At 46.9% G+C, this 109171-nt stretch overlaps 2 protein-coding genes and 1 long non-coding RNA gene across 8 annotated transcripts; 2 read left to right on the plus strand and 1 right to left on the minus strand.

The window, feature by feature from the left end:
* Positions 1–15134: 15134 nt before the first annotated feature.
* S100b (S100 protein, beta polypeptide, neural) lies at positions 15135–22618 on the plus strand. The gene is made up of 3 exons (NM_009115.3): positions 15135–15257; positions 18326–18471; positions 21227–22618. Exons 2-3 carry the CDS (start codon positions 18334–18336, stop codon positions 21365–21367), a joined length of 279 nt encoding a protein of 92 aa, NP_033141.1. The 5' UTR covers positions 15135–15257; positions 18326–18333; the 3' UTR covers positions 21368–22618.
* A 1714-nt stretch (positions 22619–24332) lies between these two features.
* Dip2a (disco interacting protein 2 homolog A) lies at positions 24333–106659 on the minus strand. Of its 6 annotated transcripts, XM_006513939.4 has the most exons (39): positions 106406–106659; positions 89001–89072; positions 82789–82905; positions 80766–80885; positions 79166–79393; positions 74475–74603; positions 68372–68491; positions 66315–66512; positions 63503–63594; positions 61202–61312; positions 59969–60092; positions 59552–59661; positions 59054–59156; positions 57652–57716; positions 57366–57459; positions 55793–55912; positions 53611–53725; positions 52307–52446; positions 48612–48748; positions 47661–47741; positions 46825–46952; positions 43812–43926; positions 41975–42176; positions 41156–41265; positions 41005–41085; positions 39787–39910; positions 37883–38004; positions 37628–37739; positions 36288–36397; positions 35448–35578; positions 34334–34502; positions 33832–34002; positions 32675–32704; positions 31695–31756; positions 31403–31460; positions 29791–29865; positions 27616–27790; positions 26797–26920; positions 24333–26172 (listed from the first exon to the last, which is right to left on the minus strand). In XM_006513939.4, exons 1-39 carry the CDS (start codon positions 106494–106496, stop codon positions 25920–25922), a joined length of 4719 nt encoding a protein of 1572 aa, XP_006514002.1. In that variant the 5' UTR covers positions 106497–106659; the 3' UTR covers positions 24333–25919. The 6 variants fall into 6 exon arrangements, 5 of the variants coding, with proteins under 5 accessions (XP_006514002.1, XP_006514003.1, NP_001074888.2 ...); XM_006513940.4 differs by lacking the exon at positions 82789–82905 and having other exon boundaries at positions 106406–106656; NM_001081419.2 differs by lacking the exon at positions 32675–32704 and having other exon boundaries at positions 24348–26172; positions 106406–106590.
* On the plus strand, positions 106594–108556 carry Gm40699. Its single transcript, XR_871838.2, has 2 exons — positions 106594–106873; positions 108067–108556. It is a non-coding gene; the product is annotated as a predicted gene, 40699 (long non-coding RNA).
* The last annotated feature ends 615 nt before the right edge of the window (positions 108557–109171 follow it).

Genomic DNA, 109171 nt, shown 5'->3' on the forward strand with positions numbered 1-109171 from the left:
ATTAAAATTCTTTGTTTTCTATAATTAAACCATCATGCTTCGGTTCGTGCAGTAGAAACACCACAGCTCATAACATAATCAATCATTCCAAACCTGCTGTGAGGCATCTCAGGGCTTGCAAGGCTTGTGCAAACCACACCTGTTGTGCCTTCAGTCCATCGGTTCAGTGGAGTCGCACAATGAACTGCAGCCAAGGGATGGGTCTGTCTGTGTGAGGACCTGGTCCTTTTTTTAAATCTGCCCAGTTTTCCATTTCCACCAGATGAAGAGGGCTGAAGCTCTGAGCCAGGATGCCACAGGTTGAAAAGAGTTTCCCACAATCTTCCAAGGCAGAAAAAACTGTCCTCAGAGCCCCCAGTGTGGCAGGCCTGAGACCTATTCTTGAAAGCCTGCTGGTGCCACGAAGCTCAGGCTCCAGGCACTAGGATCCACCCTTGCTAACCTAACATAGGAAAGGGTACCTGTGGTGGCTGAATAAAGAATGTGGCTTTGTAAGGGCTGGAGGTGGCTTAGCAGTTAAGAGCAGTTACTGTTTTTGTAGAAGACCCAAGTTTGGTTCCCAGCACCTATGTTAGGTTGCTCACAAACCACCTGTAACTTCCAGCTCCAGGGGACTCACTGCACTTGGGAGGCCGAGGCAGACGGATCTCAGAGTTCAAGACCAGCTTGGTCTACAGGTTGAGTTCCAGGATAGCCAGAGAAACCCTGTCTCAAATAACCAGAAAAAGAAAATTCTTTTTGTAAAAAGTGGAGTGTGATGCCTGCAGATTTGTCTCAGTGGCTAAGAGCATTTGGGCGCTTACAGTGGACTGGAATTGAATTCCCAACATCTAGATTAGGCAGCTCACAAGCACCTGTAATTCCAGTTCCAGGGGCTCTGATGCCCTCATCTGGCCTCCATGGGCACTGGAATGCATGCAGTATGCGTACAGCTGAGCAGGCACACCCAGGAGTTATTTTTAAAGTGGATTCCAATGCCGCTACCTTCCTTTTAATCCCTGCTTGGCTTGACAAGCTGTCTGTCAAAGAAGACACTGTAACCAAACGTGTAACCATATGCAATAAAGATAGACATCTTGGTTAGTGCAAAGCTTCAGAGCACAACCAAGAGTAATCAAAGGTATATTAGCTGCAGCAACTAAGAGGAGCACTGGAGTTATTCCCAAGGCAAGGACCACCCACCCACCCACGCCTGTCACACACCCCTCTCCTTACTCCCTCCCCTGAGAAACTGTAGGAATTTTACTCAAGGAGCCTGCAAACTTGATATACAGAAGTTCAGAGACAGAGCACATTTCTGAGAGTGCACAGTTTAAAGTCACAGTACTAGGAAAGACAGTGGTCAAGTTTCTGGGCATAATTAGCCTGAGATCATGGCCCATCTATGTATTCTAAGGTTAAGGTGGTGAGCAAGGGGTCAGGTGTGTGGCACATGCCTTTAATTCCAGCAGTCAGGAGGTAGAGGCAGACAGATCTCTGTGAGTTTAAGGCCAGCCTGGTCTACACAGAGAAAACATGTCTTGAAAAACAAGCAAACCCCTTACTCTTGCTTCTCACTTCTCTCTTGCCCCCTTGGGCTCTTCCCATACCCCTTCCCTTCCCCCTCTCTCCATGTGGTCGTGGCTGGCCTCTATTTCTCTCTCTCTCTCTCTCTCTCTCTCTCTCTCTCTCTCTCTCTCTCTCTCTCTCTTTCTCTCTCTCTCTGCCTTTCTCTGCCTCTACATTCTCCTTACTCCCCTCCCCATGCCCTGAATAAATTCTATTCTATACCAGAAAAAAAATAAAAAATAAAAGCAAACAAATGAAACAAGATGGACAAGCAGGAACACTTCTGAGAAGGTTTGGTTTTTCCACAGAGTTTACCATGAAAGGACCCCATGAGTGTGTGTTTATATAAGTGTTAGCCACTAAAGGTGCCTTCCTTGCATGGCTGCTCACTAAATTCAGCATGGTTCCTGGGGCTTCGTTACAAGAACTCAGAAAACTTGTACCTGGCCTTCCTTAGATGGCCCTCATCCTCTGAGACAGCTCTGGGTAAAAAAAACCCAGCATGCTGAGACCACATTCCAGCCTTCCAACTGTGTATTCTTCAGACCAACTCAAGTCCCAGGTCAGTAGTACCAGTGACCTCAGTTGACACTGTGTGGAAGAGTAAGCCAGCCCAAATCCGAACTCCCTGAATTCATGAGATTTAATACAATGTAGTAGGGTTTTTCCCCCCCACTCATCCACACATTTTGGGAAAGCTTGCAGCAATAGCAACTGTTAGTAACAATGTATCTTTCCTACTGGACCCTGTAAGCCACTGGTGGCAAAGGTCTTTAATCATCTCTGACAGCTACAAGGAGAACTACATTTAACTTACTAAGTGGAAGACTTATGATTGATTACTTTTTGCGCCCCCCCACCCCCCACCCACGCAAAAGCTCAGCGATCTAGACTACCATGGAGGTCGTCCTACTGAGTTGTCGAAAAGCTCTTAGGAAAAGTGAGGCTTGAGGATTCAAAGACAGCTCCTCTGTACTAAGCAATAGTGGTGCATTCGGCTCATGGTTCTGGAGGTGGGAAAGGCCAAGAACGGACAATAGGCAGCAGACTTCCTGCTGTATCACAGCCGCGGGGGAGAAAGCTAGAGAACGCTGAATTCACTTTCATAACAAACATACTCTGGGAACACAAACACATCAGCAATACAGGCTCCAGTCCTTCCTTTCAGGGAAAAGAACTGTCAAGGAGAGCCACCCTTCCAGGCCCACCCTCGTACACATCTTCTCTCTTTTGGCCATTCTCTTTCTTACAGGACTTGCTTTAAGTAGAGAAAGAGGTTAAGGGCTGGGGACATAGTTTGGTTGGTAGAGTGTTTAGTGTTTGCCTAGCACTCATGAAGCTCTGGTTTGATTCCCCAGCAACTGCATAAAACAGGTGAAGCAGCATATGCCTTCATCCTGGTCCTCAGAGGAGATGGGCTGGACGGTGGTGGCACAAATAATCCCAGCCCTTGGGAGACAGAGGCAGGTAGATCTCTGTGTTCTAGGCAAACCTGGTCTACAGAGTGAGTTCCAGGACAGTCAGGCCTATGCAGAGAAAACATGTCTCAAATAAATAAATAAATAAATAAATAAATAAATAAATAAATAAATTAATTGAAAAATAAATAAATAATTAAAAAAAAAAAAGCCAGGTGTGATGGCACATGGTTTTAACACCAGCACTCAGAAGGAAGAGGCAGGAAGAAGATCTCTGGGTTTGAAGCTAGCCTAGTCTGCTTAGTGAGTTCCAGGATAGCCAGGGCTATGTAAGGAAATCCAGGCTTACAAACAAACAAACAAACAAGCTAGGCAGTGATGGTGTTTGCCTTTAATCCTAGCACTCAGGAGGCAGAAGCAGGTGGATCACGATGAGTTTGAGGCCAGCCTGGTCTACATAGCTAGTTCCAGGACAGCCAGGGCTACACAAACAAACCCTGTCTTGGGCTGGAGAGATGGCTCAGCAGTTAAGTGCACTGACTGCTCTTCCAGAAGTCCTGAGTTCAAATCCCAGCAACCACATGGTGGCTCACGACCATCGGGAATGAGATCTGATGCCCTCTTCTGAGGTGTCTGAAGACAGCTACAGTGTACTCACATATAATAAAGAAATCTTTAAAAAACAAAAACAGGGGGGAGGGTATAGGGGACTTTTGGGATAGCATTGGCAATGTAAATGAAGAAAATACCTAATTAAAAAAAAACAAAAACAACAACAACAACACCAACAACAAAAACAAAACAAAAAGAAACCCGCAGTTTTTATATGTGCTACTGGAGACTGGATCTAGGGCCACACATATGCTGGATCCCGTCAAGATTTTGTGTTAACTTGACACAAGCAAGAGTCATCTTGGAAGATGACCATCAATTGATAAAACACTTACCATCCTAAGTCTGTGGGCAATTCTTGATTATGGATTGTTTGGGGAGGGTCCAGATCCCCGTGGGTGGTAGTGCTACGCCTGGGCAGACGGTTCTGAGGTCTATAGGATTGTATGAATCAGAAGATCAGGGAGTTTGCTGTGAAACTCTGTCTCTCCTGATGTCAGAAGCTACACCCAGAAAGTCTCACCAACATGGATGCCCAAACATGAACTGAAGAAGGAGGACATGGATGGACATGCCGGAGTGGATGGGGGCAAGCCCAGGAAACCAGTCATATACAAAGAACAATAGACAGCTGAAGAAAGCTGGGAATGGGAGAAGTGGGCTATCTCAGGGAAGAGCACACTAACTGGTTGTCTAGTGTCCCGTGATCATCCCTGAGAACATACAAGTAACACTCTAGGGACTAAGTTATATTTAGAATATATCTTTATCTATATACATATGCATGCAATAACAATTATTGTAACAAGAGGCCATGTACTTAAAGGAGAGTTGGGAAGGGCATATGGGAGGATTTGGAAGGAGGAAAGGGGACGAGAACTGTAATTATATTGTAATCTCAAAAATAAAAACAAAAAGGGGGAAATGGGTTAAAGAATTCTATACCGAGAAATGATCTGTAGTGTTTGATTGATTAGCTGGAGCTAAAGAATCAGCTAGGATTATTAACAAGAGACCAGAACCACTCCAGCGAAGCCTTGGCTTTATGGGGACAAAAACTGATGCTGGTTAGCTGGGGTGAGAAGTTAGCAGTGATTAAGAGAACAGCATCATTAAAGTGAAATCTGAGGGTATTTCCTTAGGGTCAGCACACAGAAGCTGTGGTCCAGAGTGGGTAGTGCTACATCCTATGCTGTGGCTGAACTTGGTATTGTGTAAGACTCACTCAGGCGGTGCTGGTGAAGGCATGAAGGGATCACGGAAAGCGTGGCACTGTGTGGTGGGCCTTGAGGTCCTGAAGAGAAACCAGGAGAGGCCAATGGTAAAGGTGAACCTCAACAGCCATGGACCTCAGCATATTGGAGATAGCAGTACGATGGGATGACTTCCATGGACAGTGGCAGCCGTAGAGTGGAACTAGCCTGAGCCTTTGAGGTATGTGAGCTGTGGAGGGAGGACAGGGTTGAGGAAGCAGAGCTGCCCCAGGCCCTTTGGAGCACAGAGGATATGAATGGCTCCCAAACACCAAGCACAGAGCTTTTTATACTGTAGGACTGTAGGACTCTGATTTTGCTTTGGCCTAATTGTGACTGTGCCCTTGTCTTAGTTAGGGCTTTACTGCTGTGAGCAGACACCATGACCAAAGCAACTCTTATAAGGACAACATTTAGTTGGGGCTGGCTTACAGGTTCAGAGGTTCAGTTCATTATCATGGCGGGAGCATGGCAGTGTCCAGGCAGGCATGGTGCAGGAGATACTGAGAGTTCTACATCTTCATCTGAAGGCTGCTAGCATAAGACTGGCTTCCAGACAGCTAGGATGAGGGTCTTGAAGCCCACACCCACAGTGACACATCTACTCCAACAAGGCCATACCTACTCCAACAGAGCCACACCTACTTCAACAGGGCCACACCTTCTAATAGTGCCACTCCCTGGGCCGAGCATATACAAACTATAACAGCCCTGGTTCTTCTTCTTGAAGAAAGCCTTCAATGTATCCTTTATTTTACAGGGGCCCACAGTTGAGAGACCTTAGACTTTTAAAAAGACTTTCAAAATGACACTTTTTAAAACTTGGATTTTTTTTTACATGCATTGGTGGTTTTACTCGTATGTATGTCTGTGTGAGGGTGTTGGTTGCATCCCTTGGTACTGGAGTTGCAGACAGATGTGAACTGCCATGTGGGTGCTGGGAATTGAACTGAGGTCCTGTGAGATAGCAGCCAGTGCTCTTAACCTCTGAGCCAACTCTCCAGCCCTCGACACTTGGACTTCTTAAAGTGTTGAAAATGTAAGACTATGGGACTTTTAAAGTTGTTTATGTTTTATATTGTGATGTTAATATGATACTATGGAGAGAGACAAAACAGGAAGGGATATGGATTGATAGTAATGTGTTGGTATACGAGACTAACAAGAGGTCAGTCATCCTGGTTAGATTTTTGTGTCAACACAACACAAAACGGTGTCATCCTCCATTGAGAAAGGTGCCTTCATCCATTAGCTTGATTGTCAGTAAGTCAGTAGTTTTAAAAAATGTATCATTTTATGCATGTACATGTTTTACTTCCATATATGTATATGCATACATGCGCACATATATGTGTATATATGCACATATATATGCACATATATGATATGCATACACACACACACACATACATGTGTGTCTGTGCTTGAGAGCACATGAGCATCACAAATGAATGCAATGCCTTCCAGAACAGGCTGTCATATCCTAGCTACCATGTGGGCACTGGATATCAAACCGGGATGCTCCAGAATAGCAGCCAATACTCTTAACCACCCTGGGCATTTTATTAATGATTGATGTAGAAAGATCCACTTCACTGTGGACAGTGCTACCTCTGGGAAGGTGGTCAATGGGTGGGCACTTCTAAACCTCCCTGTGGACAGTACACACTTCCCTCCAGTATTCCTAACTTGACACCTTCTAAATCTATACTTTATCTTTGTTGCCCTGTTACCTTCTGGGCAAGCCCCCCACAGAGTTCTTAAATCTGATCCCTCTGCCTGGAGTCCATTCTTTTCCCCCCACACTCCCCACACCACGCCCCCTTTGTCTCCTTGCCCAGTCATTGGCTGTACGGCAGTTCTTTATTACCAATAGAAGCTAGCTGTGGGCAGGGACCCTCAGGTCTGGAAGGGCCTTTGGGAGCTAAATTAAGACAAAGCATTAGAACCAATTCCCAACACTGGGTTGTATAAGAACGCAGGCTGAGCAAGCCACGAGGAACAAGCCAGTAAAAAGGCTTCCTCCATGGCTTCTGCTCCAGTTCCTGTCTCCAGGCTCTTGCCTCGAGTCCCTGCCCTCAGGAATGAACTGTTTCCTGGAAGCTCCTGAAATCAACCCTTTCCTTCTCAAGTTGCTTCTGGTCATGTTTATCACAGGAATAGAAATCTAGTAGGACAAGCTTTTACTTACAGCTTGGCCTTCTTTTTATTGCAGTTGTGTGTTCATGTGTGTGCACATGAATGTAGGGGTCAGTGGAAAAACTCAGGTGGACTCACCTCTTTCTTTTTCCTTTGAGACATTGTTTCCCATTGGCCAGGAACTTGCTAAGTAGGCTAGGCTCTCCAACGCCTTCTCTAGTTTATTTTGAAACAGGTTCTTTTTTATTTGACCAGACTGGCCTTGATTTCATGATCCTCATGCCTCGGATTCCTGGGATCTGAGTAGTTGGGATTTCAAGTCAGTGGGTGCCTAAAGACCCAGCATAAAAATCCTTTCTGTTCCCATACAGATGGGACATTTTCCTGGGTTGCAGTGTGCAGAGGTGGCATTGCACCACAGTTGGAACAGGGACTCTAAAGGAAGTTCCAAGCTCAAACCTTAGCTTGGACACTTACCAGTGATGCAATGGAGTGATCTTCCTTTGAACCTCAGGTTTCTGCCTGACAAGATGCCTTTTCCCTTGACAGGCCAAACCTATGACCTTCTTCCCCTGGCCAGGAAATGTCATGAATGCTTTGATGGACTGCACCATGAGTGCTTTGCTGCACTCTGGATGCTCCTCTCTTAACAAACGGTGCAAAGCTCCCATGAGCAGCTTCGAGCCCAGGGGATATGCCTATCAGTCACCATCTTTGTGGCTAGGACCTAGGGCTCTGCATTCCTGATCAGCTCTGCTGCCCTGATTGCTGAGCACATGGAGTTCCCTGCCTGGAGTGGCCATGTGGCCATCACACTAGGCGCAGAACACTGGAGCCAGAGGTGGGGGGTGTCATCGTTACTCATGTTGCAAAGTCAGCCTTGAACCTGACTTCCCTACTGGATTCAGTGGCCTGTCTTGTATCCCTACTGTACTGTCTAATGGCAACACACACACACACACACACACACACACACACACACACACACACTACCACCACCATCACCACCTATGGCCCGGCACACAGACTGAAAGTGAAGCTATTGAAGTGAGGGCTAAGCAAACATGTGACCTTTGTTATGAAGGCAGCAGGTGGCTTCTCTCTGGGAGAGTCAGCAGGCACTGGTGACTCTGATCCTTGGAGGATCCGAGTTTGTTTTAAAAGCTCCAATTACATAAAACCTGTCTTTGTCTGCCTCTGTGTGCCATGGCTCATCTGGAGGAAGCCCCCACACAGTCAGGAAACAGAAGGCAATGCTGTTCCAATGGGGAATGATGCCATCCAGGGCCATGCGGGTACCACCCATGAGCTGAATTTAGAAACGTGCAAAAAATCCTACTCAAGAAATCTTGAAGAATGCTTCAATAGGTAAAGATTATATTAGTTAAATAAGTGTCATAAAAATATTACATAAATACAATCAAAATACATTATGTGCATGTACAAAAATGTCACAATGAAATCCATTGTATGTAATTTGTATATGCTAATATACATTCTGAAAATTACATAAAATACATTCAGAAACACAATAATAACTAGTTTAAAATTCTGTGCCTGTTAACATGTCACAAAAATATACCAACGTACTTAAAGTTATTCCTTTAAATTTTATTTACCTTGTTTTTTAGAGACAGTGTCTCACTAAGAAGCTCTGGCTGACCTAGAACTCACTCTGTAGGCTAGGCTAGACCAGGCTGGCTCTGAACTCACAGAGATCCACCTGCCTCTGCCTCCTGCATGCTGGGATTAAAAACATACACCACCACACCCAGCTGGCTACTTTAAATTTTAATCCCAAAGTCATTTTGATTACATTCTCATTTTTCACTCATATTAACACTCGTTTGCACTGTTAGATTCTAGTAATTCTTTATTTAAATCTCTAAAGAAGGCCAACTTCTTCCCAGTTCCTGCCATTTTTTTTTTTTTTGAGCTATATCAAAATCAAACTGTGGAAGTCTCAGTTTCCATCGACCTAGCAATCAATTGTTCACTTGGAAGGATGCAGCTGACCGCTGCGTGAGGTTCTGGAACCAGAGCATCCTACCAAAAGCGGACAAAGCCACAATACTGTGTGACTGTGTGAGGGATAATGTTTCCCATTCCGTTAAAAGAAAAACAAACAAACCAGATAGTTGAGCCTGAAGGTTTTTTCAACCTTAAGTTTGCCATGATTGGACAGCATCTCCCAGAATTTTTTGTTTGTTTTAAGCTTTAAGAGTATAATTCAAACAGAAGCAGAGGAGTTCCACTAAGGCACAGTGCAGCTTGCCTTTCGATGGCTTCCACAGTATTGGCTCCAATATTTCTCTCACACTTTGAGAAATTTTATGAGTACCAAGAACACGAAGTGCAGCAACGGCTCACAAGGCAGCTTCGTGTGGCATGGCTGTGCCTCATGCACCCACCCACCTCCCCGTCTTCAAAACTTAGACGGTTCAGACACAAAGACAAAAACAATAGTCCTGTTGTTCTTGCTCCGGGCCCTTTTGTTGCCCTGGCTCTGTGGGTTCAGATAGAAGAAACCGCAGGACCCTGCTTTCTGCTCCAAGCCGCAGGCTGTGCCTTTGTTCTTCTGGAAGGGTTTACTGACTTCCGAATGAAAACAAATGTTTTAGTGGAATGTGGTGTGGAGCAAAAAGAATAAACGGTGATACATGTTTACATGTGAGAATACTCACATTCTATAACAATTTGCCAAAGTGTGTGGGGTGTATTCTTGGACTCACAACACTCGAATTGGGCCAGTGACTCCGGGTGTGTCTGGCTCAGGAGGACGCTACTGTTATTTGTCGACTCTTTGCTTTCCCTGACTGAGGTGTCTGGATGGTCCCCGAGGTTCCGGGTTAATGACCATCAAGTGAGCGCACCAGGCACTTCATGCTGCATGTACGTCTGTGCCACTACATTGCACACGTGTAAATCCGTTTACTACTCAAGCAAACCCAAGTGGTAGCATGAGAAATCCGAGTCCAGCTCTGAGATGCTGTGGCTTGCCAGGCTGGGCAGTGGCTTCGTGCTGGTCCCGCTGGGTAGAAAGGCAGTTGGCTCTTGTGCTGACGCTGCTGGCTCTGCACACAGGAGGTTTTGTCTTGTCCCCCACTTCCTTTAGAACACAGATCCCCATTCTCTTCACCATGATCATCAGGCACTGTAACCAGCCTCATGAGCAGCTTGGTGGCGGGGCCTTTGTACGAGAAAACAATACTGTCTTTCCCTCCTGAGAATAGCAAGTCAGGGTAACCTCTTCTCCCAACTGAGCAGATCCAGGGGCTGACTGTGTAGGGATGGGGCAGAAGGGAGGGTTGCTCTAAGACACCAGAAACAATGGTGGCAAAGGTGGCCGAGGCTCTGGATATCCAAGGGAGGTTGCCTGCTGACCCAAGTCAACCACCTGGGTGGAAAATGCTGGCAAAGTCTCTTTTCCAACATGTCAGACCTGGACTCTGTAGTCTGGGTGTCTGAAAGCCAACTTCCCCAATTCCCTGGGTCAGTATGGCCTCACTACCCAATCAGAGGTCTTATGGGTTCCTTTGGCATCCAGACATGCTGCAAAACAAAGTGGGCTTTGAACCTTCCTCATCATCTCCCAAACATCCCCCAGTACCACAGACTGAGCTGTGGGTTGGTTCTCATCAGTCCATGAGCGCATGCCACGGGACAACTCTGCTACGAGACAGCAATGCTCCATGGCCACTTTCTGCCCAATGCTTGCCGGTCACTTCCTGCTTGTCATTTCTCTACTTCTTGGCAAACACCCATGGTGAGTTTGGTTAGATCTCTAGCTTCTGGTTAGTACTTGGGCTCTTTGGCAATTTATGTGACTGAAAAATAACATTTCCTTTACAAATGGGCTCTTTGGATTTGCAATGTTTTCTTAGACGTGTTTGGGGAATTTTATATATTATATATTCAAATAGCAACTTCACTGGTGGCTTCATGCCTGCCACATAAGACCTCAGAGTCATCCCTCAATCCACACAAATGAGAAGTAGAGCAATCAGAAACCACAGCTCCTCCAGACCCACCAAAGGCATGAGGCTCAGGCAGAACAGGCATTGCAGAAAATGGCGACTTGGTGGTTAGGGGTTAGGGGGCTGGGACAAGGAGGCATGAACCACCACTGATGGCCTCCCTCCTGGAAGCTTGCTGTGGAGAAGCCTGTGAGACAAAGGCTCAAGGGGACAGTGGTAAGAACACAGAGCCCAGAGACATAGGCGAGCATGCTTGTCTGTTAGCGTTGGGGCTAGGGTCTAACCAGGCCACGGCCTCTTCCCGTCTGTGAATCCCTAGGCCTCTAACAGACTCCCCAGGTCTCCAGATTCCAGGAGTTGAGCAGGTGCCAGCCATAATTCTCATTTCCAAGGACATGGACAGAACACCAGACTTGAAGACATCAGAAGAGCTACCAGTGGCAGCATATTCATATATATAATAACCGTGCCTCTCCTCCCTACCTTGTCAGAGCTATGCATTTCCTTCTGTAGAATTCAGGACACACACACTGGTCTCCATCCCCTGTGTGTGTATGTGTGGGGGTCTCTCTACAGGAGTGCACTATGGTCTATCCAGCACCTATATGAGATGAAGCCTTCCTTCCTCTGAAACCTATAAGGAACCCCCATCACTGTGCCATATTGGCCCTGCTATGCTGTGTCCCTCTTTGGTGTTATTAACTATTCTAATAGATCTCTTGTATGTAGCATTAATAACTAATCTCTTGCCTATAGCATTAATAAGTATGCTGATAAATATCTAACTCAGAAGGAGAATCTACCTCAGTGCCACTGGTACCCCAATCGTAAGCTCTCTCAGTGTCTTCTGATTTACATGTGCGGCAATTTGCCAGGTACTCTTGTTTTCCTTGATAACCTTGGCTGAGGCAAACACAGGTTCTTCTATTTCAGCCTTAATAACTAATATTAACTGTCCGATCACATATTCCATATAATGCCATAAATATATATTCATATACACACATTTATATAGATATGATTATATCATATACACATACATTTATATAGGTATGATTGTATTATATACCATACACTATCTACCATCCCTTGGAACTAGAGTTACAGCTGATTGTGAGCCACTCAATGTAGGTGCTGGGAACTGAAATGAGGTCCTCTATAAGCATTACAAATGTTTATTCACTGAGCTATCTTTCCAACACACACACACACCTGATACAGAATGGTTACAAAGAGTTAAAGATGTTTCAAAGAGGCCTAAGTTGCTAAAAAGCTAAAGCTAGGAAATGGAAACAAATGAAGTCTCTAAGGGGTAAAATAAAAACCCGCTGGAGATCGGTGAGCAAGCACAGCTACTGCTATTGTGCAGCCCTGAGTCCCGCTGCAGAGGCAAAGGAGCAGGGCCAGGGCCAGACAAAGCAACAGACAGATGGATAGCAGGTCTAGGGGGTGGACAGAAAAGCGGACAAAGAACAATTTGAGTAGGTCATGCCAAAAGCAGGCGCTAGAGAGGCTGAAGGCTAAGATAACCGGAAGCCACCTGGGATGTCAATAGCCCATACTCTAAAGTGTAATGTTTTTGTTTTTTGTTTTGTAGGTAAGACCCGAGCTCTTGTATAGTTTTTGAAAGTCTTTGGTATATGTGTGTGTGTGTGGGGGGGGGTGTTGTGGTATGTGTGTGTTTGTGTGGTGTGTGTGTGGTGTATGTTTGTGTGTTTCTGTGGTGTGTGTGTGTGTTTGTGGTGTGTGAGTGTGTATGCAAGAACACAAGTATACTGCCTATGGAGCTGAATCCCCTGAAACAATAGTTATAATTGATTGTGAGCCACCCAATGTGGTTCTGGGATCTGAAATCAGGCTCTCTATAAACACTGTGACTTTTATTCTTTGAGTTATATCTTTCCAACACATTTGTGGATTTTTGTTTTGTTTTGTTTTGGTTTTGGTTTTTTTAAAGCCCAGTTTGTTATCTGTTTTCTATTCTCAACGACTTTAGTATTTGGATATACTTTCATTCTAGGTGATTGAGACTATAAAGTTATCCAAAAACTAACTTTAAAAAAAAATGTTAAGGGTGGCTTGGCTGTGGCAGTGCAGTGCACCTTTAATCCCAGCGCTTGGGAAGCAGAGGTGGGTGTATCTCTGTGAGTTCCAGATGAACCTGGTCTACAAAGCGAGTTCCTGGACTGCCAAGGCCACACAGAAAAACCCTGTCTCAAAACACCTAAATAAATATAAACAATAAGTAAAGAAAGAAAAAATAATAAAATGTTAAGGCCAGTTCCAGGGCGATCGATACAATCTGTAACTTACTTTCACTCTGTCTGCTGTCCACATTCTCTGTACTGGTATTTTCTGCCAGGGACCCTTAGGATCTCTACTTTCCTCCCAGTGGCAGCCATGTTGGTGTCCCTGCCTCATTTCTGTCTAGGAGCCTCAGAGGATCTCGGCTACTCTCACTGGGCTGTAGGGACTGCTTTTATGTCTCCTACTTCAGGTCTCCAGCTGCCAGACCTCGGCGGCCCATCTTGCTCTCTAACTGTCACTTCATTTTCCTGAGTGTGTCTTCTTTCCAGGATGTAGAATTCTTTGTCTATTCCACAGGAACCAGAGACTCCTCACCCAAGACTCCTGTACCATTTGCAGGGGCTTGTCTGGGATTTGATGATCAACACACACACAGACACACACACACAGGGGTTTGAAGATCTCTCCTTAAAGTCAGTGTAACTGACTGAAAAATGGCCAGAGAGGGGTTAGAGATGCCTTGATCATCCAGTACCCTGAGCAACCTCACAAAGTGAGGGAACCTTCCCAGTCATGATTATCATGGTCTCCCTGAGTCTCCCTTTTATTGTCTACTGGGGACTAAGAAGAGTAGGGGACCTAATCTTTGTGAACCAGTGGCTTTGATCTCATGTAGATAAATGGTGAGTTGCCCCCTGTAATAGGGAGGAACCAGAGTAGGAGTTTATACCTCTGCCCCAAAGCTAAGAGACACTGCCCCCTTTCCTCAAGGTGGAGAAGCTTTACTGGAGCCCTAACATGTCTAGTCAACCCCTTGGTCTCTGTGATATTTGGGTGTCTTTTGTCATGTAGCTCTTCCCACAGACACTTGGAACACGAGGGGCAAAGGGAAGTGTGACTAAGCTATCCTCTCTTGCTTGGTCAGCTTGGGCCATTGCTTCTGTGTGATTATTCAAAAGGACTGCTCACTTCTGATTTCTTTTTTTTATTTTTATTTTTAAAAAGATATTATGTATACAGTGTTCTGCTTGCATGTACACCTCTACACTAGAAGGGGGCACCAGACCTCATTATAGATGATTGTGAGCCACCATGTGGTTGCTGGGAATTGAACTCAGGACCTCTGGAAAAGCAGCCAATGCTCTTAACCTCTGAGCCATCTCTCCAGCTCAACTGCTCATTTCTGGGCAAGAGCGCACAATTGATGCCATTTGAAGCTCAGGTGTAGTGCTGCTGAAGATAGGCAGTTAGGAACAGACTGCTTTCTGGGGTCATTTTGTGCCTTGACAAGAGGTGCAACATTTCTTCCCTATGCAAAAAGAGCACAGCACAGGACAGGCATTTCTGGCTCAGACAACTCATAACCTTTGACCAGGGTAGGGAGAGAGAGCCCCAAGACAAGAGCTGGCAGGTCTTTCCCTAGGTGCAACAAGTACTAAGTATGTAACTAACTTACTGCATGCTGGTCCCTGAGAATACTGGGCTCAAAGAGGAGTCTGGGGGTAACCACTACCCAGCATCACCAGCCCCAGCATGGCATACCTGCAGGAGGGGACCAGGAAGCTGGCAGACAAGCAAGATGTTCAAGAGGCCTCCTTAGAAGCCAGTCAGGGCCACACAGTCTCCAGCACTCAGCATGAGAAGTTTCCAGTTCTTGGCTGCAGATTTGCTGTTTAAATCAATTCACCCACGTTGTCTCTCTCCTCTTCCCAACCCCAGCCTTGCCTTTGGAACTGGGCCAATGTTCATGTAATACATTTAAAAGGTGCAGAGAAGCTGACTCTACACTTCCTACCCAACAGACCCGTATTCTTTCTAGATCAAGTCCAGTTGTGGCTGCCCAGTGGATCCCCAGGGTACCACTCAATGGGGCCCTGTATGCAGGCCTGGGTGTCTAACTCCTCCCTATCCTTGGCCCCCATTGGCAGCCTCAGCCTGCAGTGGACTGCGCCAAGCCCACACCCAGTTCTCTCTGCAGGAAGAATAAGAAGCTGTTCTGTCTACACTCCTGTTACTCGGACACTGAAGCCAGAGAGGACTCCAGCAGCAAAGGTGACCAGGAGGTGAGAAAGCCACTGACAGGACCCAAGAGAAAACCTGCTTTTTTCTTTCCTCGGAGGGTGAGGGGTGACAGGGATAGAATGGGAACTGAGCTTTAAGAATTTTTTTTTTTAAGAGACCTTTGGGGACATTTGGTGGCATTTCAGAGCTGCTGATTAGGCTGCCTTTACTGTTTCCTTGTGACTGCGGCTGACACTGACTATGCAGTGTCTGTGTTACAGCGGGGGGATTGTCTTTGGTTTTGTTTTCATTAAACCAGGGAAACCTTAGGCCATAGTTAGAACTTCAGAATGACTGCCGATGTTTTTGGAGATGGCGCACAGTGCGTCTTCTCTGAGTCCTAAGGGAAGGATTTCCTTTCCTGGAATAGGGTTACCCCAAATCTCCAACCGCAGCTCCCCTTTCTTCATGGCAACTTTTCCCGGGGTCCCTGGAGCACCCCTGTGAGCTTTTCCAGTTTTCCTATTCGAAACGCCAAGAGCTACATCTCCAGACACTGCTCAAAAAAGAAAAATCCAAAGCAGTTGAAACTTTTCAAATCATTATGAATTGGGACAGAGAGATGAAGGTTTGGGGGTGGCTCCTGACTTTCCTGTCATCCCTCCTGGGGAAGGGTGGTCTCTGTGGGGACCCCTCACCTTACAGGCAGTGCCATCCCAAGAAGCTCCAGCCCTGTGTTTCTTTATAAAGACTCATCCGTTTGTCTTAGAAGGCAGACAACAAACCAATGCTTCCTTAGTTGAAAGAATAGGGAGATTTTTGAATTTTTAATATAGTCATGAAAAAATAAATTTTTATTTATTTATTTATTTTTTGCCTATGGGATATGGTGTTTCACCATTTACTTTTAAGTCTTAGTCCTTATCCACAAAAAGATCATTTAGCTCTCCCTCCCCCAGCCGTTAGGACTTTGAGCAGTATCAGTATGACACAGAATCTCTGAAGACTTTTTTTTTAAATCAATAACTGTGCTGGGTATGAGCCAACCCTTGGGAGAGTAGAGACAAGGAGATCATTATTTAGAAGAGAATCTGGGGACAGTGAGACCCCCATCTCAATCTAAAAAGGAAAAAGGGCAGATAATTCTGTGCCTGTCCTTCCCTCCCCTCTCCTCCCTCCCCTCCCCATGGGACTAAACATATTTTCTTTCATAAAAAAAAAAGACAAACAAAAACAGTAACCGGGGCTGTTGAGATGGTTCAGTCCAGCATCCACATGGAATTACTGACTGTAATTCCAGTTCCCAGTGATCTAACACCTTCTTCTGGCCTCTGCGGGCACCAGGCATGCACGCTACAGAGACATACCTGTAGGCAAAACACCCAGACACATAGGATTTTCTTTTAGCTAAAAGACCAACAGTAACTAAAAACTCAAGTTAAGAGACTAAGAGAGAATGTTACATTTTGTCTATCTGGGTTGTTCTTCTTATATGAGGTACTTCAGGTGTCTTTGGAAAACATGAACAAACCAAAGAACCAGAGAGCCAATACAGGGCGAAAACCTTCGTTTCTTTTGGGAGATCCTTAATAAAAATGTAAAAAGCTACGAAAGTTGTATTCTAAAATGTAACATGTTCAACATGGAAATGACTTTTGAACCTTTGTTTAATTATGACAGTGCAGGTTCTGGTTTAAGGATCAGAACTCGAGGCTAGGAGCTGCCAAATGTCTCTGCCTAAGAGGCTGGTTTCTAAAATGATCCCAGAGCCACCCTTAATGGCTTAATGTTAATGAAGTTCCTCAGATAATCGAGCGGCCCTCCCTGAATCCCCGGGCTGTGGCTGTGGCATCAGGTGCCCACTGCAAAGGCTGTTTGCTTCTCTCAGGCATGCATGCCTGTTCACAAAGAAGCTGCTGTACTCTGAGGCCAGGCCAATGAAGCAAGCACAGAACTCAGGGCTGGGCCTCCGTCGCCCTGTCAGGATGCCAGGAGAACCATATGACCTTGGAGTACGTGTTTCTGCAAGGTCACTTCACTGGTAGTTTTCAAAAACTTGGTACAGGAATTTTACAGTCTTTATTTTTTATATATATATTTTTGGTTTGTCCCCCATCCCCCCCCAAAAAAACCTCACTCATATTTTATTTATACATCTTAAACTAATATATTAATTCAAATGAAAATAAGCTCTTTGTTAGGGTTTTTATTACTAAGATGAACACCATAACCAAAAAGCAAGTTGGGGAGGAAGGGCCATTCAGCTTTGGCGTCCACATCACAGATCATCATCATAGGGATTCAGGACAGGAACTCAAGCAGGGCAGGATCCCGAGGGCAGGAGCTGGTGATGCAGAGGCCATGGAGGGATGCTGCTTACTGGCTTGCTCAGCCTGCTTTCTTATAGAACCCAGGACCACCAGCCCAGGGATGGCACCACCCACAATGGGCTCAGCCCTCCCTCATCGATCACTACTGAAGAAAATGCTCTATAGCTGGATCTTATGAGGGCGTTTTTCTTAATTGAGGTTCCTGTCTCTGAGAAAGGGCTTTAGCTTGTGCCAAGCTGATATAAAACTAGCCAGAACATTCTTAATCTTGTTCCTCAGAATCTTTTGGAAGTACCTGCATTTTTCCTCCTAACCCCTGATATTATTGCTGTATGAGGAAGCTGTTACTGCATTTTAAAAATGGTTCACTGATAGTGATGTGTGTGTGTGTGTGTGTGCGTGTGTACAGGTAGATATTTACTTGTTACTAGTCATCTTAGTGTCTTTCTTAAATCCATCAGCTGATGGTATATCCTGGAGACCTCTGGGATTGGGAATAGCCACCAGGAAGACCCGGAGTCATTCCCTAATGCTTTGCATTAGCATCTTTGCTAGTTTCTCATTGGCCAAACCCAACCAGAAACCAATGGTCTTGGAAACTTCGCTCTGTAGCCTATGGGGACATAGAAGGGACAGGGTGGGCCTGGGCAAAAGAGGATGAACCCTGGTCAGCGTGGATCCCAGGATGCCTCTCCCTGGTAGGCCTCTCTACCCCTCATCTGAGCTGAGGCCTGAGAACAACGTATTAAGCTCTCCAAAGAACAGGGTAGAAAACATGAAAACGTATCCTTCCTCTGCAGCTCCCGGGATGTCCGAGCTGGAGAAGGCCATGGTTGCCCTCATTGATGTCTTCCACCAGTACTCCGGGCGAGAGGGTGACAAGCACAAGCTGAAGAAGTCAGAACTGAAGGAGCTTATCAACAACGAGCTCTCTCACTTCCTGGAGGTAAGAGACCATCTCTGAGCTGCACTAGAAATGGTCCTTATGTCTGCTCCTGTCTCTGTATCCAGACCCTGGGTTGCTTCTGGATATTAGTTTGAATGGCTAAGCCCTTGGAGTATGAGCTCAGAGGGGCTGTTTCTATCCCTTGAATCTAAGGATCCATGGGTGAGGGCAGCAGAAGAGAATTGTAAGCCACTCACAAGTGACACTTAGGATACGTCAGCACGCATCTGTAGTCCTTGTACTTCAAAGGTGGAAGCAGGAAGCCAGCCTGGGCCATCTCTTAAAACAGAACAAGGCCGGTGAGAACGCTTAGCAGGCAAACGCACCTGCCACCAAGCCTGATGAGCTGAGTTTGACTGCTGGGATCTACACGGCAAGACCAATTCCATGTGTGTACCATGGTGTGAGAGTACGTAGGCATGTACACTCACACACACACAGACACACACACAGACACTTTTTTTTCAAAGCATGAGAAGTTTCGGGGAGGGGAAGAAATCTTTTCGCTTTGTCTAGCTGTCTGGTACTTCCTACAAAGAAATATCAGAGATTAAATAAACATTTAATGATCACTCAATAATTCAATATTTGAGATACAGGGACTCACAAAGCACCCAACCTAGCATGCCCACGAGTGAATACTTGCCCGAGGGGAGGAAGGGCTCCCGAGAGCATATGACATCAGGGCCTAAATTTAGTTTGGAGTCCACTTAGGGAGTTGCAGAAGAGTTCCTGGCAAGCTGCTCGTCTTTGGGCAGTTAATATTCTGGTAGTGAAAACACTCACTTCCTTACCCACTGTCTCCTCTGCCCTTGAATCAGTTTATTAGCGTTTCTACTGCCTACAAACCAAGTGCTCCCGTGGAGGTGAACTGTGATCCAACTGCCACCCAGTGCTCCCTTGGTCCCCTAAACCAAGGCTCACAGCACGCCTTGAACGATATGGGAACGCTGGTGGCATACAATGAATGTGTCCTGTCACAGAGAGCGCCCTTGGGTCACAGAAGTAGCCAACCACACAGACAGAGGAAAACCAGTCAGCGTTGGGTCAAGTGCCAAGCCTGGGTGTGGCACAGCCATGTCACATGGTAACAGGAAACCACTCTCCAAGTTAACTGGGCATGTTGATACTGACTGACTGGATGTCTGGCTGAGGTTGTCCTTTCTCCCATGCAGGCAAATTAATTGATGTGTAGGAAGGCAGCGGGCTTGTGGGCTTCTGGAGAAAATTTCCAGTGGGACTTGGGGATTAACTCCTCAGGCACTCAGATACCGGGCGACAGGAACTCTGTATGCAGGGGCAGTTGTCGTCCCATGCCCTCTGCCTTTTGACTTAACAGAAGAGTCGGAATCTCATCTTCCAAGAGGACTATACAGGGGTGAGGTGGGCGTGTCAGGCTCTTCACATTTAGTGAAATCCCAGTTGATAACAGTTTAAGATATTTGCTACACCTATGATTTTATAACAGGAAAAAATTAGCCAGTAACGGCACATCTATAAATGATAACTCATGTACGATATCAAAGTACCGTGCATGTTTGCTGGCCTGGTTCAACAAGAGCACTGGAGAACAATCAACTTGAAGGAGGGAAGGCTTATTGACTTATTTGGTTGGTTTTTGTTTTCTAATACAGGGTTTCTCTGCATAGCCCTGGCTGTCCTAGAACTCACTCTGTAGAGCAGGCTGGCCTCGAAGTCAGAGATCCACCTGCCTCTGCCTCCTGAGTGCTGGGATTAGAGGTGTGCGCCACCACGGCCTGGCTCCTAATTTCGGTGCACAGGTGTCAGGATCCACTGTTTGGGGGGCCTTTGAGGCAGACCACCCCAATGAGGACAAAGAAACAAAGGAAGGGGCGTGGCTCAGTGATGCAGCTTCCTCCCACTTTGCCTGCCTCCGAAGGTTCTATCATCTCCCTGTGATACCACAGATTAGCACCAAGTCTCCTACACATCAGCCTCTGGAGGCCATGTAGGTTCGAAATCAAAGCACCTATGTTGCAACTGGGAGAACTACACTGCTCCCACCTATCATTTGGGAGATGTTTAAAAGCCCCAGTGAGACCCTGGGAATCACCATCTTTTACACGGGAATCTTTGAAGCAGTTGGCTTGCCCACAGTGCTCTCCTGTCAGGGAGGTGGGGGGAGGTGTTGACTGAAACAGTCTGTACTGAAAACCTAAGCTCAGAGCCTGTACTCTTCCCACGGGTGTCTTGGGGCCCACAACTGCTGGGGCATCCGTTAGGAGCTGGACCGTTCACATGCTTTGTGCATCAGTTAGTAGGAGCAGTCCTACCATTCACCTGGCTCTGACATCAGAACTGTCAGGGAAAAAGCCAACGGCACCTAGGAAGTTACTCATGAAGAAAAAGAATAAACAGCGGCTCTGACACACCACCCCCAAGTGTCATTTTAGTGAATGCTAGGATCCACGAGACTCCCAAACACAGACGCTCAGGAGCGGGAGTTCATTTCTCTCACGTCACTGGCCCAGGCTGTCTGTTACTTCTTCATCTTTCCCCTGTTCTGAAGTAATCCAGGTCGCACCAGACCTAAGGAAAGAGGAGAACAGACTGCTTGCTCCCCACGTCCCTGTGGCTGACTGTCCCTGTGCACAGAAGGCTGTCAGGATGTCTCATTTCCTGTATTGGGACTGCTTCTGACGCAAATCGATCGGCCTGGTACTTTTAATAGCACTCTGACGGCTCCGTCTTATATCTAGAAAGATCACCCCCGCTCTCTCTTTTTCTCTCTTAGGAAATCAAGGAGCAGGAAGTGGTGGACAAAGTGATGGAGACGCTGGACGAAGATGGGGATGGGGAGTGTGACTTCCAGGAGTTCATGGCCTTCGTCGCCATGGTGACCACGGCCTGCCATGAGTTCTTTGAACATGAGTGAGACCAAAAAAAAAAAAAAAAAAAAAAAAAGTAGCTGAGCTGTTTCTGCAACAGACATGAGGGTCACAAGAGGAGGCACAGCAAAGGCTCATGGGCTCGAAGGAGCTGAGCTCTCTAGACACACATAACTAATTAGGAAGCTTGGTTTGCTTTGGGGATGAAACCCCAACCCCCTTCCCAGGGGCTGCTTTAAGTTAGCACATCATGATTTCTGCTAGGCTAGGCATTCCCGTGAGCTGACTGGTCCCAGGAACTGTTGGTAAGGGTCACTTAGGGGATGAGATCAACGCTCTGTTGATAAAACACGTGTTGCTGACCACCATGCCCCTGTAGAAGAGTCACCTGTAAGAATCAAGGCAGACTACCAACAGTACTTCCGTCAGTCAGCTTTCTTAGATGTATGCTTCCCATACATCTACAGACCCACAGCTGGATCTGCTGCCACCCGAAGAGGTTGCTCATCCTTACACCTGCTTGCCATCTGCCTGAGCAAATGATGCTCCAGAAAGTAGACAGACTGATCGCCTACACCCTTCCCCAGCTCAGAGGAGCACAGCCACACTTAAGTCTCTTCTTCCACAGTGTGCAGTGATTCGTTACTAAGTAAATATTTAATGCCAACAGTTCTAACTGGGGAAACAATTAGATCTCACAAACTAAGTATGAACATTCTAACTCAGGACCGAGAATCAAAATTCTGCTCGGCAGACTTCTCCTTTCAGGATGATCGCTTTGTTCCTGGAGGACAGAGGAGGGGAATGGCCAGAGTCTTTTTCTAGTTAGTTGTATCTTCCTTGCTCCCTCTGCTGTCCATAATGTGAGTGGCTGCGGAAGTTGAGATTCACAGGACGAGCTGATGGGGAATTAAGGGTCTCTGAGGTGTGTCCTTTAGCTGCTGGGAGCCATGTCTGACCTGCTGGTGCCTAGGGCCTGCTTAGCCCTTGGTGAGGCTGAGAGTCGAGGACTGTGGGAAGCTGGACTTGAGGCTTTCTAACTTGCATATTCAAATAGCGACGTTTTAAATAATCCAAGTTACATTTAAATAAAAACTGCATTGCAAATATTAAAAAGCCATTCTAGGAGAATTCTAAATTACCCTTACCCATCTCTATTTTGTTTTGTTTTGTTTTGTTTTCAGAGAAGAGACTTAGAAGTTCATTAAGTCAACTGAACAATGCCTTCGCATAAAATAAAAGCATTGTGAAAATTCTCCATCACCACTGAAGAAGAAATAAATATAAAGTACTTGTGAGACAGGAACAAGGACTAAAAGTCCCTAAAGAAAGACTGCCCAGACCTCAGCCCACCCTCAGGCAGAGCCCAAGGGTAGGTGAGAGAGACAGCTAGAACTGCCGGAGGCTCTACGATGTTCAAAGGCTGCACAGAACCAGACAACCCCTGACTAGAGAGTAGGATGTGACTCTTGCTGGCCATTTTCTGGCCTGGCTGGGTCACATGTTAGCTTCCTTGCTACTGTGACAGAATTCCTGACTTAACTGAAGAGGAATAAATATTTGCTTAGCTCATGCTTTCGGAGCTAAGCTCACTAAAGGGCAGGACCTAGAGCCCTGCCCATTTCCAGCAAATACAGTATCACTGACAGGTGGGTGGTTCGTCATAGAGGGAAGAGCACGGGGGAGGAGCTCACACTGCATCAGATAGGAAGTAGACTGGACAGGACAGAAGACTGGTACACCTTCCAAGGCATGCCCCAGCCACCTACTCCTTCTAGTTAGCCCTCCTGGAGGCCAAGGGGCATACCACACAAAGCTGTGGAAAATACTGAGTTTTTACAGGAGAGCACTGAGGACCAGGAGTAGTATACTGGGCTGGAGGCACATAGTAGGTACTTTGGGATACCTGAGCTAACAAGACAGAAGGGGGGGGGGCTATCCACAGGGGATCCTGATGTCCTTTTGTCCCCAGCCTCATGCCACAGTTTGACACACAGTCAGGCCATCTGCCTTTCCAAGCCTCCTGAAGCTCTGTAGGAAGGCAGATGTGGTGACTGACAGGAGGTTGCTGCCCATGAGCCTGGAGTTCTACCTGAATTTCAGGCCAACGAAAGTTCTCATGCTACACATCACCCACCCACCAGTGATACTGTATTTGCTGGGCGTGGGCAGGGCTCTAGGTTCTGCCCTCCGGTGAGCAGTGCTTCATGTCCCAGAGGCTCCTGAGCCAACCCTGCTGAGAAGCTGCACTCTCAGCCTGGCCCTCTCTGTGGAGAAGCTCAGAGGTGGCCAGGCCTCTGCAGGAGTCCTGAAATCTGCTCCAGGAGCAGCTCAGGGAGGAAGTGCTAGCCTTTCACCACAGGTGTCCAAGAGGAGAACAAGAGAGGAGAGTTGAGCCCCTTGCCCAGCCTGGTGACCCTGTTAGAGGGGTAGTAACCAGTGCTGCTGGTGGCTGGGGCTGGGGCTGTGACCTCTCCCCTGTGGCCCTTCTGTGGGGTAATGGCTATCCAGGCACCACGGCCATCACAAACTCTGACCTACCCATGCTACAGGCAGAGCTGAGGCTAGGCAGACATGCCACTGTGGAAATCAAAGTAGGTACCAGGGAGGTGACTCACCGCAGGGAGGCGGTGCTGGCCCAGCAGCCCAGGAAGGGCTGCATGCAGCCCTGCACAACTTACAATGTCATCATTAAGACATGTAAAGAATGTATGTAACGGATGCAAACATTTGTGTAATTTATTAAGTACAAAAGCAGATTATAAAAGAAGTATATGGTCCTAATTTTGTTTTAAAAAATTTTAAAGGCTAAAAATTCCTGAGTTCTTAGCAACCCTAAGACTGCTATTACTTGTAAGTCGGACTGTAGGAGATTTTAAGTTTCCTTTCCAACACATAAGTGTGTCATCTAGATTTCATACGATAAGCATAATTGTGTTTATACTTCTGAAAGAAATAATGCGTAATAAAATACATCCTGTTTTGGGAAACTTTTAAAAACCCTTTCACACATTTCAAAATGCAGAATTACAAAGTCAATAGCTTTTATTAACATGATATAAAAAAATTAGTGTGATATACAGAATTCCCAGAGAGTAACCTTAAAACATTTTAATATGATTCTTAAAATCTTAACTTACCAGATACGTTCTTACTGCCACTGAGTTTTCAGTACAAAAGTTTACAGGTGCTGTCTGATATAAAATGACAACGTTGAGACAGTGGGTAGGTAGTTCGGGTCCCTTCACAGCCATCTACCTCGAACCCTACCAGTCTGCCACTAGACTCTGAGGCCAATAAGTTACATGGAGTCTGTACATAGTTATAACAGGATTATTACAATTCCAGTATGTTTTAACATACTACCCCACAGTTTGATACCAGGAGCAACAGGGCTCTGCCACGTCCTGTTTCCTGACGTGAGACATGAGAGTAGAACCAGTCAGCTGAACTCGCTGAAGCACGTGTCCAGGCTAACTCTAGAAAAAAAATCTAGCTGTCTCTGTGAAGTAGATATGATTCATAAATGTCTCCATCCTTCCAAGTCCCTAAACCCCGCCAACTTGATAACATTAATCTTTGATTAGTTATATAAAAATAATCTTAGATTCATGCTTGACTTCAAACTCTTATAAGTATCTAAAAGATTTTACATTCTCTTTTCTGACGTAAGTACAATATTAGATCACTCGGATTTCAAGTTTGGATAAAATGAACTAAAAATGGTTTGGCCAAGTTTTATAGGCACATAACTCAAATGCAAAGCCAAGAGGCTGCAGCTATGTCCACCCTAGACAGACAAACTCCCATGGCGGCTCAGCTGTGTAAGAGGCCTGGCTAGCACAATGAGAAGACTGTAGGCTGCCACTCATGTGTCCAGATCTGCTCATAAAAATAACTCAGTGTGCTTCGTGAGAGGATGAATACTGTGATCTCATGAGAACTTGCAGTTTAACGTCACTATGTTACAGGCTACAAAAGTGATTTTAAATCAAATGCTGGTTTATCTTTCTGAAACAGGATCTAACTAAACAGTCCAAAATGGCACTTGCTGAGCATTAGTGACGACACACACAGACGAGCAGGCACACCTGCTTCAGTAATCACACTGGACAAAGGAGGCTGTGCGGCTGCATGGAGCCTGGGCTGTGGGCATGGAGAATGGGGCGGCTCTTTCCATCCGCCTTCCTGGGCAGGCTTGGCTCAAAAGTTCTCTCCAGCATAGACCTTACATATATGCTTGTTATTACAAGTGGGAATAAATAATCAGGAAATTATATATATTTAGAAATCAGGAATAATTTCTTTTAGCCTAAAAAAAGTGCAAGTTTGCAGTATAGCGGAGAACAGCCACAGTGTAACACCAGGCCTCCCCTCCCCTCCCCTTCCCTTCCCTTCCCGCCTCTTCCCCTTGTGTTTTGGTAGGTACACTTGGCAGATCCAAAACACTGCTTTAGCCGGTTCGGAGGATGTTCTAACATGACATTCAGGACACTGCTGAGAGGAGCTGTGAGACCCCTCCCCCCAGGGCGGGAACCCTGCAGCTAGCTTTGCCCCACACCTCTGCTGGTTCCTACAGCCAGCTCTGTCCAGCTGGGCTCACATATTGTAGGCCACGTAGATGGGGTCCAGCTGGTCAGCCAGGAAGCCATCTCGCAGGTGCATGCGTTGCTTCTCGCCCCGAGAGTTGATGGGGATCACTCCGGGATCCACGATGACCACCACGCCCACCACAAGGTAGTGCTCCTCCAGCACGACGTTGGTCACCAGGGCCACCAGGTCCAGGGCGTCCTGCTCCAGCCCATCCAGCTCCACCACCACCACCAGCAGGTTGGTCCAGGTGAACACGGCACTGGAGGGGAACACACAGTCATGGAGACCGGCGGGCAGCGCGTGGGGCGAGCGAGCAGATGCTTGACAAACATCCCAGAGGCAGCAAAGGCACCTGCTTATGCTATTAGCACAGTGCTGCTACTTAGCACCATAACTTCAAAGCCCAGCTAACTCTATCTTATAGGGATATCTGCTATAACGTTCTTGATAAGAACAATAAGCACTTCTGTTAAAAGCTGTGCTTGTCCCAGGGCAAGCTCCTGACAGAGTGAAGAGATCTCGGCTCGCCATGGTTTAAATGAGAAAACCACAACATTTACACTAGAAATGCTCCAGGATGGGAACAGTGTCAGTCTCCTGTTTTACCTGGAGGCTGGAGACGACTGTGTGATTTAAACCTGACCGGAAAAAGAAAAAGATGGAGAGGCACTCTCTGGTACTGTTTGTAGAGAAATGTATTGTAGAATAGGTAGCTTGGGTCCTAAGTTCTGGGAGTGAGACAGGGCAATCCAGCTCACCGGGGGCTGTAACTGTGTGGTCCTGTGCTCATGCTAGAACAGTGCCGGGTGCTGCCCTGTGTGCAGTGCTCAAGCCCAGGGCGGGGCTCACGGACAGCACAGGAGAGCCCTCCCTCGGCTCTTACCACTCTGCAATGCTCCTGTGTGCACGGATCACGGAGGTTTCTATGTCGATGGGGTGATACCGCATGCCTCTCAGTTCTAGCGTTTCATCCAGAGACCCAACGACATACAGTGCATCATGGCGCTCTGTGAACATGGGTATGTACATGCTCAGGAAGTGAGTCACACAGTGAGTCTGCCAGCCCTTTGTGTATGAGCGCCACAGTTGTCCTTTGCCACAGGGAGACTGAGTGGGCTGGTGGAGATGCCAAAAACTCAGTCTTACCTCTGCATTGGTCAACAACCTCAGTGGTTACAGCAGGATATGCTAATATGTTTTCAAATTATTTTCAGCTACAGAACGTTGCAGTGACCGTAGGCTACAAAAGTTCTGACTTGAGCTGTTAGGCCTGGAGGGCCAGCCTTTTGGGAAATGATCACAGTTTGGCTTCACTGGGGTAGAAAGGGTACCACACATGATTTTAGAACCATGCAGAGCACACCATGCTGATTAAAAAAAAATGCAGTTCCTCAGACGGCTACATCACTTGGGAGGAGCCTCACAGCTCATGACCAATAGCCGCCATCCCTCTCAGCATCTCCTCACAGAGGTCAAGAGTGGACCGTGAGGGCAGCACCAGGAGGAGGGACAGTACCACCCAGAGAAGTGTTACTGGAGCCTGCTCTTCACCCCACATTGAGCAACACAAGTCACCGCCGGTGGGGGACAATATGAGGTTACTGAGGGCTCCCCAAGCCTAGGGGCAAGGCCCACAGGCTACAGCAACCAAGCCCCCAGCCCCTGCAGTGCTGAGGCTAGCCCTTCAACGAGGGGTTCTTACCTCCACTGGCATCTGTCAGCTCTGTCCTGCGAAGGAAGCCAAGGTAGCCAGTCCTTGCCCAAATGGTCTGGGTGTCTCCAAAGCTCAGCCGGGCACTGAAGTGGTCAGCATGAAGTGTTTCCTCCCCATAGACTGTGTAGTACCCAGTGGCATTGTGGGGACTGCTCACCCAGATCTAGGGGGCAGGGGTAGTCAAGAGGACAAGCAGACTACTGAGTGCTGATTCTGACCTTCATAGTCTTTGGCCCAAGATGACCTCAAGATTACACCCAAAGGGTGGCATTTCCAGGATCTTATTTTCTGAACTAAATACAACTACACAGAGAGTAAACACAACCATGACTAATTACTATTATTCTTTCATTTTCTTCTTCCTTCTTCTCCCTTCTTCCTTCTTCCTCCTCCTTTTAAACAAGGTCTTGCTATATAGCTCAGGTGGCATCCAGTTTATAATCCTCAACCTCATATACATGTATATGTATATGCATGGTTATGTATATGCATACACACACACATATATATCTATATACCTATATATATGGGTGTATATCACCATGCCTAGCATAATCTCTTCTAAAACAAATTGTTCCTTTTTTTCCAGGAATTACCGGTATCTGTATGGTTCTGTCTGTCTGGATATGCTTCCACTTCCACATATCAAGTGACAGTGAGAGAAAACAGGGAAGTCTGGTGTTCGTAACAGAGTCAGGTTAAAGTACACTCTGTGTAGAGAACACGTAAGTGCTCTCTCACTCCAGCCTAAACAGTGTAAACAACACACTGGTGCCCACGACGCCCCTGCGTACCTGTGCCCATGTGCATTCCTGCAGGATGCTCATATGACTTGATATGCATCCATGGATAGACCAAAGACGACAGGTGTGTGCCCCTAGACCTCAACAGTGTCAGGGGGCCCACCCAGAACCCACTGAGCTGCCCACACCAACAATGTCACACAGCAACTTCCAAAAGAGAAGCAGAGAGGGGCAGCTACGATGAAGAGCAGTCTCCTATTCAGCTCAGACCTCCCAAGTCCTGTTGGTACTTCCCCTGCGGCTCCTCGCCCTTCCCTGCTTAGTGCCTGTGAATAAGAGGCCTTACCTGCCCATTATCCATGTGAGGAGCCCTGTCTTCCCACTGTACACAAATGAGGGACCCTCTCCCCCTGGCCCCCACAACTTGCTCACTACTGTGAATGAAGGGCCTTACCTGCCTCGCCTGTTCCTGAGGGTCCAACCTGCCCACACCCCATGGTGAAGTACCCCACCTATCCAGCGCCCATGAATGACAGACCTACTTTCCCACTGTCTGTGAGAGGCTCCACCTACCCACTCTTTGTGGGTGAGGGACAGTGCCTGTTCACTGCCCATGAGTGAGTGGTACATCTACCTGTTACCTGGAAGTGAGAGGCTCTCCACCCGCCCCCCACTGCAGCTACCCATGAGTAAGGTATCCTGATCACCCAATGCCTATGACAGGCCTTGGGTACCACAACTGACTCATATATAGCTGAGTTTTGGGGACACCAAGGATCCTGAACCTGAAACAAAGTCCTGTGTAGTCTTGAACCTGGGGCCAGTGTTTGATTGCCATTGGGTCTGTGACCTTGGCTCTGATGTCAAGTCAATTTTTAAGGAGTGTCTGACCAGTTCTGTCCAAAGCAGGAGTGGCTGATGGGTCCATGTAACTCCCCTGGCAAACCAATGCCCTCAGAACTTTGTTGGAGGGTGACCCAGGGAGAGGCCTCTTTCCCCACATACTCTTTCCCCCCCTACTTCCTAGCAGGGCCAGAGAGTTCAGGAGAGGTAGGGAGAGATCACTTATCAGATTCTTAAAATGTGGAAGTGGGAAAGCACTAAGAACACTTGCTGTTCTTCCAGAGGACCTGAGTCTGGCTCCCAGCACTTCCTCAGGTGGCTCACAATCACCTGTAGCTCCAGCTCTGGGAAAGACCCCAGCCTCTAGCATCCACAGACCCCTGCACTTGTGTGCTCACAGAACAAACTCATACAGACTGTAAAGAATAATAGAAATAAATTTTTAAAAAGACATATGAAGTCCCAAAAGGCTTAGAACTCCTGAATTCTAAGGGGATTCTGAAAGGAGGAGCGGGAAGCCAGGGTCCAGAAGGCCCTTGTTCTTCTGGGTCAAGCCCCAGCCTCAGGCAGCACTCACCTCACCCAGGTGTGAGTCTCCGAGGGGCCCTTTGGTCTCAGTGTGAGCAATGATGACCTTCACTCCCGGGAGGATCTGGAAGGGGGAAAGCTGCTCAGGCCCTGGTGACCTGGTGGTGCTGGCTAGACCCACGTCTCACACACTCGTCCCTATCTGCCACTGCGGAGCTGACTACAGATCAGGGGTTTAGACGCTGTTCTAATTTTTATCTGAATTTTAAAAGAAGGGACACTATCAGAAATATGTTGTGAAACTGAACAAAAACAGTCCAATTCCTGAAAGCAGGCACTGTATTCTTTACTGGGCGAGCATCTGGGATCCTCCACCATTCCTACAGGGGTTTCTCCCTGCGGAACACAATCCTTCCCAGGTTGTTCTCACCAGCAGCTACCAGCGAAAAGTCCTGCCCCTGTGAGCTCGCTCTTCTGCACTAACTCAGGCAGCAGAGCCGCCATGTGCCCTGCTCAGCTTACCACATTCAGTCTAGGGGCCCTCTCTGGGCTTGGGTCAGATCACCCTGCTTCTCAAGTGTGGCCACACGCTCTGTGCCCCAGTGTCCCCATGAATAACACAGAAGATGATAACGTGGACCTCAGAAAATGGAGAAGGAGCTGCAGGAACACATGAAATAATAACGGGTGCCAGGTATCTCCTAGCTCTACCCTGCCGAGCTGCTCTGCTCCTGGCACACAGATGGAGCCTCTACTCTCTCCCTCCGTGGTCCACCTAAATAAACCCTGAGAGCAAAGGACTCAGAACACAATTCCATCCGGCCTACGTTACTCCTGCAAAGCAGTGTGTAAAAATAACCATGGTGCAGCCATATAAGGACAAGGCAGGTACAGGTATAAACGGGACTCCTAAAGGATGGAAAACATGTCAAATGGCTATCTCTGATTACCTCCTTGTCTCCTAAAAAGCTAAGGCCTGGGCAGTAGCCAGTGAGGTCTGCAGTGGCCAAACTCCAGTTCTTGCCTCTGGGGCTAAAGCGCACAGCCCTGGGAGCCTCTGATAATCCTGGATGTAGCGAGGCTGCCATGAAGTTAGGCTCACAGCACATGCCCACTCCACTGTATGCCTCGCCCCGCCCACTCATCCTTCTCTGACCGCTCCTTGCTTCCAAGGATGCTGGTCTCCCAGGCTTTGCTCTGTGACAGTGGCTCACATTTCTATTTGGCATTCTTGGGCAAATTTAGCCCCTCACAACTGTCTGGAGGTTTCTGGGACCTTACTAGGTAGGCCAAGGCTTACTTTGATGGCAAATGTCTGGGTGTGCCCTGGTGGGGCCTGTTCTCTACTATCACCCTGGATTAGAGAACACCTTCTTCTCATCTTCAGTCTGGGATCAGAGCTGCCCTTTGTGACTGCAAGTGTGAGGGCCGTTGATTCATCCATAGCCTACCCACCCCACCCCTTGGCAGTGTCTGTAAAGAGGCAGTCTCTTCTCGCTTCTATATTTGGGTTCTACAGCTCCGGGCTCTATGCTCTGAGTATTCAAAGACCTAATCTCACAACTCTAGGCTTCAGTGGCCCAGCCCAGTCCCCACATATTCACTAGGAGTGTGCACCCCAGCACTGTCCACACCACAGGTTATAGCAGTCCAACTTCTACCTTTCCAGACTCCATCAATGGTAGACTATGCGGAGAACCCCGTTCCACCAGACGAACTCTAAAAAATGGACAAAGAGAAAAGTTCAGAATAAAATTTACTCCGTAGTAATTTCTAAAGAGGCAAACCACACGTGTTCAAGTGAGCCCACAATGTCATTTCCTGGGTCTAAGTGCCCCTGCCCTGGCTAGCACCATTACCACACAGGATGCTGGAGATACAGTTTAGGCAAACCCAGCTTGTAGCCCTTAGTCAGAGGATGGGAGAACCATGCAGACAGGGCGGGAACAGTACCTGTCATGGCGCAGTGCCCGCATGTCCACGTAGACGGTCGTGGGGTCTGGGCCTGTTGTGCCCTGGAGGGAAAACAATAGAGGACCTTCTTTCAGAATTCTCATGCTCTGCTCAGTTTCACAAGCGTGGCTGTGTGGCAGCTGCTCCCAGGCCATCTGTGACACCCAGAAAAGGAGCTGTGTGTCTTGCATTCAGTCTGCACAAGGGCTCATGGTCCCCACCCTAGGCAGAGTTGATGCTGTCCATCCAAACATCTACTTGGCCAGATGATCCTGAGCAAAACTATCAGTGAATGAAACATCAATCCTAGAATTTTTATGTCAGCTCTGTAAGTTTCTGTGCCTGCTGGCCTCTGCTGCCCTGACACAACAGTGCTGACTGGGACACTTCCACCCAGCGTCAAGCCAGGGCCTGGCATCTCACTAAGTCCACTGAGGACTGAGCCCTACAGACACTCAGCTGAGCCAGACAACTCGAGCGTCACCCTGTGTGGGCAGCATGTACTAGTGTGTCACTCAGCAGAGTTTATTATGATTACACATGTTTAGCTGTGTTTGCGTGCACACCCACATGCCTAGAGCTCTTTTCCTCTGCTATGTGGGTCCCAGTGAGTGGCATCGGGTCAGGCTCAACAGCAATCTCCTTCACCTGCGAACCATCTCACTGGCCTGGTATTGCTGTTTTATTGACAAGGGACATCAAACTTAATGGATACCCTGATCAACAGCATTCTCTGAAGATTCTAGACAGTATAACCTCTCTCCAACCTCTGAAAAACTTTACATTTGGTTACAAAGGAGCTTTTGTAAAGTCAAATAATTCTCATTGTGAATAAACTAAGACAGCAAGAGAAACATGTATTCTGGAATCCACCAGAAGAGCACATGGACTCATAGAAGCAGGGGTCGGGGTGGGGTGCTGGAACGGGGAGGACAGACATGGAGACACTAGCAAGGTTGAGGGCTAGGGAAAGGTCCTACCTGCTCAGCTAGTTTTCCCAGCCTGTTGGGCTGACAGAGGCCAGGGCGGCCAGCAGAGGGAGACAGGGAGGAAATAGCACAGGAAACAAACAGAAGGCCACAGGCCACATGAGAAACACGCGAGAGAAGAAGGCATCACTGTATCTTAAAGAGCAAACACAGACCTGTCATTACAGTCGTTAGAGTTCTGCCGTTGCACACGGCACTCACATCCTGACACAAGGTGATGCCCTTCCATGTATGGAGGTGGGACATTTTCAGAGTTAGAATCAGGTCTCTCTTAACTCAGTCACCAACTTGGCCTATCAGGCACAGTGGGAACATCAACCTAGTATAGTACCCTCTAATCTCTCCTGGCTACTCAGTCATCGGAGACTTAAAACAGTACAGAGCCTTTTTGAGGCTAAGGGGACACAGGATGACTGACACCTTTGAGACAGGTATAGATTCTGGATCCAAGACCTGTCCTGCACATGAAGCCACCAAGAAGACAGGGTACATGCCAAGCACTGCTCTGGGATCCCAGAAAGGGCACTTTGTGCTGTTTTCGGCATTTGCTATGTCAGCTATCTGATCAACATTTAAGCTATGCTGAGAAAGAAGCGAAGTAGAGACTACTATAAAAACCAGAAAACAAGGACAACTACTAAAAGAGCCTGTGATGCTCACATCAGTTCTAAAATATTTGTATCCCATACAAATTATCTTCCTGATTAGGGAACTTGCTATGTAAACACGGCTGGGCTCAGACAGAGATCCACCTGCCTTTGCCTCCTGAGTGCTAGGTTTAAAGGTGTGAGCCACCACCCACAGATTACTATCGATTTCTTTAAAAAGCACGTTCAATCTTGCTTTTAAAAGTTAGCTGCCTATGACGGTTAACTTAGAGATGCTCATAGGTACAATAGCCACTGCTCAAAACCAAACTTCCTTCCTATCTAAATATTCTGTTCATCAGAACGAACAGAACATCTTTCTAAACAAAGCCCTCGTAGTCATCAAGGCTGAATGGCTATGTGGGAAGGTAACACCCACAGCTCCAAGGTGGAGCAAGAGGTAGAGCTACCTAGTGGCTAACTGGTGAGTGACTCCTACCAGTCTACAAAGGCGTTACTCTCTGGTATAGGTGCAGGTGACCTTGGGTACAGCCAACTTACCTGGAGGCAGATAGCTACATTGACCCTGCACCCAAAGGTGGTGCTCACAGCACGAGCAGGGAGGCCCAGGTCTTTGAACAGCTTGGAGAATGACTGTGTTAACGAGATCCGGGGCCGCTCCTCAGCCACTACCATGCATGTGCGCACACACGACAGGTTCACCCCCTTCATCTGCAGAAGAGCAAGAAGTTGTTCCACAGCACACACATCTGGGGCCCTCAGCGCTGACTGTCTAAGGGAAGGGCATCTGTGGGATGCCCATGAGGTCTAGCTGTAGATCTGAGTACATGAAGGCAGGTTTGAACACAAACTGCTTCCTCCAGTTCTGCAATCATCTGGGGAATCCTAAACACAGAAGCACTGCTGAATAAGTGCCCTTACATTTATGGCCACCCCTGCCCTGCCCCCTTAGATACCCTCCTTTCTGATTAGGGTCCAGCGCTTGACAGAGACGCATAGGCTTGGAAGAACCCGCGGCTGTACAGGCTCGCTTTGCACTTACCCTAAGGGCGCCTGTCTGAGCACCCAGGCCCTTGGTGCACATTTCCATCACTGAGTAGGAACAGAAGGTAACTCGGGCCTTGTACTGGCTGACGGCAGACAGCCAGAGGGACACGTTGCTCTCCAGCTCCAGTGGGGGAACGAGCACTGACTGGTGCCCAGAGTAGACGCTGTGGGGAGAGAGGCGATTGGAAAGGGGCACGGGCACAAGCTGCACACACCGGCTCCTTCCTGACACAGACTGTTTCTCTGGCCAAAACAGGCACCGGGGTGTTCAGAGGGCCACTGGGAGTTAGCAGAAAGACACTGTGGGCGGGGTGCCGGCCTCCACCCACACCTTCAGGAGCATCCTTGGGGACTATGTATGGAAGAGGTCTCTTAATTACAGAGGAAGCATCTTAGCATTAGAAAGAACCACAAGGTTCTTCCCAACCACTAATAACGGATAGTGTTTGTATTTATTGGAAAATATTTTTCTTTTCCTTTTTATTATTATGTGCACATGTGCACATGCATGTGCAGTGTGTGTGTGTGTGTGTGTGTGTGTGTGCATGTGGCAGTCAGGAGACAACTTCATAGAGTCCTTTTATTTTCATGTGGATTCCATAGCAAAGTAGATGTCTTTACCTTGTTGCGTCCCCTTCTCTCTCCCTTCCCCTCCCTCCCTCCCTCCCTTCCCATCCTCCCCTCCCTCCCTCTTATCCTTTCTTTCTCTCTCCCTCTCTTTCTCTCTCCCTCTCTCTCTCTCTTACTTTCTTTCTTTCTTTCTCTTTCTGTCTCTCTCTCTCTCTCTCTCTCTCTCTCTCTCTCTCTCTCTCTCTTTCTTTCTTAACAAGGTTTCATCTCAGTACATAGGCCTGGCTGGCCTCAAACTCAGAGGTCCTCTGAATCTCAAGTGCTGTGATTAAAGGCATGTCTTACCATGCCTGGCAATTTTTATTCTTTTATTAAATTAAAACCCAGATTCTAACCACCTAATCCCCAAACAGACCCCCCCCCCCCGCCCATACTTCTAGTCCTCCTTGCTACTCAGAAAGCCATAGAAGAGTCTTAAATTCTGAGGAACCACACAAGCCACCCAGGCCCCAGGTACCCTAACCCTAACCCTAACTCACCTGCACAGACACCACAGTGCAAACCCGAGGCCACAGTAAGGGTCCAGGCAGATGGCGATCTGCCGTGAGGGGTACAGCTCACACTGAAGCTTTATGGAACGGCACAAGGCACTTGTGGCTGCGTGCGACATCTGTAGGAGTGAAGAAAAGGCTTGCTCAGGGATGTGGAGGAAGCAAGGTCAGAGACCACGTCTGCTATGCACTGTGGTTGGCTGGGCATGGGGCTCCACATTACCACACAACAAATTACTTTCTAAGAAGATGCTTGGCTCATACCCCCATAGGCCTGAATAGTACCCACGGCAGTAAAGCATTCTACCCGCACTATACAAATGATTTATTTGTTTTATTTATATGTATGAATTTATGTACAACACGTGCATGACTGGTGTTCATGGAGGCCAGAAGAGGGTATGGAATACCCTGGAATTGGGATTCTGTGGTTGTGGGCCTCCTGAAATGGATGCCAGGAACCTAGGTCCTCCCTCTGCAAAAGCAGAGAGTGCTCTTAACCCTCTCATGCATGCCACTGTAAGTGTCCTCTTAATTCACATTAAGTAAACTCAGCAAAGTCACCTCAATTGAGAGACCAGACATTTCCATATACAGCAAAAGATACAACCTGGAGCTTCATCAACATTTAACATATATTTAAAAAAACCAAACCAAACCAAACGTGATAATGTTGCTTTGTGCTTTGCACAAGAAGCATCGCTTAAAGTTACAGCCCACATCCTTCCCAACAGCAGCCTTGCTCCTGCCCGTTCCCTCAGGGTTCCCGTGAGGTTAGAGGTAATGGGCGCTCTGAGGTTAGAGCGAATGGGTGCTCGGAGGTCCTACCTTAACTCCAGCTAAGATCCCTGTCGTTGACACACTGAAGTCCAAGTACGCGAGCACGTCTGGGGAGGGCGGTCTGAAAATGCTAGCCACCTTCTTTTTTGGAATGTCATCTGTTAAACAGAAGATACCAGTGGCAAATGTCACACAGCCTGCACAAGGTAGAAGCTTCAACTTCCCCAGGCAAGAAATAGGCATGATCTGAGTCCTGAGACAGATCTGTCACAGAAGTCAGGCTACCAGCGGGCAGGAGGTGTATGCAGTTTACATGTGGGATGGTTCACTCTTTCAGGAGTGATCTGTGGTGCAGGCTTGCCACATCTATTCTGTGGGCCTGGAGGCAACAGGAAGAGTCCCTTCGCTGTTGATCGGAAAGGTCAGTGCTCAGCATATGCTGATATCGCAGAGGCTGCGGCAGAGCCACAAATGGGTGCAGGTTCAACAAGAGCCAACTGAGCTCGAGACTGAAAGACTCTGCCCAGCTGGAGCTCACAGCCTGACCCTTGGCCAGTGTCAGCTGCCCAGTACTAGTTCTTTATGCCTGCCGCGGTATCAGCTATTAGTCTCTGGTTTCCACATAAAACAGAACTTCAGATGTAAGGGTATGACATAAAAGGAGAGGTTCCTGCTGTTCCCAAGCCAGCACTCGGTCCCTGGCGGTACCGGGCTCCGCTAGGTGGAGCAGTCTATATCTGCAGAGCTGTTCTCAGCCACCGTGCTGTCTCAAGCAGGGGCACAGCTTCTTCTCAGCTGAGCCAAAGGCATCTCAGGGGCACGATATCACTTACCCGAGAGAGTGATGGGGACTCTGGGGGTGGGCATAGTTTTCACAAATGACAGGTAAGAGGCAGTAAAGAATAGGATTTCAGTCCCCCACACAAGTATGGAGACTGCTGATGGTGGGCACAGAGTGGAGAAGACCCCACATCCTGGCCAGGGGTCAGCCGTGTAAGCTGCAGTGGTACCTAATGGCCCTCCAACAGTGTACTGCTCTACCAGGTAAACCCGAGAACCCCTCTCACCATCTACACACCTGATCTATTTATCCAAACAGTCATTGCTTTCAATGTTATTTTGTTATGTATTTATGTATTATGTATGTATTTATCTGTGCACTATATACGTGTAGAGGTCAGAAGAGGGCACTGGCTCCCTGAGTACTGGAGTTATAAGCCTCCATATGGGTTCTGGGAGTCACATCCAGTCCTCTGCAAGAGCAACAAGTACTCTTAACCACCGAGTCGTCTCTTTTGCATATCAACAACATAACTCCAGCAGCAGCAAGCCTACAGGAAAGAAAGCAAGAGTCTGCCCTTGCAGGGGTGGCTGCTGGAGACACATACCTGTATCTAGGATGGTTGGCCAGGTCCTGACATCTACAGCGGCAGCTGCCTCTTTGGACTTGAGCAGCCGTGTGATGGCCTGTGTGCTGAGGACACACGCAGATTTGCTGACCTATATCACATGGAAGCAAGAGCCGGAGTAAGCAGTGAGGCTAGCCCATCATCTCCATACAACCCTGCAGAGACCGTTCGTGATAAGCACCAGGACTTCCCACCCCAGAGGACAGGCATGGCCTGCCAGGAGGGTGAGCATACCTCTACAATCATCTTCACAGTGGGCAATGTTGTGCCAAGGTTCTGGGGGTGTGGGGGTCGCACAGTGACAGGCACACAGCCACAGTACAGGCAGCCATAGAATGCAGCAATAAGATCCACCCCTGGGGAGACAGGGCACATGTTCAACGCTGGGCTCCCGAGTGTAGGTAGATAACTTCAGGCCCGAGGAGGACAACTTAGAACATTTGTCCACGGAGAGAAAAGGGACAAGCGAGCATGGTATCTTTTTAATACGGTGTGGCTAACTCCAAATGATAGGTGTTTACCAAACCTGGCACTATAATATGCGCAGGAAGGGGGCATCTCCTGCACCCTAGGAGGGGGTCTCAGGAGGGGGCCACGGGATGTGGAGCTAGGGACACACCAGATGCTCACATACTGCAGCAGGAAGATTCTTGCACTGTGCAGTAGACCTTTGTCCCATCAGACCCAGGAGCTAGCAGGGCTGGACAAGTCTGTCTATAGAGACCTCAGGGGGGCCTCCTCAGGGGACATCCTCAGAGACTAACTACTTGCAGTGGGCATCCTCCGGCCTCCACACCAAGGGGAGTCATTCCTTCAGACACCTACAAAGCCTTCTGACAGTCTATGTTAAAACATGTTAAATGCACTAGAAAATGATACTAACAGAAACTATAACTTTTAAAATATCAGACAGACATTCTCAGGATACAGATGCAGTGTGACAAAGCAGAAGACAAGACGGTCTTAAGGAAAAAAGTCAGGAATGACATTTACAACTCTGAGAGGGAAGAGAGCTAAGGGAAGAGGAAATGTCAGTTACTAAAGACAGAGAGAGAGAGAGACAGAGAGAGAGACAGAGAGTCAGAGAGACAGAGACAGAGACAGACAGAGACAGAGGCAGAGACGGGAGGAACCAAGGTTCAGGAGGAAAAGCAGGGGCGAGAAGCACATTGGGAAGAGGGTCACTGGAGAAGGCTTCTTGAATTAAGACAGAAGACTTTTGTGTCAGGAGGACAGTATGATGGAGGAGCCAAGCTGTAGCGGAAGGGCATCTGCCGCAGCCCTAGGGAAAAAGGGGAGACAGAGTCTTGCCCAGCCTGTGCAAGCTCCTGGGTTCACTTCTCAGCATCATGAGAAAGTGGCTGGGGTATGAGTAAGCACACACCAAACACTTCAGCTTGTCCTTTAAAATGTCGCCAAGGTACCATCGTAATTATTAGAGAATTCTGCGTGTCATTTGGAGTACCAAAAATGTGTGTAGTAACAGGACATGCCACTCTGCCTAGGTCCTAGAGCAGGGATCTCAACCTGTGGGTCGGGACCCCTCTGGGGAGGGGGACCTGAATGACCCCTTCACAGGGGTCACATATCAGACCTCCTGCATATCATATATTTACATTTCAACTCATAACAGGAGTAGAATTATAATTATAAAATAGCAACGAAATAATTTTATGGTTGGGGTCACCACAACTAAGGAACTGTATTAAAGGGGTCACAGCGTTAGGAAGGTTGAGAGTCACTGTCCTGGAGAGTCTGGGATTTTAGAGTGAGAAGAGGTTTAGTAAAACCCCACAGTTTGAATTTAAGTTGAAGGGACAGTGTGAACCAGGAGCTCTCTAAAGGACACAACTGTACTTCCAATTCCAGCTCTGCTCACAGCAGCCATCAGCAATAGCTGCCCTTCCCGCATCCCTTGATCTGAGATGCTGCAGCAGGGTGAGAGTCTAGCTCTAGAGTGAGGTGGATGGGCATGGGCACCTGCTACCCTGACAGCCAAGAAGCTGACAAGTCCACTAGGAACAGAGGTCCTGCCCAGAGGGCTCACAGGGGCAGGGAGGGGGCACTGATGTCACAGAGTAGGGAGAGCCTGAGCTCCTTTTCTCAAGGCCAGGAGAGGGCCGTGGGTGTGCATTCACCTGGAGGGTACACCAAAGCCACATGGTCCCCAGCATCTAGCCGCCCCTTCTCCATCAGAGCGGCAGCCACTCTCTCAGCCCTTTTGTGCAGCTGGATACAGGTTGCAGTGCTGGTGACCGTGCCCTGGAGAAGAATGGACTTCATTGGTGTGCTGACCTTCTAAACGGAAGAGGATCTGCTCTGTACACCAGGCTCCTGTGGTCTGCCAAGTGCCTGTAGTGGGGGGCTGGGCATCTCTGAGTGGCCCAATCTGAACCTAGAAAGCTAAGTACTTCACTCATACATGTCAGAGCCAAAGGCTATGAAAAGCCAGAGGCCCTGTGCCTAGGGCCCCTCTGAATTCTGGATCCTTCCCCTGAGACCTGGGTTACAGGCCTCTGCACTTTGAGCCTGCAGGACATTGCCCTCTTGCAGATGGCTAGAACCAGGGCAGCAGCACTCGGGATTCTCTCCACTCCACTGATCTGGGGGCTGTTTTCCACAAGCTGACTACATCTTTGTGGACGACTAGTCACTATCTGTCAGCATGACTTACACAGCAAGGTCCTGTCAGATAAAAACAAATAAAAAGTAGATCTCCCAAGGAGCAGAGAGCTCCAGGAATGAATTTGCATTTTCTAAGATCATGGTACCTGCTCTCTAAGTGACTTTTAAAATCAAGGTATCTTAAAGCACGTTTGGCGTAACTGACCGGGAGTCACACAAGGCTGTCACAGTGTTTGGTTCTGCAATCTTGTGATGTGAGGGTTGCGGGATCTCCTCTGATTCTAGGCATTCTTAGTATGGTGTAGAGCATTAGCAGACACTCAGACAATGTGACAGATCTTAGCCACAAAGGAGAAGCAGTTTGGAACAGCAAATAGTGTTTGTCATTTCAAAGATGTAAGCAAATGTACAAAGACTAAGTGTGTAAGTATTACCATATAAATGTATAAGTGTTACCATATAAATGTATAAGTATTACCATATAAACATTTCCTTTTAGCTCAGAAACCCAAGAGCACTTACACAGATATAGTTCCTAACAAGAAAATAGAACTGGTAAGAATTTTCCAGATAAATGCAAATCAACAGACTTTGTGTCCACTGTACAAAGCACAGGTCTCTCCAAGAAAGCTGGCAGGCAGAGAGAACAATGCCACAGAGGGACCGATGGCATTCTACTCCCCACAGAAACAATGAGGACATGGAGGTGACCCCGAAAGCCCAACTCTCACCTTAGCATTCAGCAGCAGGAACAGAGGGTGGTCAGGAGTGGTGTGAGCCCGCCACTGCAGCACGTCTGCCAGGAACAGGAACTGTGCAGAGAGAGGAGCCTCGCACCTGCACTGTCTTGGATGCCACCTGCCCCCAGGAGATGCCCGGTACCTTGCGAGCCTGGTCGCTGTCCTCCAGGTGGGCCAGCTCTCTCCCAGAGGCCTGTGCGATCCTTTTTCCAGCAACCAGGTTCCCAACAATCATCGAGGCTGGTCCAACTTCTGCAAACAGATTCCAAATGCCGAGCTGGGAACTTCTAATCCGTAATGCCCCATGGCTTTACTTACATATATAACTGTTGTTATTTTAAAATGTACCTGGGTATTAATACTTTTCTTTAAGTGTAAGAACTCAGATCACTCTCAAATATAAACTATGCCATGTACCATATTCTTGGGATGCTAACCAAATAATGTTTTATAGCTATGCTATATTTCATGTGTAAACCAGAATCCTTGAAGTGTGTTATACTTATGTATTCAGTAGTCAGTAAAAGGAAGCTAGCTTTTCCTAAATATTTACATATACAAATTAATAACAAACTGATTGTGCTAGCTAAACTGGCCTTTATACTTATTTTTTGTGTTAAATCAGAAACATGAAATTAACCCTTGAGAAACTCCAATTCCTAAAACCCTAGTGGCTACCAGGGGCTTCTTGGATCCAGAGCCTACATCTCCTTGCAGACATTAATGTACCCTTGAATGTATCATTAAAACTGATTACCAGGAGGCAGGTGGGTACCAACAGGCAGCTGCACCAGCAGCATCCCATTTCGTGAGCCAGGAGCAGGTGCACACACCCAGTCTGATCCTTAACTCAACCCCAGGCCCAAGGAGGTGGGGGTACTGACTCCTGCAAGATCCAATGCAGCTACACCCACTGCAGCCAGCCCGTCAAGGCCAGGCGGCCTCGCTGTTAGGTACTAACCTGGCTGTTTCTGGCGAGGCTTGGGAAGGTTGGTAACGCACGTGTGAGGGCACATCAACACGTTACATGGGTGGAGCGTCCCTTCCAGAAAGCGCTGCTTCGTTTCAGAAATGTGAATTCCTCCCAGAGGAGCCTTGGGCAAAGTGTTGGCAGGAACTAGGGCCAAACAGTACACACCCACCTGGTGGATGCTGTCGATGGCCTGGAAGGCAAAAGCTCTACTGAGCATGTGCTGCCAGCCTGGGCCAGGGAGAGCTGGAAGGGGACCCCACACAGAACAGAAAACAAGTGCAGAAGTCCAGGAGTGGGTGACCTCTGACACAACTCCTCAAGCCAAGAAGACAGAGTGTACTTGCCTCTACCATGAGATACACAGAGTTTACACACACACACACACACACACACACACACACACACACACACACGCACACACACACACACACACACCCCTATGGACCTGCTTGTATCAAACCCACAAGGCTCAGAAGCCACAAATGCATGCTGGGGCCTCCATCAGGGAAGAGGTGAACCAAAACTGACAGAAGCTAGGTATCCTAAACTTGAATTTATGTTTATATTTCAAATAGAACCAACTTAATGATAAAATGCAATTCTTAACAACTGAAAGTGAAAAGAATGTATTGGATCAGAACTTAGATAGTAGCACAGTTCAGCGCCTCAATTTAATGTGGCTTTAAACAGTCTTGCTAACTGGTACCCAGGAAGAGGCGTGCAAAGGAAGAGAACCGTAAAATCATGTGAGCTATTCCCCGCTCGCCTGTGGCCGGAAGTCAATGAGTGATACTGCCCACTGTTAGCGACTATGTTAACAGGAGGATGAGTTAAGCGGAGACCCCATGTCTTGAGTTTGAATAAGAACTCTCATCATAAATTCAGAACACAGAGAATCTTACAAACAATTGAGTAGTACCATTCTCTCCTCTGTCCTCTGAGAAGGGCTCAGGGTGACTGAGAATGAGCAGTGAGGTAAGTCCACTATCCCACTTATGACCACACAGGACAGGTGCCCTGTGTCTGGCCGGCCAGTTTCTACTATGGCCTCAGAGACCCCAGGCTTTATCAAGGGGCTCCATTGAGCTCTGAATGATTGCAGTCATAGCTACCACACACTGAAACACAGACATTTAAACCTATTAGTTCATGATGAAACGAACAAGTCAACTCAGCAATCATCCCTAGGGATTTCATTAATCTGGAATCTATCCATCATCTTTTTTTCCCTGTATGTTCTAGTTAATGGTGAAGGATGGTTGAAAAGGTCACAACATGACTACCACAAAACCGACAGATCACAAGTGCGGATGTAAGAGGGGCAACAACAAGAGAATTTTGCCAGAAAACTGGCCTGGTCCAAACAGGCCTCCAGATCCACTCACAGGAGCCACAGAAACATCCACAAGACATGATGCACACAAAGCATGGTTAGGTGAGACTGGGGAAAATGCATGCTTCCTTCAGACTTGCCACAAAAGTAACGGAGGTATCTACAGAATAAAAAGAATGCGTCCCTACCAATTGTAAGGATCTCGTGATTCCGTCAAAACAACTAGATAGTTGAGGTAATTTTAACAGTGGTCAGACACAATTATATTCATAAATTATTAATCTTTAAAAAATGCTAATGGTCTTTACAGAGGTACAAACTGGACATGAAGCCAAGTGACCAGCATGTAAACTCATATATTGTTTTGTTTATATGTTGTGTATCTGATTGTGGCCTCTGACTTTCCTGGCACACATATCTGACTCCCTTTTAACTACCTGTCATCTGTAAGGCCCTGTGTGCAGAGCTCAGCAGCCACGGCAGCATGCCTACCTGTAGCACACGGCTCATCCATTGGAAGCTGTCTTCCTCCGAAGCGTCAGGCCGCTGCTCAGCCACCAAGACAATCCGGTCATCGTGCAGCACAGTCACAGAGAACACAGCGATCCTGAGAGGGGACACAGGCAAAGTAACTACTCAGAGGAAGAGTGCCGGAGCCTTCCTCTCTCAAGTCAGGCTATATGAACGTCGCAATGTTCTGTGGAGTAGACAGACTACTTATTCTTAAAACACCAAGGAGCCTGTCATTCTCTTCTCTAGTACTATAGCTAAAACAGTTTCAACTCACAAAAATAACAATTGTAGTACTAGGCACAAATTAAAAAAAAAATCTTAATAGACCAAATATTTCCAATGATGAGTTAATTAATCCTAATTGTGACTGCTCTTTTTAGGCTTGTTTCTTCTACCTAACTTTACAAATTTCAACAAGTCCTCTTCCATTAAAAAAAAAAAATTCTAAGGACTGAAGAAGTGGCTCAGATGGCTGCTCTTCCAGAAGATCTGGGTTTGATTCCAATCACCTACATGGTAGCTCATGACCTGTCACTCCAATCCCAGGGGCATCGGATGCACTTTTCTGGCCTCCATTGGTACCACACATACATGTGGTGCACATAAAATAAAAATAAGTAGATTTTAAAATGTTTTAAGAACTGGGCTTTTCCACATTTTCCTAGAGCATGTGCAGAGGTTAGACACAAGCTCTGAAGCCAGTTCTCCAGGTAGGTCTAGGGTTGAACCCAAGTCACTAAGCTTGCTAGTAAGTATCTTTATATGCTGAGCCGTCCCCATGGCCTACGTCTCCTCCTCTTTCTCCCTTCCTTCCTTGCATTTGTGTGTGTACATGTGTATACTCACCTTTTTCTTGTTTATATATCTGCCTGTGTGTGCACATGCATCTTTTGTTGTTGTTGTTGTTCTGGACTATCAAAACTAACAGATTTCTCCCGTCAAAGTTAAGAGGCTGGCTTTCCCCACCAAATCCCTTATACTAGAATGTCTGTAGATACGAGTTCTCCTATCTTCTCTATCACCTGGTATGCCCGCTCATTTCTCAACGTGGCATGTACAGCCCATAAGCACATTCTTTTATCCAGCAAGCTTTCTCGATGTCTTTCTCCTGGGCGTGTCCTCCTGTAGCATTCCTAAATGTACTTCTCTGGTACCTTGTCCACACGTTTTTCAATATGGGATTTATTGTAACAAAACTTCTGAAATCCATATGCCTGGGGTTCTACAAGTTAAGAGACAATGTGGACAGGCATTGTGCTGGTTAGGTTTTTGTCAGCTCAGGCTATCTGGGAAGAGGGAACCTAACTGAGAAAGTGCTCTAACTGACTGGCTAGAGGGTAAATCTGTTGGACATTTTGTTGATAATGATTGATGGGAGATGGCCTAGCCCACTGTGGGTGGTACCATCCCTAGGCATGTGGTCCTGGGCTATAGAAGAAAGCGAGCTGGACAAGACACGAACAGCAGGCCAGTAAGCAGCCGTCTTCTGTGGCCTCTGCTTCAGTTCCTGCCTTGAACTCCTGCCCTGGCATCCTGTGTGATGAAGGTGTAACATGAGAAAAACCATTTGCTCCCCAAGTTGTTTTTGGTCACGGTGTTTATCACAGCAAACTAGGAGAGCCATAACATTTAGGTTAGAACGTGCAAACATCATGCTCTGCCGCCTTATCAAATCAGTTCCATGGTGGTTGGAAGTCTGTTCAGCATCCTCCTAGCTTACCAAGTAAGAACAGCTGGCTCCAGTGTAGCGTATGCCAGCCTCCCATCTCTTCAGACAGCTCTTCAGCTCCATGCACACCCTCTGGAGCTGCTACCTGGATTCCCCTCCTCTCTCTCATCCTTTCTCCCAATCTGTCTCCCATCCTGTCTCCCATCCTGTCTTCCATCCTCTCTCTCATCCTTTCTCCCATCCTGTCTCCCATCCTCTCTTTCATCCTTTCTCCTAATTCCTTCCAATGTTCTGTTCCTTCTTCTTGAGTAGCTTCTTAACCTGATTTTCTACATTTCCCCCTGTATTTCTCAAGTCCCTGGAAGGGACAGGCAGGCTCCTCTGTCACAGAACAAAGCCACCACACACAGTAAGTCACATGGGCTGGCCTGACCTTAACAAGGTACTTGCCTGGGGGAGACAGTAGGATATGAAGACACAATCTCCGCAACCTGTTTAAAAGCAGAGCGTCTATTTCCCTGACAAGCGTCCCGTGGACAATACTGCCTGCAGCACCTGAGTTTCTACTTCAAGGGACCACCCACTGGAAGGCGTCTGTGCCCACCTGGTATGACTCCCTATTTCTTTAATGCATGTTCAAAGGCAGGGCCTGGCCCAGCTCACAGGTCCACACTGAAGGAACAAAGGCGTACATTCCCTTTAAGAAGAATCAGACTTTAAAGGAGTTGGCTGGGCAGGCCAAGAGAAAACAAGCTTCTTCCGAGCTCAAGAGCTCAAGGCGGGGAGAGCTGGAGAAAATCCCTTCTCAGACCTTTCCCATGGTGTCTCAGGCAAAACCACAGGCGTCCACCCACTCAACACACCTGAATGTCTAAAGTCCTCGCTTAACCAATGTAGACACTCGGGAGGACATTTTTATTCTAGGAGCAATGAAGTATATGATATATATTGCCTGCATATATATCTTATATCTTATGTACCTTGTGTGTGCTGGTGCCTGAAGAGACCAGAATAGAGCATTAAATACCTTGGAAGTGGAGTTACACCTTCCATGTAGGTGCTGGAATCGAACCTGGGTCCTCTGGAAGAGTAGTGAGTCTGAGCCACTGAGCCACCTCTGCAGAGCCAGACCGTGCTCTCTTAGAGACCTGAACAACTGCTGGAAATGAAGTAGTTTACCTCTGCTATCTCTGAGGCAAACATTATTTTTCTTTCTTTGTGTAACTTTTCTGGTATGCATAACATTTATACTCTACACAGACCTCCCAGATTTTGAGTACAGAAGAGATCTGAAAGCCAGGTACGGGGTCTCCCATGCATCACCTGCCTCTGTAGACAAACTTCATGGGCTCCACAGCCAGGGCAGTAGCCACAATGTCATCTGCATTGTGTCTGCGGACTCCTACGACCATCAGCCCGTCCAACTTGCCCACGACGAAGACCAGGTTATCCTGAGGAAAGGGTGTGTCAGGCCTCAGGAGAGGGATTGGAGAACACAACGAATACAGCTCCTCACAGGGTCAACAAGCGACTGCACCCCTCAGTACACTCAGGTCGGGTGGGACAGATCACATGGGTGAAGAGAGGGCAGCACTGAAGGGTGGGAAAGGGGCATCAATGTTAAAGGGCTATAAAGTCATGGGTGGGTGTGTGAACGACTCTGAGATGCTCCAACAAGGGCAAGGCCTCATGGTGTGTCATGTGACCCATGAGCTAACTATGTAGCTACAGACACCGCCACATTACACTAGCTGGTACTAAGCAGTTCTGGCCTGCAGACACCCACAAGGGAGTGAGCCCGTCCCTGAGCTGTGACAACCAATGTTTCTGGGAAAGGACACACGCATCCACCTGAGAAGAGGTGGGCCTAGATGCTGCAGATGTATTCATTTTATCATTTTAAATATCAAAACTGGAAAAAAATGATAAAAACAAAATCACCCCCACTTCGTTTCGCACCCGGGGCCCACTGTGGGTCGGTGGCTGGAGAAACAGTACATGCAGGTCAGAAGCAGGCCAGGGTGGTCAGCACGACAGGCCAAGGTCACACTGAGAACCTAGGACACTGGGGACAGGAGCGTGTTTACAGAGCAGCGTTCCTTTCCTCCGCCAGCGCTCTCTGCAGCTGGGCGGGTATAGGAGGTCACACTCATACTCACAGGTCCGATAAATCCCAGAAGGCCTGTCCTGGTGAAAGGCCGGTCAGAGACAGGGACTCCGTCCGCAGTGACCGGGACGGTCTGCCAGAACAGGGGAGAGGATGTCAGGCAGCAGACAACTCACTGACTACTAGAAAGACAGGGCGGGCAAGCAGGAGGACTCAATAGTGGCCAGGCCAAGGCAGGCTCAGGCCTCCAAATTGCCTCTTGGTGATGACGCAGGCTTCTTAAAGACAAAGCCCACTGTTACGTCAATGCTCGAGGGGGAAGACATCCATCAGGGAGCTAGAACATTCGGTAATGTTGTCCTCTTGCAAAGCTTAGCAGCATTGTTTTTCAAATGTGCAGCATTTTATTTACATTTCCTCTTAGTTGTTTCAATTTTCAGTTTTAGATTGCACAAAGATTTATTACTTTCATTAACATATTTGGACCACACTCCTGGTCACAGACAGCTCAAAAAGCATAACCAGGGTGGATGTGATTGATGAGGGCTGGAAGGCTGAGACCTGTCTTAGCGGACACAAAATCGAGTTAGGGAAAGATGGCATTACTTTAGCCATTTCAAATACCACACACCGCCTGTGGCCCAGGGTTTAGTGTCCCACAGGAAGAGACTCCCAGGGCACCTGGCCCTCCACAGACCATTCTCTCACCTTGTCTGCTCTGCTGAGTGGATACAGCACCTACCCAGGACTCCAGCAACCCTCACCTATTTGTACACCCAGCTCCTGGTATCACCTGTCCTTACAGGGACTTATCGTGAACAACAGGGATCATACAGTGAGCAGAGCTGGGGTCCTATCGGTACCTTCTCACTGGCCGAAGCCAGCTAAGCCTGTGGAGTGTGTGAATCACTCCTCGGGGGCCTCCACTTCCCCCTGAACATTTGTGCCCATCAACACTCATGGGATTTGATTTCAAGATAAAGATCAGGAAGGGGATACGCACCTCAAATGTATTCTTCGTGATTCCAAGCAGTCCATAGTATGCTGTCCCAGTTGCAACAGAATTGACACAGATTTCTCCAATTTCATCAGTTTTACAGAGATAAGGGGCACCATCTACCTTCACAACACACACACTAGCTAAACAGAGAAAAGAATTCAAAATCATCAAGGTATATATTTAAACAGATCACTCACAAAAGTTTTCTTGCTCACATATTCGAGGGGTTTTTCATTTGTTTGTTTTTGAGACACTGTGTAGCTCTGACTGGCCCAGGCCTCTCTATTTGGATGGAGCTGGCCTGAGGAACTCACAGAGATCCACCTGCCTCTGCCTCCCAAGTGATGAGATAATAAGTGCGCCACCGTGCCTGGCACTGCTGCTATAATTGAAGTTATAGAAACAAAACATTACACAGGCTGCAAATTCTTATACAGAGAGTCACGGTGTGGGTGTGGACAGTGCTATTTAAGTACTTGTTATAAGCAGCGTGAGGGATACGGCTATAAGTGGTAGCGAGCTCACTTAGGATATAAGGAGGTCTGGGTCCACTGCCCGCGCTAGAAAGACAGATACAGACCACACAGACACACAGACACACAGACATACACACACACAGAGACATGAATGCACACATGCAGACATGCAGAATGGGGAGGGTCAGATGTGATTAAAAAGTAAACTACATCTATGTAATACTCTTTTTTTTTTTTTTAAAAAAAGATTGATTTATTTATTTTATGTGTACAAGTAGACTGTAGCTGTCTTCAGACACACCAGAAGAGGACATCAGATCCCATTACAGATGGTTGTGAGCCACCATGTGGTTGCTGGGAATTGAACTCAGGACCTCTGGAAGAGCAGTCAGTGCTCTTAACTGCTGAGCCATCTCACCAGCCCTATCCAATACTCTCTTGACTAACAGAATCTCATTTTCCCATGTACACGGACGGGAGTATTTACCTTCAGTGTGCACAGAGATGATTTAAAAGTCACAAAAATCACTCAAATTACTACAAATCCACTTGATATTGTATAAGTGTGAATGCTAGGAGGCCGGTACAGCACACTTCAGCGCTGGAATAAGACTTATTAGATTTGACTGTGCCCAGAAGCCCAGTCAATTAAGCAACCGCCAAACGCTGGGAAGGGCCCCAACCCCAGAGAGAATGCCTAGGAAGTGTGTGCACAATCAGTCATTGTGTGGCCATTTCGTCAGAGGTGAGACATCTGTCTTGGACTGAAGCGTGTTAAGACATGGAATGTTTTCAAGGGAAGTGAAACATTCCACCCTTCAAGGAAACTTCACAAAATTCAGGAAATAAACAACTTAAAAGCTTCAGAAAAAAATCCCTAAAACTCAGCAGATTCATTAGGCTCTCTCCTCCCAAAGCTTGCATATAACTTGCTTTGAATCGGGAGATACATTCTCAGGGAAGTCCAACTGCATAGAAGAGTCTCAGACCACTTGAGCTGCCTGAGCAAGCTCTCCAGCCTCTTACACTGACTGCAGGTTGTACAGCGTGTTCCAGGTCTCCAGCTTTTGTGAGCAGTCATCTAGGCTGGGGTTGGCTTTCAGTGATACGGCTGTCGTGGGATCATTTCCACTCCTGAAGCTCACTGGTCCACTAAGTTGGACGTGGATGCTATCCTGACTTTGGGCTGTTATGGATTCCCTGCCTGGGGCGAGTAGATAGCTGTTCATTTGTTCTCCAGGGAAAGTGTCACAAAGCATGTGTACACATATCTGGCGGACACATACACAGAAAAACACCTGGGAGCACATGTACAGACATGTGGGAGTGTGTGTACAGATATATGACTGGGAAGTGCACAACACAAGACAGGTTTGCATGCCTCAGAGCAATAAAGGAAAACAAGTGTAACTCTTGATGTATTCAAAATAAATAGCGAGGACGGGAGACAGCTGCTAGGAAAGTGGGTGCCAGGAAGCATGGGACCTAAATAAATCTCAGAGCCGTGCACAATGTTTTAGAAAGCCATGTACAATGTGTTAGAAAGCCATGCACAATGGCATTTTTTTTTTAAGTTCTAGTGTTGGGTAGACAGATGGGCAGATCTTTGAGGCTTGCTGGCTAGCCAGACTAGCCGAGTCAGAGAGCTCCAGGCCACTGAGACCCTATTTCTAAGTAAGGGTTAGAATGTCTAAGTAACACCACCGGAGGTTGTCCTCAGGCCCCTACGTGCACACGCACATACATGTGTCCCCCTCTGCATACAAAGGAATATACAAACTAAGTATTACTCACAATCCCCCACACACAATTTACAACCTACTTGAACAAGTAAACAATATTACTCCATTGTCTGTTTTTATTTTATCATTTGGTTGTTGTTGAGACCAGGTCTACTAGGTAGCCCAAGCAGGCCCCAAACACAGGACTCCTCTGCTTCAGCGTCCTAAGTGCTGAGACTGTTGAAGTCATCCGCCATGCTTTTGAAAATGTTTTAACTACAAAGTCAAGCATTCCGCAAGACTGTTTCTAAGGGAGTCAAATTATAGGAAGAAATATAATTCCCATGAATTAAAAGGTGGAGCCAGAAACTCTAATTTAAACCTCTATGTTCACTGCAGTCAGAACTCTGCCTAACCCAGGGACCAGTGTATCTGAAGCTTCTGTGTCTGGAGTTTAGCACCCTTCATCAAGGCTGCCTGGGCCACAGACTGCAGCTTGAGGCCAGGACGCCAGGCAGCCAGCAGAACCCACACATCTGGCAGAAGAGGGGAGCACCGATGTTGAGGGTAACTGGGTATGCAAGATAGCACCCTACTTCTGGAACTAACAAAGTGTCTTGATTAGCCTTGCCAACTTGGCCCAGCCTACAGTCCTCTCGGAGGAGGTTCCTCAATTGAGAAACTGCCTAAAACAGACTGGTCCATGGACAAGCCTATGACAGTTAAACTGTTTTGATTATTAATTAATGGAGGAGAGCCCAGAGCACTGTGGGAGGTACCATTCCTTCAGTAGGTGGCTAGAGATGTATAAAAAAACTATCTAAACATAAGCCAACAAACAGAGTTCTGCCATAGTTTCTGCTTCAAGCTCCTGCCTTGACTTTCCTGAAAGTGTAAGCCAAATGAAACCTTCCTTCCTGTTAGCTGCTTTTGGTCAGCATGTTTCATCACAGCATCAAAGAGGAACCCAGGACAGAAGAGTGGAATACTGCCTGTGGCAGGAATGGGGTGCCAGGGCAGCAACCAGTAGCTGTAAGAGTAGTAAACTTAGAGCAGTTTGACAGCATCCCTGCTTCCAAGGGCTCCTGAGCCAGACTCTGGCCCCATTCCTCAGTGACACTTAGAGGACCACTCCAACACCCCTTCTCCCTGTCCTTCCTCAAAGCAGCAGGGAAATGCCCGGGCCAGCATCTGCAGGAGGGTGCAGATGTGATTTTCTTCCTTCCTTCCCTTTTTTTTTTGGGTGGGGTGGGGGAGGTTCCACATCTGTCACCACAGGTGATTCTGACAATCTACTCGGGTGACCTCATCATCCAGGCATTTACAGCATCAGTTTTTTCTGAGGTACCCTATAGAAACTGCAGGGTGTTAAATCCCCCAAGAGGCACGAGGTTAAGGACTAGGCCTGGTGTACAGCGAGTGAGCTAGCACTGCTGGTGCACTAATGCTCTTTCTGTTGTCAATCAGGGCAGGATGCAGATGCACTCTGGCCGATTCTTACCTCCGGGCATCACCTGGCCGACATCCTGAACAGTGAGAACCGACAGCTTCTCCTCAGTGTCAACTCGGATCACACCGTAGCTCAGGCCGTTCATTGACAGGACAGCTTTTCTTGGAGGAGGTCCTCCCAGATCTGGAGGCCTAGGCAACAAGAACACCAGCAGGCCTGCTGACGAGGGCCCTCACTCCAAGAAACAAGGAACTCGACTGACGCTCAGTCCCTCACTAAAGCACCTGCTCTGTGTGTGGCCTGGTCAAGACAGTGTACTCTAAAGCCATGTGCCTCTCTACAGTATGGCTTCAATACTATTATCAGAGGTGACTCAATTTCTATCTGGTTACCTTGGGACCTTAGCACAGAGTCCTAGGGTACTCAGGTGGGCAGACTAACTATTAGGAGGCCTCTGGGCTGCAATGGGCTGTGATACCATCCATGTGCAGAGGGCGCTCAGGCCCATGTTACCTTTATAACACCACCTCCCCACAGCAGATGGCCTGATAGAACCCTTCCCAAGACATGGGACGCTGCTTTTAATTCTATTATTAAAATAGTTACTTAAAACTTAGATATTTGTAAGCACACACTATCTTTAAATTATAAGCACAATGCATACATGACCGGAGCTGAGGCAATTCTGTAAGATGCTGAGGAGATGTCCTCTACTGTGAGCACATGGCCTGAAGCCCCACAGAATGGTGCTCAAGGGCAGGATCAGCAATACCAGGAGTCTCATGACCAAGGAAGGAAAGTGCCTTTGGGCCTAGCTGTGGTTTGGGAACAACATGCTGTGTGCAAGAAATATAGGAAGGAACCCAGGGACCAGATACTAGGATACTAGCTCTTAGATGGGGTGGGGACTCTCAGGGCAACCTCAAGGCCCTACTCTACATCCCAAGATGTGCCACAAAGAGCAGCTTGGGGTGCAGAGCTTATGGTGGCAGATGCTTCCCTTGGTAAGTTAAAGGTCCTCTTCAGCAGACCCACAGCCAGCAGAACCTCTCAGGACAAAGAGCTCTTGTTTAGTTATAACTTTTACGTACGATCAGGCAGAAATAGCAAGCTCTTGATTTGGGAAGAAGTGTAAGGAGAACTAAATTGAGAGAATCCAGTGGTGTAGTCCAGGAACCATGGAACTGTAGGCTGCACCTCCTGCTACCTGAGGGGGACTGCGGCACTGATAGGAAGTCCTTCTTCAGGATGCCCAACAGTTAGAAACAGACTACAAACTTAGAGCCATAGGTAACTCCATCAAACATAGACTATTCGAATGTGTGTTCACAAAAGACAGCATGCAGCTCAGTTACCTGCGGATGGCTACTGTCAGCGCCTCAGGAGAACTGGCACAAGGACAGATGACCTCTGGCCTCAGACCTCTGGACTGGAAGACGTTGAGGAAGGCATCGCAGGAAGATATTGACCCTGTGTAAAGCATAAAAGGTGACTGGAGGGCCAGCGGGCCAAGAGCACACAGTGTGTAAGGCATCACACTGCTGACAGCCAGGCTGAGTCCTGGCTGCACATAAGCCTGTTTTAACAAGATCACCGCTACAATTTGGCAAAGCAGTCCTTCTTAGGTTAGTAGTGATCACCACAAGACACACACGATCATTTCCTGCTCAGCAACAAGTAAGAGTCTGGAAATCTTTCACAGGAGGCCTGGCTTTAGACTTGTGTTTGTTACTGTGGCCCAGCAAGGCCTGGCCTGACCACAGATGGCCGATGGGACAACAAGTGCGGCTCCTGCGAGTGGCTTTAGAGATGTGTGATCTACACCTTCACCAAAGATGTCCTGCCTCTCCCTTGTGCCCTCTCCTTTGGGTAGACTTCCATCATTCAGTCATTCAAGGCTGGCAAGATGTAACAGATGTGTTAGAGAACTTGGCAACAAGGAGGCTCCGTCTGCTCAGGGCTCCAATAACTAGGGTCCTGCAGCCATGGTGACGCTAGGGTTTCATTATAAACCTCTCCCAACACAGGTACATAGAAGGGAAACAGGCATCTACAGGGGCTCCCAGTTTCACATTCTTTGGGGGGCAAGTGTCTCCTAAGGAAAGAAGGCAACAGACTGTTCCGTGTTACCAAGACTGGATACGACATCATAAAGGACCAGTAAGTGAAGTGCAAATCAAGGCCTGTGAAGGGAAGCTAGCTCTCTGGTACCTGGAGGGATGTGGATGGAGGAGACAGGGCAGAGCTATTAGGGCTAACATTCATCTCTAGAAAGAAAACGCTGGAAGGAAGCGATGTGCTCAAGTGACCACCGACTGCAGCTGAGTGCATAAGCAGAGAGCCAGGGCAGCTGTGGGTGGCTGTGGGCAGATGTGGCTGGCTGTGGGTGGTTGTGGGCAGCTGTGAGTGGATGTGGATGGCTGTGGGCAGCTGTGGGTAGCTGAGTGCATAAGCAGAGAGCTAGGGAAGCTGTGGGTGGCTGTGGGCAGCTGTGGGTGGATATGGCTGGCTGTGGGCAGCTGTGGGCGGGTGTGGGTGGCTGAGTGCATAAGCAGAGAGCTAGGGTAGTTCTGGGCAGCTGTTGGCAGCTGTAAGAGGCTATGGGCAGCTAAATGTATAAACAGAGAGCCTGGGCAGCTGTGGGAGGCTGTGGGCAGCTAAATGAATAAGCAGAGAGCCAGACCAGCTGTGGGCAGCTGTGGGCGGCTGTGGGCAGCTGTGGGCGGCTGTGGGCGGCTGTGGGCGTGAGAAGGCATGAGTTATCCATGGATATGGGAAGGAGGCCTTGCTTGTCTCAGACGTACACTAAGAGGATGAGAGGTGTTTAGGGGTGTTGCGTGCCTGTTCTGCTCCCCTGAAAGATGGGGTACAGAGAAGAATAGGGGTAACTATTTGGTACTGCAGAAGAAACCCCTGCTCAACTAGTGTCACTTGGGGCTCCCCTAGAGGACACCCAATTCAGGCCTCAGGCAGTCCTGGGCCTAAGAAGTTCACGCAGCCACCAGAGCAGTTACAGCCCTGTTGACAGCAGCGTCCTCACTGCTTAGGCAGATGCCACAGTCATTCCTCCAGGAGGGGTTGGGGTTGGCCAGAGATACATGGAGGAGGAATAGCTGGGTCCCTGTGAAGGCGGTTGGAGTTGAGAGCCACATCAAGGGAGCCTAACACCAAAGGGCAAGGAGTTCAAGAGGTCCCTAACAAATCGGAGAGCCTATTTATAGCTTAATCCTCTGACCTCTTAAAGACAATGGTTCCCACTAAAGGTTCTGACAATTGTATTAAAATTGCTTGTAAATTTAGTCTTAATAAATACATATGCGACCCACCAATGGGTCACTAACAAGGGGCAACATGTCATAGAACGTAATAGGACACTGACGTTTCCTTATAGGACACTTATCAAAGTAGTGATGAAGCTGAATTTTGTACAATAGGTTCCATCTCGACAGGCTGTTCAGTCCTCCCGGCAAGTCGAGCATCACGTGCGCCAATACCCCAAACCCACCAAACCCACCCGCGGTCACCCAGCCTACTCACATGGGTTAGCGCCGTCTGCCACAATCAACATGCGCAGAGAGCTGAGACAGACATCCCTCTGACCTCGCTGTGCCAAGAGCGACCAGTGCATATCTCGGGACTTTACCAGGGCAGCCCGGGCTGCAAAGAGAAGAGAGTACCGATGTCTCAGGGTCACGGGGGCAGGCACACCCACACTTCAAAACACTGCTGCACTCATCCTGTGCAGAGGCACTCGTGCAGAGGGTGAGGGGCCTGCTGCACGGACCACACTCTTGTCTGTTTAACTATCATCCGTTATCTCGTGCGCTTCCTAACCCCTTCCGTCCCTTTTCTCCTCAAAACTTAATTTGAAGATGCAGTTTGGATATAAGATGTTTAGATCCACTTTCCGACCTTTTGTTTTTATTTTACGTGTATGGGTGCTTTGCCTGCATGTATGTCTGTGTACCACAGGCATGCAGTGCCCACAGGGCGCAGAGAGTGGCATAAGATTCCCTGAAACTGGAGTTACAGAGATCGCTGTTAGCTGCCATGTGGGTGCTGGAACCCAAACCTGGGTCCTCTGGAGAATCAACCAGTGCTCTTAACCTGAGACATCTCTCCAGCCCCAGCCTTTTAAAAAGTTAATCTTTATTATTTTATTACTTTATGAGTATGAGTTTTTGCCTGCATATGTGTGTATGTACCATGTGTATGCCTGGTACCCTTGGAGACCAGGAAGAGGACAACGGATGCCCTAGAAGTCCCTGAGACTTTTTTACTCTTTGAACATTGACTGTTTTCTCTTTCATGCTGTCCCTCCCCAAGGTGCCGGCCCTTGTTTTGTGCTGCCTCATTGCCAGAGCCCTCACACCACTCGGTCTGCAGGGCTCTGGCAGCCTCCGGATGGTGAAGTGAAATGAGTGTGTAGAGCGCAGTGAATCCCACTGCCTTTGACCAGGCTTTGTCTTCCTCCATAAAACAGATGCTAGACATTCTGTAACAGGAACGCTGTAACAGGGACGCTGATCTGGAGATGCTGGCAGAGTATAGGCTGTCACCAGCACTCACCGGCACAGTAAGTTAGTCTTAGTAGCTGCTCAGCTCTATTGCATAGGGACAAACAGATGCCGGAGCTGTGCCGTCACATGAGCAGGTTTCCTGTTTGGTGCTGAGAGATACCTCAACCCCTGGGAGGTAAGAAGAACAGGGGACAGGCCTCACAGGTGGCCTGCCTCGTTTATCCATCCTGCCTGTCACAGACTGTATCATTTGAACAACAGCTTTGTTAGAGCTTCAAAAGCTCTAATCACAAATTAAAACCATCTCAAATAGTATTAGGAATACTGATGTGATACTGAAGGAAACTTCAAAAGAATAGAATTAGGAGTGTCAGGTCCTTCAGTGAAGAGCCCAGCTACGCTGCTGCAGGTAGCTGCCGAGGCCCTGAGAAGGTCTGGACCGGCATGACCTACAGAGACACCCCCAGAGAGCTCTTCAGCCCACAGCTGCAGTTCTGTATGTTGCCTTCATGTTTCCTTAGTTACTAAACATCGGCTTGTAGAGAATTCTTTAAAGCAAGACGAGGCCAGCGAGGGCAGTCTTCTGCTACCTTTATAGGAACACACTTTCTGAATCCAGGAGAGTGGGTTGACCTTCATGAGGGCATATGGGATGGTGATGACATGCATCCTATTCATGACACTCTGCAAAGAAAGAATGGACCAGATCAGAGGAAGGCAGGCTGAAGCTATGCCCAACAAGCACACCAAACCCAACAAGCTGGAGCGTCACTGTTCCGCGGGTTTCGTTCATCTCTTGCTCCCACCCCAGCCACTAGCAAACAACACTCACTGTTAAGACTCCGTGCCACAAACTAGCATCCAAACAACACTCACTGTTAAGACTCCGTGCCACAAACCAGCATCCCTTTTGAAGTCCAGCACATTCGTTAACGTTTCAGCTGAAAGCGGACACAGAAAGTTAATACTGATGAACAGCTCTTTGCTAAGCTCTGCACACGTCGAGCGCGGTCCCAAGGTGAGTACGTAACCAGCACACCAGAGCTTCAGGAAACAGACGGCACTTCCAAACCATGCACCGGTTAACAGGGAGCTAAGTATCTGCTCGGATGACTGGAAGCACAGTTCTGGACTGGAGCAGAGAACCATGCCCATCTTCAACTCAGAAGCACAAGGAACACGACATACAGCAAGGACTACAGAAGGTCACTGCAGGGTTGCACCATTGTGATAGGCCGCCCCTCAGAAGCAGGAGGCAGGATGACAAACTGCCATGGACACTCTTATTTCTCAGCTTCCTACCCAGACTCCCCCAGTTGTCACACCCACAGTCTTGCATCATATTTGTACAAAGCAGTGACATGCATGCCAGGGATACTGTAGCACACTAAATGACAATCTCCCTGTCCTTTAGCTGAAGAGCCAAACTAAAGGTGACATAAATTAAAGATGGCCTGAGATCGAAAGACCTCAAAGGACTTTGCTTTATAGAACTAACTTTAAAAAATCCTTGGATATACTTAAAAATCTCCACAAGGTCTGGATCACGATTGCCTGCAAGCTAACCCTTGAGATTAAACATCTTATTTAATATATATAATATATATAAATATGCCGCTCAATTTTACTTTCTAGTTTTGCCCAGTTCTAGTTCTGCAATATAAGAAAACCACCATGCATCCAAGTTTAGTACTTAACATAATGTATTTCCTATTGATCTCATAAGTATACACAATTACTATCTATCAATATAAGATAATATTCATTTAAAATATTAATAGTCAATTGGGGCTCTACTTTAACAAAGATAATCTAAGATCATAAAAGATTATACTTAAGCATTTCCATGCATGACTGCTCAAGCCACAAATATATTCACTGAAAGTGACAACGTTAGCGGAGAAGGGTGCTCCAGGATGACTGTTCTCTACTGTTTATAACGCACACTGCACCGCCCTTCAGCTCGCCAACAACTGATCCAGCCATTGTGCATAAACAAATCACTGGGGCACAAGTCTCACACTCCATAAAACGGTGTTAGTGTGACTTTATTGAAACTGTCCTAGGTGGGGCAGCCTGGGCTCTGCAGAGGGGGACCTTATCCCCAAGTCCTGCATAAGCCAACACCTTCTCCCAAGGATATCGGTAGACAGCTGCACCCACTGCCTGGTGCAGCTGCATTAAAAGTTAGTGCACCATGCACAGCAACGGGTGCAGCCATGTTCGTCAGATTCCTATGCAAGCAGCAAGAGCTGCAATCCAGAACGTGTGGCCTTACCTTCCGTGTACCCGCACGCCTGGGTCAGGGCCTGGCACTGCGCCAGCAGGGATGAGTGGGATACGGTGACCCCTACTGTGCTGCCTTCTTTGCTGGTTTTATACTGTAAAATTTCAAGGGAGAACAACAACAATGTATACTTCTGCACCACACCGGACAAGGAGGCTGAAGACTCTTTAAGAAGCAGCAGCTGGCGTCACCTCTCCCCTTGCCTTTATCGTGGCTCTTAGGGGATCTGAGATAGTGCTAGAGGACAGCAGTGCACACAAACTGCATCTTAGCCACCCGCGTCCTAGGAAGGACAGTCAGGGATGAGTTAGGTCAGAGTAAATCCTGACATGACCCAATTACCGCTCTATAGGACACTATGTATATCTGGGATGGAGGTAAAAATTAGGAGAGCACTTAGCCTAAAAGGTATTAAGTAGTTATCTTTTTATAAAAACCAGGCCCGAGCCTGTGAGGGATGTGTCTGTGCAGTATTGAGGATGCCCTTACTTCAATGTAGGCAGTCCTGGACCCTGTGTCCTGGGCCAGCGGGTACCAGTCCTTTGGAGGCCTCGTCAGATGCTTCCCATCAATCACCAGCCAGGCGAGGGGGGGCCAACCTGTGACAGCACGTGGGATAAGTCATGAAAGGCGCTCAGAAGGCTGTGCTCCACGTGTGTGGAACCTGTGCACAGCAGTCACCCAGCAGCCCCAGGAGCCGTGGGAGGCAAGCGCTATTTTCTTATCTTTTTCCTTAGACAGAGAAGCATGGAGCACAAGAGGTAGACCGAATCAGACAAAAGCCCTGACAAGTATGTCCTCTGCTGTGGACCCAGCAGCCTCTGTGGGTATAGTGTCTGGCACAGCATGCCTAGAAGGCAAAGCCAGGTAAAAGGCGGAGCCAGAACTGTGACCCAGGAGCCTCACCTTTGAAAGTGGCCACCTCGCCTGTCGGTGCCTTGGGCAGACCCTTCTGACAAGCATCTGTGGTCAGGGCCAGGGTCACCCCACAGCTGCCCAGGAGAAACCCAACCTGCTGGCTGCCTGCATCCTGCAGAAGACAAAGCAATGGAGGTAGAGACAGAGCGCTGTGGAAGGGGAGCAATAGCCACACCCCAGCCCCTGGAGCACAGGCTGTGTAAAATTCTTTCACCCTTCATAAACCTTCTAAAACAACTCAGTCTTATTATTGGCAGGATATTCTATTTTCATGAAAATAAGACAAGTATTTGAAATTTAGAGGGCACTTTGTTTGGCTTCTTTATTCACAGTGAAATATAAAGGTCTGGAGAGTGGACTAATTTATTGCACTTTATTCTTACAAATGAAACTTGAATACATTTTAATGGACTCTAGACATAATCGTTTACACTGAGTCCTGTCTGGAACCTACTCATGACTCTGGAGGTCTGGCCTCGTCACTGCGCCACTGTGCACAGAAGCGCTTGCCCCCCTCTCAGATCCTCTCTCTACATGTCCCTCAGCAATGTCAGTCACATAGCTTAACGAACCCAGAGTTTGTTCTCTCAGGATCACCGTCCCTGGAGATGTATTGGTCTTATTTGCAGATTTTACTTTTGAGATTCCTGAGCATTTGTTATTCCTCACACTCATGCTAATGACTGTGTGAACACAGAAATGAGAGGGCAGGAAAGCCTGCTGTTCTAATAAGACACATGAGTATTCTGCTCAGATATTTTTTCAATAATCAGACTACTGATATTCATATCCAAACTGAGACAGCCATCTAGAGCAGCCAAGACCCTCACTCACATCAACAACTTATGAATGATAAACCTGCCCGCCCTGTAAGTGAACAGGAAATACATGAGAATATCTATCCCGTTTATTTGATGTTATTATTAATTCAATAAATAAAACCCAGAATAGCTTGCCTAGTCCAATTCTGTTCACTGGAATATAACGCACTCACGATTTCTTTTGGGAAACTCGGGAGGATGCTAGGACAGTTCTGCCTGGCTGGGGCGCGGCTGTGTCTGCAGGCAAACCCAATGGTGCTCTCTGGAAGGTCCTGGGAGGCCTGTTTGATGCTTGCCTCCTCCAGGGACCTCTTACCCCTGTGAAGAGGGCGCTAATCACACAGCACCTAAAGAGAGGCACAAAGGGTGCCCATGTCCGGGCCTGACCCACAGCTGTTACCTTTCTCGTTAGTGGTACTTCTATAGGGACAGGGACCAGCTCCGCCAGGAGACACCCGTAGAACGCCACCATGAACATGACAGGGTCACTGTTTGGAAACACGAGTGCCACCTACATGTGGAAACAACAGCAAAAACTGTGAGGTCGCGGGAGTGACGGGGGCTTTTTGTCTTTTAGAATTCTGTTAATTAGATAAAGATGAGTGGGTTTTTTTTTTCAAATTTAGTTGAAAAAAATCTAATTTTGTTTAAAAAAAATCTAATGTTGGAATTCATTCTTGTCTCTCAAATTTCCTTATTTATACAATTTTGAATAAACAGTTGTGGCTACAGCCTTTACTGCACATGGAACAAACAGTCCACAGTGGTAGGCTAAGGCCTTCGGATGCATGCAGACTGAGAGCCAGATCTAACACCCACCCACACAGACTGTCGCTATCAACGAACAGTCCCGTTGTCTGGTCTGGCGGCCAGTGCCTTGGCACACTAAGCAACCCTGCTGGCCCAATTCATAGATTTTGAAACACATATTTCCTTGCATTTGATTTTTAAAAATATTTAATGTCTTTTATTTCCTGTAATCACATGGATATTTATTTGGGTCTACCATAATCCCAACTGTCATTTAAAAGCTACTCTCTGGCCAAATTCATAAAACTATTTATGAGATAAAATTTTATAAAAACCCAAATACAGTAACTGGTGTTGTACTAAGCAGTGAGCCAGAGTGACAGTGAGCGCCCTGGAGAAGGCAGACTGTGGCTTAGCTTGACCCTCCACTTCTAAGACAACTTAGGCTCTGTCTACTGATCGTCATTCTGTACCTCAACTTACAAGCTCCATGTCTAACAAGTTTATTGAAAAGAAAACCCTCTCTTTCCAAAGATGATTAAATAGTGGTTGCCTCAGCTCTAACTCTGAGACAAGATGCCTGGTACAGAAGAGGGATCTTTAGCAAATGCTATGCAGAGATGGATTTATGCACTTTGTAAGTATACTATCACAGGAGTGTGATTCTTCCAGTAGACTGATGGCTCAGTCACTAAGAGCTGGTTCAACTTTCATACCCTAACTCTCTCTGTACAGATTCTCATGTATGTCAACTGCCGAGAAGTCCGGAAGCCGCTGTGATGGCTGGTTCTAGGTACACGTTACTCTCTATTCCCACCCTAAAGACCTTGGAGATGTTTGTCCCCGAGGTACACAGTTCTGCTGCATGCTCTGGCGTGGCTCTGCACACCCCCCTCAGCATGCACACTGTCCTGATGCAGCGTGTCACTCTGCTCCTGCCACAGCCAAGTGGCTCTGCTTTCTGACCCACATCTTTTCTGGACTCACATCCGCCTTGGGTGAGCCTGTAAATCCTGTTTCTCTCTCTGTATGCTTCGATCTCCTGCTCCCATCTCTCCTGCCCCCTCCCCCTCCCTCTGTCATTTGTTAAAAGACTTTATTTTATGTGATGAAAGTGTTGCCTGCAGGTATGTCTATGTGCACCACAAGCCTGCAGAGGAAGCTGGACCCCCTGGAACTGGAGTCACACGTGGGTGCTGGGAGCCAGACCCAGGTGCTCCTTACCACCGAGCTATCATCTCTCAAGCCCCTCATTTTTGGTTTCCTAAAGTACAAGGTCTTCTGCCTCTCTAGTACCGGGACTGCAGGTGTGCCCCAGGCCTGCCCACTCTCCACTTCCTGGTCTTTCTAAGTGAAATCCTTTCCCCGTTTATGAAACATTTTAATTTCAGGCCTCAGGGGACATCAGCGTTTAGAAACCTTCCTTCTGCACCTGGTTGGCATACAGCCCTTTCCTTTAGCCTTCCCTCCCACCCTTCCCTTTCCTTTGTTGTTGAATGGTTTTCCTTCACAGGAAGCCTCTTGTGGGCGGAGTCACATGAAGGTGTAAATCACAAAAGGCCCCTGGGAATTCCTGGTTATCTTGTTCTGGGGACACTTTAGAACACCTGTCCCTAGGACACTCTCACCCTCTTCTCTCACCTTCTACCCTGACTGCCTGGAGCAGTTCAGCACACCAGAGCTTCCTCCATAGATAGAAACCCTCCACCGCAACTGCATAAGCAGTGACCCACATTAGCCACAGGTGCCTGGCTGCTGGGTCCCTGGCTGGGCCACCTTAATTCTTACAACAAAGTTTCTTTCATACTAAGTAACTTTTCGTTGCTAACTTTAAGCCTCTTGTGTTAGCACTGTAATTCTAAGCAACTGATAGGACATCGATTTCAATAAAATATATATTAAGGTCTCTTTTTTTGACTCACTCCGGTAAGGTCACAATCTGGCTACTTACTCTGTCTCCAGGGTTAAGCAGGGGCTCATTCTTACTAGTCAGTTTGTTAAGTAGAGTATACGCTAATTTTAGACTCCGACTCCAGAGTTTGCCTAAAACAAAACAAAAGTAATAAGCAATGTTAAGTTGTGAAAAAACTACTAGTTAACATTTAACATAGTGAGCAAGTAGCCTAACAGACCTTTTCTCTGTTGGTAGATTCAGTTTCCAACTGTGAGCTATTTAGTGCAATTCTACCAGGAACACCACAGCTTTCTCTCAAAAAATAACCTATATCTATTTTTATTTACACAAATAAGATTTTATTACAAAAATCAGTCAGCAAAAAGGCCATACTATGTATATGTTGTACACGTGCATATGTACACACATGTAGAGTATGTATAAGTTTTCAAGGAACATGATCACATATCCAACTGGACACTTTTTCCAACTAACACTGCATTGTGGATGCCGTCTTCCCATGTTAAATGCTCACTAATGACGTCATTTGAGTGGTGTGCATTCAAGAGCTGAATTACAGCTCCCACAGTACTTGGAAGAGCCAGCAAGACCAGAATGGAATGTCTGCTCAGACCATGCTGGCCCTCACGGCGAGCGGCTGCCACGCTTACACCTAGCCCTGGTGAGTTCTCAAAAGGAAAAAGGTTCGCTGAGAAAGAAAAGGACAAAAGAGAAGAGAAGGACCCAGGTGTGTCTGAGTGGGAGGCAGGAGGGAGCATGGGTAGAAATCAGAGGCCATTGGCAGCCTCACTGTGTCAGCTTCATTGTATCGCAGAAGAAACACAGATGCCTTTGGCCCCTTAAACACTGTGGCCGTTGTGGTGCAGTCTGGGGGGAGGGGTTGTTCTCTCTCTGAATGAATGCTCACATGTAAATACTATGAAGCAGGTGCTGTGCTCACATGTGTTAACTGTGAGACCTGAAAAACCAGCAAGAAAAAAGATGAAACATGGTTTTAGCCTGCTTTAAAAGATCAGTTCTGAGCCAGGCGTGGTGGCGCACGCCTTTAATCCCAGCACTCGGGAGGCAGAGGCAGGCAGATTTCTGAGTTTGAGGCCAGCCTGGTCTACAAAGCGAGTTCCAGGACAGCCAGGGCTACACAGAGAAACCCTGTCTCGAAACCCCCCCCCAAAAAAAAAACCAAACAACCCCCCCCCCAAAAGAAAAAATCCATTCTAGGTGTTAGAATCCACGTTTCCCAGCAGAATCTACTTGTCTGTCTTGAATGATGCTTTGTGACCAAGTCAGTTTTACCCCAGCCATACAAACTCTGGTACTATCAGCACAATGTGCCATGTCAATGGGACAAAATGAAAAGCCAGGTAGGTGGATGAAAAATAAATTATTCACAATTTTAAAATGACTATACAAGATCTGAGTCCTTACACTAGGCATAAAGGGAAACAAACTTCCTTAACATGATAAAGGGTACCATTAAACCCAGCAGGAGGCATCACAGTGATGTAGAGAGTAGAGGCAAGGCCTTCAATGTCAGACTGAACACGTCAGCCAGAGGAAGGCAGAGAAGGTAAAATAACTGGAAATAAGACTGTTATTTGTGCATGCTATGATTACATACTTCGTGAATCTTTTACAAGTGAACTTAGTAAGGCTGCCAGATTTATCAACATATAAATGCCATCTAGCATAAAAGCTACAGTATGATTCATATAGCTAAGACTTAAGTGTCACAAGAAACACAAAAGACTCTCCATAGAAAGTTATGCTTCATGGGCTAGCAAACTGCTTCAGTGGGTAAAAACACTTGTAGACAAATCTGACAACCCAAGTTCAATTCCCGGAACCCACATTGTATAAAGAAAGCTCATAGTCAGCTATCGGATGGATCACAGGGCCCCCAATGGAGGAGCTAGAGAAAGTAACCGAGGAGCTAAAGGGATCTGCAACCCTATAGGTGGAACAACATTATAAACTAACCAGTACCCCGGAGCTCTTGACTCTAGCTGCATATGTATCAAAAGATGGCCTAGTCGGCCATCACTGGAAAGAGAGGCCCATTGGACTTGCAAACTTTATATGCCCCAGTACAGGGGAACGCCAGGGCCAAAAAGTGGGAGTGGGTGGGTAGGGTGGGTAGGAGAGTGTGGGGGAGGGTATGGGGGACTATGGGATAGCATTGGAAATGCAAATGAGGAAAATACCTAATAAAAGATATTAAAAAAAGAAAACAATGACTTCCACAAGTAGTCCTCTGACCTCTGTGTGAATGCCACAATAAGCATGTGCACACATGTGCACACATGTACACACACATTAAAAAGAAAAGAACTATAATACATTATTGACAACAAAACCTCATAAATGCAAAGGTGTGCATTTGCACACAGATTCAAAGCAGTGCCCATCAAAATCTCACATACAGAGATACCCACACCACTTGTAAAACAGAGCCTGAAATCCACGGAGTGCAAACAGCTAAGATACCCTTGGTGACAAGAGAAGGTGCTCTAGAGTATCAAAACTTGTCATATAAAGCGATGACATCAAAGTGTTGTGGTCATGCTGTATGTAGTGCACACCTTTAATCCCAGCACTCCGAAGCAGAGGCAGGTAGATCACTGTGAGTTCGAGGCCGGCCAGAGCTACATAGTATGACCCTGTCTCAAAAACAGAGACAAACAAAAACAAAGTCTGCCATGTGGCTGCAGTTTCCTGCTTTGCAATGTGCACCAAGCAGCGTGTCTGCTGTGGCACTCAGAGAACAGTGTAAGGTAGATCGGAGGCATGACGTGGCATACAGGACAGTATAAGGTAGATCGGAGGCATGATGCTTTCTGCTGATACTTGCCATAGGTCAGGGTGCAGGTGGCTTTCCCCGCTGTGTCCAAGGCAGTCAGACAGGGGGCTTTCGGCTGTGTTGTGCCCCAGAGCTGCAGTGCAGCCAACAGAGACAGTGGCCCATTAGTCCCCACTGACAGAGGCTCTCCCTTCAGTACGGCCATCTGATCCCCCTCAGGCTTGGGCTGGTTCGGATCTGGTTGCTGAACTATAAGGCAACGAGACATTTCAGGGTGCCATGTACACATCGGCTTGCTAACAACTGTACTTTATGATTTTACTTTGTAGCCAAAATTATAAAACATTTATAATAAATAACCTACCTAGAGTCACAGACAGATTAAAGCAAGATCAGTTACAGACAATAATTTTGAGACAAAAAACTTCTCCGTTCTGTTACCCACAACCTCATATAAAGGCAACCCCAAGTCATTTCTACCTTCCTCCCGTGGGGATGCTCTCTGACATGGTGGTAGGTACTCCAGAGCTCCAAAGCAGGGGCAGGAAGGCTTTAGAGCATGAGAAACTGGTCCTAGAGACCAGCTCACTTAAGACCAACTGAGCAGAGCCACCTCTGCAGTCGGGCATCTAAACCACCAGCACTGGGGGCCAGCGAGACCGCCAAGTAGTCAGAATCTATTAACTCCAGTTACCTTTCGACCCCCCACAGGTATCAACAACACACATAGTACATATACATGTATGTAGACAAAACACTGGCACATCATTTGGGAGGACAACACGGAAGTCTATTTCTAGTGGTTATGCATCAGCTCTGTCACCGTGTCCAACAAAACTGCTCTCTAGGCTGCAGGCACAGCCAAGTGGTAGAGTATTCAGCTACAAGTTTGAGGTCCTGGGTTCAGTTTCCAAGCCTGGACAGGGTGGGAGGAGAACTTTTCTTCCCAACAGCTCTGATGTAAACAGCAAAGAAAACCCGCTGGCTGAGCCTGGGGCAGCCATCTGCAATCCCAGCTCTGAAAAGGCTTGGGGAGGAGGACTGCAACTTTAAAGCCAGCCGAGGTTAGGGAGAGCCTACTGCCCCCACAAGGCTGACATCTTGCTTTAAGAAACACACATACTGTGAACTCTGAACCTAAAAGGCACTGTCAGATTAGATAGGACAACCGGGTTCTAAAAAACAGACCTCATGTTCAGATGTAGAGGAGATGCCCATGCTGGCAACACTGCACAGAGGCAAGTGAGGATTAGTTGTGTGGTGCCTGTTATCTACACACACACACACACACACACACACACACACACACACACACACACACATACACACACACACACATACACATACACACACACACATACACACACACATACACATACACACACACACATACACACACACACACATACACACACACACATACACACACACACATACACACACATACACACACACACATACACACATACACACACACACACACATACACACACAAATACACACACATACACACACACATACACATGAATGCACGCATACATATATACACATATGCACACACACATATATGCATTGCACACATGAACACACACACAACACATGCCTGGATATATACACAGGCCAGCACTGGCTTATTTTTGTGCCCTACAGGCTTTCTCTTACTCTTGCTAGTTTTCTTTAAAAGAAAAAATTTTGCATTCGTTCTAAATATATACTCCTTTATAAATGGGAGGCTAGCATTTGGAAAAGAAGCCAAAGCTAAGTTAAAAACCAAATGTTTTAAACCATGGGATGACAAGTAGTTTGGACTTAATGTTTAAATCAAGATTTCAATAATCTAAATTAAATGAAACATCGGAAGCATTTTTATGAGGAGCTAACCACCGGACCGGATGCAGAGAGATGCTGAGTCACCTTACAATGAGTCCTATGGCTCCTACCTGCCCATGAGCAGGAAGTGGTCAGTGGGGCTCCACAGTCACCACTGCACGTGGTTATTTTACTGTGTCGCCGCATGTCGTGACTCACAGGAAATGCACATTTGCCGTCTTCAGACTCTGTGGCACAATATTCACCAAAACATGCAAGACCAAGTCAGGGTACTCTACCTTCCAGTAACTCCTCAAAATCATCCACAAAAAATTCCTTCAGAGGAGGGCGCTTTGGCCTCTTCAGGGTGTTCAGTAGCTGCTGGATTTTGGAGGACACTCTGCTGTTCACAGGCACACCTGTCAAGGAGAGAGCAGGGAAGGACTGGGTCATGCCATGGCCACTGGAGCACGAGCCGGTCGTGAGGTCTGATGAGCAGCTGTTCAGTGGGGCGGACGCCACTGTAGATCCAGCCAGGTGCTGGTCCTATCAGTCGTGTTAGACTGTGCCTGCCGATCCATTTGACAAGCATCTACTCGATTTGTTCTGAGCTAACAGCTTACAAAGTAATCCCGAAACCCTGTGGGGAGGAGGGTAACTCCATGGCTTTAAGAGCACATGTCAAACTCATCGAGTGGTCTCATCGGGATGTAATCTGTGGATACTTGAGAGATGGTTCAGTGGTTAGGACACTGACTGCTCTTCCAGAGGACCTGGGCTCCAATCCCAGCATATATGGCAACTTAAAATCATATATAATTTCAGGAGGATCCAATACCTTCTTCTAGGCACTGTGGGCACAGCATGTACAGGGTGCACAGACGTTACATGCAACAAGCAATATACATAAAACAAAAACAGAAGGAACTAAAACCTTAACAATTATCTTTAAATGGGAATATACGATACTTTTCCTGCTCAGTGTCTGACAGCAGCAGACACCGGAGCCAGTGGTGGGACTGTGATGCTTCTGTCAGGCAGACACCCACACAACAGCAACAGCAATGATGTCTACTATGACAGAAATGCTTCCTTAATGTGAGATTTATGCCAACATGCGGTGAATTCAATGCCATTAATTTACAGTATTTTAGTTCAGTGTAACCTAGGTGTGGTGACATACGCCTTTAATCCCAGTTCTTGGGAGGCAGAGGCAGTAGATCTCTATGAATTTGAGGTCATCCTGGTCTTCATAGGGCCAGCCTTGACTACATAGTGAAACTCTATTTTAGAAGGAAAGGAGGAAAGAAAAGACGAGAGGAGAAAAAGAAGAGATCTTTCAGTTTAATTTTACATTTAAAAAAAAAAGTAAATTATTAGGGCTGAAGAGAAGGCTCCATGGTTAAGAGCACTGGCTGTTCTTCCAGGACTCAGGATTGCTTCCCAGTGCCCATGTAGGAGCTCACAAATGTCTGCAATTCCAGTCCTAGGGGATCTGATGCTGAATTTTGACCTTTGTGGACATAGTGCTGGAGCAGTAGCTAAAACTCTACATCCCGATCTGTAGACAGCAGGCAGAGGGGGAGGGGGAGGGGGAGAGGGGAGGGGGAGGGGGGAGGGGGAGAGGGGAGCAGGCTTCTGAAACCTCAAAGCTCACCTCTAGTGACACACCTCCTAATCCTAATTATTCTCCAACAGTTCCACTCTCTGCTGACTAAGCATTCAAACATACTAGCTTAGCTGGTAGGGCCTCTCTCACTCAAACTGCTGCACTATATAACAGATGAACTGAGAAAGACCTTGCCCTACTTGTGCACCTTGCTCCTCCTCTTAAAAGATGACCGTTTTGTTTGCACTGCTTGCTGGTTATCCTTCCTATGTCCTTCTACGAGGGACAGACAGACGCAGTGGTGAGTTGGTGTGTTCTTTCTTACACAGATGTGGACGGCTACAGATGTCCTTAGACTCTGGTTCACTCTGACAAGTGCACGGTTCCCTGCAGTGTGAACCTATGACCTTTCCTGAGCCAACTTGTGAGACATCAGTAATTTCATATAGTTTCTAACACAGTTAAAGCCAGTGCTGCAATGGATGACTCTGCACATCCATTTCCTTAGTTTTGCAGGAACAGGCTCAGACAAAAAAAATCCTAAATTGGTTCATCTGCTGTGTTTGTCTCTTTCCCTGCTGTTCTGACAAAATACCCTGACAAAACCAATTCACAGGAAAAGGATTTATTCCGGGACAGTTTAAAGGATGCTTCTCATTTTATTGAGGAAGACTTAACAGCATGAGCTGGCTTCATTGTATCCACAGTTTAGAAGCAGGGAATGAGAGGGGCGCACCCTCGGTTGCTTTCTCCTTCTTATGCAACCCAGGACCCCAGGTCATGGAATAGTGCCGCCCACGTACAAGGTACACCACCCCTGCCTCAACTAGCCTAATCTAGAAAATCCCTCGCAGGCACGCTCAGTGGCATCTTTAGAGCTTCATGAAGTTCAATTTTTCTTTTTCCCCCCATGTCTTGGGTGTCACATCCAAGAAGATGCAATGTAATTACATTGTTTCCCTAATGTTTCCTTTTGATGGTTTTATAGTATTAGGCCTTTGATCCATTTAACGTTTGTATGTGGTGTTAGAAAAAGGTCTAAGTTCAGTGTTTTAATATGGATTTCTTGGTTTCCAAGCACCAATTGCTGAAGACTGTCCTTTCCTATCTAATGATCTTAGTACCCTTGTGAAAACTCATCGGTTAGCAGGAGGGCTCAGTGAGAAAGGAGCTTGCCACCAAACCCAATGGCCCAAGTTCAGTACTGAGCACTCACACAGTAGAAGGTTCTCCTTCCATACCTGACTCCACAAGTTGTCCTCTGACCACCACATGTGTAGCATGGTATGTGCAAGCACAAGTGTGTACGCACTCATACATAGTAGATAGATAGGCAGATAAAATGTGATTTAAAAAAACATTTGATCATCCACGTGAGGGCTGATGCATGAGTTTTGGTTCTGAGGACGTGGCGAGTTGTCTTCATGCCAGGCCTACAAGCTCTGAATGCTCCTGCCCGGAGGTCAGCTTTAGAAAGAGGGGCATCCCCAGCTCTGCTCTTCATTCTTAAGATTATTATGAGCATGGATGTTTAGGGTAAGTTTATATTATGACCATTTAAGGTTCCATGAATTTTTACGGTAAGTTTATTTCTGAAAAAAAAAATCAATTAGATTTTCACAGGGATTATATGATGAATTTCTAGAGTGCTTTGAGTCATTTTAACTGGTCTTCTGTGATGGCTTTGTACCTTGCTACTTCACTGAAGTCACTATTGCTTCTGTGTTTATCCTCTGGTTTTGCACATGCACAATCGTACCATCTATAGAGAGACGTACTTCTTCCTTCCTAATTAGGATACCTTCTGTTTATTTTTCTTTGCTAAGATTTTCTGGCTAGGGCTTCCACTTGGTTGTTAACTAGAGGCGTGGCCACAGTAGGCATTCTTGCTCTGCCTCACCTCTCTGTGTCTTGATCCACTCACAGGACACTGTGAAATCACCTTCCCTAAAGCTATCCTTCAGCTCACATCTCTGCTGTGTGTGCTCTGTCTCCGTGTGTGCCCAGTCTTCCATGTGTGCTCATTCTTCCATGTGTGCCCAGTCTTCCATGTGTGCTCTGTCCCTTTTGTGCTCTGTCTCCATGTGTGCCCATTCTTGCGTGTGTGCTCAATCTTCCATGTGTGCTCAGTCTTCCATGTGTGCCCAGTCTTCCATGTGTGCTCTGTCTCCATGTGTGCTCTGTCTCCATGTGTGCTCTGTCTTCCATGTGTGCTCTGTCTCCGTGTGTGCCCAGTCTTCCATGTGTGCTCTGTCTCCGTGTGTGCCCAGTCTTCCGTGTGTGCTCTGTCTCCGTGTGTGCTCTGTCTTCCGTGTGTGCTCTGTCTCCGTGTGTGCTCTGTCTCCGTGTGTGCTCTGTCTTCCGTGTGTGCTCTGTCTCCGTGTGTACTCTGCTGTGTGTGCTCTGTCTCTGTGTGTGCCCAGTCTTCCGTGTGTGCTCTGTCTCCGTGTGTGCTCTGTCTCCGTGTGTGCTCTGTCTCCGTGTGTGCTCTGTCTTCCGTGTGTGCTCTGTCTCCGTGTGTGCCCAGTCTTCCATGTGTGCTCTGTCTCCATGTGTGCTCTGTCTCCGTGTGTGCTCTGTCTTCCATGTGTGCTCTGTCTCCGTGTGTGCCCAGTCTTCCATGTGTGCTCTGTCTCCGTGTGTGCCCTGTCTTCCGTGTGTGCTCTGTCTCCGTGTGTGCTCTGTCTTCCGTGTGTGCTCTGTCTCTGTGTGTGCTCTGTCTCCGTGTGTGCTCTGTCTCCGTGTGTGCTCTGTCTTCCGTGTGTGCTCTGTCTCTGTGTGTACTCTGCTGTGTGTGCTCTGTCTCCGTGTGTGCCCAGTCTTCCGTGTGTGCTCTGTCTCCGTGTGTGCTCTGTCTTCCGTGTGTGCTCTGTCTCCGTGTGTGCTCTGTCTCCGTGTGTGCTCTGTCTTCCGTGTGTGCTCTGTCTCCGTGTGTACTCTGCTGTGTGTGCTCTGTCTCTGTGTGTGCCCAGTCTTCCGTGTGTGCTCTGTCTCCGTGTGTGCTCTGTCTCCGTGTGTGCTCTGTCTCCGTGTGTGCTCTGTCTTCCGTGTGTGCTCTGTCTCCGTGTGTGCCCAGTCTTCCATGTGTGCTCTGTCTCCATGTGTGCTCTGTCTCCGTGTGTGCCCAGTCTTCCATGTGTGCTCATTCTTCCATGTGTGCCCAGTCTTCCATGTGTGCTCTGTCCCTTTTGTGCTCTGTCTCCATGTGTGCCCATTCTTGCGTGTGTGCTCAATCTTCCATGTGTGCTCAGTCTTCCATGTGTGCCCAGTCTTCCATGTGTGCTCTGTCTCCATGTGTGCTCTGTCTCCATGTGTGCTCTGTCTTCCATGTGTGCTCTGTCTCCATGTGTGCCCAGTCTTCCATGTGTGCTCTGTCTCCGTGTGTGCCCAGTCTTCCGTGTGTGCTCTGTCTCCGTGTGTGCTCTGTCTTCCGTGTGTGCTCTGTCTCCGTGTGTGCTCTGTCTCCGTGTGTGCTCTGTCTTCCGTGTGTGCTCTGTCTCCGTGTGTACTCTGCTGTGTGTGCTCTGTCTCTGTGTGTGCCCAGTCTTCCGTGTGTGCTCTGTCTCCGTGTGTGCTCTGTCTCCGTGTGTGCTCTGTCTCCGTGTGTGCTCTGTCTTCCGTGTGTGCTCTGTCTCCGTGTGTGCCCAGTCTTCCATGTGTGCTCTGTCTCCATGTGTGCTCTGTCTCCGTGTGTGCTCTGTCTTCCATGTGTGCTCTGTCTCTGTGTGTGCCCAGTCTTCCATGTGTGCTCTGTCTCCGTGTGTGCCCAGTCTTCCGTGTGTGCTCTGTCTCCGTGTGTGCTCTGTCTTCCGTGTGTGCTCTGTCTCCGTGTGTGCTCTGTCTCCTTGTGTGCTCTGTCTTCCGTGTGTGCTCTGTCTCCGTGTGTACTCTGCTGTGTGTGCTCTGTCTCTGTGTGTGCCCAGTCTTCCATGTGTGCTCTGTCTCCGTGTGTGCTCTGTCTCCGTGTGTGCTCTGTCTCCGTGTGTGCTCTGTCTCCGTGTGTGCTCTGTCTTCCATGTGTGCTCTGTCTTCCATGTGTGCTCTGTCTCCGTGTGAGCCCAGTCTTCCGTGTGTGCTCTGTCTTCCATGTGTGCTCTGTCTCCGTGTGTGCCCAGTCTTCCATGTGTGCTCTGTCTCCGTGTGTGCCCAGTTTTCCGTGTGTGCTCTGTCTCCGTGTGTGCTCTGTCTTCCGTGTGTGCTCTGTCTTCCGTGTGTCCTCTGTCTCCGTGTGTGCTCTGTCTCCGTGTGTGCTCTGTCTCCGTGTGTACTCTGCTGTGTGTGCTCTGTCTCCGTGTGTGCTCTGTCTCCGTGTGTGCTCTGTCTTCCGTGTGTGCTCTGTCTCCATGTGTGCCCAGTCTTCTGCTTAGTATTTTTTTCCTCCAACCTCAGATTTACTTTGTTCTTCTTTTTCTACTTAAAAATCTCTCACAACACTTAGAACTCAGCCGTTTTTAATTTCTAATTATTTGAAGCTCTAAATTCTCTCACAGCATTCTCTGAGTCTGCACCAACCTTGTAGGCTGCAAAGGATCTAAGGTGTGGTACCCAGCTCACTCTGAGGAATTTTCCACAGTGGCCTAATTCCCCTCTCCTGTCTCCTAGCCCTCTCCAGTCACTCCTCTACACGATGCTGTCTATGATAACATTCACTGCACACTGCTTTCTGTTGATTTGCAGGGAAGACTCATAGATGACATGCTTAGCTGGAGAACAGGAGTGCATAGAAGGCCATGTTAAAGCTCACAGAGACCTGCACCCTGCTGTTTCAGAAGAGAGAGAGGTGCCTTTCTTACCGTCCGCGGTCTCCAGCACGTTCCTGCCGTGCCCTCGAGGAATGCCTCGCACAGAGGCCATCTGGGGACGCTCGTAGGATGAGTGCTCCACAAGCCCAGTGGTGACATCCGGTGGGGCAGAGTGCAGATCTGGCGTTTGAGAAAACACACCCAAGTAACAGTGATTAATTCAGCAGGCAGTGAGTTTCTATTCAGACCTGTCAGTCTAAAGTTTCTCTGTCTGAGCCCTAAGCAGGGGATGAGGTGGCTCAGTCCAACTCCTCAAATGATACAGACCTAGAACTACCAAGTACATCAGAAGTGCACAGGAAACTTGCCTCTTAACAGGACTGCCTAACAAGATCATAGGTGGAAAGTTTCCCTCAAGGAAACAAAAATTAATTTGAAATAAAATGTTAATAAAAGCTTTTTGTTACATTATGAAAAACAAACAGCCTTCTAACTTCCCCTAAAGTAGGCTGGATATTATAAAGACATCATCTTTGTAGGCCTAAGAATAAAAGCACAACATATAGAGGATGGAGAGATGGCAGAGCAGTGATGAGCACTGGCTGCTCCTGCAGAAGACCCGGGTTCAGTTCCCAGCACCCACAGGGCAGCCCACAACTGGTAACTCCAGTTCCAGGAGGATCCAGCGCCCTCTTCGGGCCTCTGTAGACACTGCATGCTCATCAGGGCTATAGGCAGGCAAAATAATCATACACATAAAATAAAGATAAATCTTTTTCTAAAACAAAAGTACAAAACAGTCTGCCATTAAACATGCCTTTAATACCAGTACCTCAGGAGACAAGGGCAGGCAGCTCTCTCTAAGTTCAAGGCAAGCCTGGGCTACATATCAAGCTCCAGGGCAGCCAGAGTGACTTGGTAAGACCCTGTGTCTGGAAAAAAATTTTAATTAAACACAAAAACTAAAAGTGTCCCATATGCTAGTTAAAAAATTTCTTCAATGAGCCAGATGTACCATAAGTGCTGCACACCTGTAAGTCTGTTTGTGAGACACAGACAGAAAGGTCACAAGTTCAAGGCTAGCCTGGGTAGTTATAACACAACCCATCTCAAATAAACAAAATATTTTCTGTATTAAGAGACCACAGTCAACTTAATATATAATCAATTAATGTTATATTTAAGGCAGATTGCATAAGATACCACTTAAATTATTACTTTCATTTTTTCAACATAATTTTTGTTTAATTTTTATGAAACAGAACTTTGATCTGTTCCAAATACTAACTATAACTTGCTACTGAATTTTCACTACTGTTGGGCCTACTGCTATGAAAGGAATTCAGAGAATAACTGTAGAATGACGAAGGGAGTGAGGCGTTGTGGCTCACACTGCACGCACACTCGGTACAGCAAGCCCACGTGATAAAGGCTGGTGATCTGCGGATTTTACGTAAGTGTGCTTCATATTCCCTTAAACCTCTGCTGATCTAAGGACTCTGATGCTTCAATTCTGACCATCTATCACGTCATTAACTTGAATCAAATTCAAAGAAAGATCTGAATATATAGGAAGAAAGAAAATACACGGGAAAAAAAACACACACACTTGCTATTTATAGAACAGAATACACATTTTTGAAAAAAAAATCTAAAACTTGAGTGGCGGTTTTCACAGCCCATGAAAAGGCCTGGTGATGAGCAAGCTTTTAAGTATGACTCTCGGGAAGAGCTTCCAGTTTATAAAGAAACATCCCTGTGCTTCCAAACCGAGCAAAAAGAACAATGAGTGTAAAAGAATTTATGAAACTTAGGATAATAACTTATAATGATGATAACATATACTACAAAGTATATTATCAGCTACATAAAACTAAACTTTGCTTTATGAAACTATCACTATAAATACTGTTTTTGAAGGTAGATGTTTTATCTTTGTCAAAATGTTTAATGTATTCTATTTCTTCAATCCAAAACCTGAAACTAATACAAAAACATACCTTTATCTAAAAAGCTATACTTCAAAATTTTTACTTACTATACTGTTCTTCCTATATCTTTCCTTCATTCAGCTGCAGAGCTATGTTAGAGCTTTGTGATGAGGACGGGAAGCTGGGTACACACTGAGCAGCCCCTAGGCCAATGGCTGGGAGCTTCATAGTTCAGAAATCAGAGGAGTATAGATCTGGGACAGTCACATACCTCATTAGTTAAGCACTCCTAACAGAAACTCTAAAATGTTCTAATGTGCTGCTCTAAATTGCAGACTTGAGATTAAGGAAGCTAAATCTGAATTCAGAAATCAAGTTAAGAGCCAATGAGAAGGCTCAGCAGATAAAACCACTTGCCGTGAACTCTGACCTCAGTTCATTCCCTGGGAAGGAGAGGACTGACTGCCACGTGCACACTGTGGCACATTCACACACACACACACACACACACACACACACACACACACAGAGTAACAAAACTGGCTCCGCAGGTAAAGGCAATAACCACCAAGTGTGACAACCTGAGCTCCCTCTGCAGAACCTACGTGCTGGGAGGAGAGAACCAACTCCCACAAGCTTCCCTCCGACCTACACACATGTACCCTACACACACATGCACACAAAATAAATAACTTAAAATGCATTTCAAAGAATAAATGTAGTTAAAAGAATAAACAAGTAAAATTTAGAAATCAAGCTAACTGTGCTCTTCAGTTATCCAGTAGCATATCAAAACTACATTTGCAGTAAGGTATTAGAATCCAAGTTGAGATCTGTTGTTTTAACTGAGTAGAATCAGTCAGTGCTAGGCCAAGCAGGTCAGAAGGGAAAAGGGCCCTCACAGCACACCTGCAGGAGACAAGATGATCATCCATCAGCATAGGCAACAATGCTACCTTATAAATACCTACAGCCACATCCTCTTCAAAGGATGAGCACTCCTAATGCCAACAGACACCAGGGTAAGTTCTTGGTAAGATATCCATAGCCTAACCATCGAAGCCCTGATGCTGTCTTACCGAATGCTGAGAGCCAGGGCGCGTTTAACATGCTAAACAAGGAGTTAACAGCCTAGCAGTGACAAGCCTTTCATGGTGTGTGCTCTTGGGTTCTGCCCTCTTTGAAAGAGCCTCAGACAGCCTTGCCCGGAAACCAAGCATTACTCAGAGGTAAGAGGTCATGCTCAGTGGTCTCGAGCCTACGTTCAGGACCCACGCAGGAAGCAGGGATGTGCGAGACTATAGTCGCAGCACTGACTGTTCAGTGGGAAGGCTGGCAGCCAGCCTAACTCCAGGATTAGTGAGAGATCCTGTTTCAAGAGACAAGGGTAGATAAAGCAGGATAGTCACTGTTCTTGTCTAGCCTTCCCAAATGCCTGTAGAGGGTGTGTGTGTGTATGTGTGTGTGTGTCTGTGTCTGTGTATGTGTGTACCTGTGTATGGTCACACACACACACCACTAAACAAACAAGTAAACGTAGAACAAAACCAAGGTCAAAGCCTTCAGAGAAACAGAAAAGCAAAGCAATGGCTGCTTTCCTGCTCTAGACTGTCAAGATTCCTTAGGGAACGGAGACCACGGCCGACAGCCACACAGGAAACAAGCAAGCCACAGACCCTGGAGGCGGCTGCTCTAATGGCTACCTCCTCTTGTGGCCCCACTCTTCACACAGCGTGGGCAAGAAGCACAACGTGGCAGGGGAAGCTCGAGTCTCCCAGGGACACACGCTGCATTGGAAAACAGATGTTCAGCAGATTACAGGAACTGTACTGACAGGCCCCACAGAGGATGCTAACGCAAGCCACAGGCTACCGGGAGAAACCCTGCCACTCAGCCCTAATCCAGCCAGCACAGCAGACAGGAAAAGAACTCAGAAGATGGTCCCAGCACCACCTAACGTGGCTTGCAGGAACCCTTACTGCCTCCCCAGGCAGCCCTGATATACGGCAAGTGCTCGCCACCCAGGTCAGCAGAATGGAAGGAAGAGGCAGCGACAGCTCTGGCTCCAGCACCCTCCCCACTGAGCACTGAGGTTCCAGGCAGGCTGTCCTCGTTCTCTTTAAGATCCTGGGACACGGGTGTCGGTGGGCTTCACACACAGCTAATCACACAACCACTTACATGCTGGGTTTCAGACGGCCCAAGGCACCTTTCTAAGATGTCTGACATCCAAGAGCTTAGGAGTGGACTGGCATCTTGTTTTTAGGAAGACTATCTATAGGAAGAGAGTCAGATGGAAGCTATCGCCTTAACCCCCCCCATAGCAGGGCCCGTGCACAAGGACAGCAGGCCGCCCTTACAGTCACATATGCAAAGTCCCAGGAAAAGCAGTGACAAGAGAGCCAGGTGCAACCACCTGGAGAACAGAAAAGGACCACAGGACATCAAGAGACCAGCATGATTCTGAGGCCTGGGACACACACCACCAGTCTGGAACTGCCAGGCCACAGGATTATAAAAGTGCTTCTGTCTCTAAAAGACACATTCCAGATAAGAAAGAGGTGGATCTGGATGGAGACAAAAATTTACCAACAGAGACATTTTGTTCGACCTAATCTGGGTGCCAAGCTATCCGAATGTGACCCCATTGTGATCAGATGTGATTATTAAAAGCTAAAAGCCAGCTGATATCTCAGGCAGACAAGGCACCATGTGACATCTGGCTCATGACTGCAGTCACTTGACAGTGGTCCTCTGTCCAGGACCATCCTGACCCTTCCCCGTGGGCGGGGCTGGGCAGCTGTTACTGACCTATGTGGGCGTGGGCCGTGAGGCCTGCGAGCGCAGTGGAGGCACTGGGAGCAGCAGCAGGTCTCCCTCCCGGGTGGGATGAGGTGGAGGATGCAGAGGATGAAGTGGAGGAGCCCTGAATGACCCTGTCGAGCCAGGGCTCGATGCCGGAATGGCTCTGGAGCAGAGTGGAGGTGAGTCGCCCAGGTCGCCGTAAAGAGCCCTCATCTTCTGAGGCAGATGACGTGTCTGTGGTTAAAATAATGATGACAAGCGTGATGTAGGGATGGGTCAAGAGAGGGAAAGGATCTCTCACTTGTCTCCAGGCCTGAAGCACAATTCTACTCTGCACAGTAAGTGGGCACCTCGAAAGTCACTTCAGTTTAGAAGGGCACATAAGAAGTCCTACTTCTGGGAAGTGATCCCGTGAGTCCCAAGGTCCCCAGAGAGATCTTGGCCACTGGACGGCACACACGAGGAATGGAAACAGCTTTTGTCCCCTAAAGCTAAGAAGTCCCAACTGTGATGTGCCCTGTGAGCACCCAGCACTCACTGCCATCCGTCCACACAGCCTGGCACCACATCCACAGATCAGCACCCTACAGGGATCCAGCCACAGCCCACACCTCATGTCCTAGCCTGTGCATGAAAGCCATAGCCCTGTGGTTGCTATGGGAGACTGCGGCCCTGTCTACGTCTACGTTCACAGGGAATACAGAAGTCACTCTGGAAACAATTCCTTCTTCAATATAATGGCTTCATCTCATAAAATTGTTTGTGATCTAAAGTCCCATCAAGTCAGCATGCCTGCTTTTTATTATGGGTTTACAGTTATTAAAACATTCTTTACTGTTGGCTGGTGCCTATAGCTTTATCAGCAGAAACAATAATGAGATAATAGTTCTAAAGACTTCCCTCCATCATTAGCTTTCCTTTAAAGGGAAGAAGCACACTACCAAAGCTACCAGGTCACCTTGCAAAGCTTGGATGCTCCGGTCTTTACTGTTTTAATCATTCCAAATGTGTCAGGTCAAAGACGATTGTCAACTTTTTTTCTTTTCTTTTTCTTTCTTTTACTTTCTTTTTCTTTTTTTAACTTAGTAACAGGAGGGGCAGCTATGGACATGCGTGGACGTGAAGCAACCAAGCGCCAGCACTTGCTCCGGTTTAACAGGCCATTAGAAAGGACCTCAGCTACACATTTTTCATCAGTGATAAAATAAACAGTCTAGTGGGGTGGACTGGGAATGGGGTGAAGAGGCAAAGGCACAACAGATCAAGGGCAACACTAGAGTAGTTTTAAAATTCAGTTCAAGAACTCCGCACATTCCATTAAGCGCCTGGTTTTGGTTTATGTCCTTATTTAAAAAGTAAAATCCAGACAAAAATCCTACTACGATACAAATATCTACCCAGATTAAACAAAACAAAACAAAAAAACAAAGGATACTAGAGATTCATAGGTAAGGACTACACACACATGGAAACATTTTTAATTTCTAAATTTCTCAAACCTGTACCATGGACTATAAAGGATATTCCAGTTCAATGAAAATAAGTATTATACCAGCAGGCCTATGACATAGTCCTAAGAGCTCTTGTGGACACCATCTATCAATACCTGGAGGCGTGTAGGTCTCAACGGAGGAGTGCACAAGGGCGGAGCGTCTCTTTGAAGGCATGGGCATCTTCCTCTCCTTGTACTTGGCCAAAGCTGCTTGCACGGCTTCCGTGTGAACATCTGCACAGCAACAACAGGAGCAGTGGCTGGTTTTACTACAGTGGTTACAATCTGGTTTTCTGTTGGCTTACTCCGAGCAGGGGAAAAAAAAATCACCTGCCTGCCCACTTACCCCTATGCCTTGGACTTCCTCTAAATATTACTTTGCCTGAGGACTCAACTTTTGAACTTGACAGATACTTTTAGTTATAAGTTAAAAAATAAAATAAAATAAAATAAAATAAAATAAAAAATAAAAAAAGGGCTAAGGACTCCCAGAGGTTCACTGGCTAGGTGGCCTAGCTAGTCAGTAGGTCAATCAGAAGGTTCACAAGGCAAGCAAGCAAGCAAGCAAGCAAGCAAGCAGCAAGCAGCAAGCAAGCAGAACAAAACAAGTAGACACATTTTGAAAGCAATGGCCCTGAACTGAGTGTGAGCATCTCAGTCCTCAGGAGGTTCCCACTGAGGAGGTCTCAATGTTTATGGAACATGTGCATCAATCAATTCACATATTATCTTTAAAAAGTAAGTGCATTGTGATTACAGAAGACATCCAACATCCACACCAGGCCTCCACATACATACAAAGGCATGCACACCTGAATACACACAGCTCAGCTGGTAGGATGCTTGTGCAGCATGTATGAAGCCCTGGCTTCCGACCCTGGCATCACATAAACCAGGCATTTTGGTACGTGACCAGGCTGTTAGTCCCCGAGATGGAAATGAGAAGATCAGAAGTTAAAGGCTGTACTCCACTACATAGTAAGTTCCAGGCCAGCTTGAGCTACATGAGAATGGGAACTTGTCTTAAAATAAAGAGGGAGGGGGAGGGCAGGGGGCAAGTCAGATCAGCAAGTAAAGGTACTTATGACCTCCAAGATCCCTAGAACCTACAAAGTAGAAGAAAAACCTGCAAGCTGTCTCTGACCTCCACGTGTGATTCATGGCATACATGCATACATGCATACACACACACAGAGCAAAACTGTTTTTAAAAGTAAACCAAAATCAAAGTAAATTTAAATATATTTAAATATTTATAAAAAGTATTACCAAATAGTGGAAAATTTTAATTAACAGAAAATTTAAATTATACCAATCATATAGCTACTTCCATGTACACGGAAATCCCTGAGTTCTCCCAGTTTCTGGTGGAGAAGGGGATAGAAACAGTAAGTGTGCTGTCCTGTTAGGCAGGAGGAGAAGGGTTCTCCAGAGACTAGAGAGATGGCTTAGTCAGTAAAGGGCTTTCACTGCAAGCATAAGGATCTAGAACTCCTATTTTAAAACTACCTGGGAATGCGTATAATCCCAATGCTAGAGGGGTAGCAAGAAGAAGAGCACTGGGCTCACTGGCCAGTCAGGCTAGCCTACTTGGCAAGTTCAAAGCTAAAAAAGAAAAAGAGGAAAAGAAAAAGATGGCATCTTCACATGCATAAATGCACACATATGCAAACACATGCACACATGCATATACACACATGCAAACACATGCACACACACATGCACACATGAATTTAACATACAAACTTTGCATGCAAGCAATATGTGAGAAAAGTGAGACATCAAAATAAACTATCTCAGCTGTGCCTAGTAGTGCACACCTTTAATCCCAGCACTGGGGAGGCAGAGGCAGGCAGATCTTTGTAAGTTCGAGGTCAGCATGGGTTACAACTCAAGTTCCAGGACATTCAGGGTTACACAGAGAAACCCTGTCTTGAAAAACAAACAAATAAACAATAACCTATCTGAAGATTCTGCTTTCTTGAACAATACGATGATATCAAGTAAAAAATAACGACTTCTTTGGTGGATATTCTAGCAGAGAAAACCCAACCAGAAGCCTCGGTAGTCAGAACACGAGTGTCCTGCCTGCTGCTACCCACCTCCTGCTCCTGCGCTTCCAGAGCTAGGAACCTACCTGACCGGAAGCGCTCATCCCTGGAGTTGGTAGCCCGAGACTTCTGTGGTTTAGCGGTAGCTGCCGTCAGCAAGGGCCCGGGAATTCTATTCTCTGTCTGCAGACATGGGTCTACTCCTGAAACACATTTTTATACCTTGTGTAAAGGAATTGCTGTTCCCATTATAAAAAGCCCCATTTGAAACAGTGTGCATTTCCCTTCTATGGCCATACACGTACATGCTGCACTATTAGTCAGGCTCTTAAAGCACAAAGAGCCTCTAGCTTGGGATTACGTGCCATGAACATGGGTCAGAGCAATGTCCACATCCAGACTACCTTCTCCCCATGTCACAAGACCTAGTCTAGCCTCTGGTTCATAACTGGAATGATAACTACTCCCTCGGGATATCCTTGGCAACATGGCAATCAGTTCAAGTCTCGTGTGTCGGTCACAGCTCCCAAGAGCTGGTTCCTGCATGCATGTAGGCTGTTCCATAAATCTAAACTGGCCTGTGCTGCTTGACACAATTATGGTCCACGGTGTCATCAAACTCTAAGTGAGAAACAGACCTCAAGCCATTCCTTGGTGGCCCTTAAATACGGGGGGGGGGGGGGGCAGTGGAGAGGTAGAGAATAAAACACCAAGAATAACACTGAACCACTTCAGAGCATGGAGCCCAGAGGCCAGCAACCTGGTCCAGGCAGAGTGCTGTGGGCTCTGTCTTCAAATCAGGGACTGACAGAGCTTGTCACCTACAATCCACTCATCCTCAGCTGGTCAATGGCTCACAGTGATAGCAGCCACCCCCAGGATACACGACAGTGAGGAATAGCAGGGTTCAGTCACTAAACAAAGCCTCTGGTCTCATTCCAATCCGAATCTGCTAACACCTTCAGTTGAAACCTAGTAAGGGTAAGCTTTATGTCCTAGCTTTACTTAAAATGCCTTGTAAGACCAGCCAGCGGACATTGCAATCTCACTGGCTCCTCCTGTCCTAACCATACTCCCAGAACAAGCAGAGTCTATCCTGACATCCTGGGTCAGTGTCCCTCACAGGAACACAGCACTACCTGACATCTAAGGCTGGTCACGTGAAACAACCCATCTCACTCTACTAGGCTCAGCTTTGCCTATGGAGTCCAGTGTGCTAATCCTGGCACCAAAAAAGCCTGTGGGAAAACAGGAAACAGAGGCAGATGAGCCCCCCCCCCAAGCCCAGAAGCCAGCGAGGGGACCCTCACAAACCACCAACTCAGATTCAATCACTCGACTCTTGCTGTATCCCCGAGTGCTGCTCTCTGAGCTGCTCCAAGCTGCAACGCAATAGGGCTGTGATGCTGTCTGGCAGGGCTGGTTATAGAGCACTTGAAAGAACATGTGCTTGAGAATAAGAAACACTGCTCTAGAAATCTGTGCTTCACTCTTCCAAGTCTGAGCACACGCGCACACACACACACACACACACACACACACACACACACACACACGCACATGTACATGTACATACACAGATCTACGACAATCCTGAACAGTGGCCCTACTGGGCAAAAGAGCTGCTTCAGCGTTTCACTGAGAACATTTAGTGTCAGACAGTAAGGAGGGATTTGGAAGTGGTACATACACAGTGATGTATAGACACCTTCCGAAATGTGGGTGCCTTTATCCTTTAGATAGACCCAACAAAGACAACAAAAACTGATCTGAAATTATTGCATAGAGGGAAAGACATTTTATTCGTTTGGAAACAGTATCTCATTGTGTGTCCCTAGCTAGTCTGGAACTTGCTATGTAGACCACACTGGTCTTGAACTCACAGAACTCACAAAGATCCACCTGCCTCTGCTCTCCTAAAGAGTGGGACTGAAGGATCACACCAGGTTTAAATTTGCTTTAAAGTAGGTATATAAGGCATGGTGTGTGTGTGTGTGTGTGTGTGTGTTTGTGGGTCTGTGGTCATGAGTTTAGGTTGTGTGTGTGTGTGTGTGTGTGTGTGTGTGTTTCTGTGGTCGTTGAGTTCAGGTACCCTCGGAGGCCAGAAGTCGGTGTCAGATCTCCCTGGAGCTAGAGTTAGAGCCTGACATGGGTTCTGGAAACTGAACTCAGATCCTCTGAGACAGCAGGCCATGCTCTTATTTGCTGAGCCATCTCTCCAGCCCCAAGGAGATACACTTCTAATTGCAGCAGGAATCAAGAGGTAACTTCCCAGGAAGGCTGCAATGGTTCATACGTGTCCAAGCAATAGATGCAAGTACTGCATCCTCACACGTCTCAGTGTGAGTTTAGAGAAAGCACGAGGAGTCTCCTAACCTAAGGCAGCAGTTCACTCTACTTTGCATTTCCGTATGTACTGGTAAATCTGCGCATGATTTAGTGTTTATTACCCACTTATGCTTCCTGTTCTCTGAATTTCCTCCACCTAAGCAATTTAGGGTTATTTCATATTTTGGATATTGAGTATTTCTTCTAAATATAGTTTATGATTCCCATACAGGCCCTTTAATTTTCTTGCTAAATGTATTAGTAGTTGACAATGTATTTTCATTTTAAATGAATGTTTTCTATTTCAAAATAGAAGTACTGAAAGATAAAAGCCACTAATGATCACATATTCTCCAAAGTTACAATCGCGATAAAACCAAAACTCCTTGCTAACTCCAACAGCTACATAAAGCAGCCTTCCAAGCACACAGTAATGTCCCTGCACACAAAGGTCTTCTCTTCTCCAGTATTTACCGTTTTGTTTCCCACCTCATGTTATCAACGGTAACCAACAGAACTGTGATGTGAGGAGAAAACCAGTATGCTTATCCCTCTGCTAGGGAAGGGAATGGCTAAGATACGTAGTTGTACTGGCGAATGGTTGGTAGTGACTTTTGGAAAAAAATAGGCTTTACAGTTTCCTTCAATCCCAATTTTACTGTGGCCTTTATTGTTTGTTTGGCTGTCCTGGAACTTGCTATATGGACCACACTGGCCTCAACCTCAGAGATCCTCCTGGATGCTGGGGTTAAAGATGTGCACCACCACACCCCCAATTTTACTGTTCTTGTTTTGAATGAAAAAAAATACCAATATATAACCGGCATCTTCAACACTAGTGTCCTGCTATTTATCAATATATCGATGCAGACAGTATAAAGCACGCGCAGTTTAAGAAGTGTTACATACATAAGGGGAAATGTAGCCACTGCACTGTTTAAGAAATGAAGCGTGGGGTCTGGAGAGACGGCTCGGTGGTTATCAGTACTTGCTGTTCTTACAGAGGACCAGAGTTTAGTTTCCAGAACTCACATGACATCTCTCAACCACCTCTAACTCCAGTTCTAGGAGATGGACACCCACTTCTGGCCTCCATGGAGATATACACAGAAACACATACATACGCAAAACACACACATAAGAAATAAATATGTTAGCTGGGCAGTGGTGGTGCACACCTTTAATCCCAGCACTTGGGAGGCAGAAGCAGGTAGATCTCTGAGTTCGAGGCCAGCCTGGTCTACAGAGTGAGTTCCAGGACAGCCAGGGCTACACAGAGAAACCCTGTCTCGAAAAACCAAAAGAAAGAAAGAAAGAAAGAAAGAAAGAAAGAAAGAAAGAAGGAAGGAAGGAAGGAAGGAAGGAAGGAAGGAAGGAAGGAAGGAAGGAAGGAAAGAAAGAAAGAAAGAAAGAAAGAAAGAAAGAAAGAAAGAAAGAAGATAAAGAAGGAACAGCAGCAGCATTAATTATTATATATTATTTATAAAATATTGTCATTATTATTATTAAAGCTTAGGCTAACTAGATGAATCAATAAGTAAAGGTGCTTACTATACCACCTTATTATTATTATTATTATTATTATTATTATTATTATTATTATTATTATTTAAGCCTGGGCTAACAAGATGGATCAGCAAGTAGAGGTGCTTACTATACTTCCCCAACAAGTTGAATTTGACCCTCAGCACTCATTTAAACAGGCAGATGTAGTGGCACACATCTGTAACCCCTGCACACATCTGTAACCCCTGCATCCTGCTGGAGAGACAGGAAGCAAAACCAGGAAAATCTCCAGAAGCTCCCAGGCTGGCTGCCCTGGAGTGCACAGCACAGCAGAAACCAGAGAGACCCTGCCTCAAGGAGACAGAAGGGCAGGCAACTCCAAGAGTCTTCCTCTTGTGCGTGTGCACGCACACAAATACACACACACACACACACACACACACACACACACACACACACACTCATTAAAGTTTAAAGAACGAAAAAGAAACAACGCTCTCGGGTGGCTGAAGATGATATGTGCCCTACCCCGTCTGATTCCACTTCCCCCCGGGAATGCTGTGTTCCATTCTAGAAACCCCTTTCCTTTCCTTCTTTATTCCTTCATAAGGGTCTCTGCTGGAGTTTTTATCACTTGATTACCTGATTTATTATTATCACTACTACTATTGCAGACAGGGTCCCACTGTATAGCCCTGGCTATAACTCACTATGTTGACGAGACTGTCCCGGAACTCACAGATCCCCCTGCTTCTGCGTCCCCAGTGTCTGTTTTCAGAGCTCATGCTGGTCACACCACTTTGTGGTGTCTTCAAAGCCATCGTCTCAGTGAGGGTCCAGATGCTCTGGCAATCTATGTCTGGGTTCTTCTGAGCAAGGCTGGTTGGAGGTCTTGGTAGTTTAGGGTCATGATGGACATTCTTGTGGCATCAGGTGACACAGATACATCTACACTGACTCTAACAGGGATCTCAGGTTTTAATCTGCAATTCTCTGACTATCTGAGAAGTTAGGTGTCATCATCATCATCGCTGACTATTTTCTCCTTTAATCCCAGCACTTGGAAGGCAGAGGCAGGTGGATTTCTGAGTTTGAGGCCAGCCTGGTCTACAGAGTGAGTTCCAGGACAGCCAGGGCTATACAGAGAAACCCTGTCTCGGAAAACCAAAAAAAAAAAAAAAAAAAAAAAAAAAAAAAAAAAAAAAAAAAAAAAAAAGGAAAGGAAAGGAAAGTCTCCCCCCAATCTCCTCATCACATGAAGAAATCTGGACTCTTGGACAGGCCAGCCTCCTAGTGCTCAGTTGTTCCCTGGCCACTCAGATGCCTGTCTGCAGCTGCAGAAAGAGCCACCAGGCAGTGCTGTCTATACACTCTGGGGCCATTTCTCACATCACTTATATTGTCACCATCTGCCCACAGCCTGCAGCTTCTCGATCTCTTTGAGGTACCTTTTGATTTTACAAAGAGAAGCTATTAAGTTGAATGTATCCCAACTTGTCGGACATCTTTTCTCGTATGTTGGCTGTTGTACCAGCTGCATCTCCAGCAACTGAAGAAACCTTTCTACCTGGAGATGGCGCCACTCCCCCTAAGATCTTCCCAAGGCTCCACAGTCTCTGCCTCTGGCCCTTGGGCCTAACTCACCTGAAGCTAACTTTGGTGCCTTATTTTACATATTTTACATAGGTACTGGGATCTATGCCAACACGCTAACCACATGCTTCTCTCCTAAACCAAGGCCATATGGGTGTGTGTGTGTGTGTGTGTGTGTGTGTGTGCATCTGGGCCGGCCTTTCTATCTCACTAGCCACCTGTCCTTGCAAAGTAACCTATTCTCAGGGATGATAGCCTGAGAAAACTCTCTCTTTTTAGATTTCTTCATTTTAATTGATTAATTAAATCATTTACATAATAATTCTTAATAACTAGCCAGACAACTCCTCCCATCATGCTTTAGATCTCTTGACCTTTTGTACTGATGACATACATTTTAGAATTAGGTCATAAAGTTCTATTAAAAATATCCAAAATAATGAATGTGCCAAATCTACAAATTAATGTGCAAAGAATCCAAAAATTTATAGTGTGTCCTTGCCTACTAAGGAAATGTATGAGGCTACTCTGTGACCACAGAAATAGAATAAGTGCTATTTGGGAGTGAGACCTATATCAAGCCAAAGCTGTAAATTATAATCTATTCCTTTGGATTTTGTTATCTAAAAACAAACATACTATTCAGCCCTTAATAAAATATGAAATGTTGACCAGTTTTTAAAATCCCAAATCAGTTCTTCCTTATTATCTTATTATTATCAGTTCTCTCTGCTTGCAGTGTTGGGGACTGGACCCAAGACCTATCCCATGTTAGCAAGGGTTCTACCACCAAGCTACATCCACACCCCAGTATCAAGTTCTACAAGACAGTGTTTGTTATGACAACAGCGGAAGGCCACGCTGCCCATACCTTGAATGAGGGGGATGTACCGAGCCAGCAGCTTCGCCCTCTTCTTCTCATATCCTTTCTGAGTGATGTCACCTACAACAATGGGAAAAGAGAATTTTATCACTTGTAACATTTCGAAAACATCTGTGTGTATGTGTGTGTGTGTATGAGAGAGAGAGCGAGAGAGCACATGCATGTGTGGAGGTCAAAGGTCAATCTTGGGGGCCTGTAACCATTCACCTTGTTTTATGAAAGGGGTCTGTCTCTCAGCCTGGAGCTAACCAAGGCTAGGTGACTGACTGGTCAGAAAGTCAGTCACCAGGAGTCCCAAGGAATATTTTCTTCTCTGCCTTCCCAGCACTGGATTTTAAGCATGTTCCACCACACCTGTCTTCCTAATGTGGGATCTCAGGATCCAATTCAGTGATCCCGAGATCCTACTTGTACAACAATTAAACTACCTCTCTAGCAGTTTCAAGATTTTTAATGGAAAAAGAAATGAGAATCCTGGGGTAGAAACTGGCTCAGTGGGTAAAAGGTTTTGTGAGCAATGCTGAGAACCTGAATTTGGGTCCCCAGAACCCACACAAAGCAGAATGTGGTAGTGCACACCTCTAACCCTAGTGCTCCTGTGAGGAAATGGGAGTTGGAGACAGGATGGCCTCTGGAGCTCGCAGGCTAGTCTAGAGTATGCAGCAGCAAGCAGGAAGATACCCTGTCTCAAAGATCACACGAGAGGACTGAGACCTGGGACTGACCTCAGACCACCACACATACCACCTTGCCCCACTCCCTAGCACACTCGGGTTTTTTTAAATTTATAATCTAAAAACTACGCATGGATGCCTTCCAAGAGAGTTACTAGGTAACTAAGCTGGGATGAACCCAGTATGGAAGAATCTCATGTACAAGCCACTGACTGAAGGAAGCCTGGCTCAAAGGCTGTATACTATATATACATTATTCTATATAATGACACTCTAGAGGAGGCAAAACCACAAACCAAAACAGGCACTGGTTGCCAGCAGCTAGGGAGGGGACTGTCAGAGGGTACAAGGAGTCTGGGATGGTGTAAGACTTGCATGACTCAAATCTAGCAGGAATTACACAACTGTATTCACCTGTCAGGAGATTACAGAAGTCCACACTGGGAAACAGAATCTTACTGTACATAAGTAATACTTTTCTTTAAAAAAAAAAAAAAAAAAAAAAAAAGAGGTGACCAACGTCTCCTAGAAACTTGTCAAAATGTAGACTCCGAGGCTGGAGAGCCGGCTCAGCAGTCAATGAGTTTGGCCTGCTCTTCCAGAGGACCTGAGTTTGGTCCCCAGAAACCACATGACATGCTCAGACCTGATTACAAGTCCTGCTCAGGGGATCAAATACCATCTTCTGGCCTCCACGGGCACACACTTGTAGTACACACTCATATAGACAGATACACACGAATTCTTATTGAATCTTATAAAAGGCTCTGAGGCCACCCCTCAGATCAGCAGATTCCAAATCTATTATTTGTAAGACCCTTAAATGATAGTGTGCAGGTTGAAATATCAGAAACAGCAGTAAAAGGGACCCAGAGGCCCAGCCCCCACAACCACAGTGTCCTAGATGAGGCCTCAGGAAAAGGCCTGCTGTCTCCTCTGTCTGTACATATCTTATCATATATAGAAGCTAAACACAAGCCAAGCCCACTTGTCAATGACGTAGGAAATGCCCTTCACATTTTCTACTTGGTCCTGGTCTTCACGTCCCTACACAAAACTGGGAGCGCTGGTAGTGGCTCTTCAAGGTTTTCATGAAGATCTTACACCACAAGCGAGCACTGCAACAGGTTTTATTAGTTGCCTCAGTACAAATGTGTATTAATTAACACCGTTCTCACTACCACCTTTTTTTTCCCTTTTTTGCATTTTTGGTGTTTTCTAAGTCCTCCTCCTTCTTCCTGTACTTTCTGCCAAATGAAAAAGTAGAAGGCTGGAGAGTATCAGAAAATACTGCTGTTGAGTGTACAGCTAAGTAGTTCCTTTAGAAGAAGCCATTTTGACTCAGGTTTGTAGGTATGAAAACAGGTCCTTTGGAGTGTCTGACACTTAGATTAAGCCTCACAAACATTCTGGGTGCACATGACTCCATAGCCAGGGGAAGGTCTGTGGGACAGACAAGCAGCTGCCATAGTGTGAGCTGGGCTATCGTAGAGCCCTTTCCGCTAGCCTGCCCTTTTGTCTAGAACCTGCTGGGTAACAGACCATGGAGGCAGGCAGGCTATCCTTCCCCATCTCACCGTCCTCACGGGGTTCCGCCCTAGCCTTCACAAGCAGCTTTCTGTAGCGTTTAGTGTGTCCATAATAGAGCATCTCCTGCCATGTGTGTATGTGTGTGTATATGAATATGTGGGTGTATGTGGGTATGTGTGTATATGTGCACATGTGTGTGCATATGTGTGTATGTATGTGTATGCATGTATGTGTGTATATCTATGTATATAAAAGTATGTGGGTGTGTGGGTGTAGGTATGTGTATATATGTGTGTATGTGTGTACATCTATGTGTGTATATGTGTGTATGTGTATAAGTGAATGTGTATGTGTGTGTTACATGTGTGTGTACTGCTTTGTGTCTATATATTTTCACTTGACCAGAATTTGCATTATCCTATAATATAAATCTATTTCTCCTTTTGTTGTTGGTTTTTTCCACTAAATGCTCCATTTTTAACACCAACCCACCCTCAATAATGAGCAAATCTGATTTGCTGCTCTACCGTAGGATACTTAAGAGGCACCATTCCCAACTCACTGGGCCCTAAACACACCACAATGATCCTCTAGAAGGGCACTATCATGGCACTGGACACTCAGACCTCACTTGGTCCGCTTCACTATGACCACTGCAACACAGAGGGCCATGAGGACCACCCCCAGCACACAGAGGGCCATGAGGACCACCCCCAGCACACAGAGGGCCATGAGGACCACCCCCAGCACACAGAGGGCCATGAAGACCACCCCCAGCACACAGAGAGCCATGAGGACCACCCCCCAGCACACAGAGGGCCATGAGGACCACCCTCAGCACACAGAGGGCCATGAGGACCACCCCCAGCACGCAGAGGGCCATGAGGACCACCCCTAGCACACAGAGGGCCATGAGGACCACCCTCAGCACACAGAGGGCCATGAGGACCACCCCCAGCACACAGAGGGCCATGAGGACCACCCTCAGCACACAGAGGGCCATGAGGACCACCCCCAGCACACAGAGGGCCATGAAGACCACCCTCAGCACGCAGAGGGCCATGAGGACCACCCTCAGCACGCAGAGGGCCATGAGGACCACCCCCAGCACGCAGAGGGCCATGAGGACCACCCCCAGCACGCAGAGGGCCATGAGGACCACCCTCAGCACGCAGAGGGCCATGAGGACCACCCTCAGCACGCAGAGGGCCATGAGGACCACCCTCAGCACGCAGAGGGCCATGAGGACCACCCTCAGCACGCAGAGGGCCATGAGGACCACCCTCAGCACGCAGAGGGCCATGAGGACCACCCTCAGCACGCAGAGGGCCATGAGGACCACCCTCAGCACGCAGAGGGCCATGAGGACCACCCTCAGCACGCAGAGGGCCATGAGGACCACCCTCAGATCATTAGGTTCAAGATGCTGCTGCATGATTTCACTTATTAACACTGCAACTTGTGCACAGGGCTAAAGCATAAGTATTTTTTAAACATCATATATTAATACTATATTTACTCTAGAATATATTCAAATGTGACCAAATCAAAAAATTTTTAAATTGAGGCAGGGTTTCACTACACAGCCCTGGAACTCACTAAGAAATCAGGTTGGCCTTCAGCCATGTGCCCAGCTATGGTCCTGTCTTAAATAGATTTTACGATGGTGAAGGTACCAAAGGACACTGAGATATTACACAGGTCAGCTACCTGCTTAATGCTCACCATAAGATAAAGCAATTATTTTTATCAACGGAGGCATAGCCAGCCACAGATGGCTGTTCTCATGTTACAGTGGGTATGCATCCCATGAACCCATTCTAAGTTTCATGAGTTCTGACTCAAAACTGCATTTGATATAGCGACTTCCAGCACCATACCTTACCCTGGGCTTTAAGCTCAGTAGCTTTCAATAGGATATTGTAAATGAATGTCACAAATGGCCAATCACTGGACTTGCAAAACTTGAGATCTGGTTGCTACTGAGTATGTATCACTTTTAAATCAACTTAAAGCTCAAAGATGTTGAGTGAAACCATTATGTCAGTGGTCATCTGTATTCTGTGTTCATATGTAAACCAGCTGCCATTATTTTTATATGCCCAACATGATAGACATTGGTCCTATGCACACACTGCAGAGAACACAGCCACATAGAGCAGGTAGGATCCCATAATGGAATCCTGGCACTGAGCTGGTACGGCAGGGAGGAGGGGACTCAAATGCAAGCTTTCTAAATTCAAGATCAATTCTTTCATGGGGAACAATAAAACACAAACAAAGAGACAAACAAGAGAGCTTTGTTCCCAACCACTACACAGAACTGGTGAGGCCCTGACGGAAGGCAGAGGGAGCTGTTTATGCCTGAACATCCAGGCATCTGTGAGCTCTGGAAAGAACTGTGGCTACCCCTGGGCAGCCTTCTCTAGTGGTTGGAGGGCAGGTGGCTGCTCTTCCAGACTTCCAAGAAGGTACAATATGAAGCAGCAGCCAATCACTGCTGCTAGAGAAACAGACTCAGGAGTCCAGAGCCCACGAGGGCACTCACTCACCAAATGATGTCTAAAAACTTATTGTCAAAAGCACTTCATTACTCTACAAAGGTAAGAGGTAAATGCTGTGGGTGATAGCCAATAACTGTCTACTGCCTAACTGTCCATCAGAAAAATATCCTGTCATGCATCTTTATTACAGACTGTTGGCTAATGTAAAATGTCCTGGTACTTGACATGACTCATGAACTCCTACCAAATAAAAAGCAAGCCAAACAACAATAGAGAATGATCTTGGCTCTGATAAAAGTAAAGGCACACACACACACTCACACACACACACACACACACACACACACACACACTCACACACACACTCACTCACACACACACACACTCACACACACTCACGTCGATGTGAATTATCTACATGTGCAGAATAGATTGCAGGAAGGAACACAACCCCACAGTCCTGCTTATTTGGCTCCAGGTAAGGTGTCAGACAGATTTCTATTTTCATTTCATACACTTCTGAACATATTCTTTAGCATAATAACCACATGCCCTTTAGTATGTGGGAATGTGTGGAAGATGATCTGGCAAGGCTTTGGTTACAGATGTTAGTGAAGAAAACTAGATAAATTCTATGTATTACTTCTGAAACTTCTTATGAACCTAAAATTATTTCAAAATAAAAAGTTTTAAAATATTTGCAAAAAAACAGCATAGAATTAGCATTATTTCTTTTTAAAACTTACTTTGAGTTTATGTACATGTATGTTTGCCTGCATGTAAACATGTGTGTCATGTGTGTGTTTGATGCCTGCAGAAGAGGGCATTGTATCCCCTGAAACTAGAGTCGTGAACATTTGTGAGCCACCATGTGGGTGCAGAGAATCAAACCCAGATCCTCTGCAAGACCAGCAAGTGCTCTTAACCACGGAGCCATCTCTCCATGTTCCTTATTGTATGTATGTATGTATGTATGTATGTATGTATGTATGTGTGTGTGTGTGTGTGTGTATGTATGTATGTATGTATGTGTGTGTGTGTATGCGTGTATGTACACACACACACACACACACACACACACACACACACACACGCTTGCTGAGACCTGCCAGCAATACCTTGCCATCTGGAAGACTTATTTTCCAGAAGACACTTAAATTATAACTGCAATCTCTTTAATAGCTATGGGACTAGTCAAGTTACCTGCTTCATTTCACTGAGTCCGAGTGGTTACTGGTTATCAGAAATTTATTCTTTTTACCTGCGCTATTGAACATACACAGCATGCTCAGTCTCTCATCCGCTTAGCACTTGCTGGGCCCACAGCAACACTGCCGCTTCCGTTCCTGATATTGGTAATTGGTATCTTTGGCATAACTATAGATTACACAGCAGTAAAAAGAATGGGTCACAGACAGCTAATATGTGTGTATGTATGTATCTCATATATATATGATATTACACCAAATGAAAGAATCCATTTTCAAAAAGTGCATCTTTGTGACACTAAAAAAAAAAAATGATAAGAAAGAGAAAATACCCACAATTGCAGGTGTTTGGGTTGTGGGACAGGACACAAAAGGGTGTCCTGAAGGCTGTTTCTAAACACAAGGTTCTTTCTAAATATAAAGACGTAAAACACAAAAACAGAAGCCACCTTACTGCACAGTTTAAGTCCTTTATAGTCAACACTAAAAAATGAATATCCAATATGCTCCCTAAGTGTTTACAGGCCTATCTCATCCATTCTTAATTCAAAGCAGACTCCATACATGTTAAGCTTAATAATTATCTTCTTTTATCTCCATGTTTTTAAAGACATGGGAAGATGTATTCACTAAATTGAATATTCACACAGGAGAGTTCCACTTACAACAGCAGCAGAAGTGTGGAGCCCTAAATGACCGCCCCACCTGCCCCACCAAAACAACTGGGAAAACTGGATTCTTAAAAGTTGTTTTTTTTTTTTTTAAATCTGAGACATTATAAAATTAGAAAAGAAGTGACAAACCAGAGGTTAATTTTCTGCTGTGAGAGTCTGCCAAAGAAGAAGTAGAAAGCAGGTCACTGGGCTAAGCAGGACTGTAACAGACACACGGAGCACTCTGAGCTCGCCACAGCAGAGGAGCCTGGGAAGTGCACAGACCATCTGCTGAATAACTATACTTCAGATACGAATGGAAAACAGAGGCCCAGCCTGGGAAACGGTTCACTGGACAAAAGCACATGCCACCAAACCTGGTGACTTGAGTTTGACCCCTGGAAGCCACATAGTGGAAGAAGCACACAGACTTCTACAAAGTTGTCCCCTGACACACACACACACACACACACACACACACACACACACACACACACACAGAGAGAGAGAGAGAGAGAGAGAGAGAGACAGACAGACAGACAGACAGACAGACAGACAGAAACAGAGAGAAACACACACAGAAACAGAGACAGAAATAAGTTGAGATTTTTGGTTTAGAAAAAAGAATAAGGGCACTTTCAGGGGTCTGGTACCAGCTTTAACTCACATTACCATGAGCAGACAATGAGATCTTGGCTGGCATGTGCCCCACCCACATGCCAAGGCAAAAGTAAACCCGCTATGGAGAGAACATGGCATTAACTAGAAGCAAAATTCATACCACAGATACAAGGCCTAGTATTTGATTAGAAATGATTACACATATAGGATAGTATGAAACTATAGCTTTAAAATCACGAAATTTAAATATAACCATGATCCGTATATTTTATGAATTAGTTAGAAAGCAAGAGGATAAATTTATATAGCTAAAATCTAGAATCAAAAGATACCATTGTAAATCCAAGAATAGGTTTAATAACTGGTGCATGTAAAATCATAAATCAAAAACATTGTGAAGATAAATTAAAGATGACCAAGGAAACATATAGCTATGTATCAAAACTGCAAAGATGAACAATGTCTTTAACATTAGCTATTTGAGAAGCTGTAGTAAGGCGGCCACAAGTTCAACGCCTACCTCAGCTACACAGTTGAGTTCAAGGCTAACCACTCTGAGTGGACTATGGAAAAAAGAAAAAAACGTAGTGGGAAACTCATCAGACCATCTTCTATTTGTTTTGGAATATGCTCAGGAAGCTAGATGCTGTAGTGTGTACCTGTAAGTCCCAGCTACATTGCAGGATGAACGGGAGGAGAAATCACAGCAGCAACACAGGATATACTACAGGAGAGGAGGACCAGGCGACGGGCACAGGGAGACTCTACCCCCTCATGCTGTTTCCGTGAGGACACTTCATCTGGCAAAGGCTGCTCCCTCTAGCAGATCACACCCTGCCCTTGAATCTCCTTTCAACCTTCTGAGACCTACGTGCATGTCCACCTCTCTTGATAGAACTGGTTTGACCTTTAAGATAAAGGGAACCTAACAGACAACAGAAGCCCTCAGAGTGCACAGCCTGATCCACACTCCACTACCAAGGCTGATGGCCTGGCCTGCACAGACGACAGGCTTCTCCCTCAAGAGAGAAGCCCCTGAAACAACACACTCTTTTCCCTCTGCCAGCAAGGGCCTGAAGTGAGACACCAAGGCCGTCCAGGGGCCTGGCCAACACCATCAGAAGAGTATGTCAACTCTCTTCCAAGTCTAAGTCTGCCCCGTGGGAAAGATAAACACCATGCTTGCTCCTGAAGACAAGGAAAAAGAGGGTGTCCCCGTCACATAGGAAGACAGCAAGCTGACAGTAGCTAGCCGGTTCCTCCGTTCTTCTAGTCATTCTAATAGCAAGCTTTGTAACTAGCATACAGGAGCCAGTCTAAGTCCAAACACCTTCAAAACTACCAACCACAAGTGATGTTACATGAGGATGGCAATTTTCTAACCTTACTGACATGTCACATACAAAGGACATTCAACTAACATATTGGATATGGTAACAGACACGTGCTCAAAACAGCAAGCAACTGGATAGTTGTCTTGGACACCCATATTAATTGAACCCCTGCTCTCGGCCTCTGGCCTCTTCCTGCTCTGCCAGCCTGTCTCATCATGGGAACAGGGTTAGAGGGGCTGTGGAAGAGCCTTCGGCTCCTTCTGTCTTCCATGAACACGGTCCTCCTATGGAACAGGCCCTCACCTCCATGGGCTTCCTGCCTGAAGAGTCCTAAAGGAAACGTTCGCAGTTTAAATGTCACTCCTCTTTAAGAGCTTTTCCTGTTCAGCCTCAAGGAACCCTGGTCCTGAACAGACACGCTCACTCTCACCCCATCGCCCCCATCAGCTCTCAACACTGGTCATGACCTAAACCCCCATTTGATTTTACTAAAAGTCAGGGACAATCCTTCAGCACACACTTGGTGGCAACAATGAATGGAGCGCCCATCTGTGGCTCAAACCTCACTGCAGAGCTCAGACTGGCGCATTACAATTCACAGCACTTCTCCGGGGCTCTGTTCAGGCAGGTTCTTTCTTGAGAATCCTAACGTCTTCACATGCCTCTCCCCTCAAATTCTGCTGTCTGCGACTCTCTCCGCCTCGTGATTACACACCAGCACTGCAAAGCCCAAAGCCTTCATTTCTCGCCCTCCCACCCTGCGCCCTCGACGCCACCATCAGAAGCCACTGGAGGTCCTTCCGACTCTTCTGCTGCCTCCGCAGCCACGGCTCTGTCTAAGCAGCCTTTCTGGTTCTGCTCGTTTTTTACTTTTGGAAATGAAGCCGGGTGTGGTGTCACACGCCTTTAATCCCAGAGGCAGAGGCAGGTCAATCTCTCTGAATTGGAAGGTAGCCTGGTCTACACAGTGAATTTCAAGCCAACTAAGGGCTACATGGTGAGACTTTGTCTAAAACAAAAGGTGGTAAGTGAAACTACTGGGTGGATGTCTACTGTTCAAGGGTTTGTCACTGGCTTTCAGACATATGACTCGGCTTTAAAACATTTCCTTTATTCTTGACAACCATACATATACACAGTGAAGTATAGTCATTTCTGCCCCATCCCCCACTCCAACTTTATGTCTTTTTTTTAATAACCCATTAAGTCCAATCACTGATGCCTTGACATGCATTGGTGTGGAGTCAACTGGATCACAGGAATCCAACAGTTCACATCTTCAAAAGGAATAACTCTCCTCCCCAGAAACTGCCAACTGCCATCAGTATGTCAGTAGGGGTGCGAGGCCTAGAGATCACCCACCCCGTCTACGCCAGAATTTTGACTGGCTTACTCTTCTACAGGGCTTGTGCATGAGTGTCATGTGTGTACAGCCATGAGCAGAAGACAGCACTGGAGTGCCATGCCTGTACAGCCGTGACCAGAAGACAGCGCTACAAAGCACTCCGCCCTGTCTATTGGTTCCTAAATTCTTTCTGCCTCCTCAGGCCTTATGGGAAAAGAAGGGAGAAGATGGGGAGAGATACAGATGTCTATACAGGGCTGAGCAATTCAGACTTTTAGTCTCAAGACTCTGACCAGTTACGCGTCTCTCCACTGACTGCCACCCACTGCAAAAAGCAGCGTCTCTGACCAGCTAAGAGCAATGGGTCTATGGCTATAAACATAAATATTTAAGGGGCACTTTAGGAGCACAAGCAACAGTCTGATCTACCCTAGGACCTGTGACCTATTCAGCCACGTGTTTTTTTTTATCAGGATTGTGGAACCAAGCAAGAAATTTCCTCCTGTGGAGAACACTTCAAACCCAATTGTTATCCTATGCTAGACTATCACACCCGACAGGCACAACTTGACTGGCCAGTTGGTCCTGCAGGGTCCAGCACTGGGTAAGTCCACTGATGTCTTTTTCCCCTAAGTAGTCTGCCTAGAACCTTCTGGAACTATGAAAGCGAGCAGTTTCCTGGTCAGCTTGACATTGTCTTCTGTGTCCTACAACCAAAACATGTGATGTCTTCAGCAATGTAGTCTTACCATGTAGTCACAATGGGTGACCAAGAACAATGGAAATAACTTAGGTCACCTTGGGGACCTGTGGGACACGCGTCATCAGTAACTTGTAGGGAAGTTCCCATGCCTTACACCAAGATTTTCATTTAATAATCCATGTACTCCAGGAGTAACACTGTCCACCCACGCAGGGATACTCTAGTCAAACCTTTTTAAAAGCTGTATTTTAAAATTAACTTACAAATGGGCTTCCAGGGGCTTCTTCATGCGTTTTTGCTTAGCCTACCTACTACTGTCCCTCTCTTTCGTTCACCTACCCTGATCCCCATGTAATCTTTTCGCCTCAGTATTCCCTCCCCTCCTTCCAATTCATGCATCTTCCTAACGCTCCAACTATTTCTTACCTAGGTTGCTAGAGTTAGGTTGTTGGCTGAGAGTGTCTTCTACATGGACTTTTGCACACACTTCCTTTCTGCTCCCTGGACTCCCCCATTTTTTCCCCAGGCTCATCCTTGCTTAAGCCTTTCCATTCCCAGAATTCCATCTCTCCACTTTCCTTCCACCTCTAAGCCACTGACCTCCCTTCCTCAGGACGGACCTTCTCCAGAGAGGGCTGCTTTCGCATCTCCTGGCTTCTGGTCGTGCACCAGGCTGGAGAGAGATCTGAGCTAAGCTCTGCATATGGGAGAGAACACACGGCCTTCGTCTTTCTGGGCCTCAGCTCACTCTGTATAACCTTTCCCCCACGCTTCATCCACTTACCTGCAAGTTGGGTTATTTTACTTTTCCTTACAGCTGAGTAATAGTCCACTGTGCATATTACCACATTTGTGCCTATCCATTTATCTGGATACAGACATTTAAGTCAGTTCCCTTTCCTAACTGCTGTGAATACAGCAACAGTGAGCAGATATCTCTGTAGAAGGCATAAAACCTACTGGGTGCGTGCCCAGGAGTGGTATAGCTAGGTTATATATGTTCTCTCTCCTCTCCCTCTCCCTCTCCCTCTCCCTCCCCCTCCCCCTCCCCTCCGCTCCCCTCCCCCCTCCCCCCTCTCCTCTCCTCTCCTCTCCTCTCCTCTCCTCTCCTCTCCTCTCCTCTCCTCTCCTCTCCTCTCCTCTCCATACACACTGCTTTTGCTGTCATTTGTGTTCTTGATGATGACCATCTGACTGGGGCAACAGAATTTAAGTAGGGGTTTTTATATTCAAATAATTTGATGATGATCACTGCCCCCCTCCAGTCATCCCCTCCCACAAATCTCCCCCCCATCCTCCCCTTCTCCTCTTAGTGAGTGGGTGCCCCCCCCAATACATCAAGTCTCTGTGGGGCTCTGCACACCCTCTCGCACCGAGGCCACGCAATTTTCATTTCTCTCATGGCTAAGAATACAAACGCTTAAAAGTGCTACCTAGCTGTTTGTACCTCTTCTTTCTGAGAATTTCTGTTCAGTTCCTTGGCCCGTCTTTTTAAACCAGGTTGCTTATATTCATGATGTTTAGCTTTTTAGTTCTTCGTACATTCTAGACATGAGCTCTGTGTTGAGTGACCGGCTAGCTGGCAAAGGTCCCCCCCACCCCCACCCCATTCTGTGGCTGCCTTTGCTGTGTTTTGTGAAGTCCCATTTGTTAACTGTTGGTCTTTTTCTGGGCTACATCACCCGTGCTTAGAAGTGGCTTATTTATTAGGGTTGCACTGCGGTTGTAGAGTGCTTTTGGTAGGACAGTCATCTTCACTATATTCATGCTTCCAATCCATAACCGTGGGCTGCCTCCTTCCCATCTCCGGGTATGTTCTCACCTTTCTTTATCAACTCCAGTTTTTCATTGTAGACTCTTCTTTTAAGCTGGCCATTTTTCCCCTAGGTCCTCATCTGTGGTGTGGCTACTGCGGAGGGGACTGTCTCAGTGATCTGGGTCAGTCATTGGTAATCAAGAAGGCTACTGATTTTTGTATGTTGACTTTGTGCCCCGCCACTTTGATGAGTGTCCTTGTAAGCTCTTAAGGGTTTCTTGGTGGAGTGTCTTTGGGGCTCTTCTCTATAGAGTCATAGCATCTTCTTTTCCTACTTGTATCCCTGTTATTTGCCTCCCTTCCTATATTGTCCTAACTAGACATCAAGCACTACATTGAGCAGTAAGTGGTGAGAGCAGCCTCCCTTACCTGCCCCTTACCTTGTTACAGGAACACTTTGAGTATGATGTTTGCTATAGGTTTGTCATAAACAAACTTCATTATACTGAGGTATGGACCCTCCATCCCTAGTCTCTCTGTGACTTTTATCAAGAAGTATTGATGGATTTTTACAGGTTTTTCTCTATAAATAGAGTGGGTCATGTGATATCTGTCTCTTAGTCCATTAAGGTATCGAATTACATTTATTGATTAATGTACACTGAGCTATCCCTACAGTGCTAGGATAAAGCCAATTTAGACGTGATAAATGGTCTTTTCCCATGTGATGCTGAATTTCATTTGGGAGAACTTTATTGAGGATTCTGTGTCTTTCTTCATCGGGGAGGTAGGTCCCTGATTTCCCTGTTCATGCGACGGCTCTGTGTGGTTTTCGGTGTCAAGGTCATACTGATTTGGTCAGAGTTTGGAAGCTGCCCCTCCTCTTCTACTTCATGGAACACCTTGTGTAGCACTGAGATTGGCTATTTACTGTTCTGGTAGAGTTCTGCAGTCAATCCCCCTGGCCTTGGGCTTTTTCAGTTGGGAGACTGCTTCAAGCTCCTTGCTTGTTATACAGCTGCTCATTATAAGGTTCATTTACCCCATTTCTCTCATGACCATGACCCATAACCAGCCCACCTACTTAGGATGCCCTTCTTGTCACCCAAGCTGTCCACTGCCAATTTATGGCAACCTCCCCAAAGTCCCTCCCTCTCTACCAAGGCAAAGGGGTGGACGGAACACGCCTCTCTTTAGGACAATGGCTCAGGTGTATATAATTGGGTGCCAGTGGGGGATTCTATTGCTTTTGTTCCACTCTGTTCCTTGGTTTTCCTGTATTAAATTTATGTGTGTGAGTGTCTGGCCTGCATGTATGTTTGTGCACCACATGTGTGTCTGGTGCCCACGGAGGTCAGAAGAAGAGTGTGAGATCCTCTGAAACTGGAGGTACCATGTGAACGCTGGAAACTGGACCAGGGTCCTCTGCAGAGAAACCAGTGCTTCTAACTGCAGATGACATGTCTTTTCTAACTGCAGCTGACATGTCGTCTTTGCTGCTATTGCTGCTGCTTTTGGTTCATTTCAACATGTTCAAGTTTCAGGGCTATTAAGATGGCTCACCAAGGGAAAGCGCTGATCAACCAAACTTGATGATCTGAATTCAACCCCCGAAACCCACGGTGGAATGAGAGAACGGTTCCCAAACATCGTCCTCTGACCTCTAAACACAGACTGTGGTACGTGTACATTCATACCCCGCCCCCAACACACACATACAATATTCACAAACATACATATACACACACACACCTACTCTGAGAACCTACTCTGAGAGTCAGCCCTTATCAACATGGTAGATGATAAATACCATGATAATGTTGGGGAATGAGACCATGTTTTATGAACAAAACCAGAAAGGTGCTTCTTCTGTCTAGTCACTGATGACGGACAGCTGAGGGGAGAGCCACAGGATTTTCCAGATTGTCCAGGTAACACCAACTCTCCCCTGCTTGTGTGCAGCTGAGGGAGGAACACTACTTTCTAGACTGCCCAGGTACTATCTCCTTCAGCACTGTTTCCCACGAAGGCAGCCGCTTACCTGTATTGAGTTCTTCCCGTACCTTCCAATGACAAACCCAGGTTGTAAGGAATTCTTCACTTAGAAAAATGTGTGTATTATTAAACTGACATTATTCTAAACCAGCAGTTTTTCTCTCTGCCTTGAATAAGGGGGGGGGGGGGTGGTGGTGGAGAAAGTCCCAGGAAAGAGAGAATCCCATAGTGGCCCATGCCTACAAGCCCAGCATTTGAGAGGCAGAGGCAGCCAGATCTCTGTCTGGTCTACAGAGTGAGTTCCAGAACACCCGGAGCTACCCAGAGAAACCCTGTCATCTCAAAAGAAAAGAAAGAAAAGAAAGAGGGCTGGAGAGACTGTTCAGTGGATAAGAGCACCGACTGCTCTTCCGAAGGTCCTGAGTTCAAATCCCAGCAACCACATGGTGGCTCACAACCACCCGTAATGAGATCTGATGCCCTCTTCTGGTGTGTCTGAAGACAGCTACAGTGTACTTATGAATAATAGTAAATAAATCTTTGGGCCGGAGCAAGCAGGGACTGAGGGAGCAGGGTTGACCGGAGTGAGCAGAGGTCCTAAATACAATTCCACACAATCACACGAAGGCTCACAACCATCTGTACAGCTACAGTGTACTCATACACATAAAAATAAATAAATCTTTAAAAAGAAAGAAAGAAAAGGTCATGATCAAGCTATTCTGTACGCCAAAAAAAAAAAATTAAAGTTAAAAGATACTGAAAGGGCTGGAGAGATGGCTTAGTGGTTAAGAGCACTGACTGCTCTTCCAAAGGTCCTGAGTTCAAATCCCAGCAACCACATGATGGCTCACAACCATCCATAACGAGATCTGACTCTTCTCGAGTGTCTGAAGACAGCTACAGTGTACTTACATATAATGAATAAAAAAAAGATACTGAAATACTCGTTTTAGGACTATGACACAACATATATATATAACACATTCCTTTCGTTCATAAATAAAACACCTTGACTGTTTCAAACCACTTACACACACTGAGCAAACCTTTACAAAGACCTTGAAATGTCAGTAAAACGTTCACCTCCTTTTATGGCTGGCCAAGCCCAAGTTCAGACATGTTATAAATCAGTGGCTTGCCAGGTGACACTTACGAGATGCCAGCCTCTATGTGAGTTCTCCAAAGGTCTGCCTGAAACACAGTCTGTATCACTAGGCATCTCCGAGCCCAACAGGGACAGCTACACATCACAATAATCCCAAGCTCTAGGGTCCAGTGTTAAGGTGTGAAAGTTCTCTGAGAGCAGGGCCAAGGGCAACTCTGCCAATGTAATCATTTAACCTATGTGGCAAAATGAAATGTGCCAGTCTAGCAGAGGGCAAGAAACTATGGTTACTGACTCTGACTCTGGGGTTGCCAGCGCACTCTGCAGTCTCCTGCTATTAACTCTGAACTGTCTGCCCCCTTCCTCCACGTAAGCTGTTTTTTCAGATCCTCACCATGGCACACACCTTATACCCTTTCCTTACATAAACCCCATGTATGTCTAAAACAGTATCAGTATAAGTAGATTTGATTAACTTAAGAGCTACTTCTATCGCTGACATACTTCAGTCCTGCCACAAGTTATGAAGTTTTTGCTTTGAGGAAATAATTTAATTAACTGTAAACTCGTAGCGAGCATTAAAAGCTATATAACCCTACGGAACTGAAATAACCGATATTCTGGAGCCGTAATGAGGAGCAATCTGCAACAACATATTTGATATGCAAAAGCCAAACTACAACTATGCGATTTCCCCTGGGGAGTCATATCAAATCCAGTACAATAGACCTTTTTTCTCAGAATCATTCCCAACCACGCCTCCAAAGAGAATCAAGGATTTTCAAAACGGAGCTGGAGAGATGGCTCAGTGGTTAAGCGCACTGGCCGTTCTTCCAGAAGACCTGGGTTCAAGTCACAGCACCAACATGAATCTAGGACCCAATTCTGGCCTCCAGGGAACACCAGGCACGCATAAGATATACAGACAAACATGCAGGGGAAATGCATATATTTAAAAAGAAAAAGAGAATTCTCAAAAACTCACTAAACCTACCACAGCAAAGCTTAACAATCTAAATGGGGTGGGGTGGGGGGGTGATGGATTCTAACAAGTTCTAATTGCATTTAAGTCTCAAAAGCAGAGTTAACAAGCACAGATGCTTTTCCACCAGGGTTGGAGGTCAGTTTATGGAGAACAGAACTCTTTTCCCAGGCGTCCAAATTGAGGGCGCCACTCCCATCTCTGGAGTTCTATTATTTCCCTAGTCTGTTTCTAACAACCACTTATTTGACTTTTTAACTTTTTAAAAATCCTCACCTAGAGAGGGCTGTCGGGTTGGCCCGGCGAGCACTTGCCCTCTAATCTGACAACCTGAGTTCATTCCCAGAACTCACAAGGTGGAAGGAGAGCACCAGCTCCCAGCTCCGTGCAAGCTGACCTCTGACCTCCCCACGCAGGCACCGTGACCCTTGCCTGTCCCCCACCTCCTCCCCCAGTGTAATTGTATCAAAATTCCGTAAAGGAATAAACCTTTTAAGTGTTAAACACGTTTTACATGTTTATAGGTTAATGCACTTCAGCCTCATAATCCACAAGGCGCAAGTGTACTTTTGCTTCGTTTTCTAGATGAGGAAACTGAGGCTCACGAGGCAGTCTGAGGTTCCAGGGGTGGGGCTCGGCTTCTGCATCCCGGGCTTCCTGCTGGCCGACAGGCTGCAGGGCACACGCTGGAAGCCCGGACCTGGACCGTGGCCTTGACGGTCGGGCAGCAAGAGTGCGCCTAGGCCCACCTCCCAAGCCAGTCCCTCCCGGTGTCCTTCGGAGGCCGGGCACCCGCCAGTCTGCAGAAGCTGGCGGGCTCTCCGGCGAGCGGCCCAGACAGGGATGCCGAGGAGAGGCCGGCGGGGATCCCGTATGAGGGTACCCGCAGGTTCCGGGGGTGACGCTCCCGGAGGTCCCTGGGCGGGGTCTCGGGCGAGGGTCCCTGGCGGGGTGGGGGGTGGGGGGAACCCGCGGCTCACCTTCGGACAGCTCCAGCTCCAGCTCCGCCAGGCTCTCGAGCACCTCGGCGGGCAGCGGCGCCGCCTCCAGAGGGCATCCGCGGTCGGCCATGGCCGGTGGCTCAGGCGTTCCCCCAACCGGGGCCTGCAGACCCGCAGCGGCCGCCCGCAGCCGGCAGCGGGCGGGGCGCGGCCGGGGCTGCTTCGCAGGGGCGCGGGCACGGGCGCGAGCGCGGCTGGCTCCGGCTCCGGGAGCGCGCTGGGGACGCGCGTGCGCGGCTGAGGGGCGGGGCAACGCTTGCGCGGGTACGCCGGGCCGGCCCCGCCCAGCAACTTTAAAGGCTCGGTTCCATTGGCCAATAAGACACGCCGGAGCAGCCCGGAGCTTTACTCCGCTTCGGGGTGCGAGAGGAGCGGCGGGCGGGAGAGCTGGACAGAGGCGCCTCGGGAGACGTGCGACCCCACCGAACGGACTTCAATGTCGCCCAGGTGACCCTCCTCCGGGATCCCCACCTTCTTCTTCCTCAGGAGCCCTGCTGGCACGCTTAATTCTGTCCGCGTTCCTGCTATGGTATCAGCTAACTCTGGCGGGTTTTCTGCCGCCCTTAAAGTGTGTTTGCTTATTCCCTTTCACAATAACCCTGGAAGCACTCTGACATTGACCAAGAAGGAGCTCTGGCAGTGTCTCAGTCCTTGAGATGTCCTTGGGGCATGGAAGCATAGATCTGACATGTTGGAAACCTTAGTGGGATTTTTGAAGGAGCTATTCTCAGAGTGGCGGTATATATACACATATACGTATAAACATGTATATACATACATACATACATACTTACATACATATATATACACACACACACACGCACACACACACAATTTTATTTCTACTACTCATTAGCCACCCTCTTGCCACTGTCTACATATATTAAAAATCCCAGGTAGGCAACAAAAAAGACCATTTTGGAGGCTTTCAGTGAGCCTAATATTACATCCACAAGGAACAGCATAGGAAGGTGTCCCCAACTGATTTTAAAACATCTGATTTGAGCTGACTAATCTGGTTATACAGGCAGGAGGTGTGGTATGCAAACGAGGGACTATTTATTTCCGCAGGTCACAGGTTTATATAGGAAGCAGTCACAAGCTTTGCATGAAAGCTGGTCAACACTTCTCACGTTTCTCTGATCAATGGTTTCTTCTAAGGAAGTGTTCCCTGTCCTCTTGAATGAATAATAGCTGCCGAAAGTTTACTGGTCGAGAAAAAAAAAAGCATCTGGGCTTCGCCTTTCGAGGCGGGTGCACTGTCTGGAGTGGGTGTGGCCAGAGCAAGGTTTCCTGGACCAGGTCTCCTGGATTCAATTGTAGTAGATTAGCTTGCTGCTGGAGTATTTTCACATTGACTGTAAAGTACGGAAAACAGCCAGACTTGAAGGCATTCCAGCAGGTTGCTGGGGAAGGAGCTGCTTAGCTGACAGTCCCTCACTCTAGGCTGCCAGGAATCAGGAAGGGAATGATGTCCTTGTCCTTCAAAGAGCTGAATTTTTATTTATTGACGTCGGAACAAAAAAGTGTTTACAATAAAGACTTAAAAATTCAACACAAAACGTTTTAAGCAGCATTTAACAACACTTTAGAGCATTTAACATTTGTTAAGGTTTATTTTATGTGTGGGTGTTTTGCAGGCAAGTGTGTACCTGTGCACCACATGCATGCAGTACCAAAGAATTCCAGAGAGGGCGCCAGATGTCCTTCAACTGTAAGACTGCCCTTAGCCACCATACTTCATACTACAAAAAAACCCAGAAGTTTCTTCAAAAGCAACAAGCACTCTTAACTGGTGAACTGTCTCTCCAGTCCCCCATTTATCTATTTTTTAAGCATTTAGCCACTGGCTCTAGGGAGCGTTGGATCCTTCTGTCTTTCTCCACAGCTCAACAAGCTGAACAGGGGTATAAACCCTGCATGTTGACCCAGTGAAACAAAATACCTAGCAGGTAAAATGGAACTTCTTAGTAAGAAACAGTGGTCAGCTAATGGCAAACTACAGTCGATCAAGAGCCAAACCCTATGAAATTGCATGAAAAAAAAAAAAAAAAAGTCACCTGCAGCGGTATAATTAGGCCAGGAAGGAAGATCCCAAGTAACTCCAAACAGTAAAATGTGTAAATGAAACAACTCTCTGTAACCATTGGGTCTTCTCTATGGTTGCCACAATTCCCTAATAATGACCTGGGGACTTATTATGAATTAATGCAAGTCCTTAAGCTAGGCTTGTTCCCCAACTGGCTCGTACTCAATTATCCTGTATAGACTATTCTTTATCTACACATGGCTAATTACCCTCCTCGGGTTTATACATCCTACTTCCTCCAAGTCTGCAGTGAATCTCCCGCCTCTCCCAGAGTTCTACTCTCTCTACCAGGAACTCCCACTTCCTGCCTTTTCCGAATAGGCCATCAGCTCTTTATTGACCGGTGATGCTTCCACACAGTGCACAAGAGATTACCCCTACAATTCTCTAAAACCAAATCTGGAGCCTTGTTTAAAAAGCTGGGCCTGTGACATCTGGCTTGGAGGTGCCCATGTATCTATTTTCAAAGATTTTGACCCCCTTAAACTGCCTGGAAAATTTTGCCTGTCCACAGACTAGGGTCCTAATTAAACCTAGCATGCCTCCTCTTCCACTTGGCAGAAGCTAGAACCAACCAAGAGACACACCCATGAATGAGTCTGTGAGGGCATTTTCAGGAGAGGAAACTTTCTCCAGAGTGGGCTCTGCCTTATAGT

The sequence above is a fragment of the Mus musculus genome, chromosome 10 (genome assembly GCF_000001635.26).
Source record: "Mus musculus strain C57BL/6J chromosome 10, GRCm38.p6 C57BL/6J".
NCBI lineage: Eukaryota > Metazoa > Chordata > Mammalia > Rodentia > Muridae > Mus > Mus musculus.

What these genes read in the sequence shown, in the direction of transcription:
- S100b (NM_009115.3), top strand. Translation starts at nt 18,334, where the DNA reads ATGTCCGAGCTGGAGAAGGCCATGGTTGCCCTCATTGATGTCTTCCAC. An exon ending in AGCTCTCTCACTTCCTGGAG is followed by an intron (nt 18,472 to 21,226) that starts GTAAGAGACCAT and finishes TTTCTCTCTTAG; the next exon opens with GAAATCAAGGAGCAGGAAGT.
- Dip2a (XM_006513939.4), bottom strand. Translation starts at nt 106,496, where the DNA reads ATGGCCGACCGCGGATGCCCTCTGGAGGCGGCGCCGCTGCCCGCCGAG. An exon ending in CGAGGTGGCCACTTTCAAAG is followed by an intron (nt 59,662 to 59,968) that starts GTGAGGCTCCTG and finishes GTGCTGTCACAG; the next exon opens with GTTGGCCCCCCCTCGCCTGG. An exon ending in GCCAACCATCCTAGATACAG is followed by an intron (nt 36,398 to 37,627) that starts GTATGTGTCTCC and finishes TCTGTTTAACAG; the next exon opens with ATGACATTCCAAAAAAGAAG.